Source organism: Phyllostomus discolor, chromosome 1 (genome assembly GCF_004126475.2).
Source record: "Phyllostomus discolor isolate MPI-MPIP mPhyDis1 chromosome 1, mPhyDis1.pri.v3, whole genome shotgun sequence".
In the NCBI taxonomy this organism is placed as follows: domain Eukaryota; kingdom Metazoa; phylum Chordata; class Mammalia; order Chiroptera; family Phyllostomidae; genus Phyllostomus; species Phyllostomus discolor.
Genome location: NC_040903.2, coordinates 68,721,040 through 68,847,957, shown reverse-complemented (window position 1 = coordinate 68,847,957; position 126,918 = coordinate 68,721,040). Strand labels below are relative to the sequence as shown.

Genomic DNA, 126,918 nt, shown 5'->3' with positions numbered 1-126,918 from the left:
GGAACTGCATCCCTAGATAACTTCAGGATGGGGGTGGTGGCCAGAAAGACCAAGCATGATTAAAGGGTTAGAACTTTCAGCCCCATGAGGAGGGCAGAGGGACTGGAGATAGCCAATGATTTATCGATCGTGCCTATGTAATGAAGCCCCTGAATGACAGAGTGTGGAAAGCACCCAGGTGGTGCTTTCAGAGAGGGTATGGAAGCCCTGTGCACCTCTACCCTCTTATCTTGCCCTATGTACTTCTTCCATTTGGCTATTTCTGAGTTGTATCCTCTATAATAAACTGATCATTGCAAGCAAAGCCCTTTTCTAAGTTGTTTGAAACCTTTTTCTAGCAAATTACTGAACCTGAAAGGGAGGGAATTGTGAGAACACCTGATTTTGTAGCCATGGTACATGAAAGAGTGGGTACTCTGGGCACCTAGTACTGGCAACTGGCACCTGAAGTGGGGGGCAACCTTTTGAGACTGAGCCCTTGACCTGTAGGATCCGAGGTTAACTCTGTTAGTGTCAGTATTGAGTTGAATTGTTGGAACACCCAAGTTGTGTCAGAGAGCTAGAGAACTAACTGGTTGTTGGAGTGGAAAAACCCCACACATTTAGTATTAGAAGTCTTGTAAGAAAAAATATTTCAGACTCATGTAGCCTGACTGCTCCATTTTGAGTCTAATCCTGGGTAGGGAAAGGAACAAGGGACTCATAACGGTGGTGATTCCATTCCATGTTTAGTGAGAAACCTTTCAGATTGTTACTGTTTAATAACCTGGGGAACATCTGTTCTCTCACCGCCAATCAAATTAGCTGACAAGGACTGATGTCAGTGTTTAATACCTCCAAGTATTTCTGCTTGCCCCTTGCAGAAGGAGGGAATAGTTGCAGGAAGCTCAAACGAGAGACATGAGAGTGGCAGGGAGGATTGGATTCGCTGAAGTGGCAGCCAGTACCTATTGGGGGAAGGGGCTGGAGTGGTGGGACATGGCCCCCTGGTTTCTGACATGGAAAGAAAATATGAAGCAATTTTAAATTGAGAATATACTCCCAGGCTCTGTCAACAGTACAGTATGCCATAGAACCAAGTAATTTCATCATTATTCACCAAACTTTCAATTGTGTCAGCTAACATTTGTGTTCTCACTCTAATGAACTTTTTTAAACTTTAAAATGATCTTTTTATTTTATTTTTTAATTGAATTTATTGGGGTGACAATGGTTCACAAAACCATACAGGTTTTAAGTGTGCAACCCAACAAAACATCATCTGCACACCACATCATGTGCCCATCACCCCAAGCAAAGTCTCTCCGTCCCCATTTCACCCCCTTTGCCCACCTCCACCTTCCCCCACTCCCTTTCCCTCTGGCTATCACTGTTGTCTGTGTCTATATGGTTTATATATATGTATATATTTTGCTTATATATATTTAAATATGTATATTATATATTTTTTTGCTTAATCCCTTTACCTTTTCATCCAGCCCCCAACCCCCCTTCCCTCTAACAGCTGTCAGTCTATTCCATGTATCCATGCCTCTGTTTCTGTTTTCTCCTTCAGTTTATCTTGTTCATCTAATGGACTATTGACTTAACATGCCTCCTGTCCTAAGGAGCTCTTAGCACATCAAAGGGTTGTTTTTTAAATCTAGCCTAATTACCAGAATTGCGTTGGGGGCTGCCTACCCAGGCCAAAGCCTTCCTCCCACTGTCTCTGTCATCATTTTAGAACGGTCACCATCCATGGCATAATCTGGTCATCTGAGGTCCTGAGAATGGAGGTGTTTGAACTTGTGGGCAGGAGAGCAAGCTGGAAGGCTGGTTAAACAGATGGCTGGGCCTCAGCCCCATTTTTCTGATTCAGTGAGTCAGGCATAGGGCCCAAGAATTTGCATTTCTCGCAAGGATGTTGCTAGTTCTCTTAGTTCCAGAGTGCACTTTGAGAACCAACAAGAAAAGGGGAACTCAGCTGTGAGGTGAGGGCAATGGAGGAACTAGATCAGAATCTGGAGCTCCTTTGATCCAGGGCAGGAGCCACCCTTCCTGTCTGTCGCTGGTACCTGGCTGAGCGCCTACCCACCCTGGATCTCAGGCAGGAAGTGCCCAGGGCCACAGCCTCTGGTTTTCTTACTGCAAGAAGAAAAGGGCCTTCTTCCCAGGCTTCTTTTCAAGTTCATAAGCAGAAGGCTCTCGTGCTCCCTCCGAAGGAAATGTAACACTCAAGTAGGAAGATATCTGATGCCCTTTACCCTCAGAAACTGGTCCTTAGCACAGCCTTTCCTTAGCCAGATATTTGGTATTTTTTGTATTTTCCAGCCTTCCCAAAGAAAGGGGCTGAGAATATTTTGCTGGGAGTCAGGGAACAGATGTAGGAAAGAGTGTGCGTGAAGAAGGAAGGAAGAGGGTTCCCTGGGGGCAGGGCCCATTAGGGCACATCAAGCACTTGACATGTTCAACCCCTACCTCTGCTAGACTCCTTCAGGTGGAGAGTCCAGGAGTTGTCTCCACTGCACTGGCCCCCACTGCCTCCCTACTCTATGCCCCTCAGCATGGCATGGTCTACTCGTCTAAAGGTCCTGCTGCCTTAAGCTGCTCAGCTCCTCAGGGTTTGCCCAAAGGCAGACCCACAGCCAGCCTTAGGGGAGGGTGCATACAAAGAGCAGGGGAGGGCAGAACTGGATGAGAATCCCTGCCTTGTCATTACTGTGCTGTGTGACATGCCCTCTGGAGCCTCAATATTTTGTCTATAAAACGGGGATAATGCCTTCTTCCTGGATTGATACAAGGATCTGATGAAATCATGTTTACCTGGAGCATAGGTGCTCAGTAAAACATGGCTACCATTGTTAGTAATATTAGTATTATTAGAGCAGGGGGCAGGGAGAGGCTACCCTTCAGGGACCCCAGGTAATGAACAGGAAGGGTCCCGGGAGAGGAGAGAAGTGATGGGAGTGCCTGGGAGGGTGCTGGGTGGGATCGTGTGGGTGGCACCAAGTGAACGCTGGGGCTAAGGTTAAGTGGGGTCAGGTGAAGAAAGAGAGATCCAGCTCCTTGACTCTGTCTTTTACCAAAATGTGAGTCCGTGTGTGTGCACACTCAGCGTGTGACTAAAGGATTAATGGTCCACAGTGACTGAAGGAAAAAAAACAACTACAAACATTTAGAGTAGTTATATGGACACAGTAACTCATAGATCTTTCTAAATATCTAAATATTTCAATATCTAACATCAGTCTAACTATCATTCTTTGGTTAGAGGACATAGGAGACCTTGCAGGCTTGGAGATGACCCCAGAACATCCTGTGGTGCCAGAAAATAGTCATTTTGCTGAGGTGCCAACAAATGAAGGGAGCATGTCCAAAAGACACGAGCCAAACGGAGAGGGCTCCCCTGGGGCCATCACGAAAGTGATGGTTGTGACCCACAGAGTAAAGTAGAACTCATGAGCCCACACTGACATCGATACGTAAATGAACAATTACTGAAGGAAGGACAGCTCTTCTTCACAAATTCTGGAATTTACAGAATTATTACAATTCTAGCAAAGAAATATAGAAGAAAAGTCCCCCTTTGGCAAATGCCACAGTAATAATTGTTTTACAGGAGGATCATCAGTGTATGCTAAAATTAGTAAGTAAAATATGATAAGAAACAGGATATTGACAGCTTCAAAGTATCTCCCATAAGGTAATGATTAATTACAAAGGGGAAGTGGTAACTTTACAGTGAAGAATCCTGGCAGCCACCTTAACCAAGTGATCAGTTAATGTCACCAGTAACATTAGCTGGACCAAGTCAGCATCATGTGCCTCTTGATATAAAACACTGAGACGGACACGTCATATCTGTACTATTCTTGTCAAAAAAACGCACAATCTGAATTTAGTCCTGTGAAAACATGAGACACCTAAAATAAGGGACACTCTACAGAATAACCTAGCCAGTACTTCTTCAAAAATGTCAAAAACATGAAAGACGAAGATGGAGATAGTGTTCCATGTTAAAGGAGACTAAAGAGACATAATGCCGAATGGAGCCTGTAATTCTGGGTTGCATCCTGAACCACCAAAGGGAGGTTAGCAGGACAGCTGGTGGAGAATAGTATTGTACCATATTAATTTTCAAATGTTTACCATTGTGCTGTGATTATGTAACCTGGCTCAACTAAGGGAAGATTCTTAGAGAGGGCCTCCTTTCCCTCCAACGGCCCTCCTGTTTAATTCTATGCTCAGCCTTGACTGTATTGGAAGGTAATTATCCTCTTTCTTCCTTCCTGTGGAAGTTTCAGAAATCAGGATTTTACCGTATTTTGTCATGTATAATGCGCACTCTTTTGCCCAATTTTTTTAGGAAAAAATAAGCATGGGCAATACTAAAATGTGGGCATGCATTATATGGTAGTATCTAGGAGACAATTCTTCTTCTTCCTTTTTTAAGATTTTATCTGTTTAGTCCTGGCTGGTGTAGCTCAGTGGATTGAATGCCGACCTGTGAACCAAAGGGTCGCCGGTTTGATTCCCAGTCAGGGCACATGCCTGGGTTGTGGGCCAGGCGCCCAGTAGGGGGCACTCTAGAGGCAACCACACATGGATGTTTCTTTCCTTCTCTTTCTCCCTTCCTTCAGACACTGTTTTTAAAAATATTTAAAATATTTTAAAAAAGGATTGCACTTATTTAGTTTTAGAGAGAGGGGAGGGAGGGAGAGAAACATCTATAGGTTGCCTCTCCCACACCCTAAACCGGAGACCTGGCCTACAACTCAAGTATGTGCCCTGACTTGGAATTGAACCAGCAACCTTTCAGTTTGCAGGTGCTCTATCCACTGAGCCATACCAGCCAGGGCTCTAGGTGACAATTCTTTTCAAGTCCTTGATTAATGTTTTTGATGGAAGGCAAGTACCATGTTCAACTGTCCTCACAACTTTTGCATGCACCAAGCAACTAGAGCCGGGGCACTTGGGACTGTGTGCCCTGAGCCAGCCCAGCTCCCTGCCAGTTGGTGACAGCTATTCCTTTCTTCAGGAGGAAAGAGGAGCTGAAGTGAGGTTACAAAGTCAGCAGTAGGACTTTGCAAGCTGTTCACAGGGTCTATGAAGCTCCCGGAGCCCAAGGATGGAGCTGGATTGTGGACAGAGCCATTGGAAACTTTAGAGCCTTAAATGACTCCAAATGTAAACAGCCTACTCTTAATGAGACCCATTCCCATCAATATATAACCAGGCCATTTTTTTAAAATCCTCACCCAAGGACATTTTTTCATTGCGTTTAGACAGACAGGGTAAGAGAAAAATATTATGTGAGAAAGGAGCATCGATTGGTTGTCTCTCCTACTCATCCGAATAAGGGATCATATGCATCTGGACCAGCAATCAAACCTACAACTATGTGCCCCGACCGGAAATCAAACTTAAAACCTTTCAGTTATGGGACAACACTCCAACCAACTGAGCCACTTTGGCCAGGTCCTGACCATTTTAAAAAATGTTACAAAGACTTTTCATATTTTTTTTCATAGCACCCTAACCAATTTTTTTATGCCAGCAGAGGCGAGCATTCACCCCACTTCACTGATGACAAAGCTAGCCTCAGCTAGGGGAAGTGGTTTGCCCTGGTGGCTCCGCCAGACAAAGGCAGAGCAGAGACCTAAATCCAGGCCTCTTGACCAATGTCATTGTTCTCACTGTGCAGCACTGCCCTTCTCCAGGGAGCTGTGTTCTCTCCTCCTGTCATTGTCCTGTGGGCAGACGTCACAGTCCTCAGAAGGTTAGCTCATCTGGGACTGAGGGCCATTCAATCCCAGTGCATGTAGTCTTACTGACCTACTTATGGCTAAGGAACCAGGCAGCCTCTTTCCCAGAAATCAGACTCAACTTCTCAGGCCAAGTGGTAGATTTCCACCCCCATTATGGTCCTAGAATTGATGCTGAAGAGGAAAACAAAGAGTCATAGAAATTTAAAATTAGTCGTAGAATCACTTCTGGAGATAAAGGATATTCTTCATGGCGTGGTTTCACTCCTCCTGTAGGAGGGGCACTTTAGAGACCAGTGAAACAGTAGACAAGCCAGGCCGGCAGGGGTGAAGTGGGGACATGTGACCAAGTCCAGCGCTGGCTCTTGTTCTGCATGCTGGTGCTTCCACTCTGGCCACTGATTCCTTCCTTTGCCTCTGTTTTCCCATCTGTAAAATGCAAAGCATATTAGTTGGCAGAATTAAGGAGCAAATGACTGTTTAAAATAAGGAAATATTGAGTTTCTAACATTAGACTTATATAAGGGGGAACCCCCCAAAACCGGACTTATCTTCTGGAGAGCGAGTCTTTTGTAGGACAGGCTTCCCCTACTAGATGAGTGTTCTAGGAACCCATCTGTATCACTGTACCAGCTGGCATTGTTGTGAGAGGCTGTGTTAGGCTTCAGTAAAATTTTTTTTTTAAGACTCTTTCAATTCATTTGCCTGTTTCATGATGGATGATTTATAGGCACACCTGCCCACACTGTGCTGAGTGTTCAGCAGCTTTTGACCAAAAAACGTCATGACCCCCATGCCCCACCCTGCCTATTTTTCCTATCTCACTCCAAGCAACTTTGTTTTGTTTTCCCTGATGAAAAAAAGTCCTTAAAAGTAAACATTTTGTTGATGTGGAAGAAGTGAAACAAAAAAAACCAGCAGAAACTCTAAAAGGCATCAAAATCAACGAGTTCAAAACCTGTTTTGAGCAGTGGAAAAACATCTCAACAGGTATATTGCATCAAATGGAGAGTACTTTGAAGGTGACTAAAGTTTGAACATGTGAGAATAATACACAATTTTTGATAAATAAAGTCCACATTCATTTTTGGTTTTGCCCCAGCTTGTATTTTTACTGTAATTGAGAGTGGCTTTTATATGTACAAAATACTTCTTGGAATCATTCTTATTTTCAGTTAATATTCACTTTATTCAAATTCAAAACTTTAGGTTTTCAAAATTTTAGCTTTTAGATTTAACTTAAAACTGCTTTAGTCTACTTATAACTTTATTTTATAAAAATAGTAAAATCAAACAGTGTTAAGGGAAACTGGTCCCATTCAGAAATTTAGTTACTTATACTGTCTTAGCAATTTTAAAACACATTTATGAAGTTAATACTTTGTTTTAGAATACTTCAGTTTGCTCACAAGCCTTCCCACATTCTTAACCAACTACATAGGGTGAATCTTAAGTGTCTCTGTACTGCTTACAATCTTAATAGAATTGTGTTGCACCTTTCAGCTTAAATCACAAGTCTACACCAATTACATTTTTTAAAACTGGAATTGCAAGGTCAATCCATTGGATACTCAAATTTGTCACATTCTCTTAAAGTTGCAAGTTCTTAAAATACCAAATAGATATATAGGTTACCTAAAGTTAACCTCAAAATACCAAAAGTCTGAGTTGAATTTGCTTCACATTCTTCAGTTTATATAAACTTTTCCAGGCTTAAAAATTTTCATAAAGAAACAATTATATCGTTACCACAAGCTTGGAGTCCTGTCCCATGGCACTGAGGTTACTTACAGGCCTGAAAGACCCAGATTTGGGTGGAAAAAACACACACAACATAATAATGGTTTCCAGGCCTCCTAAACTGTAGGTTATATTATTTTTGCAATAAAATGCTTAAAATCAAAATGAAAGCTAAAATATAGATCTACCAATGGGGAGTTTCAAGATGGGATTTGATACAAGCTTTTAAGGTATCACAAAGCCTGTGTTGCTTATTTAGAGTCGGCTTCAAGAATCAGGCAGGGAATTAATTTGTAAGTGGCGTCGTGTTTTGGAGGCATCAGTGTTCATGTCCAGGGCTTTGACCCGGCCACTGTGCCGTTTCCTCAGGCCCAGGGCTGCACAAATGGAGGGACAGCTAATGACTGGAGAGAGGGACAGGCCTGTGGGCAATTAAAAAGCAAGAGTCAAAATCAGTCCCACGGAGTAAGGGTGCTTCACTAGCGCCTCAGAGGTAATCAGAACTCTGGGTTCTCAAGGGCAGATATCAAGCTGAAAAGAACTTAGGCTAAAGGGCGATTTTCTGGAAGAAGACTGAGATTATGCAGGATAAAAGACAGAACAGCCAAACGACAGAATAAGACAACAGTCTGCTGTAGGAACAACGGGCACCACCGTCTGGGAGGTCCTAAGGAACAAGGCAGCTCCCTCCAGAACGGTGATTTCCGAGCTGGGGGAGAGTGGTTCCCAAAAGAAGGGGGATGGGCTGGACACATGGGTCAAACTTGGTTCAGAAGGGCAGCTTGTTCCCTGGGCTTCATTAAGGCAGAACTAGTGCATTTCACCAGAAGCAGCAAGAATCCGGAGACCTCCATCTCGTGCTGACTCCTATCACCAACAAACTTGCTGGCCTTGGGCAAGCAAGACCCTTCCCTTCTCTGGGCCTCAGTAACCTCCAAAGTGACTGAGGGTCCTTGAGGCGGATGCCCCAGTCTGACACTGCAGTTCTCTGAATAAAAGACAGAAAGGCAGATTGGGAAGCAAAGGAGAGGGAATAAGGTTAATGGGCAGACTGACAAGAGGCATTTCTTACATAGCAAACACCCTAAAGAAAATAGAGCTTTCAACAGAAAAACACTGCCTCCAGGGAAATTGCTTAGCCAGACAGGAAATAAGGAAGAGGGAGAGAGGCTGGTAGCCCGGGTTGCACTGAAGTGTCCAGGCACCCCACGTCACAGGGACAGAGCCAGGCCATTCTTGCAGGCAGACCCATTGAAGTGCCTCAGCCAGGCCCCCCGCCCCTTATTTTATTTCTCCCTGAATCCAACCTCAGGCACCTTGATAGTGCCCAAAAGCAGAGTGACTATACATTATCCTGTTTATGGATGTTTCCTCTCAAGACATGAGCTCTGAACCTGTCTGTTCATAGCAGGTCAATGAACATTTGTTGGGTGGATGAAGGATAGATGTTTGGAAGATTGTGCTCCTCAGAGCTTAGAGCTGTGACATTCATGTCTGTATCTTCAGCTCCAAGAGCCTGGCTCACTGTAGATGCCTAATACTTATTAAATGAATGAGTCAGTCAATCACAAAACTACCTTTGCTGAGTATGGATTAATCTGTGTGGCGTGGACTCCAAATACGTTTGGCCCCTCTTTGTGCTACTGATTTTGCCAATGCACAGAAAATATTCAGTAAACATTTGTTAAATTGCAATGAAATAAACAATACCTCCTAAGAGCTGCATTAAATTTAAAAATTGATCCTGGGAGCCACTGCTTTTCAGTTACCAAATCCTGTGTCAGTCAGGGACCCAAATCTACTTAAACAAGAAAGGGCTTCTTTCTGGAGTGAGAGGTCCAGAGGTAAGCCGTGCAGGCCTGGTGCAATGAATCTGTAGCGCTCTGTTCCACTGACTGCAGGGAGTGGCCTTCTTGCCCACAGTCTGACCACTGCTGCCTCTCCAGGCCTCCTGTCCACATCATTCAAGGTTGAACTGGGACAGAGGAGTAACACTAGGTCATCTTTCCCTCTTACCAGGAAAGTAAACTTTTTCTCTGAAAGACCTCAGATATTTCTACTTCCATCTCATGAGACAGAATTGTAACTTTGGTGCTAGGAAACAAAAAAAAAATGCATTTCCCAGAATAGGACCAGGTGGGAAAAGAAGGGGTAAGCTGAGTCATGTGCCCCACTGCTCCTGTACAAACAGGAGGAGGTTTAAAGATCTTTCAGTCCTATTATTTCTGGTACATTTAAGGTTCTTCATATTCCAGTCCTTAAAAGTAAATGTTTTAGACAAGCACCAGTTTTGGAATAAGGATTTTAAAACATTTTACTAAAATGAACTGTTTCAGATTCCCAAGGTGAATTTGAAGTTCACAATTGACATGCTGTCTTGTATGTAAGTCTGATGTCATGGCTTTGCTATCTGACTGAGGATGCTTAGTGGTCCATCTCTGGCTGGCTGGACTGAGAACTGAAAACTGATGAGGGCTTAGAGCCAAAAGTTTGGTCCATCTCTGGCTGGATAGGATGAGTCTACTTGCCTTTCAAGGAGAACTGTGTGAGCTGGTCAAACACTTGAAGTTTTGGTATGGATGAGAGTGGCTTCAGCTACAGGTTCACACTTTGGAATTTTTTGTTTTAATATGTATCTAAGAGCCAGAATAGGGGAAAAAGGAAACTTTTCTCTAAGCTCTGAATATGTTTATCAGGCCAATTGTACCTTTCACTGTTTACTAGCATTCCCATTTTAGATGTTTTAGAACCATATCTGGGCCCATGTTTTCAACATGATATATATTTTTACTCAATCATAATGCCTAGCAGAATGGTAAGCATTTAACAAATAATTCTTTAGTGGCTAAGTGGTATAAAGATATATATATATATATATATATATATATATATATATATATATATATATATATAATGTCCCTGACTCATTTTAAGCCTGACTCAGTCAACAAATTACATGATTTGGCTTAAATTATTACTCTGTAGATAATCAGAGAGATTGTATCTTTTAACATTGGACAAAGCAACTTATATGACTATTTCCTCATCCCAATATTTCCAAATTGCCTTGTTTGAAAAAGTTTAACATCCTAATCCCTGGAAAGATGAAATATGTCAACACAAGTAAGTTCACTAAGGGCCATCAAATAGCACAATGGATCTGATGGCACCACCAAGTTGGAAATGTTATTTCAGTCTTTCTTTTTTGCATGGGTTCAATTTATTTACTTTTAAATTATATTTTATTAATTATGCTATTACAGTTGTCCTGATTTTTCCCCCTTTATCCCCTCTACCCAGCAACCCCCTCTCCCTCAGGCAATCCCCCCACCACTGTTCATGTCCATCGGTCATACATGTAAGTTCTTTGGCTACTCCATTTCCTACACTGTACTTTACATCCCCACAGCTATTCGGTAACCACCTCTTTGTGCTTCTTAATCCCCTCACCTCTTCACCCATTTCCCCACCCTTTCCCATATGGCAACCATCAAAACACTCTCCAGGCCCTAGCTGGTGTAGCTCAGTGGATAGAGTGTGGGCTGCAAACCAAAGGGTTGCCAGTTTGATTCCCAGTCAGGGCACATGCCTGGGTTGTGGGCCAGGTCCCCAGTGCAGGCCACATGAGAGGCAACCACACACTGATGTTTCTCTCCCTCTGTTTCTCCCTCCCTTCCCCTCTCTCTAAATAAATAAATAAATAAAATCTAAACAACAACAACACCCTCCGTATCCATGATTGTCTCTGTTCTTCCTGTTTGCTTTGTCTTTTACATTCAGTTGTTGATAGATTTGCATTTTTTTGCCATTTTAATGTTCATACTTTTTATCTTCTTTTTTTAAAATAAGTCCCTTTAATATTTCATGTTATAATGGTTTGGTGATGATGAACTCCTTTAGTTGTTTCCCATCTGGGAAGCTCTTTATGTGCCCTTTGATTTTAAATGATATCTTTGCTGAGTAGAACAATCTTGGCTGCAGGTCCCACTTTTCATGACTTTGAATATTTCTTCCCAATCCTTTCTGCCTGCAAAGTTTCTTTTGAGACATCAGCTGACAAGTTTTATGGGAACTCCACTATATGTAACTAATTTCTTTTCTCTTGCTGCTTTTAAGATTCTCTCTTTATCTTTAGGCTTTGACATTTTAATTATGATGTGTCTTGGAAGGGACACATCATGTGCCTTTGCATCTGTCTTGTTTGGGACTCTGTGCTTCCTGCACCTGCATGTCTATTTCCTTCACCAAATTAGGCAAATTTTCTGCCATTATTTTTTCAAACAGATTTCCAATTTCTTGCTCTTTCTCTTCTCCTTCTGGTCCCCTGTGAGGTGAATGTTGGACCTCTCAAAGTTGTCCCTGAGGCTGTTTATGCTATCATTTTTCTGAATTTTGTTTTTCTTCTTGTTGTTCTGCATGATTGTTTTTTTGCTTCCTTATGTACCAAATCATTTATTTGGTTCCTGGCATCATCCATTCTACTATTGTTTCCCTGTAAATTGTTCTTTATTTCCATTAGTGTATCCTTTGTTTCTGACAGGACCTTTTTTATGCTTTTGAGGTCCTCACTAAGTTCCTTGAACATCATTATCAAGTGTTTTGAATTTTGCCTGTGATAGATTGCTTATCTCCATTTCATTTAGCTCCACGTCATGTAGCTTCAAGGGGGTGAGTCCATATGTGGGTTCTTTAAGAGAAACTGCTTAGGGCTCCAGCAGTTTCTTCCACCGACCCAGTCCCTGCTGGATTTTGCAGTCAGTTGTGGGGACTTATCTTCCTAGCACTGGAACCCTGGGGTAGGGGGCCTGATGTGGGATTGGGAATCCTCATTCCCAAGATATCCCTGCTGAATTTTTATCCACTACACGTGGGTGAAGGACCAGCCAGCCTGTTCTGCATCTGTGCCCCTCCAACCAGTCTGGATAGATGTGGTTTCTTTAATTCTATAGTTGTCAGACTTCCATTCAGCTCGATTTCTGATGGTTCTGAGTGATGGTTGTTCTATCACTCAGTTTTGAGTGTTCTATCACTTAGTTTTGACTTTGATGTGGTTGTACAAAGGCAAGCCATGTCTGCCCATGCCACCATCTTGACTGGAGGTCTTATTTCTTTTTCTTTTTTTTTTTTTTTTTAAGATTTTATTTATTTTATTTTTAGGGAGGGAACGGAGGGGGAGAGAGAGAGAGAGAGAGACATCAATGTGCGGTTGCTGGGGGTTATGGCCTGCAACCCAGGCATGTACCCTGGCTGGGAATCAAACCTGGGACACTTTGGTTCCCAGCCCGCGCTCAATCCACTGAGCAACGCCAGCCAGGGCTTGGAGGTCTTATTTCAATCTTTTGAAACAACTTCTAGGTCTGCTTGAAAGTTTTGTCCTTAGTTGGAGGGCCTAGCTGTTCAGAATGAGGGAATGTGTGGGTGATCAGTGGAAAACCTTAAATGACATGTGAGGAGGAACATTTGCTTTTGTCAGAAAATATGCTTGTCTAATCGCCTGAAGGAAAAAGTGTTGCCATTTTCTTGCATAGTCATTGTTATAAAAATAATATAAGTGGTGAGATGTAGCAAAATGTGGAAATTTAAACCATCTTTATTGCTGAGGTGAATGCATTCATGAATTTTATAAGCAACTGTCCATTACGAATTGTCTAGAGAATCTAAGTCTTTATTAAAGTGGGAATTATTCATTTTTATTTCCTCAAGGAAAAGGATGAACTGTTTGTTTAGAAGCTCTGAAGCAATAGCCTCTCTATACCATGTCCTGCTGTTCAGAGTGTATTATAAGACAAGGAATATATAAGAAGACAGAGAGAGATACAAGGAGAAATTCAGGTGAAAGAGCATAATAATCACAGGTAACCTATGTGCCTCAGGCCCTTTCCATTTCCTTGTCCCAAGTCCAATCCCTCCAATACTCACCTCCCCAGTTCTGAACTTGACCTGAGAAATGACTAAGATATTCCTATGGGGAAGTCTCCTTGAGAAGGCACCTGAAATATGTTAATTTGTGGGGCAATGATAGCTGTTCGTACTACTAAGGCTACAGAGAAGACAGAAATATGAAGAACCTGAGAGAAAAACCTATTTGCAGGTAGAAAGCTCATCTCAGCAAGAACATTAATAGGTGCACAGCCCTAAAAAAGAAAGAAACCTTATGTTGTGCAACAGCATGGATGGACCTGGAGAGCATTATGCTAAGTGAAATAAGCCAGTCAGAGAAAGACAAATATTATATGATTTCACTTATATGTGGAATTTGATAAAATAAAATAACAAACCAAATACAACAGTATGGCGATTACCAAAGGGAAGAGTGTTGAGGGGGGGATAGAAGAGAGTAAAGGGGGGATAGATGATGATGGAAGGAGACTTGACTTGGAGTGGTGGGCACAAAATACGATATACAGATGATGTATTATAGAATTGTACACCTGAAACCTATTTAATTTTATTACCAATGTTACCCCAATAAATTCAATAAGTAAAAATTTTTTAATTAAAAAAAAGAACATGTGGACAGAGAAATAAGCACAGTAAGTCAGAGACCATGAGTAAATGGGAAGATGATGACTCACTGGACCAAAGGCAATATGAGGTGACTGGGAAGTGAGAAAAATTCTCCTCCTCCTTCCCAGTCTCCTTAAGACTTCCTACAGTGCTCAAGGTTTGACTTTCAGTAAATATGTCTTCACCAATACAGATCTTCCCTTTTGTTTACTCTGATAACAACCAGACTTATTAGATTCTTGCAGAAACCTAACTCTTTTCAAACTTTTGGGTGCTTCATAAACATCTCCTTGGGAGGGGCATGAGGAAATGCAGTTGGAAGAATAGCACAGAGAGGACTGGACACCTGGATGCACTGATTCCTATGCACTCAGGGAGTCAGACGGCAGGATTTGGGAGGCTGGAGCTTAGATGTATAGTGATGCTAGCAAAACAGTAGACATTAAGCACCATAGCTTCCCTTGAGATTCTAAAGTCATGCAGGAGCTCTGAATTTCAATTAAAAAAAAAAGTCAGTTCAGGGGATCTTCAGCCATCTCTCTTTTAAAAAAAATTAGGAATTATACTTTTTATTTAATAGATTATTTTTAGAGCAGTTTTAGGTTTACAGAAATGTTAACCAGAATGTAGAGTTCCCATATACTTTCTCCTCCTCTTGCATATTTCCCTACTATTTTTTTAAAATTTTAATCCTTACCCAAAGATATGTTGTATTGGTTTTAGAGAGGGATAAAGAGAGAGAGAGAGGAACAATGTGTGTGAGAGAAACTTCTATCAGTTGCCTCTTATATGTGCCCTGACCAGGTATTAAATCTGCAACCTTTTGGTGTAGAGGAAAATGCTTCAACCAACTGAGCCACCTGGCCAGGGCATATATTTCCCTATCATTAACATCTTGCATTGGTGTGGCACATTTATTACATAAATGGACCACAAGGATGTATATTACTAACTGAAGTCCATAGTTTACATTAGAGCTCACTCTTTGTGTTTTACATCCTAGGGTTTGAACAAATATATGGCATATATCCATTAGTACAATGAAATACAGTGTATTTTCACTTCTCTAAAAATCCCCAATGTTCCACCTACTTATCCTTCTCTTCCTCCTCTCCCCAAGCCACTTTTTTAAAGTATATTTTATTGATTATGCTATTACAGTTGTCCCATTTTTGTCTCTCCTTTATCCCCCTCCACCCTATGCACCCCTCCTACCAGCATTCCCCGCACCCTCCCCTTAGTTCATGTCCATGGGTTGTACATTTAAGTTCTTTCGCTTCTCCATTTTTCATACTATTCTTAACCTCCCCCTGTCTATTTTGTACCTACCATTTATGCTTCTTATTCCCTGTACATTCTCCCCACTTTTTCCCTGATCCATGTGATCTTCATTTCTGGGATTCTGTTCCTGTTCTCATTGTTTAGTTTAGTTTGTTTTTGTTTTTTTAGGTTCAGTTGTTGATAGTTATGAGTTTGTTGTCATTTTACTGTTCATGGATTTGATCTTCTTCTTTTTGTCAGCCAAAGCTCCTTTAACATTTCATATAATAAGGGCTTGGGAATGATGAACTCCTTTAACTTGACCTTATCTGGGAAGCATTTTATCTGCCCTTCTATTCTAAATGATAGCTTTGTTGGATAGAGTAATATTTGATGTAGGTCCTTGCCTTTCATGACTTTGAATACCTCTTTCCAGTCCCTTCTTGCCTGAAAGTTTTCTTTTGAGGAATCAGCTGATAGTCTTACGAGAACTCCTTTTTTAGGTAACTCTCTCCCTTTTTCTTGTTACTTTTAAGATTGTCTCCTTATCTTTAACCTTAGGTAATGTAATTAGAATGTGCCTTGGTGTGTTCCTCCTTGGGTCCACTTTCTTTGGGACTTTGAGCTTCCAGGAAATCCATTTCCTTCACCAGATTGGGGATATTTTCTTTATTTGTTCAAATAAGTTTTCAATTTCTTGCTCCTCCTCTTTTCCTTCTGGCACCCCTATGATTTGGATGTCAAAACATTTAAAGTTGTCCCTGAGGTTCCTACGTCTCTCCTCATGTTTTTGAATTCTTGTTTCTTCATTCTGTTCTGGGTGAATGTTTATTTCCTCCTTTTGTTCCAAATTTTTTTATTTGAGTCCTGGTTTCCTTCCTTTCATTGTTGGTTCCCTGTATATTTTTCTTTATTACACTTTGCATAGCCTTCACTTCCTCCTCTATTTTGCGACCATACTCAACCATTTCTGTGAGCATCCAGTTTTTGAACTCTGTATCTTCTAGGTTGGCTATCTCCTTGTTACTTACTTCTTCTTCTGGAGTTTTGATATATTCTTTCATTTGGACCATATTTCTTTTTTTCTGGCACAGCTGTTACCTTGTAAGGGGCAGAGCCTTAGGTATTCACCAGAGCGGAGCAACCCACACCACTGTGTTGTGGCGCTGTCTGTGGGGGAGGGGTCTGAGAGGGAATAATGACAATTGCTCGACTCTCCTCTAGCTATCTCTAATTCCTATAAACATAGATCACTTTTTAAGAGAAAATATTATCAAGACATTAGAAAATCACTTAACAAGCTTGGCAACTTTTGGAAACTTATTTAAGAAACTACTTTCATTATATGTTGTGTGGAAAAATAAGACAAGCCACCCTAACTCTGGAACATTTCTGGTTGCCTACCTAAAATCCATTCACTCTTTTTCGCAGGAAAATAAATTCCAAGTTTTAGCAAGACACAAAACTATCTGAAAAAAGGCTACAAACCCAGCTAACTGCGCATTTGACAAAGTTCTATACAATGCAATATAAGTAGAAATACTATATTGCAGAATTAAATAATAGCTGAAATATGCCTCATTAACACTTCTTCCACCCTTCTTTCTCCTTCTTGTAGGTGGAAGGCAGGTGGTAGATATGACAGATGGAAATTAAGCAGCCTTCGCAGACCATAAAGTGGAAGCTTCTGCTAAGGATGGCCGAGCAATTGGACAGCATCAGTGTTCCCGGTATCTTCCCCTGCCACCTCTGGACTGCTTATCTTGGAACCTTTATGTGAGAGACAAAAATGCTCTCTTATTTAAGCTACTATGTGAGGTTGAATATTGTTACCCCCCCCCCCCCCCATTTTTTTACCTTTCTGGAACCTCAGAATGTGATCTTATTGGGAAATAGTGTCTTTGCAGATGTAATTAGTCAGGGTGAGGTCACACTGGGTTTAGTGTAGGCCCTAATCCAATATCACTCATTAAAAAAAAAAAATGGAAGGGGGGAGAGAGAGAGGACACTGAGACAGAACACCAAGTGACAACTGGAGTGATATACCTATAAGCCAGATAATACCAATGATGGCCAGCAACCACCAGAAACTTAGGAAGAGGCAAGAAAGCATCATCTCCTAGATTGAGCCTTCAGAGAGCATGGCCCTGCCAACACCTTGATTTCAGACTTGTAGTTTCCAGAACTGTGAGAGAATTCACTTTTTTGTTTTAAGCCTCCTGATTTGTGGTAATTTGCCATGGCAACCCCGGGAAACAGTTACTGCTACTGTTATGTTTCCTTGTCTTTGCTGTAAGAGGCCTAACCTAACCCTTATATATTAACTGTGCAGAATGCACGGTTTTTCCCACTTGACTCTAATGTCATTGCTCACCCAGGAACTGGAAATTTTGCTGGCAAATGGCTTATTTCTTCCACTGATTTATAGGAGATAATGAGTTTCATTACCAGTTCTACTCTAACTCTTCCCAGAACCTTCCTCTCTTCACCTGCCATTGAGAATCAGTAGTGTTCTCTGTGACCACTTTTCTTCACAACTTGATAAAAATGCAATGCAAGGTAAGGAGGGCAGAGCAGGAAAACTGATTAATGATTACTCAGAGCTTACTTTCTAATATATAGGTTCCCTTTCATTCTTGTTCTGTCTTCCCTCACCACTCTCCTCCCCTAACTATCCCCCAACCCATCCATTCCTAGCAAGGAACCTTTGGGCCATCCCAGAAACAAATCTCTTAAGTACTAACTGGGGAGTATATTTTAGACCTCGATAAAGCAGCTATGGTAACAAGGCTTACACTAAAACAATTACAACCAGTTTTAGTTGGGTAATTGCCATATCAAGTTAACTAGGTAAGAGGTGCTTTCAACACAACTAACAAGACCCTTGTCCTTTACTTCTCCTCATGATGGGAAGGCCAAGTGCCAACCTGAAGAGCAAGCACAAGCTTTGCCGACAGCCTGATCCATCAATGTCTCTTGGATGTAGCAATGAACTGATGAGAATGTGTGGTTAAGTTTCTCCTTTTCCAACGCTGAGTATGACTCCACTCATCTCTCAATTTTCATTTACATGAATGCCTCAGATTCAAATGTCCTCTCAGGTACAGAAATCCTTTTTTAGCAATGGCAGAGGTTGTAAGAGAGGCTGCAAAAATGTTTAAAAATAAAACCAAAAGTTTCCTTTGAGTTCACCAATACATATTATTAATTCTCTTAAAACATCACAAGCCTTGTCCTGGCTGTTGTGGCTTGAGTGCCGGCCTGCAAACAAAAAGGTTGCTGGTTTGATTCCCAGTCAGGGCACATGCCTGGGTTGCAGGCCAGGTTCCCCAGTTGGGGGTGTGTTGCACATAGATGTTTCTTTCCCTCTTTCTCCCTCCCTTCCCCTCTCTAAAAAAAAATTTAAAAAGAAATCTCTTTCAAAAGTTTTTTTTTAAAAGTCACAAGTCTTACTGGTTTAAAAAAGTTCAAGAATGGAGTGGTGTTGGGGTGAAGGTATTGAGCAAAACAAGAAGGACTCAGGGACACAGACAACAGTGTGGTAGCTGTGGTAGGGGATAGGAGGTCCAGGTGGAAGAGAGTATAAGGAGGGTAAATCATAATGGAAAAAATACAATTTAAAAAGGTCAAAAGTAATTATTTGTCCAAAAGCCGCACCAAAAGTGTTCAGAGCTCACAGAAGTTGTCATTCATTCATTTAACAGATATTTGAAAACCTACTGTGTGCCAGCTGGTACTGGGCATATTGGTAGCATAAACTTTCTGCACCTGCAAATGTTATGGTCTAGCGGGATACAGACTTGCAACCACACAATTTCCACAGGGTGGCAAGTGCTATGATGTAGGCTGACAAAGGGTGTGATGGGAACAGAGCCCATGCCTAGAGTGGAGTATACTTACATGTATATGTGTATATATATGTTGGTATATATGCAGGCAGACAGACACAGGTGTTAGTAGGCGTTAATAACCTAAGCACTAAAAACCTGAAGAATAAGCAGAAGTTACCTACCGTGAGGTGGAACAAGTGCCTTGAAGCCACATGAGGAAGAACTACAAGAAGTTCTGCATGACTGCCCTGCAACAGGCATGGGGGCTAATGGTGAGAGGTGAGAGTGGAAAAGTACCCAGGGCATGAGATCAGGGGCTTTGTAGGACAGATGAAGGAAAATCAGGGCAGCTCTGAGTTTGAGGACACCTTCTCACCTAAGGGGTAAAGTCTAGGCCTCAGTCTGAAATCAGGGAGTTAAAAAAGTTTGCTGAATTAAATTGGTGGAGGAACCCAAGTTCACGTCCCAAACACCAGCTGAGGAATGTAGCCTTTCTTTGGACAGCTTGTGTCCAGCTAAAACCTGTGGGTCTCCTTCCAAGGAAAGAGGCTATGAGTGGATATCAGGGTAATCAACCAGCAATCTTCCATAGTCAGTGTGGTTTCTCTTATTATTTTGTTGTTTATTTTGGCCACATACAGTCACACCTCAGTACTCATCAGCTTCAGAACTTGTCAAACCCTATAATCATCATGTTTTTAAAATTTTTAAAGATTTTATTTTATTTTTAGAGAGGGGAAGGGAGGGAGGAGGAGAGAAACATCAATGTGTGGTTGCCTCTCTCGCCCCCTACTGGGGACCATGCATGTGCCCTGACTGGCAATCGAACCAGAAACCCTTTTGTTCACAGGCCAGCACTCAATCCACTGAGCCACACCAGCCAGGGCTGTAATCATCGCATTTCAACAAGAAAAAAATGTTTCATCCTTGCTCAGTACCTGTCAGTTTCAGCACTCCTCACAGCTTGTGGAATGCATTAACGATGAGTACCAATGTACCACTGTATACATTTCAAGTGCTTAGACAACTGCTTGTACATAGTAGCTACTTGATAAATATTTGTTGAAATAACTAAAAAAAAACCTCATTAATATCCTCAAAGAAATAAGTATAGGAACAAAAAGACCAGGATGCCATGTTAAAAAAAGATTGGAAGGAAGAAAAGAAGGAGGGAGAGAGGGAGAGAGGGAGGAAGAAAGGAAGGGAGGGAGGGAGGGGACCTTTCAGTAAGAGTTTAACATACAATATCTGGTTAACTGGAGTTTCAGAAAAAGAAAACAAAAAAAACTAAATGATGAAACAATAATAATACTCAATAAAACATAATACAAGATTAATTTCCCAGATTTTAAAGACGCAAGTCTCTAGATGGAAAGGGCCAACTGTATCAAGACATTTTTGAACATTGGGAATAAAGAAATGATCCTAAATGTTTCCAGAGAAAAAAGAACTAAACTAAAATGGAGCTAATAGCTCAGAAGTCTGATGAAACACAGTTTAAAACCCAGACTCATATATAGAAATCAAAGATGAGGATAGAATAAAAACATTTTCAGACATACAAAAAATAACCCAATTCTCATGAAGTTCCTAGGGGGATGGATGTATTTTTTTAATGCAAGAACATAGAAGATAGGAGACTCTAAAATAATGGACCCAACACTGAAACACAGTTCAAAAAAGTCTCAGGTTGGCAATGTGCAGCAGACCTAAAAAGTGACCAGTGTGGACTAGGACAGAAGGCCAGAGCACCCTGAGAGGGAGGTGTGCAGGGGAATGCAAAGCTGGTAAACTATTGATATACCTGACCTGGGGAATGAAAGGTACACACAGTGGGAGAATGAGGAAAAAACTTAAAACTTTAAGTACATACTGTAAACATTTTTTTTTAAACTGGGCAATTATTAACTCTAGGAAGACCCAAAAGTTATATAATTATAATGTATTACCTGGATCATAAGAGAATCATATTTATGTACTACTAAGTTAGCAGTAACTATTGCTCTACCAAAAAAATTTTGACATAAACATTACTAAAACTGAGGAGGAATGGGACATGAACAATTGGGTTTAGAGAGTTGAAAAAATCCTCCTCTGTCCTGTAACAGAAAACCATTCGAAAAATGTTTTGACGTAATAAATCAAGAAACAGAATTAGGAGCAATGGAGTAGAAATGGGGTGATAAATGCCATACAAAGACTGTTACAAGAGTTCAGTGTGTTTTCCTTTGTGAAACAGGATTGGTGAGGTGGAAGGGTGTTATAATTTGCTGAGTCTCTGAGCACTTAGTTGACTTTATAACTATGTGCATATATTACTTTGACAAAAATTAAAACCTGAAAACAGGAATTATAGCCTTAAAGTTACTTTTCACCACAAATTTTGTTAGCGATTATGTAAAAACCATTTTAGAAGGACTCCACAGAGCAGGCCCCTCATAAAATACCTACACCCACACTCATCTAGGACGGCTCGTGGCTTGCCGCCAGTTTATTTCCAAAGAGACGGAGCATCGGAGCATCGGTATGGTTGTGTTTTCTCCTTCTCACCCATGACCCTATAAACAGTATTGCAAACAGCAGCAAAGTGTCCTCGCTAGCTGAAGATTTTTTTTGCCAGATTATCAGACTTTGATTCTATTTGTTCCTTCTGTTTTTCCAAGATAAATCAGTATAAAATTCCCTTACCAACTCCATTATTTTGGACCCATTTCCTCCCCCCGTGGTAAGTTCTGGAGTCAAAAGGCACACACTTGCCCCACATGCTCTGTTACAAACCCTTCCATGGCGGGCAGTGCTTTAGCTTATCAGAAACTGAAAATTTCAGGTTCTCACTGCTTAGTCAGGACACCTAAGCGATGGGGGACAAGTACAGTAGGCAGAGGGTATTGGTAAGGAGGAAGAGGTGTTTTTAATATCATGTAAGAGTGCAGAGGAGGGGAAAAGGTGGTTGCTAAAGAAAAAAACCCAGTTGTTACCAAATCCGGAAGTAGCTAGTATCCTGAAACATATTTAAAAATATCTGCAGGCCATATAACTTTTAAAGGGACAATAATGTAACACCACTGTTTTTCTTTGTAATCATACTTTTATAAACCCAAGGCATTCTACATGTAAAATATTTCCCTAACCTTTCCCTTTTTCACACTTAAAAAAAGTTTAAGGTTACTTTTAAAACAGTAAATCTATTTTGTGACTGTCTAGCTGATAACAGAAACAAAGGAAACTTACTAAATAACATTTCACAGAAAGAGATACAGTGAAGGGAAGATATTATGAAAGGAAATTATCAGAGATATTATGAAAAATTTCTGGGATATGAATTCAAAGAACATGAATTTCCAAATTGAAAAAGCCCGTCCCCAGTGCCCAGCATCATAAATGAACAATGTTCACCAAGACACAGAATCATGAAACTTGAGAACAGATCATACGGCATTTATCACCCCATTTCTACTTCCCCATTTTAGAGAACGGTGGCTCTAAAACCTCGCAGAAAGAAGAGAAACAGCTCATAAAGGAGGGTATTGACTTTCTAAACAGCAATATTATAGGAAGAGGAAAATGTAGCAATACCTTCAAAATTCTGAGGGAAAACAGGTTTTGACCAAAAATTCCATATTTAGTCCAATTATCAATTAATTGTGATGACAGAATTAAGATACTTTCACATGCACGGTTAAAAAAAAAGGTATCTCTCATGTATCTTTTTTCAGGAAACTACCAGAGGATAAGCTTCACCAAAAATAGAGAAGAAATTTTAAAAAATGAAGACATAGGATGCAGTGCACAGGATCCAACACAGGAGAATTTTAATAATCCACAGACTTCTGTAAAACGGGAAGTTTAGCCTTTGAACACCCCTTCCTACCCCTCTCTATTCATTCTCTCAAGTTAGTCAGAAATCAACATTAGAAAACAAATTAGTATTTATATTATTATATTTTGTATATTACTCTCAGCCAAACTAGCTGTATATCATTGTTTTCATTATACAACTTTTCTTGGAATTAAGTTTAAAAAAAAAAAGTCCTCACCCAAGGATATGTTTATTGATTTGAGAGGAAGGGAAAGGAGGGAGGGAGGGACAGAGACACCCATCAGTTATCCCCTGTACACTCCCTGACGGAGGATCAAACCCATGACATGTTGGTGTATGGAATGATGCCCCAACCAAATGAACCATTCAGGAGCTAGGGCTCCTGAAATTAAGTCAAGGTTTCACTGGAATTGAGTCGAAGTATGTAATAAATCCTTTCCCCCTGTGGAGACATCCTTCTGAGGGCCCTCATCTTCCTGCTCCCATATGGACTGAGTTCTCTAGGCCTTTTGCACAGCTACTGGACCATAACTTCTTTTCACCACCTATCTTGGGAGTTACTGTTCCCTCATTCCTGAATTGGGTGCTCTATTTGCGCCGGTTGATGTCATCTTTTACTGGATTTACTCTTCGAGTTGTAGTGGTTGAAGCATGAACACTACTTGGACACCTGTTTAGGAAGGATGACTGGGGGCAGTGGAGGGAGGGGAAAGTAGCCTTAGAAAGACACGTGTAGAACACCATGGACTTAGAGACCATTGGCAATCCAGCTAAAACAGTTAAAGAGAAGTGAGAGCAGTGTGCGAGAAGTAGAGCAGAGGACTGTTGTTTTCCACTACAAGGCTTGTGATGCCAATGAGCCTTGCATGAGTAGCAGTCCACTAGGTGCAACATAACTCTTGGAAGAATAGGGGGAAAGAACTAATGCTCCAGGCACAGGGCAGAACACAAGAAAAAAAGAATCACCTGCCAATGTTTCTATCTGCTGGAACATAGGGTGAAGGTGTAGTGGGATAAGAGTAAGCACGGGGAAGGCAACAACTCCCCAGCCTATTAGCTCACGAAGTCTGGACCTGGCTACGGAGATCGACTGAATGATTCTTTTTGATGGGAGTAATGAACAGCTGAGGAATTCCAGTGGCAGATTAGAGGAGTGCTAGGTTAGAGGAGGAGACTAGTTGGAGACCAGTCTATTCTAGGCAAGAGATGATGAGGGTCAGAGATCAAGGAACTTTTGGTTAATATGAAAGATTAAAAAAAAAAACAAGAATCAACAGGTCTTAATTCAGATTGGGTTGGGTTATAAGGGAGAGGAACCAACGATGATTCCTAGGTTTCTGACTTAGGTGATTGTTTCTAATTAGAGAATTTAGCAGGAGGTTTGAGAGAGGAAGAACAAGTGCAGTTTGGGATGTTTGAGGTAGGAGGGGAGTACGTAATAGGCTTTTGCATACAGACATGAAGCTTTTTAATGAGGCTGCAATAAAGATATGTGTTAGTCACAGCAGAAACTAAAGGCCAAGGGAGTAGGTCACTCACCTAGGAAGGAGGCGATAGGTGAGACAAAGGGAAACACCGACAGGAAGAGTGGTCACAGGCCTTGGGAAAGGAGTGGTTACCAATGTCGAATGCCATAAAAAGTGAAGAGAACTGAATAGATTCTGTTAGATGTGGGTCATGATGATCTTCAACAACTGAGGCCTGGTGAGAGCAGAGGTCTAACTTGTAGTCCATGACAGTCCCCACTTCCTCAGTGTGGGATGCATCTGAAGGGGTGATCAAAAGTGAGGAGGTGGTAGTGCTACAGGTGATTCTTTGAGAAGCCTGGAGGTGAAAAGATAGAGCAGGGGCACTGGGGAGTAGGAGATGGAGCTAAAAATCCAAGGGTTTGACTTTTCTCCCCTAAAGAAGGAAAAAGTTTGAGAGTGTTTAGATGCTTCTGGAAAGTGGCAGTACAGGGAGAGTTTGAAAATATGGGAGAGGTAAAACTGAAGTTTTACCATACAACCCAGCAATCATACTTCTAGATATTTACCCAACTAATATACAAATTGATGTCCACAAAAAACCTACACACACACATTTACAGCAGCTTTGTTCATAATTGCCCCAAACTGGAAGTGACCAAGATGTTTTTCAGTAGAGAAATGAATAAATAAACTGTGGTACATCCAGAAAACCGAATCTTAGTCATCAATAAAAACAAGCTAGCAAGCCACAAAAAGATATGGGTGACTCTAAAAAGCACAAGGATAAGTGAAGGAAGCCAGTTTGAAAAGGGTGCATACTGCATGATACCAATTATATGACATTCTGGAAAAGGCAAAACTGTAGAGACAGTGAACAGAGAAGTAGTTGTCAGGCATGAGGAGGGGGAAGTTTGGATACAGCACAGGGGATGTTTTTTAGGACAGTGAAACCATTCTGTATGATACAGTAATGGTGAATACAAGACATTAAAGCATTAGTCAAATCCCATAAAACTTTACAGCTAAGAGTAAACCTTAATGTATACACAATTTAAAAAACTCATTTAGGAAGTTGGGGGATCTCAAGTGGAAATGCAGAATGTGACAAATAATTCTAAGTGGTACAAACACATAACCTTACTGAAGTCTGAGAAGGGGGGATAAAGAGTTGACTAAGGAGCTCTGGAAACGAGTGAAGTCTGGTAGCCTGTACCGGCATGATCAACTGTACATAAGCACTGTACTCGGGTTGTTTCCTACAAGGATATGGATCGACTCTGAAAGTGCTATGTAAGTATGTGCATGCATATGTATCGGAATTGAACAATAAAGGTGGGAGATGGGTTTCTCTGTTGGGGTGGGAGGTTACACATGAGTGAGGGGGAGGGAGCAAGATCATGCATGTAGTAAGGGATCAAAGTTGGAAACATCTGTTATGAACTCATGTTTACCTTACTATAGATACAGATGGTTACACATACATGGGTTATTCTACTCATATGTATTTCTTTGCTGTATTAGCTGAGTCTAGAAGCAACAATACCCCAATAGCAATGGGCACACCTAACCCCAGATCTTGGTTCCTAATATCATTCTTCAGCCTCGAAGGAAGTCTCATTCTAGAACTGGGGCAGGAAATAGACAAGATGAACCTGGGGCATCTCATAGTGCAAGATAGTAAGGAAGAGCTAAGAGCAAACAAACAAACCACCACAAAACACCACACAGCAAGGGAGAATGTTAAAAGCCAAAGGGATCCAGGTGCCTACTGAAAAGGCTTCCAGTAGCCAGGCTGGAACAATTATTTTAAGTATACTTTATTGATTATGCTATTAAAAGTTGGAAAAAAAAGCCCCAAATTTTCTTCCCTTGATTCCCCCTCCACCCTGCACCTCCCACACTATGGTATCCTTCCCACCCTAGTTCAGGTCCATGAGTTTTGTTCTTTGGCTTCTCTATTTCCTATACTATTCTTAACCTCCCCATCTATTTTATGCCTACCAATTATGCTACTTATTCCCTGTACCTTTCTCCCCCATTTCTTCCCCTCCCCCCAATAATCCTCCATGTGATTTCCATTTCTGTGATTCTGTTTCTGTTCTTGTTGTTTCCTTAGTTTTTGTTTTTTAGGTTCAGTTGTTGATAGTTATGAGTTTTTTGTCATTATACTGTTCATAGTTTTTTATCTTCTTCTATTTCTTAGATAAGTTCCTCTGGTGCATTGTCTGTGGGGGAGGGGTCAGTGAGGGAACCATGTGGCTTGTTGGTTCCATTCTAGTGCCACTTTTCAAGGAACTCTCCCACGAGACTGGGAGTTTCTCCTGCCTTTGCACTCCCACATTTTACAGCTAGAGTTTTGAGTCTTTAGTTTCCTGGTCAGCTGGCCCCACGTGGCCTGCATGGCCCTGCCACCTTGCAGTGGGTCCTCTCCGCCCAGCTGCCCATCTCTGGCACTCCTACCAGTCTGGATGAATGTTTCTTTAACTCTTTGGTTGTTGGGGTTCCATGCAGTTTGAATTTCTGGCAGTTCTGGTTTATTATTTTTAAATTGGTTGTTATCCTTCTTTTGGTTGTGCAAAGAGGTGATACATTCCTACCTATGCCTCCCGTCTTGGCTGAAACTCCAAAGCTGGAACAACTTGAGCCACAAAATAAAATAATATTGGATTATAACCTGGAGTATAAGAAAAATACCCATAAATTCACACTGACAGAAATAAACGGTTGAGTTAAAAAAAACAAATGGGAGAAAAATAGACAAATCTTCCATGCAGAGTTCCATATGATTTATGTAGCTACTCCAACTTAAGGAGGTGCAACATACCACCCATTCTTTAAGTGTGAGTTGTACATAGTAACATTCTTCCAAAGAGTAGAGAATGTAAAGAAAAAGAGTAACCTCACAGTAGAGAAACTTGACAAATACTGCTTCAAGCAGCTGACCAGTGTCAACATCCATAGTGGTAAGTCATGTTTATAGTGTGTACCCTTGATATTATATGAGGAGAACAGCATTTCTCCTCTGTGGTCTCCTCTCAAAACAAACAAATGAGTAACACCCCAAAATCATCCTGGTCTAACCATGAGAAAAACATCTGACAGACGAACCCCAGTTGAGGGGCATTTTATTTGCTCAGTTATCAAAAACAAAGGAAGTATAAGAAACCATCATAGCCAAGAGGAGCCTAAGGACATAAGACTAAATGGAATGTAGCATCCTGAATAGGATCCTAAACCAGAAAAAGAACTCGAGGTAAGAATTAAGATATGTAATATATATATTCTATATGAATATGTAATATATATATTTTATATGAATGCATAATATACCAATATTGGTTCATTAATTGTGTCAGATGTAGCATACTAATGTAAGACATTAGTAATAGGGGAAATTTGATATAAGGGAACTGTACTATTGTCACAACAATTCTTTATAGCTAAAATCGTTTATTTAAAGGAATATGGTAGAAGACTGATAGAGCTGGGACCAAACCAAAACTAGCCCAATGTTCAAAGGCCACAAGGCAGCCATCAATCCTTTGTCCTTCCCTTGCACTTCTGCCTGAAAAGCCCTTCTCTTGCCTGTCTAGCTGGCAATCCCCTTCTTTCTTCAAGACCTAACACAGTCCTGGTTGGTGTGGCTCAGTGGGCTGAGTGCCAGCCGTGGAACCAAAGGGTTGCTGGTTCGATTCCCAGTCAGAGCACACGCCTGGGGTGCAGGCCAGGTCCCCAGTAGGGGGCTCGGGAGAGTCAAGCACACATTGTTTCTCTCCCTTTCTCCCTCCCTTCCCCTCTCTAAAAATAGATAAATACAATCTTAAAAAAAACAAAACTAAAGAATACCTGGCACAAATCACCTCTTCTTTATTGTCATCTCAGACTTTACCAGTCATAACAAATCTGCTGAGTTATATGTGAGCTCTCAGTACTTTACACATAATCATCAAATTTACTGCCAATTCTGTGTGTATGCTGGGTCCCCTCAGATGCTGGGACCAGAGACAAAGACTATGTCATTAACCCCAAAGAGCCCAGTCATGCACCTTGTCTTGTTTTAGCAGGATTTACCTTGCACTGTTTTGTTTTTGTGTGTTTCTGAAATGAACTACAAATTCCGAAACCAAGGACAATGACCTTATTCATTTTTCATTCCCAGTACTAAAATAATACCTATACATAACACACGACAAAAAATGCTTGTTGAATCCACTGAAAAACTGAATTCTCTTTCAGTCTATGTAGGGACTACTTATAGGAAAAGCAAACTATGAGAAAATAGTCTGCAAGGTTTTATACTAATAGGTGATTTTTAATTATATGTGAAAAAACCCTGCTCCCCGCCCCCAGCTTCTGAATATATTATACACGTTTTGGAAGTAGGCCAACTGTACCAGCAAGAGGTGAATTTGCCTTCAAGCCAAAGAAACCACCAGACACTGGTAGTTTCTCCCAGAGGAGTCATGCCTTGGGCATGGCAGCACAATCACCTGAAGTTCACTAAAGGGCTGCCACGGCTTGGCTGGGCAAGTAAAAAGCATCTGTAAAACTACGTAAATGTAAACTACATTGTCACTTATATCTTATTGACCAGAAATGACACATGGCTACCCCAATCTTCACATTAAGAACTTTCCAGCCTTTAAAACAAGAGGCATATGATAGAAAGGAGTTTGGGAATAGGTGGTGGAATATGTGGTATCTGCCACACAATCAACCTCTCTGGCTGTCCCCAAAGTAGTCATTGTTCTTCCCATACATACACTTGAAGAGCACTGACCCCCAACCTAAGGATGATGACTTTTCGAGTCTCTTCCAGTTATTGATCCCAGTCCAAAATCTCTGGGTGAAATGCAGTTTTCTTTGAGGTCCACATGTGGCCCTACATGGTGCATACCTATAGCTAAGAAGCCAAGTTGTCTGCCTTTAATGTGCGAGGGCAGAAAACAATCAGGATGCTGCACGCTTCACGCTCAAGTCAACACAAACATCTCAATAACGTGGTCTTTGAGCCAAGCATTTTGTCTTGAAGCAGCTGGTCTCTGGGGCTGTCTCCAGTCCCTTCTCCCTACCATACCAGCGGCTGTTGTCTAAAGGCAATCCAAAACCATCATATGAAGTGAGAAAGCAACATCTTTAATTCCATTTTTACAAGATTATGATCTCTAATCTCAACTCCTGCTGAGGCTGCTGGTGAGCCCCTAGGTCGAGTTTCAGTGAAGGTAGGTTTTCCCAAATAAACAGGACTAAGCCTTGCAACTTTCCACCCACTCAGACTACAGGTTGCATGCAGAGAAAGCTTCTCTTAACAAGGCTATTTTCTTCCCTCTGCTTTCAAATCACATTCCTTTAGTCTGACTTAATTGCTTTTGCAGAACTTGGTAGCTTGCATTTTTTTCAATACTTCTGTGATACCGCTTTCCATGTATGAGTTGTTTAATCCTCCTAATATTCCTAAAAAGTAGGTATGATTAGCATTTCTATTTTTAACTGAGGCACCCGGCCACACAGCATGCAAGTAGAAAGAGGGTTTAAACCCATGCAGCCTGACACCAACACATCTGAGAAGTAACCAAACCCATGCTATCACCCTGCAGTTCCCCGATCATTTATTTCCCTTAACACCAGTCTGACTTGTACCCTGAAATCCAGTAACAATTCTGCAAAAATGTTTTGCTAACTAGCTAGCTTCACCAACTAACCTAGGTAGCGGGTTCTCTTGTTCTACCTCTCCATCTTCTAGGATTTGTCATTTGCAATTCCAGTATCAACTTGTTTATCAGTCCGTTGTTTTTAGTTGCAAATGAGAGAACTCAGAACTCACTCTAGCATATTTAAACTAAAAAGGAATTTACCACACCCCCACCCAAAACGAACAAACTAGTCAACAGAATCTCCAGACAGGCCCCAGCCATAATTGGAGGTTTTATATAAAGCAAGAAAACTCCCAAGTCACACCCAGAAACTGCTCCTAAGACTGCTCTGCCACACAAGTGGCCCCACCACAACATTATGGAATGACAAGGTCTCTGCTACCACCTCCCAAAGGCTAGACAACACTGCACCTGAACTGGCCAGTGAGAGCACGGATCCTGTATGAGCTCTGCTCTAAGCTAAAGCCTTGGGGTGGCACATCTTATATAAAGACCCCAGGCTGGGATGCCCACCTTAGCTGCATGACAGACTGGGAAACAAGTTTCTAATCTCTGCTTTTAGGGGGGGGAGTGAATGCAGGAAACTCCCCAAACGCAGGAAGGGCTTTCAGAAGATCGCAGATAGGCCAGGAAGACCAAATGTCTACTGAACCTTTAATTTTTCATTTATATTGGAATTTTTACATTGAAGTTAAATTTGAATTTTAGTTAATATTAAAAATTAATTTTAAATTTCTCAAGCACTATCTTACAGGAGATTAAAAAGTAATAAGTAAAGACTGGGGAGAAAGCTATTCACCAAGTTGTGTCCGTGCTACTAAAAGTTAAAGTAGTTTAAGTAACTTGCATTTGTCTGGTTGTTGTTCATGAGAATGTAGGGAAAAGCCACCTAACTGCAAATAAGTGATGTTATTATGCTGCAAAATAATAATAAGGCAGACATCACAGGCTGCTTGGAACTTATAGTTTAAGAATATTAGAGGTTATAATACAAATTAAACTAAGCCAGCATAATACCCAGCATAAGCACATTTAGTCGGTAGCTAAGTCCACAGGTAGACCTTTGCAAGTTTCAGGGCTGCAGATGACTTTTAGTTCTGCAAAATGTTCAATTATGTAATTCTTTTACATTAAAATCTTTAACCCAAACTGACTTTAAAAAATAATCTTGAACCTAAACTTATTTTACAAAATCCGTGTACTTTAATCACAAAAACCAAGTCTCAATTAAATTTTACTCAGTAAAGTAATACCACAAAAGAGAAAATGTATTCTTTTATTTGTCAAATGAAAACATGAGAAAACCCTTTTTTAAAGAGAGCCAGAATATTCCCTGGGGCCCCAAACCAAGTCCATGGGTGTGAAGAAATGTGGGGTGCTTTCCTTTCCTGAGGGGTCACAATACACTTTCCTGTCACAACCACCTAAAGGGACAACATAGTTCCATGTCCTTCAGTTGCCACCTCAGGAAAATCAAATGCCATATTCCCACAAGCAAGGAACAGAACACAGACACAGGTATATTCTGGAAACACTTCCTGCTCTGGCAATGAACCCCAGTACCAAATATGTTTACATTTTCTTTTTTGTGGCTCTGCTAAATTTTTAAGCCACAGATACCACTGTGCTTCAATGGTACAATTTTTCATAATTCTGGAAATTTATTAGTTGACAGTACAGTTTAAGTAACTAATGCAGCTGAATTTTATACATTTTAGAATTACATATAAGAACTAACATTCTTGCCCTGGCTGCTATGGGTCAGTGGATGGAGCACTGGCCTGAGACCTGAAAAGTCACAGGTTCAATTCCCAGTCAGGGTATATGCCTGAGTTGTGGGCTAGGTCCCCAGTTGGCACCATGCTAGAGGCAACTGATAGCTGTTTCTTTTCCTTTCTTTCTCCCTCCCTTCCCCTCTAAATAAAAAATTTTTTAAACAGTTAAAAAGAAAGAACTAACATTTTTGTAAATTTTGCCAATAGAAATGTGACCCCAAGGAACCAACATTCCCAAAACATTATGGGTATGCACTTACAATGTACCTGAGAGATTCTGAATTAACTTGTCATTTCTGATCTATGCCAAAGACTATGCTTGAATATCTAAAAACAAATGATAGATTCATGACTTCTATACCCTAAATCCACCACAAACCCTAGAGTCTGACTTAGCTTAATTGAAATGATTCATCCAAACAGGTCGTGGTAAGTTCACAATTCTTCACCATTGCTCAGATTGTAAAGATTTTTTTCTATGACTAACGTCAACAGGAAGAATTTCTCTGTTAGAGAAAGCAGACATTTTCACCCCTGGCAGACTGCCAAGATGATACTTTATTATAGAATTAATGAAGCTACAGTAACTTGCAGGTTTTATTAAAATGACAAAGAAAAGGAAAAGAAAAGAAAAAGACAACTTAATACAATCCCTTATCCCAAAACTTTCCAGATTTTTTTTTTTAGTGCAAGAAATACTGTATCTCTGAAGACTCGAGAGTTTTCATGAAATCCTAGGAAAATAAAGTTAATTACCTCAGAAGTGGTAATAAAAAAGAGAAACAGCCCTGGCTGGTGTGGCTTTGTGGACTGGGTGCCAGCCTGCAAACCAAAAGGTTGCCGGTTCCATTCCCAGTCAGGGCATGCGCCTGGGTTCTGGGCCAGGTCCCCAGTTAGGGGCATGTGAGAGGCAACCAAATCAATCACACATCAGTGTTTTCCTCCCTCTCTCTGTCCCTCCCTTCCCCTCTCTCTAATGACAAATAAATAAAAATCTTAAAAAAAAAAAAGGAGAAACAACCAGAGAGGCACACAGATTTGTTTTTTAAAAGGATTTTTATACTATATTAAAAAACCACAAAATAAAAAAAGGGATTAATCAACATATATCTTAGCAGTCCTTCCAAGAATCTCTGCACCCAACAGCCATTGCAAGCTGCCTGTCGCCTTTTTCTTGTCTGCTCAGCGTGCAGCTTGTGCTCTGGTTCTTAAAATCAAACTTGTTCTGCCAAATCCAAGACCCTGAATTTATCCAAATTGTAGAAACAAGCTTTTACCACCCGTCCACCAAAATACCTCCCATTCAGATCAACGACAGCTAAAAGGCAAACAAAAAGACAGTCAGTCAATACAGGTTCCTGTAAAACATTACAAGAATGTTTTAATTATAACAAGATAACAAATTCAACTTAATTTTTTATATTTAGTTGTACAACTCACCTTTAATTGCTGATTCAACCCGCTCAAATTCCAAAAATATTCGTACTGCTTCATCATCAGGGGCACCAGGAATCTGGAGAGGAAAAAAGTATAATAGGTAAAGTTATCATTTGAGATGTCAGTTAAGCGATTTCTTTAAGAGTAAGTGTTCCAATTATCATCATATACAAAAAAGTAGTAATCAAATGCCAAGGAAATTATCATCAAGCATTTGCTAAACAGCTATTTGCAACAGGCACGGTGTTAGGTGTTGGGAATGCACAGCTAGGCAAAGCATGTAGGGAACCACTTCACAAGGAGTGGAAATGTAGCTCAGCACCCATGTGGAAAACCAGTGGGGAGACAGTTGGCACACAGGACCACACCCATGGATTGGTTCTCCCATGGGAAATCAGGCCTGCATTATAACTAGGTTGCTTTGTGACTTGATCTTGCTAAAACTCCCTCATCCTGAGTTCAGTCAGCAAATGCTTACTGCATATCTTTAAAGTAACTTCCTGAAGTCTGTGCTAATTCTCCCAAGGACTGAAGTGTAACCAGAACTGTTATTCTTATTGTTCCCTTACACTTGCAACATTTTTTCCTTGTTAATCTGTAAGAAGTTATCAGTAATATCCTTCCAGTTGCTATCTGTAAAAAGTAATTACCTAACGCAAACCTAAGCATAATGAATGAAAACCTTCTTTGATGTATGCTATTAGAAAGCCAATAAAAGCCTGTTAAGGCAAGGGTTGGCACACTCTCCTCTTGAGAGTGACTGTGCTGTCCCTTTTCCTCCACAGGACTCGGTAGTCCAAGTGAATTTGTCTCGTCTCATCCATAACATCATGGACACTGTGGGCCGGTGTCCGTGTCAAAGCAGTCTGACCTTGTGGAGGTCCTGACAGCCGACACATAAATAATTATGCGGTCAATAAACAGCAACATGATACAGAAGAGAAGCACAAGTGAGAGCAGAAATTATGCGGTCAATAAACAGCAACATGATACAGAAGAGAAGCACAAGTGAGAGCAGAAATTTAAGATAAAAAGTGTTGCCTTCTTTTTGTCTCTCATAATAGGTGAATTCCTTTGTTGTGCTTTCTATGCCCTGAATAATATGGCCCCATTCCATCTACATAAGCATGTCTCCGGTTAATCTCAAACATGCCCAACCATCCCATTTTGTACCCTTTGTTAGTCTTCCAGAAGCTGCAACCCTAATCTGGGTATTTTTCCCTCCTATCCAGATGCTACCCAGTCATTTCAAAGCTTAGCTCCATCTGATAGTCACCAAGCTGTCTCTTTTTTTGTTGACCTAACACTTCCTCAACTCCAGTGCTTAGAGTCAATATTACTGAGTCTAGCAACAAAGCAGTCTCTGTTTTTACATGTATTTGTTTTGTCATGTCAACTGAATATATCACTGAGAACACAGAACATCCCAAATGCTCTCAACACACTACTGGATATGCAGAAGGCACTAAATATATACATGCTAAATGAGTGAAACCAAAGGCATGTCCAAGTAATGAAATTATTGAGCATATTATTTATTATCAAAGTCTTTAATCACCAAATTAAACCTTACCCATAAATTTTTATTTCTCTCCAAATAAAGTTTGAAGTCTTTCTTGTCTTTATGTTGAAAATTGTTATAACCAAGTAAGAAAACTATACCTAACACCTGCCACCTCCTATAGTGAGACACTGTTATTTCAGCACAGCATACCTGTCTCTTTTTGTAGAAAATGTTTTATAAACTGTCAATCACAACACGTTATAAATATCAAAAGAAAACCCTCTTACTTCAAATATCACACATTTTCCAACTTTGCCATATTTTTCACATTCTTCCTTGGTTTCAACTTCCAAGTCTTCATCTACCTCTCCTGCACCAACCATGTTCTATAAACAAAAATAAATTCAAGTATCAAGTATAATTTATAAATACATAGATAAGATGTATAAATAACTTTATGATAGCAAATGTTCTCCATCCCAAATAAAATGTTTATCCTTGTAGTCCCCCCAATGCTATTTCTTAAAAAGAAAATAAATAAAATAAAAATACACACTAAACTTCATAGTTACAAGACCAGTTATGCAAGCACCAAAGTGCATAAACTGAACTAAGTGTCTAACAATTTCAAATATTTTAAAGTAATTGCTGTAACTAAACATTAGTAAAAATATCAGTCTTATATGGAGTCTATCCAAAAGTACTGTTTGCAAAAGTATTATTTTCCGTTTTCTTTACCCATTATGGTCTCAGTGGTGCTGAATACATGCAGGGATAGGTTAGGGTGCAGTGACACATAAATCAAGGTGGGCAAACAGATTTCTTCCTTCTGCTTCTTACCCTTAGTAGGACCACTTTAGTAGGACACTTAAGTATTTCGGTTAATGGATTTGAGTCTGACTTCTTGGCTGCATCTGTCAGCAAGCAAATCATCAGATGTAGACACGTTAGAGCACTGAGTCCAAGTTACAATGAATAATTTAATTTCAGAAGCAACCCCCTGATGTCCTAGAGTTATCTACAAGCACCTACGGCTGAGCAAAAATGTAGCCTTATCTGTAATGAAAGCATTCCCTTTGCTTTGGCACACCCTATTTTTCGGACTATGAGATGCACTAACTCCCAAATTTGGGGGGGAAACGGGGGTGTGTCTTATAGTCCGAATGTAGCTTACCAGGCTAGTAAATGTAGTTTACATTTATATTGGTGAAATATTATGCTATTTATGTTATTAAATATTTTATATTTTTTGCTTCAAAATTTGTTTTCCTATTTTCCTCCTCTAAAACCTAGGTGCATCTTATGGTCCGGTGTGCCTCATAGTCCTAAAATATGGTAGGTTTTTACTATAATTTCTGGAAGTTTTTAGCTTCCCAGTTACCTACAATTTTCACTTAGTGCACTTCCTAAAGGGCTCACAGAGCACATCCATCCCATTAGCCAGCTACTGGCTGACTGAGTGCAGATACTCCCACAAATCAGGGCGATCTAGGTTGACTGGCTGCTTTCTAAAGCTATGTATTGACAGAACAAAAATAAAACACTAACGAGCCATCTTCTACCAATAAGAACCCTTATAGGATGGAAACATAGCAGATGTTATCACTGATAAACTGTATGTGGTTCTTTCATGCTATAAAAACATAACTGATCTTATCAATGTAATAAGATTCTTTGCCTAGTAGAATTAAGCATGAGTGAACTTATTTTCTTAAGCACTGTTTATTTTCTGGGAAAGTCACTGTCTTTTTCTCCTGTGGGCCTTCCTATCTCTATATCTGTTCTGAATAAAAATGAGGCACAGCACGGAACTGAAATGTATCCAATGAAGAATTCTCTTATTCTATTCAAGACTTCTTTTCCTCTGGACTGCATTTTTCTGCTTCTGGGGAAGACCCACCTTTCTCTGTGGCTTCACCCACGATGATCTTGCCTCCTCGCTTGCTCGTCTTCTCCACTGATAGTGCCGTGCTCAGCCCTTGCTCATGCTTCCCGAGACCCTGGCCTTCCCGGAAGCCGTACTTCTGCATGATTTTATGTGCTACTGTGCCACTGGCAGGAAGAAAAAGAGGGAGTCCTTTACACTTGAAGTCATCAGCTAAAGCATAAATTGGATTTTATATCATAACATTCTCCTTTTGGGAGAAGAGAAATTCTGTAAGAGCTTCAGTGAGATCACATATAATTAACAATGAGCCATTAGATGGAAGTTATGGGGATGTTCAGGATGAAAGAAATATAAAAAACTAATGCTGAAACCCTGGACATCTTGAGATTATCTCTTAGGCAAGGAAAACATTAAGTTTCCCTAACAAAATTTCCCTAGTACCCCGTTAGAAAACAGTAGAGCTTTTCTAACAGTAGACCAGTGTGTTCTAGTATCTGAATTTCAATACATCTTTTTTTCAATTACAATTTACTTTAATATTATTTCATATTAGTTTCAGGTGTACGGTACAGTGGTTAGACAATCATGTACTTTACTAAGTGTCTCCCTGGAAATTTCCAGGACCCACCTGGCAATACATACAGTTATTACAATATTATCGACTACACTTCCTGTGCTATACTTTACATCTCCATGGCTGTTTCATAACTATCAATCCATATTTCTCAATCCCTTTACCTTTTTCACCTGGTCCCCCTAGACCCTCTCCCCTCTGGCAACCATCAATCTGTTCCCTGTATCTATGAGTCTGTTTGGTTTGTTTCTTCGTTTATATGGTTCTTTAGATTCCATGCATTGGTATACCTTACAACCACTGTTTGTTTTAGAATGTGCCTGTCAAGGAAGTGCAGAGTCCTACACAAGTATAACCCAAAGAGGCCCACACCAAGACACATCATCGTTAAAACATCAAAGGTTAAAGACAAAGAATCTCAAAAGTAGCAAGAGAAAGCAGTTATGTATAAGGGAGCTTCCATAAGACTGTCAACTGATTTTTCAACAGAAACTACACAGGCCAGAAGGGACTGGCAAGAAATACTCAAAGTGATAAAAAATGACCCACGATCAAGACTGCTCTACCCAACAAACCTATCATTTAGAACCAAAGGACAAATAAAAGGCTTCCCAGACAAGAAAAAGCTAAGGGAGTTCATCACCACCAAACCAGTATTACAAGAAATGTTAAAGGGCCTTCTTTAAGAAGAAAAATAAAAAGCATTAATAATAAAATGGCAATAAATACATATCCATCAACAATTACTTTAAGTGATGAAATCTTGCTTTTGTAACAATGTAGATCGATTTATGGGGAATTGTGCTGAGTGAAATAAGTGAGAGAGAGGAAGACAAATGTGGTATAATTTCACTTGGATGTAGAATAAAAAATAAACAAATAAATACACAAATAAATAAACAAGCAGAACAGAAACAGACTCATAGATAAAGAGAACATTTTGATGGTGGCCAGATGGCAGGAGGACTGGGGAGACAGGTAAAAAAGTGAAGGGATAAAAAAATACAAATTGGTAGTTACAGAACAGTCATGGGGATGTAAAGCACAGCACAGGGAATACAGTCAACAATAGTGTAATAATTCTGTATGGTGCCAGATGGGTATCAGATTTATCAGGGTGATCACTTAGTAAGTTATATAATGTCTAATCATGGGGGTGTGCATCTGAAACTAATGTAATATTATAGGTCAACTGTAATGGGAAAATAAAAATTTAATAAAGATTGTCTTTTCCTAAATGGTACAGTAGTTTCCAATGATAGCCTTTATAAATAAAGAACTCCTAGAGATCATCATTTAACTGATGAGAAAATAAAGAAACTGAAGCCCAGATTAGCTAAGTTAAAGCTAATTAGAAACAAAAACAAACACAACAATTAGAAACTATTTCTATAGGTGTTAATATCAGAATCAAAACTGGAACCCACAACTCTTAATTCTTAGTCCACTGCTTTCTCTAATACCATAACTTTCCTCTTTTAAAAAATTATTTTTATTTATTGATTTTTAGAGGAAGAGAGACATCATTTTGTTGTTCCACTTATTCATGCATTCATTGGTTGCTTCTTGTGTGTGCCCTGACCAGGAACTGAACCCACAACCACAGTTCATGGGGACAATGCTCTAACCAGCTGAGCTACCCAGCCAGGCCTGGGAGGTGCCTCACAGGTCTCAAGGGTGATCCCTAGCAACCGCTGCTACCTAAGGCTTAAGCCACAAAATCCTGCTTCAACTAGAACTGTACCCACTTTACTTCATGTTTTGAGATTTCCTTAAAAATTTCATTTGAAGCTGTTCTAGGGCTAAAAGGCTGAAAACTGCTGAAAGGCACCACACTGCATCTTCCTTAAGCATAAGTTAAAACTGAATTCCTGTTCAAAAGGGGATTCAGCAAAAAAGTCAATTTTTAGCATGTGCAAGAAAAAAACAACCACCCAGTTTCATGCCTGTTCACCCTCCAGCATATACTATAGGTGGTCCAATAAACCTTTCTGCAATGACAGGGGTGCTCTCTCTCTCTACTGCCCAGTACCATAGCTGTTGGCCCTGTGTGGTTATCGAGTACTTGAGATGAGACTAGTATAATTGAGGAGCTACATTTTAAACTATATTCATTTTAAATTAACAGCTACCAGTGGCTAGTAGCTACAATAGAGAACAATACAGGTCTAGGGGATGGGTACCAAGGTCAGAAACTCAAAATCCTCTCACAGTGCAGGAGCCCCAGCCACCTACTCCAACTCTTGACGAGTCACTTCTTGAGGGCTCTAAGAATCAAAGCATATAAACACAGGCGAGGGCAGATTGGTGTGATTACTACAGACACAGCATTTCTGTCATAGGCAGTGTCCTTTTAAAGGACACAGAACAAAGGCCTCACTACAATGCTTCATTTGATAGTCCCTCACTGCATGAAAGAAACATAGAAACAACATAAAACATTCTTTTAGCCAAAATGCATGATGAATCCAATGGTGTTTAAAAAGAAATTCCACCAGCTCTACCTAAAAGTCAATGTTAAAAAAGACTTTACATGTAGGTAAATAAATACTCTAATTTAGTTTGAATAACTGTTACTAAACTAAAGATGTATAACCATGACCTTAAAGCAAATGACTCATTTTATCAGGAAATAAAGAAGTCATTCACCATTTGGACATAGTATATAAGTCAGCTGTAATGCACATGAGCTATTTTATTTGCAAATGTCATGAAAATAAATGTAAATAATTATCAGAAATGGTTCCTACCTAGGGAATATAATGTTCAACAATGAAATCATCTAAAACTTACATTAGAAGGCTTTGTTTTGTACAAAATACAACAGCACTGTGCTGCAATATCCTCCACATGACTCAAGCATGGATTCTCAAGAATGATGTATGTGACCGGACACACCAAGCACCTCCGTACAAACCAGAGAATGTCCTCACTCCCAAACAAGCTGCATCTACTGAGAGCACTGCCTACACTTCACACTGAGTCTCACCCTTCTCACACCTGCTGAGATAATATCACTTGGAACCATTACCCCATGTTGGCGAGGAAGGAGTTGCCGGGGCCCGGTGGAGATCTGGGTCTGTCCTGTTCCTCATACATGGGGGGAGGGATGGCAGCTTTGGAAGACTGTGAGCGAGGTCTTGAGTCCTCTTCATAAGGAAATTCTCGGGGTACTGTTGGATAAAAATAAAATGGGTTTACTAAAATACTATTAAAAAGTTCCACATTGCGCTGCATAAAATCTGTTCTTTTAATTAATTTAATTAACATTTTTAGTTTATTATATGAAGAAAAAAACAAAATCCATTTCATAGCCTCTACATGACTTTTTAAAATCATAGAGGTATGACATGATTTTTAAAATTTTAGCTTTGTTACAGCTGTTTATTATCTCCTCAAATGTCCCTTTGTATCTTAATGAAATGTTATCCTTTAAAAGGGCTCTTAAATGACAATTTTTGTCTGAATCCTTAAGATTTCTGTATGTTCCAGATAGAGCCAATCAAACTCTCTTTTGATTTTCATAGCCTCTTGTATACCTGTTCTAGAACTCTAAGTTTACTACTTCATTAGCCTAGCACAGAATAAAGGTCTTTGAGGTTATGGACCATATACCAGAGCAGTGATTTTCAGCCCTAGCTACATAGTAGAATCAATAAGAACGCTTAAAAAAAAAATCCAGGTGCCCTAGCCAGGTAGCTCAGTTGGTTAGAGTGTCTTCCTGATACACCAAGGTTGCTGGTTCAATCTCCAGTCAGGGCACATACAAGAATCAACCAATGGATGCATAAATAAGTGGAACAGCAGTAGCAGCAAAAAAAAAAAAAGTGGATGTTTCTCTCTCTACAAAAAAAAATTATATATTAATTTAAAAATCTAGATGCTTGGGCCCTACTCCTAGAAATTGGTTTCAATTGGGTTTATGGTTTGTCAGTGTTTTCACACAAAGTGTACTTAACAATACTTTCTGAATTATCTTTTTTAAAAAAGATACAATAAATAATGCAACAGCTATTCAAAAGCACCAGGGATGACTATATTTTCTTGGGATAGTTTAGGTATGGTCCCAACCCACAAGACAGGAAAATGACCTAGAATGATACATCAAAGCTCAATTCCAACCTCCAAATCATAGAATAGATTGCTGGGAGGAGAAACAGTGGGTGGGTGTGTTCTAGCAATGAAAGTGAAGGCACACAATCTGTGCACTGAAATCAAAACAAATGGCACAAAAATCTAATCAAGGAGGCACTGCCACCTTGTGGAAGGTCATGAATTTTACAGTCTCTAAATTACCGAGTACACAAATTGAAAATTGAGGAGCTACTGTTTGTTTTAACCTAACTCCAAATATGAAATGTTGGAGAACACAAAATAAATTTTAAAATTTTATAAAAGAATCTCACTGTATAAAAATCCAAGTCTCAGAGACTGGCATTAAAACTTCTAAAGTATAAGGGGTGGAAGGGAGCAGTAGCCTCAAGGACAAGCCGGGCCTCAGGGTTAGGGCCAGAGGACAGCTTTGCTCATGCAGGTAACGTGGCCAATGGAAGCTAAGACTGTCCACGGCAAGACTTTTACCAACATAAAAGAGGGGAAGTACCAGATACATACACTCTTTGTCTTTCTCTACAAGAGAAGTGGGTGGTGCGATGGCAGCTCCGCCCATACCTGCAAAAATATAAATTCCATGTTAAAGGAACACTGTAGCTGCCAGACTCTCCAGGATTGTGACACAACCCCCTCTCAAGAAAAAACGAAAAGAAAGAAAGAAAAGGAAAAAAGGAAGGAAGGAAGGAAGGAAGGAAGGAAGGCAGGCTGCTACTTCATCCTTCCAGGTAACATTTAAAGAATTTAGTATCTGAATCTAAGATTAAAAATATAGAAAACTGGAAAAGCCAGACAAACATAATTATGTGTTTCACAGCAGGCATTCAAGATCTTCAGAATGTAGTAAATAAATGAATTTTCAGATGAAATAACTTAAGCCAGAGAATTAGCAGTTACTTAAAAAACAGTAACGTAATTGTTTACTAAGAGCACGTTAACCATTGGGTTGTTTCATAACATCTCACTTAGTCTTAATGAACCTTTGAAGTAGATATTTCTGTGTCCATTTCTCAGAGAGTTAGTGAACAGACAGAATAAAACGCAGCGCCCAGTGATGCCGAGCTTTACCCCACAATAATCAACACTCCTTTCCAGGATGCAAACCGCTGGGACTAAACACCTATTTGAAAATGTGGGCACTTCTAGTTTCTATGCCGCCTGTTTTGTGTTGTCACTGTTCTTGCTCGTGTTTCCTGGACAGAGAATGGCAAGCACAAACAAACAAAGTGATTCCATTCGCTATCTGATACAGATGGAGAACATGGGTGGAAAATATAGAGAATTTTTCATTAGGTATAACTTAATCACCCACAAAATAGTCCAAAAAATAAAATGTAAAGAACAGCAAAACACTGACTACAAAGCCAGTGCTGTACCAGCATGAAATGTTTCACAAAAGAAATTCCTCCAAAGCCGGCGCCCACACATCATGATTAACAGGTCTGGAACAGACAATTACTTAAGGAGAAATAGGAATAAAGTTTTCTTATATTTCTTTTGAAACACCTATTGTCATTTTTCAATATTATCACTAAGACCTAAGTGATTACTGACTGATTCTGAGATTAGCTCTAATGAGTTCAATATAAAAAATTTAGGGTGGGCCCTGGCTGGTGTGGCTCAGTGCATTGAGGACCAGCATGTGAACCAAAGGGTCACAGGTTCGATTCCCAGTCAGGGCACATGCCTGGGTTGAGGGCCAGGTCCCTAGTAGGGGGTGCACAAGAGGCAGCCACACACTGCTGTTTCTCTTCCTCTCTTCCTTCCTCTCGCTCTAAAAATAAATAAATAAAATATTTAAAAAATTCAGGGCGATTACTTAAAATTTGCTACTGATCAGGTTCAGATATAAGTACCATCTGTTATCAGCAGTATACATAATGGGCATAATGCCATTACTTCCCTAATATTCAATGTACAGTTCCTGTTAATGTTCAAGAAAATAAATGGCCTTCATAGAGAAGGCATACCTTCTTACAAAAATGGCACCCATTTGTAAGCTGAAAAAATGAGACCAATAATTATTCAACCTATATACTGGACTCCAAAAAGTTAACAAAAACCAAACATTTGTTGATTAATGAGATAATGGATATAAAAGGTTTAACATTAGTACCTCACTCATTGAGCACACTCTAATGTAACTTTTCTTCCACGGGAAAAACAATGTAGTGCACGACAATATTAAGCATGTACCAAGTACTCTTTTGTTGTTGCTGAGGTGTAACTGACATCTGATACCAGTTTCAGGTGTACAAGGTAATAATGACTCAATACTTGTATATAATGCAGAATGATTATCACTCAGTCCAGTTAACATTCGTCACCATACTTAATTATAATTTTTTTTCTTGTGAGGAGAACTTCTAGAATTTACTCTCAGAAACTTTCAAATATGAAATACAGTACTATCAACTATAGGCACCATGCTGACATTACATTCTCATGACTTACTTGTAACTGGAAGCTTGCACCTTTTGACCCCCTTCACCTTTTTCTCCCACTCCCCACCCTGGCACGCAACAACCTGTTCTCTGTATACAGGGGCTTGATTTTCTTTGTTGTTGTTGAATACTAAGTATTCTACAAATACATTTAATTCACACCTTCACTGAAAGATAAAGAATTCTAAATTATTAAAGACTCAGTCTTTTTCAACTCAATTAGTATTTTAAAATTTAAATTAAACCCGAAGACAGTCCTGGCTATATATAAAATAGGGTTCATAGATACGGAAATATATTCCAGCTTCATGATAATACTATTCTCAGGTTGTATGTTAAAGATGACTACATTACAATGAGGATTTCAGGTAGATGAAGGTCCTGGATAAGATGAACAGGATACCTGTATCTCATGAAGTGCTTCTTCCCTCTGTGCCTCAGATTTCCCATCATTACAATGGGCATAACTACAGAGCCCACTCTGCGTTGTCGTGTGGTGTAAAGGACATAATTTACAAAAGTGCTTAGAACAGAGCCTGGTACAAGCAAACAAGTAGAAGACTTAAATTTCTCATTTAAATCTCAATCTGTCAGCCAAATTCGTCAATAAATCAAGGCAATCCCAGCAATCAAAACATGATGAAGCTAAAATAAGAAGCACTCAACAAACACTGCTTAACTGTCTAATGATCGTTAAGGATTTAGCTCTTACACAATTACAACTCTGCTTGTAAAATTTTAGAGTTAAAAGGAGCCTTATGAACTAGTTCAAATTCTTGTCTTCCTGCTCTCCAGATGACACTGAGAGAAACCAATGTCCAGGGAAGCTAAGTGATGCCCTCAATTTTATGCATGTCCGTGGCAAATGTTCTGGAAACAAGTGCCCTGACTCTCCACTCAGTGTTTAACAGAAACGAAGCTGGACAGAGAATCGGTCACTGTGACTGTGCTGCAAGTAAAAAAAGTGTGCATATGTATTTTGAGATATGCTCGAAGTGTCCACTTAATAAATGTTGGAAAGTGGGTGGGAAGCTCGAAGAAGAATATATGTGAAAACTCAAAATAAATTAAGGACGTATGCAAATGTGGATTGCTGGGATTCCTAAAAAAGAATACCTAAATCAATGTTAACTGAACTAATTTATCGTATTGCGTATGAAAAGCAAATAGTGGAATTACACCACATTGGAAATATAATATTTATGTTCATGCCTTACTTCTTTTTCTCCTCTCTCGCTCATAATCTTCATCTTCATCAGAATCTGGATCTGGTCGTCTTGAAAATCCGCTAGCTTCATGTCGGTCCTTACGCCTCCTGTGATAATAAAAGAACCCGTGTTCATCACAGATGAACCAATTCAGAGATATAAAATCAAAAGACATTATCTTGACTGGCTCATGGGTAGAAAATACCCAGATCCTCCCCTTCACACTAAACGATTAATGCAAGGAGGGGTGTGTAGTACAATCAACTGGTTGATGTCTAAAGTAGCAAAAGTATGAGAAGTGAGAAAAATTCAGAAGATAAAGTGAACACATTTAATAGGTATACAAGTGTTAAGTAGCAAGAAAAACTCTTCCTTGACATCTACCAATTTCAATTTTAAAGCATGTCAACATAGGTAATAGTTTAACAATTTCAATTCCCTAGAACAGTGGTTTTCAACCGGAGTCCCCAAAGAGGCACCCTGTTGTGCTGTAAGAATGTTTAAAACATGCAATACCTGATTAGTCAGGGGCACTGACCTCTTTTCCCTTAGATTGTAAAAAAACACCAACCCCCGCCCCCCCCAAAAAAACCCACACACAAAAAAATAAGACCACAACCAACACAACAATAGCCATCTGGTGTGAATGAATCAAAATTATACCTTTTTTTTGTTGCACCAGCAAAAAATATATTTTTGGTGTGCTGCAGAATTTCAGTAATTAGTTTATGCATACCATGACATAAAAAAGTCTGGAAATCACTGCTCTAGAATATGCCTTCACTTCATGTAAAATAAATAATGAGAAATACTGTAATAATATTTTCTAAAAAATTCAATATTCAATATTTGTATTTGATTTTTTAAAAAGATTTTAATTATTTATTTTTAGAGAAAGGGAGGGAGAAAGAGAGAAACAGAAACATCAATGTGCAGTTGCCTCTCATGTGCCCCGACCTGGGGACCTGTTTCAAAACCCAGGTATGTGGCCTGACTGGGAATCAAATTAGTGACCCTTTGGTTCACAGGCTGGTGCTCAATGCACTGAGTCACACCACCCAGGGCTGATTTTTTTTTTTTTTTTCTAAGAGAGAGAGGGCAAGGGAGAGGAAGAGTAAGAGAGGGACAGAGACATCTACCCACTATTCCACTCATCCATGCATTTACCAGTTGATTCCTGACCAGGGATCAAACCCATAATCTTGAAGCATCAGGACAATGTTCCAACCAAGCTACCCAGCCAGGGCAATATTCAATATTTAAAAAAAATACGAACAAATCCTTGTTACCCATATTTTTAAAAAACAAATAAAAGATGCATATGTTTTTAAAAATTCCATCTTGCTCTAAAATAGTTAAAGAATAACAAATTAAGTATTTTGAATAGTTATGATTATAGAAGAGTCATAGCATAGGAAAGAAGCTACTGTTCAACACTAGGATTCTAAGGTACTTTTCTAACAACTCACCCAAAATATGTACCTTAAATTTTCTGTACCTATACAGGAAATTTGCTCAAGAGTTTGTTTTCATGCTGGGATGTAACAACTAAAGGCTTTTAAAAACAGTTTGATTCTTTCTGATGAGTGCTCAGATCGACCATGAAAACTAACTTCAGCCTTATGGACAGCACTGAAGTTCATTGATTAACATTCTCATAAATACGGGTCTGGCACAAATGACGCCCATTTTTTATTACAAAATCATAAGCATCTAACTCTGTAACATAACAGTATCTCACTTAAGCATACCATATGACATTTTGGGTGGAATGTTCAAATTAAGACTATAAATTATTACACTCATATTATTACCTACCAACCACACTCAAGCAGGCCTTACTTTTGTCAGACCTGTATTTCAAATATAAAATATCCCCAAATCCACATGAAGCCTTACTTTTCTCTCTCTTCTATTTCTTTTTGTCGTTCCAGCTCCCGCTGTCTCTGTCGTTCCTCTCTTTGGCGCTTTACCACTTTCTCATAATCATTCGGAAACATAGGGTCATATTCATCAGCTAAGGGAATCAAAACTTCTCCTGCAGAAAATCCACTGGGTACAGGATCCTGAGGAAGATAAAAATGCCACGGTACCATCCTCATGTCTTAACATTTTATTCACAGAATTAAGGGAAAAGAATATGAGGGCTGGAGTGAGTGTGATGGCCATTTTTTGCCTCCTCTGTTTTACAGACAAGGGAACAAATGTCTAAGCAGGTTTAGTGACATGACATTGTCACACACCTCACTAGGTAGCAGCAAACCCATGACACTAGTTCAGTGTTAATTTCATAAATACCCTACGGCATTTTCTTGAAATTCCTAAACAAACTGCCACCACCAGAAATTCTAAGCAATAAATTTGATTATTTATATAGTAAACAACAAATACCTTGGTTTCTTACAGCTCCATGAAAACCAAGCCACCCACAGAGAACACAATCATCCCAAGCCACCCACAGAGAACACAATCATGGTCCTTGTGACCATGTAATAGAGTAACTTTAAATTTTGATTACATGGACAGATATGATATATTAAAACTTAAAAAAGTAAAAAGCATCCCTTGGGCTTTTTGAAATCCTCTGGAATGCATCCCTTCCCAGGTCAGCTGCCCTTCACGTGCTGAGTCTGGCACAGCATGGATGTAATTTCCTTCACACTGTCATTCATTTTTTTAAGGTCCACTAAGATCAAGTTCAGATGATAACATTTTGCATTTCACTTCTAAACATTTAGAGACTGGGGCTGCTTATTCTTTGAGAGAAAAGAGGTAGGTTTAACAAAGAAATGAGAAAAACAAAAGGCAGGCAGAGCACAGCCAACTAGAAAATACATGATTAGAAATGGGGCTTTACCCTAGGCTGGTGGTCTTGATTTCTACATGGCTTAGGGAGGCCCCAGTATAATGCATGGTCTGAGTTTCCTAAAACTCCATACTTTCTTCCTCCATGTTTTCTTAGCATTTAACTCTTCCTTATTATCTGCAAAAATAAGAGGCCTTAACTGGTCTCCAAGGACATCTTAAAACAAGCATAACTTAGGACTAGTCACCTCTTTCAAGAGGTATACTGCCCAATACTATCGAATGCAGAAAGGCTGTAGAATATATTTTGTTTTGAACAGAAAATTGACATGATATGAGCTTATGTTCAATATCAATTAATTTAAATCCAACAATTCTTGTTAAGTTTGACATTTTATAATATTAGATTGTTTCATCTGACATTATGCATTATAAAACAAATATTTTCTCTTTTCCTTACAACTAAAAATCAGGAAATACTATAATTCAAATGAATAAAAGAAGTCAGAAGAATAACTGTAGTCACTTCCCAAGTCCTATCACTGGAAAATTTACACAAATCTATTAAAACATAGGGATCCTGAAGGGCAGGTAAAATGAATTTGCATTAATATTAAAGGAATTTAAAAAATGCAAAGGCACATAAACAAGATTTCCTTTCAGTTATTATTAAGATAGGAGAGAAACCAGTAATCAGTCTTTCAATTTATGTAGTACCATAATCACAAAGATTCTACCGAAAGAACAGTCAATATGAAATTTAAAATCAAATTATTTTTAATGTATAAAGCCGACTAAGTTTAACAATGAGCCATTCTTCTCTAAATGTCACAAATAAAGCAATCTGTTAATTTTAAAAAATTAAAATGCTAATACTCCAATGATGGGGAAGGTGGGTAAAACTAAAATGCTCATATATTGTAGGTGACTTTGTATACTAACACAACTTGGCTGAAAACAAGCCAGCACTAAAACAAACTGGTAATAAAAATGACTGATCTCTTAATGCCACCTCAGGAAATCTATCCTAAGAAAATAATTTTACATGCATAGAGCACTCTCCGTGGAGATGTTCATTAGAGTGTTATTTATGATGGCAACATAAAAGCAGATCTAGATGGTTCTACACTTAGGAAACTCTTGTATAAATTACAACACACTAACTTGATAGGAATACTTCACACGTAAAAATTGATTATGAGGGACTTCTGGCCATGATGCAGGCGTAGGTAGACACACTTTGTCTCCTCGCACAACCATAAGAAGGATAACAACCAACCTAAAAACAAAAAAACAAGAACTACCAGACAACTGAACTGTATGGAAGTCTGACGAGCAAGGATTTTAAGAAGAATCATTCACCCACATGGGTAGGAGGGGAAGAGACTGGGAAGCAGGGTGGAGAGAACACAGTGTGGCACACCGAGGCAGTGGAAGCTGGCAGAATGGGTGGTCCCACATTCACAAGCAACTGAAAAAAACTGGGAGGGACAACCGGGAAACAAGCAACACTAGCCCCAGCCCAGACCTCACAGCCCATGGTTCCTGCACTGGGAAATAAAGCTTCACAACCTCTGGCTGTAAAAACCAGTGGGGGTTGCAGCACTGTAAGAAACTGCTGATCTCACAGGATACTCCATTTGAGGGGCCTACATGGTCTTAGAACATACACAAGCCTACCCACTGGGGGAATTAGCACCAGCGCAGCAGCTAGAAGGGTGCTTGCTACTCACTTAAGGGAAGTAGGGGAAGTGACTGGAAACAGGGAGAGAGCCAGGAAGTGGAATTGTTCTCTCTGACCCCTCCCTCACACAAAGGGTCACAAGAGGCGAAGCTGGTTGCCCAACCCTAGCAAATACCTAAGGCTCTGCCCCTTATAACAGGTATACCAACATGGGGAGTAAACACAGCTTACTTAATAAACAGAAACATAGTGAGGCTGCCAAACTGAGGAGACAAAGAAATATGGCCCAAGTGAAAGAACAGATCAAAATTCCAGAAAAAGAACTAGCTGACATGGAGAGAGTCAACCTATCAGATGCAGAGTTCAAAACACTGGTGATCAGGATGCTCACAGAAATCATTGAATATGCCTGCAAAATAAAGAAAGAAGTGAAGGTAATACAAAGTGAAATAAAAATACACAGGGAACCAACAGTGATGGGAAGAAAACCAGGACTCAGATCAACAATTTGAATAAAAGGAAGAAATAAACAATCACTGGAACAGAAAGAAGAAACAAGAAATCAAAAAACTGAGGAGAGGCTTAGGAACCTCTAGAACAACTTTAAACTTACCAACATCCAAATCATATGGGTGCCAGAAGGAGAAGAGGAAGAGCAAGAAATTGACAATGTATTTGAAAAATTAATGAAAGAAAACTTCCCCAATTTGGTGAAGGAAAGAGACATTATAGGACCAGAGATCTCAGAGTCCCAAAAAAATAGGACTCAAAGAGGCCACACCAAGACATATCATAACGAAAATGCCAAAGGTGAAAGATAATCTTAAAAGCAGCAAGAGAAAAGAAGAGAGTTACCTAAAGAGGAGTTCCCATAAGAGTATCAGCTGATTCCTAAACTTCACAGGCAAGAAGGGGCTGGAAAGAAGTATTCAAAGTCATGAATCTACATGGACCTACATCCAAGATTATCCAGCGAAGCTATTGTTTAGAATGGGAAGGCAGATAAGTGCTTCCCAGACAAAGTAAAGCTAAAGGAGTTCATCATCACCAAGCCCTTATTATATGAAATGTTAAAGGGACTTAGCTGAGAAAAAGACGATGATCAGTAAAATGAACGGTAAAATGACAATAAACTCACAACTATCAACAAATGAATAAAAAACAAAAATAAAATAAAATAAGCAAACAAATAGAACATGAACAGAATCACAGAAATGGGGATCACATGGAGGCTTATCAGTGGGGAGGGGGAAGAGGGAGAATGGGGGAAAAGGTACAGGGAAGAAGCAGCATAATTAGTAGGCACAATATAGACAGAGGGATGTTAAGAATAATATAGAAATGGAGAAGCCAAAGAACTTACATGCATGACCCATGGACATGAGCTAAGGGGGGTATTGCTGGGGGAAATGGGGGTACAGGGTGGAAGGGGGCAAAATGGGAAAAATGTGACAACTATAATAGCATAATCAATAAAATACACTTAATAAAAAATTTGATTATGAAACTTGTAACAAGAAAAAATGCTTGATTAAATTTTGGGGCAGGTAACACTATAGGTTCTAGAATCAATACACAATAACAGAAAATGATGAATCAGCTTTTCGGTAGATGTAGTGAGAAAAAGTTATATGGTGAGTATGTGGTAAAAAAGTTAAATGACTAAGAATCCCCCTAAAACACTTCCACTGTGGGGTGCTCTTTCCTCTAAACAGACTATTAGCCTGCAGTAGTGCCAGGTCTTCCAGCCAAGAAAAAGCAAAGTCGAGGAGCAAGTGGATTCTAAACCAGGACTGGTCAAAACTGTGAGGATGAGAAACAAAATAAAGAAGGGAGAGGGTATGCAGCTGAAACTGTGCCTCAGCTTGACTGGGGTCCTTTCTAATAGTTGGTGGTCAGGGGTGCGGCTAGGAAGAGTACCTTGCTAAGAAACAGTCAGCAATAATAGCATATCCTATCTTTAACCTGTGGGTCATTTCTCATCAAGCAACTCGTGTGCCTATATAGTTCTGTTTAAATTACCTCTGTGGTATTATCTGAATGACATCTATGGAGAATAAACATATACCTAAAATGGGTGTAATTTTAAACATAAAACTTGTTTAAGTTCATTTGCCCCTCATTAACTATGATTTGCAATTATCCCTTTCCAGATTTTCCTCATCCTCACTAACTCATTTACAGAGTTGTCTATATCTATTTCTTAGTTTTTAAGCTTAGGTAGAATCACTGGGTTGATAAAGGGTAGGTGGTAGACTTGTCTTTATTTTTAACACTTTTCTTTATTTTAACCCATGACAAAACAATGAATACTATTATTTTTTACTTTAAATAACCTATATATCCAGCACTAAGCAAATTAAGTAAACTACAGTACACCCACATGAGGGAATACAGTGAAGCCATTAAAATACTTTTTGACACAGACCGACAATCAATATGTTATCAGGCAAGACGGGCAGGTTAGAGAACAGTGGGTAGAGGAGGCACAGAATGGGAAGCTATTCTAAAATATAAAGTTTTTAACTTCTGGGTAGAATTGCAGTCAATTAGTGTCTTTTTGTGTATCTCTGATTTCTGATTTTTCTATAATGAGCTATTTTATTTTAAATAGCTAAATGATTTAAACTTCATAAACAAAAGTAAAAATTAAGTTGAAAATGATACTGACTAGACTGCAAAGGCCTACTGAGGAGACTGTGTTCAGAGACACATGCACAAAATGAGACACGCAGTAAGCAGGAAAACCATCAGGGTCAGAGGTGGGCTTACCTTTAAGCCGGCTGCTACATGAGGTGGGGTGTCCACAATCTGCCGGTCGTCTGATGAGCCGCCACGCTTTAGGTCGATTACTGGGGCAAGGACTGTACTTTGTTTTGTTCTCTGGCTCTAAAATCATTAAAGAACAAGAAGAGTATACTGAGCCTTCAAATTAAAATCCATACTATTTATAACAAAGTTTTTTTTTTTGGGGGGGGGGGGGTCCTCTATAATGGACCTTTCAGATTCTGCAACAAGAAAACCATAATCTTAAAATAGACTTTTACAAGAGGGGACCCCAACCCCCCCCCAGAATTATCTTCTAGAGGGCAGGCCACCTAGTGGGGGACAGGCTTCCCCCACTAGGTGAACCCATCCGTACCAGTGTACCAACTGGCTTTGTTGTGAGAGGCTGTGTTCTGCTTCAGTGAAATTTTTTTGGAGATTCTCAATGTGTTTGACCATTTCATGATGGGGCATATACAAGTGCACCTGCCCACACCAATCTGAGTGTTCAGCAGTTTTGACCAAAAACAGCATGACCCCTGTGCCCCACCCTTCCTATTCACCCCATTTCATCCTGAGGAATTTTTTTGTTTCCTCAGATGAGAAAAGTTCTCAAAGGGAAACATGTTGCCCATGTGGAACAGATGAAACAAAAAACAGCAGAAGTACTAAAAGACATCAAAATTGACAAACTCAAAAACCGTTCTGAGCAGTGGGAAGAACATTTCCATAGGTGTACTACATCAAAGGGAGAGTGCTTTGAAGGTGACTTAAGTTTAAACATGTAAGCATAAATACAACACATCTTTTATAAATAAATGTTGGTTCTGGGGGATCCCCCTCATAATCCAATTATTAGTATAAGCACATACTAGTTTCATTAGCCCATTTTCTTTTTCAACACAAATTTCCTCCATTGTAAAAGATTTATAGTAAACTTGGTCAGTTTAATTTAACTTTGCATGCAGTATCAGCTCTACAGTGGGTTTTCCTTTGACCAAGAGGGCAAATCTGGAATAGCACATTACACTTTTTGACTAGCATGGATCTTTCCTGTAAAGTGGGTATTTTTTTAAATACTGAGCAAAAGTTACTTGTAGATTAGTGTTTTTCCTCCCAGAGAATATAAAATCCTCTCACCTCTTCTATTGTGAACCTACAGAAAAATATTTTTTAAGATAACATGATCATTCAGATACCTTCAGCCATGGTTATTCAGATACCTTCAGCCATGGTTAACATCTTACCATATCTGTTTTACCCTATACCTGTATTTATGCTAAACCATTTCAAAGACATTTGAAAACACTAGGATACTTTACACTTAATCTCCTAAAATTATGGACATTCTCTTACATAACCATGACACTATTACCACACCTAATAAAATCAATTGTAATTCCTTGTGTCATTTCCTATCCAGTTCATACTCAGATTTTCCAAGCTGTCCTCAAAATGTCTTCTAAATACTAGATTTTATTTTGAACCAAGGATCCTACCAAAATTCTGCAATGCATTTGGTTTTTAAGACTCTTTAAAATATCTTATTATGCTATTAGTTGTCCCATTACTCCCCCTTCATTCCCCTCCACCCTGCACACCCTCTCCCACCCACATTCCCCCCCTTTAGTTCATGTCCATGTGTCGTAAGTTCTTTAGCTTCTACATTTCCTATACTATTCTTGCCCTCCCCCTGTCTATTTTCTACCTACTATCTATGCTACTTATTCTCTGTACCTTTCCCCCCCTCTCTCCTCTTCTTACTCCTTTGTTGCTAACCCTCCACGTGATCTCCATTTCTGTGGGTCTGTTCCTGTTCTAGTTGTTTGCTTAGTTTCTTTTTGTTTTTGTTTTAGGTGTGGTTGTTAATAATTGTGAGTTTGCTGTCATTTTACTATATATGATTTTTATCTTCTTTTTCTTAGATAAGTCCCTTTAACATTTCATAAAATAAGGGCTTAGTGATGATCAACTCCTTTACCTTGACCTTATCTGAGAAGCACTTTATCTGCCCTTCCATTCTAAATGAAAGCTTTGCTGGATAGAGCAATGTTGGATGTAGGTCCTTGCCTCTCATGACCTGGAATACTTCTTTCTAGCCCCTTCTTGCCTGTAAGATCTCTTTTGGGAAATCAGCTGACATTCTGATGGGAACTCCTTTGTAGGTAACTGCCTCCTTATCTCTTGCTGATTCTAGGATTCTCTCCTTCATTTTTACCTTGGCTAATGTAATTATGATGTGCCTTGGTGTGTTCCTTCTTGGATCCAACTTCTTTGGGACTTTCTGAGGTTCCTGGACTTCCTGGAAATCTATTTCCTTTGCCAGAATGGGGAAGTTCTCCTTTATTATTTGTTCAAATAAGTTTTCCACTTGTTGCTCTTCCTCTTCTCTTTCTGGTACCCCTATAATTTGTATGTTGGAACATTTAAAGATGTCCTGGAGGTTCCTAAGCTTCTCCTCATTTTTTAAAATTCTTATTTCTCCATTCTTTTCTCTTTGGTTGTTTCTTTCTTCCTTCTGATCCACTCTATTGTTTTGAGTACCAGTTTCCTTCCCATCACTATTGGTTCCTTGTACATTTTCCTTCATTTCTCTTATCGTAGCGGGCATTTGTTCATCTAATTTGTGACCAAAATCAATCAATTCTGTGAGCATCTTGATCACCAGTGCTTTAAACTGTGCATCCAACAGGTTGGCTATCTCTTGGTCACTTAAAAGTACTGATTGTGGGGTTTGAAAGCCCCTGTTTGAGCCATCTTTCCCCCCCTTTGGTCTTGTCACACCTGTTACATATGAGGGGTGGAGCCTTAGGTGTTCACCAGAATCGGGCACCCAAGTCACCAGCTAGTGACTTTGTATGTGGGGGCAGGGTCCAAGAGGGAACAATGGCGCTTGCTCCGCTTTCCCTCGGACCTCAGTCCCTTCAGGGGCTTCCCCCGAGCAAACTGAGCCCCTTTGGTGCCGATTCCTGTGTGGGTGGGCTTGTGCACCCCATTGGACTTTCCAAGGACCTCTCCTGTGAGGCTGGGAGTCTCTCCCTGTGCCTCAACCCCCACAGGTGTTTTCAATCAATGTCCCAAGGCTCTATTTTCCAGCGCTGGGATCCTGGGTTGCTCAGTGCCTTGCTTCACAATCGTAGCCTCACTGGGTCTGCCATTTGCCACCCCTTGGCTGGGGTCTGCCAGCTGCCGCTTGCGGGCTCAGGATTCACCTGCTGCAGTCTTGCATCCCCCAGATGCCTTACATACCTGGTCCCAACTCTCTCTACTCTCCATGCTGCAACCTGAGCCTGGCTGCCCGGCTCCACCCCTCCTACCAGTCTGGATGAACGGGTCTATTTCAACTTCTTGGTTGTCCGACTTTCATACAGTTCAATTTTCTGTCAGTTCTGGTTGTTATTCTGTTTCTAAATTGTTGTTGTCCCTATCTTGGTTGTGTGAGGAGGCACAGTGTGTCTACCTATGTCTCCATCTTGGCCGGAAGTCCGGTTTTTAAGACTCTTGATTTAGGAAAACCCTCCCTCTTTGTCGTCGTCGTTGTCATCATCATCACCATCATCACCATTTTTCCCTCCACTATTTTCCTTTGACACTGTCTTGTAAAATGTACATTCTACATCTGTCTGATAAATTCTTGGTGGTCTAGTTTCACTTACTCCTCTATGCCATACAATTCCTGAAAACTGAGGTAAATCTTAATTAGGTTAGAGTAGCACTTTTTGGCAAGAAGACACCATAGGTGAGGTGGTGTGCTTCACTTTGCATCACCCCAGCAGGCAGACAAGGTGGGCTGTCTGTTAGTAATGCTAAGTGTGAGCAGATAGGTATAGTGGTAACCACTTGATCTCTCAGTTATCGAGGTTTAATTCCCCCCTCCCTTTGCAATTTAAAGTGTTATACATTTGCATTATTATCACTACAAAAGGGTCAAAATAAGCCACTATCACCCTTGAATTTAACATCACTTAAATTTTAAGCAAATTTAATCCAATCATTAAATACACAATTCACCAAGTGAATACCAAAGTTGAAAGGACAACGGAGGGGGCATTATCAGAGTCATACAATTTTATATTTGATATTATATTTTACAGTAGAGATACAGATGAAACCATAACTCCATCTTTCAGTTTGTAGGCAACATTTTCTCAACCAAATACCTTTACAAATCTGGTTAGGCCAAATTTTTGCTGAGTAATTAAGTAGTAAATTAAATAGCCTAAAAGAACCAATGAAATATATCTTCACTCCCTTCAAGAAAAACACAACATTAACTTCACATGGCAATCTCAAAAAATGTTAGAAAGTTATCAGCAATGACTTCATAAGCAACTTTTTATTTTGACCAAATACAAAAACATAATTTGAAATCTCAATAGATCTCCTGAAAGTAATGTATTTGGACAAGTGAAAAGCTGGTAAGCATAAATACGACAGACTGAAGCAGGTAATAGAGAGGATGTCTATGAGTCTAGATTTCATATAAAAATATAATTCCTTGCTTCTCAGCATCCAACTCTTTACTTTTCATGTGAGTAAAATAATGGCACAGAAAAATTAGTATGCAATCTGTAGATTTTATTTGACTTTTTAATATTTATTTTTTAAAAGAATCTATTTTATCAATTGTATTTAATACAAGCTGCCTTTTAACCTATAGTTTATAATTATGCACTAGCTGGATAGAGAAAGTGATCCTGAAGTATTTGGCAGGAAGAAACAAATTATCTAGGATTTTAAAAGATTGGCTGCAAGTAATACACAAAACTGACTATTTTTAAACTGGCAATAAAAATCATCCCAAGTAGCTTTGTTTTTTTTTTTAACGATTTTATTTATTTATTTATTTATTTATTTATTTATTTATTTATTTATTTTAGAGACAAGGAGGGAGAGAGGGAGAGAAACATCAATGTGTGCTTGCCTCTCCCGCACCCCCTACTGGGGTCCTGGGCTGCAACCCAGGCATGTGCCCTGACTAGGAATTGAACAAGCAACCCTTTGGTTTGCAGCCTGGCACTCAATCCACTGAGCCACACCAGCCAGGGCCCAAGTAGTTCTTAATTTGTATATCTCTAGAATATTTTTGTTACAGGGTGCAGCCAAGAGGGGGGACCCCAAATGGGCATTTAAAATGGGGTCCAGAACTCAAGGTATCTAGGAGATTTTAGGATGTCTTCACTTCCACCCCCCACAAGGGTGTGGGTTGGGGGAAGGGACAAATGGAGCAGGGCCATTGAGAGCTGTTTAGCATAGCAACAGCCTTGCAGCTAAGCTCTGGTGTGGTCGTTTGGCATATCTATAACCTTTGACTGGTTGCATAGATATGTTAAGTAGCTGTGATCAGCTCTAAGCCAGGGGAAAGGAAGTAACTTCCCCACCCAGATGTAACTGGGGGGGCGGGTCCCCTGCATTACGGTGCCTGCGTGGGAGCTCAGAGAGGACTGGCTCCAGGACATGGGGCCACACCTGCCCAGACTCATGATGGCAGCCCAGTAAAGCTGGAAGGATACGAGTTCTGGCATGTGAAGCCGAGTGTGGGAGGAGTCGGAAATGGGGCCGCAGAGGAAGATTGGCTGCAGGGATTTAAAACCCAGGCTTGGCGGCCATTGAGAGGAGGAGGAGGAGAACCACGCGGCAGCCCTGAGAATGTGAGCCATGTGCAGCCCTGAGGACAGAACCACGCGGCCTGGCAGAGTGGGGAGCCCCACAGCTTTAGAAGGGGAAACCACCACCTAGTTTTAGCAGAGATCCCAGCAACTCAGCCGAGGGTGCCAGGAATCCAGGGAGGTCTCCCAGTCGAGAGGGATTACTAACTGAGAAGAACTAGAGGACTGCCTGAGCCATGGACTTCTATTTCCTTTCCTGAGATACGGTACTCTGCACTGGGCAAAGGGGGAAGGAAGGAAGGACTGTGTCTGTTTGTGGGTGTTTTAAGGGACTTTGGGATTTCGGTAAAGACAATAGGTCACTACTTTAAGTTAGTATAGCATTAAATAAACATTTCCTTTCCTTTTCACGAATCTCTGGCATTGAGAGACGTCTTTCCTCTGGAGGCGGACATAGCGGACCCAGGGCCTTCTTTCAATAATAGTATCTTGTCCCAGGCCCCCCTTCTCTGTTCTGTAACATTTTGACTACTGCTTTTCTATTTTGTTTTGTTATCTTCCATTGAACTATAATATTGCCCACACATCTGAGTTTATGTTACTAAGATGAGACTTGCTCCTTGAAGCCATTTTACAAAAGAGATTAGGCCTTCAAGAATAAAAGACATGAAACATAAAACCTTATTTATACACCTAATGTACACATCAAAAGTTACATGAAACTGCCCTGGCTGGTGTGGCTCAATGGACTGAGTGCCAGACTGCAAACCAAAGAGTCTGTGGTTCAATTTCTGGTCAGGGCACATGCCTAGGTTGTGAGCCAGGTCCCCAGTCAGGAGCACAGGAAAGGCAACTGCAGATTGGTGTTACTCCCCCTCTCTTTTATCCTCCCTCTCTCTAAAACCGAAAAAAAAAATTTAAGAAAAGAGAAAAAGAAAATACCTTCTAATTGATATCCTCAAATGATAATATAAAATATAGTATCCATAAAACAAGTACAAGATAATAAGAAATGAATAAGTCAGGGAAAAGAAGAAAAAGTTACATGAAACTTAAAAACATTTAAAATTTAAATCAATTTTAAAATTAAAAGGAAGATCAAGCTTTGTCAATAATCCTCCTTTCACGGAGGATAAAAGCTTGTTTTGAAAAGACAAAATTCCATCTCTTTAAAAAGAAATACAGCACAAAAAAAATTTAAACCTTATAATGATGAATGTGAAGACGACAAAACTAATCAACTGACAAAAACAAAATTAAATTTTAAGACAGTGTTGCTTTACCTGTGAATATCCTAATTCTAAAAACCTTTTATAATATGTAGCAATCAGATGTTAGAACTTCAATAAAAGTGTCTATTAATATAGTGAAGGAAAAGAAAAACAATTCCAACTTTAAATAACTATTTCTTATGGAAAATTTCAAACATAAAATTAAAGAGAATATTCAAGAATTCTTAAGTCTCTAACGCCCAGCTTAAACAACTATGAACTCATGGCCGATTTTGTTTCATGTATATCCTTATCTCCCCTGCTCCAGACTGGATTATCTTGACATAGGTAAAGCTCAGAAACTACATCATTTTATCAGTAAATATTCCAACATATATCTCTAAGCATTTTTAAACATTTTTCATTGTAGCCTCCCCCTCAAGGAAACTCAATAATTTTGCCCTACCCATAACATTTTAATACCACAATATTGTGTATCTGTTTAGAGATACACAGTATATTATGTATATCTGAGCTTTATACATAAAAAGAGCAAGCTCATTTTCACCCCCTTCGGATCAGTATTTGCCCCACTTGGGAGCATATGGTCTGCACTGGGGGATGCATGCTCTGAAACATAAGGGCCCTTAGAACAGTAAGTAATCCATAATACCATTCTCATTCCTAAAAGTATTTGACAGTAATATTTTAATATCAAATACCCAGTGGGCAACTATGCTTTTCATAATTTACATGTAAAGTAAATTCAAGGATTTTGCCAATGCCCACGTATACAAAAGGAGCAGAAACAATGACATCCAGGCTACATTCACAACTGATTTGAGCGCTCAATAGCACATACACCTTATTATAGCTTCGTAATTACTACCGAGCTTCCTTTCTCAAAGTGCTGATTCCAAACTACCTACAACTAACGGCAGGAATGCTACCAAAAATACAGACACCTGAGGCCCCAACCCAGAACGAGAATTTACCAGACTATCAGGCACATGGCTACTAGAGCAATATTTTAACCAAATTCTCAGTAATTGTAGATGTACTGAAGCTTGAAAACCTGTATCATTGCTGGAAATCATGAGAGTACTGTCTTTCTCCATAGGAATCCCTACAACAGTTCTTCTATTCCTATAAGCAGGGAGAAGCAAAATGACCTTAAACTCCTTAATCCTCTCTACAAAGAGCCTCTCTGGCCGCAGCAAGTTAAAACCATTATTATTCTCAATCTAAGGAGGAACCTGCTCTGTAGACTTCTGCTTTCACACTTTGAGCTCATCTTACCTTTGCTTGAGTGAGAGCTGCCTTCTTCACCTGAAGCTGAGACTGCAGAAGCTTGAAGTTTTTGGACCAGCCCTCCGTTTTGGAGTCACTGGTCTCCACTCCCAGGTCATCATACAGGGACATCTTTTCAGTTTAATGCTGAAAGACAAGGTTGGGGAGGCATGAGATTTTAAAAATGCAATATACAGTACAGATTTAAAATCTTTTTGAGTTAAAAATAACTCACTTTTAAGGAATTTTAAAGGTAAAATATATTTAAAGTGACTCTCCTAGTCCAGGAACCTTCACTGACAGAAGCCAAAACACCTGGTATCCGCAGTCAGTGCCCTTTCTAATACTCATGTACTATTTTGCAAATACACTTCTAGAATAAGATCATGTGGTCAGGAATTCATGAGTGAAATTGGTCTGTTCTACAGCATATAATGAGCTAAAGATGGAAGCTCTAGACTCAGGACATTGTTATTTACATACACCCAATTTAAAAAATTCCACTTGGTCTCAACAGCAAGAGTTGAAGCCTTACAAAAACACCAGACTCATCCAAGCACAATTAGCTACCCTTTTGTAGAGAAAAAATTTAAACATAAGCCTAGAAATTTTTAAAAACCAGAAATGATCTCACAGAAATAGGTTAACCAAATGCTTCTTGAGGGGAGAGAGTTCAGGGTTAGATCTTAAATATTCTGACTTCCTCAGGACACTGGTACAAAGAGATAACCATTCTACAGTGAATGATCAACATACAATATCCCTGCAGAACAGAGCAAGATGAGATAACAACAAAAACAAAGTCAACAATAGTTAACATTTACTAAAACTTACCTGGCCAGGGTGGAGGTAAATGCAGCATCTGCTGTAGGAGCCTAGCGCTAGGTTGCAGATGGGGATCTGGGTGGGACTTGAGGAGATAAACCTGCCCTAGGTCTCTGTGGGAAGACCAACCTCAAACCCAGTCAGGTAAACTCCACAGCCCTTGCTCCTAATCCCTCCTGCTACCTTTTAAAAACCTCAACATTCTGAAACTCACAACATGACCCACTTCTCAAAATTAAAAAAAAAAAAAAAAATCAATCTTTCTCACAGATGGGGGGAAAAACTGTTTTTTGATTGAAATCTCTAAACTGCAAATAAATGCTTAGCACAGGTAGATTCCCATTTATGGATGTATTCCAAAAGTTTGTCAGTTTCCAGGCCCAGACAGCATTTTCCCATAGAAACCATGTTATACAAAACCTGTCCCACCTTTGTCCATGTCTCAGGAATAGGTGATAGAGGCAAGAAGGAAAATATTTAATTTCCCCCCAAGGTTACAAATGACTGAGGGCAAAAGTTATTCTGTGGTACATGCTTACTTCTCCACCCTTCTCTGGCTGGTATTCTAAGACCCTGCTGCCCCAGCACCTTGGCTGACTTTGGTTCCACTTCGCGTAGGGTTGGGGTGGCAGGGGTGGATATCATCTTTGCTCCCTCCAAATAGCTGTTCTGGTTTTGAGCAGTGTACCTCTCTCTGGCTGGAAGTCAGTGCCCCACTAAGCTGTGGCTCCTTCTTAACATTTGAACCCTCAGATTACCTAAAACTTTGTTTTGATTTCTTAATGAAAGGCCCCCAAGGTAGCACAGAAGCAGGGTTGAATAAAAGCAGAGTCCAGGGTCCTGGTGGCTGATTGCTCCAATGAATCACCTAAAAATCCAGGGATGCCTAAATGTTCTCCTCCTCATTAAGGCTTCTGGGACAACTCACCAGCTCAGACCATTTCCTAGACAGCATATCCAATAGGAAATGCCCACTGCCCTCAGTGCAAGACAAAGTGAACATTTTACTCAGGAACTTGGCAAGGCCTTGTCACATTAAGCTTGAGTCACTGAAGCTAAATGAAGAAAGAGTAATGAACTCCACTTCTTAATAAAATATGGCTGAAATACAACCCTGTCTTCAGAGCTATAGCGGGAATCCCCCTGGAGTCTACTCCCTCCTAGTCTGGCATTCAAAACTAATAATTTTTAATTTAAGATTTTGTTTTTTTACTTATTTTTAGAGAGGGGATAGGAGCGAGGAAGTGAGAGACAAAAACATCAATGTGTGGTTGCCTCTTGTGCACCCCCCACTGAGGACCTGGCCTGCAACCCAGGCATGTGCCCTGACTGGGAATCAAACCAACGACTCTTTGGTTCACAGGCCAGCGCTCAATCCACTGCACCACACCAGCCAAGGCCAAAATTAACCATTCTGATCTAAATCAAAATTTAGACAGGAGAACCCAACAACAACAACAATAATAATAATAGCCATGAACTTCCGGTAACATGGCCTGATAAATAATAGTAAGCCCGGCCAAGATGGCGGTGTAGGCAGATATGGTTCGCCTCTGTGCAAAACCACACCAAAATTGCAACTACAGTGTAGAATAACCAAGAACAACCATCACTCAGAACCATTAGAAATTGAGTTAATGGAAGTCTGACAACTACGGAAATGAAGAAACCACACCATCCCGGCTGGTTGGAGGGGCGCAGACGTGGAACGGGCTGGTCCCATATCCACATGCGGTGAATAAAAATTCGGAAGGCATATATCAGGAGCAAGGAGTCCCAGCCCCACACCAGGCCCCCCAGCCCAGGGTTCCAGTGCCAGGGAGCCAAGTCCCCACAACTCTGGCTTCAAAAATCAGCAGGGATTAAGTTGGTGGAAGAAACTTCTGGAGCCCTGAGCAGTTTCTCTTAGAGAACCCACACATGGACTCACCTACTCAGACTCGCTCCCTCTGAGCTCCAACCCTGGGGTAACAGCTTGAAAGGCACCAGTGACATACTGGGAGAAACTGAAGTGACTGGCATCAAAGAGCCCAGAGGCCATTGACCTCTTTCTCAACCCTCCCCCCACAGAGCCACAAAGCCCTGAGTTGGTATTAGATCTGAGAATCCATCAACCTGGCTAATACTGTCTGGAGCCCTGAGCAGTTTCTCTTAGAGAACCCATACATGGACTCACCTACTCAGACTCGCTCCCTCTGAGCTCCAACCCTGGGGTAACAGCTTGAAAGGCACCAGTGACATACTGGGAGAAACTGAAGTGACTGGCATCAAAGAGCCCAGAGGCCATTGACCTCTTTCTCAACCCTCCCCCCACAGAGCCACAAAGCCCTGAGTTGGTATTAGATCTGAGAATCCATCAACCTGGCTAATACTGTTTGACCAGAAAAACAGAGATGAGGGCTGACCTTGGCTGCACCACCTGGGAAAACAAAGGGGCAGCTACTGACCACATTGGAGCACCATCACCTTGACCCTGCACTGCTGATCCTCCAAAGACAGTAGAGGTTGGCGGTCAGTGGTCACAGCAAATCTTGCAGCTGAATGGCCTGGGTAAATTCCTCCCATTGATCTGCCAACAACAACCAAGGATCAACTATAGGAGGAAGGTGTACTCAGTCTACATAGGAGCATACCTCAAGTACCCAACTTGGGTGATAGGGGAGGCTGTGCCACTGAACCCTACAGGACACCTACTACAGTAGGATACACTAACAGGACATGGAGTCAACACAGCTCTACCTAATAAACAGAAAGGGAGGCTGCCAAAATGAGGAGAAAGCAACATGGCCCAAATGAAGAACAGATCAAAACTCCAGAAGAAGAGCTAAACGAAATGGAGATAAGCAATCTAGCAGATGCAGAATTAAAAACATTGGTTATAAGGATGCCCAAAGAATTTAGTGAGGACATCAACAGCATAAAAAAGATCCAGTCAGAAATGAAGGATACACTAATGGAAATAATGCACTATTTACAGGGAAACAACAGTCGAGTGGATGAACCTGAGAATCAAATTCATGGTTTGGAACGTAAGGAAGAAACAAAACAATCAATCAGAACAAGAAAAAACACAGAATCTAAAAAAAATTGGAATAGTATAAACAGCCTCTGGGACAACTTTTGCACCATGGGGGACTACGGGGAGAAGAGAAAGAGCAAAAAATTGGAAATCTATTTGAAAAAAGAATGAAAGAAAACTTCCCTAATTTGGTGAAGGAAATAGACATGCAAATCCAGGAAGCACAGAGTCCAAAACAAGATAGATGCAAAGAGGCCTACTCTAAGACACATCATAATTAAAATTACAAAGCTTACAGATAAAGAGAGAATCTTAAAAGCAGCAAAAGAAAAGAAGTTAGTTACCTACAGTGGAGTTCCCACAAGACTGTCAGCTGATTTCTCAAATGAAACCTTGCAGGCTAGAAGGGATTCACAAGAAATATTCAAAGTCATGAAAAGCAGGGACCTCGAGATTGCTCTACCCAGCAAAGCTATCATTCAGTTTGAAGGGCAAATAAAGAGCTTCCCAGACAAGGAAAAACTAAAGGAGTTCATCATCACCAAACCGTTATTATATGAAATATAAGGGACTAATTTAAGAAAAAGAATATTAAAACTATGAACAGTAAAATGGCAAAGTATACAAATCTATCAACAATTGAATCTAAAAAACAAACTAAGCAAACAAGAACAGAGACAGAATGATGGACAGAGAGTGTTTTGGTGGTTGCCAGAGGGGAATGGGGTATAGGGAAATGAGTGAAGAGGTGAGAGGATTAAGAAGTACAAGTAGGTAGTTACAGAATAGCCATGGGGATATAAAGCACAACACAGGATATGGAGTAGCAAAAGAACTTATATGCATGACTCATGGTCATGAACAATGGAGGGGGGATTGCCTGAGGGAGTGAGGGGTGCTAGGTAGAAGGGGGCAAAGGGGATAAAATCAGGATAACTATATTAACATAATTAATAAAATATAATTAAAAAATATAATTTAGGTAAGATAGCCTTAAACTTTAATCTGAGAAACTCAAACAGAGCAACAGCAAGAAAAACAATTCTGAATGTCCAGCTTAGTCTTGTGGTTCTCAAAAAAAGTACTTCAGAAATAATCATGCATCTTTCATCTACCCTAGTTTAATTTTTTGAGCCCTCTTCATCCAGTTAGTCACCAAATCAAAACCTAGTAAAAATTATGGATTCATTTGTTCTGTCTTTCTTTATTCTTAGAAAGGCAATCAAAGACTAGCACATACTGGGAAACAAATATAAATGAAGCTTTCTGGGAAATTACAAACATAAAGATAAATGATCAAAATGTGATTGCAACCCAAACTCCACTTTATTTCTTCCAATATCTCTTCATAAAAAACTTGAGAAATTCATCAAAAAAGGTATTTAGAAATGTTAGTACCAATGGAAACAGGTTAACCAAATGCCCACTAAATTACGAAGGGAAAAGATTAGTGTATTCATTTTTGCACCTCCAATTTCTGGTGCAGAGTAGGTATTTAATAAACATATATTGAAATATTAATAGTCAAATAAAGTCTATTTAGCCACATGAATTAGTAGTGAAACTTCACAATGCCCACAGCTTCCCGTAGAAAAAATAGGCAAAAACTTCTGGAGATAGGTGGTGGTAATGGTTGCACAATGTGAATGGATTTAATACCACGGTACTATGCACTTAAACACGGTGAAAATGGCGAGCTTCATGTTATGTGTATTTTACTACAATTAAAAAAAGAACAATGGACATCGACAACAGTGTGGTGATTGCAGGTTGGGGGGAGATGGGTGGGGAGAGGTGGAGGGGGGTGATAAATGGTAGTGAAAAGATACAATGAAAAAATGTTAAAAAAAAAAAAAAGAACAGGTAAAACGGAGGGAAGACGTGAGAGAGGGGGTGTGAGGTAACAGGGTGCTGTTTAATTAACTCTCATATATTTCCTGATCTGTAAGGCTCACATCTCATAGAAATATTTCCCAAATTTGGAGGTTAAAAAAAATCAAGCAGTATAGAGGATCTCTGCCTCCAACAGAGTTCTTTCATCTAAGAATCCAATATTTAACAAAGACTTCAGAGTTGAATTAATGAGGTTTCATGAGACCATTCTTCCTCCAATTCCATTTCTAAACTGAAGATGGTTTGTGGACAACCCCATCCGAAAAGATGGTTTGATTTGACTTGCCTGCAAGCTTCAGAAATCATTATACCACAAAATCTTATGTTAAAGTCCATTCTATTTTCAAAACCTTCAAATACACTTTAAATACTAGAAACTGATGTCATCTTAGCATCATCTGCTAGTTTCTGCAACAAAGTGCTTCTAAATCAGATCTCTGCGTCACAGTAAATGCAAAAGAGCTTTTTCGTTTTTACTGAACTTCAAACCCACAGGACTTCATTAGTTACAGCAACAGCATATTCATCATCCATCCTCATATGTATGGCCTGCTTTTAATTAATTACTACAGTGCTACTAGCATCAGTGACTTCACCCAAAACAAGAGTCAGGATTCAGACAAGAACCTACATGCAACCTATCTGAACTGTCCCCTCCTCCCCACCCTCATCCCATTCAAGTGATTTCCCCTGGCCCGGGTGAGCAGCAACCTGAAACCCATTCACATGAATTTCTTACTCTCTTCCTTTTGTATAATTTTCTTTACATAGGTTTACTGCATCTATTCCTTAAAAGGTGTATATACTTTTAATTTTAGTTGTTTAAAGCACTTATAAAAATACCATAGTTGATTCATTCATTCTCCCCACAACTACCACTAAATGTAACAAATGCATTGACAGCCAGGACTTGAACTTCATTCATGCTGAGATGTTAGTTAGATGATATAACACATTTTTATCATGAAGCCTTGTGCCAGGTAATAAAAAGTAGCACTTTCTAACATTTGGATATACCTCGAGAAGCCAGGATCAAATGCAAATACAAACAGCGGACTTTTATAACTTAAAATACCTGCTATTTACTTCTTTTTTATTGTAACACCACCTTTTGATCAACATATCTTTCATATATGCTCCATTTAAGAAGAAACACAGCAAACATGGTTAGCTAGAAGAACGATGATTTTTCAAGATTCTATCTAAGCTGGCAAAGTATGTTTTTTAAACACGCCCACTGGCAGAAAAAAAAATGTGGAAGCAGTCGTCTCAGATGTGTCCCAACCGCTCATCTTTCAAGTGCATCTCTGAAGCCTTTGGTGACTACTACTCACACATAAAACTATCGCCAATTTGTTTCCCTGCAACACAGTGGGACCAGGGCAACTTTTACTTGTTATGCCTCTTACAGGTTGTTGACACATGATTCTCTTACTATACCATAAGCTCCCTAAATGTACGGGCTGCTTCTGCCTTCATCCTTGTATCTCTTGCTTAGCACCATGCTTCAAACATTGTAAGTGCTTTATAAATATTTTCTAAATATATCAGTGAATGGATAGAAAATTAACACACTCCTATTTAAATCACATTATTATAAATCAGTAAGATCTGTAGATCTGCCTTTTAAAGATATCAACTTATGGTAACTGGGATTTGATACAACTATGGTAGATTTTAAATAGCATACTATAATTAAAGGAACAAAAAGTACTGCAACCATATGATTAATGTCAATGTCTGAGATCTGAGCACCTCAAGAAACAAGCTTGGTAGGAGGCTCTCATATTACTAAATAGGTCTTCATGTGCCATGAGGTGAAAATGAAGCCTAAAGAATATGGGAAGTATGTACTGATGGAAAGGAACAGGTGAAAGGAACAAGACAGATACTACGAGGGGCAGTGCACATTGACGTCCACAGAAACATATAGGTAACACAAGGCATGCTGCATGGATAAGACTTACAATGACTTTTTTAAAAAGATATTTTTAAATTTCCCTATACCTTGACTCTGACACACTTGTCCTAGTTTAGTATTTTCCTCAATTCTCACAGACTTGATTATTATCAAGATACCACAGGCTGGAGTGTATTCCTAACAAAGCCCATGTAATTTACATGGACTTACAGAGTCCCCTGTAATTTAGATGCATTAACAGAAAGTCCTTCACAATTTACTACTACAAAGACTTGAGGGATTACTAGCCCTTGATCTGTTTCATGAAGACAATTTAAAACAAAACAGGTAAAAAGAAATCCACTTTATAAAGTTATATTTGGGAACTCACAACAATTCTCCCCCAATTTTTATTTTCCATAAAGGCTAGCCTTAGTCATTCCAGAACTCCACAATCAGAAGAGCTCTTCACCATTAACACTTCTATTTACACCAGGTTATATTTTTGTCTGTCTGACTACCTATCCCAAACAGTACAGCACGCGGCACATTTCTTAATAAAACTCTCAAAATAAAACACCCTCGGTTTAAGTTCCTCATTTTTTACTCTATATTGCTGGATATTCTTATTAGAGTCAAAATGTCTGCAGCCTTTATCCTATAAAAATATGAAAACTGAGTTTCATTCTATAAAAACGCCACCTGCTGCTGGGAGACAAAGTCTTCATCTAATTCTTATCCAGAATATATTTTCCAACCATACACCTGCTTCTAACAATGAATCTCCTCAACGGCTGTCCTTTACTGTCTGTTCAAAGAACCTTTGGATCTGACCCACCTCCCCTCAAACCTCTCTCTCTCTGCCTTACCTGCATTTTCCAGAATGCACTACGGTGCTCCTGGTGGCCGAGGCTACCTTTACACTTCTTTCCCCTTCGGGGAACCTTTTCCCACCGTCTCGCACATCTAACAGAACACCTCTAAAACTCGTTGCAAGCGCCACCCCCTCTTGGAAGCCTTCCCAGACCCCACCTTAGTCCTTGGATCAACCCGGGCACAGGTTTTTAAGATTATTCCCCAGAGACCAAACTCCGAAAGAAGGGGTAGAATCTTACTCATCTCGCATCTGCTGTTCATTACATATGGTCTAGGCCACAGGTGACCGTCAAAAAATGCTCGAAGACTGAACACCAGAGCTAAAGCACCACTTGAAAAGGACAAGGAGCAAGCTAATATTGCAGTCAAGATTTCCTTCACCCGCCCCTCATCTTTGAGAAACGACCACTTCTGGTATTCTGTGGCCACGAAGTAACTAGCTTCTCTCCTCTCCACTCCCTGGGGTCTTGCAGGAGTGCAAGTGTGCCGGGCCACAGGTGACAGGGGCCTGCCTACCGGGGTCCAGGGACTGAGCAACTTTTCAAAACAAGTCTAATTAAGGAGGGGAAAGAAAAACGTCCTCGGGTCCAAAAGAGACGGTAAGAGACAAACGGGAAAAGGAAGAACGAAGAGTGGAAGAGTTCGAGGCTCTGGTGACCCGAGGCAAATAAAGGAAAGCGACGGCGGGGCGCAAAGGGAAACACGGAGGGTCGCCGGGGCCGGACCCGAGGCCCGCCTGTTGCCCGAGGACGCCGGCGGCTCGAGGGACCGGCCCGGGATCTCCCGCTCCACTGCGGTGCGGCCTAAAGCCACGGCCTTGCATCCAAAGCACCCCCCCCCCCACCCGCGGGACCCGCTCCCGCCCGGGACGCCACTTACCCGAGCCGCCGGGCCGACTGTACCCATGGGCCACGCCACGGCGGCGCACCAAGGACAAGACGCCGCGGGAGGGAAGACCGGGTCCACTTAGTGTAAGCCTGTGACCTCGCAGCCCACTACCGGTTCCAACCACTACGCTGAGGCCGCAGGGTCCGAGCCGCCGCGGACTAAGAGAAAGCGTACGGCTGAGAGAGAGAGGCTCACCTGTGCCGCAGTCGCCTGCCCGCGACGCCCCTTGCTGGAGGGAGGACCTCACTGCACCGTGCCCCCCCCCCACCCCCCCCCCCCCGCGCTTCCTCCAGCATGCTTCTCTAAAGCCAAGAGGTGTCAACAGTGGCACAAATTTGTGAAATTTGATACTGAGGAAAGTGCCCAGTGACCACAGATGGTGAGAAGGACAAATGGTCCAAAGCTGCAAAGATGGTCTTTGGCAGCCAACTGTGTACTGTCAAGTGCCTACTAATAGGAGAGAAGGGGAGAATCCCTCTGAGCCCTTCGCTGTCATCCATTCAAAACCATTCTTGTACATACGCAACGCTGAACATTAATCACCATAGGTGAGATGAGTGCAAAAATACTGCAAAAGAAATGGCAACAAGCACAAAAGTAAAGGTACGACTAAGGAAACAATACATATGGAATTAAGGTTACATACATGTTATAAAGCCTCACAATTTAAAAACAACATAACAAAAATTGGGAGGAAAAGAGAAAATGGGATTCTGTGTAAATATGATTTTCATATATATAATTTGAGGTAAAATATTTCAAACTGGTAAATCAAATGGACATTTAAGTAAGTATATATCTCAGGACAAAGGAACATAGAAAGAATATAACCAAGTAAAATCTGGTAATTACAGATTACCAGAAAGGAGTAAAAAGAGAAAAGAAAGAAATACAGTAAGGAGTCAATGGAGAATCTGAAATAATAGATGATTAAGCAGATCTCATATGTTGGAGATCTCCAGGTTGCAGGCTATTTCCTACCACTGCCCTCCTTCTGGCTGGAGTGTTGTGCATTCCCGAATCATTAAGCCACACATTGACAGACAAATTTTTTATTCACAGGCCACAGATACAGTCACCTGCATTGTTTGGGGTTTTGTAGTTTCTCAGGAAGAAATTATGTTTCCTGCTCGTTTCTGAGTACATTAGAAACATCATTCTTACTTCCACTTCCTGTCCAAAGTAACTAATACTACTTTTATTTTAGCAACTGAGAATCTGACGCTTAATGAGATGGGGGACTTTAACCCAGGCCATGCAGTTAGAAGGAAGGATGAACAAATTGTGGAGATTCAGAAGAGGGACAAGACACAAGGCACAGTGGATGAGTCCAGGTTGGAGAAAAAACATATCTAGTGATGCCCAGCAATACAAGATATATGGCACTCCTCCAGCAGTGCTCAGCAGCTGGGAGGAAGGTGGGCAGAAATAGATGGTAGCATTAGTCAAAAACTAGAAATTAGCATGGCAGATGCTCTGGGAGGAAAGGAGATGAGGGAGGGGCTTAGGCTGGCAGGAAGTGGCTGGAATGAAACTTCATAGCACGCAAGACAAACACTGCCAGAGGACCGGGAGGAGCGAAATTAAACAAATGTGTGGGTGCACTAGAAGGAAAGCCTGTAAGAGCAAAAATTCACCAGCAGACTAAATAGTCAATAATGACAGTGAAATTCAATTATTTTGGGGGACAATTTATATGGAAGAATCTATTTTTGTTTCCAAAATATGTAACCATATGCAGAGAAAGCATCTAAGGAATATTTGCCAGTATGATTTTTCTCTGGGTAGGTGGGACTATAGCAGCTCTGCATTTATATTTTTGCTTATTTGTACTGTATTTTTCCCCAGTAATTTTTTAAAATATTTTTTTATTTTTTTATTTATTTTTAGAGAGGGAAGGGAGGGAGATAGAAAGAGAGAGAGAGAGAGAAACATCAATGTGCGGTTGCTGGGGGTTATGGCCTGCAACCCAGGAATGTACCCTGGCTGGGAATAGAACCTGGGACACTTTGGTTCCCAGCCCGCGCTCAATCCACTGAGCTACACCAGCCCGGAGTATTTTTCCCCGGTAATTTTTAATTATATGTAGAATTTTCTGAAATTGTTCAGAAATTTTAATTCACTTTCTATCCATTGATGTCTGTTTTCCTTGATTGATGAGATTTTCCATAAATTTTGAATTGTTTTGATTGTTTGAAAACTAATATTTCAATTAAAAATTACATTTTTTAAAAGTAATTTTTATGCATTTTTACTTTAATGGGGATATGGTTTAGATGCCAAGTTTTCATATGCACACACCTAAAATGGTCAATAAACTTATACAATGTTTTCCTCACTTTCCAGTGCCATTCCCGTTTTTCCAGCAGGGAGACTCAGACCTTGATCTGAGAGGTGACCTCGTGGGGTCTGTCGTCTTTTCCATCATGTAGTTTGGTGCCATCCCCATAGCGTGTGGGCAGAAGCAAGTTTTATTTCAGGACTTTGATGGTGAGTACAGCTTTGAGTGACAACCTTAATGTGGTCCTCAAAGTGTGCTCAGGTCATTAAAGCCAAATCAGTGGTTTACATGGCAGCATTGGGAAATGACTTTACCTGTGATCAGTGGGATTTAAAAACGAAGGATTAGTAACCCTTTCAACTTACACTCTTCCTCTGTGGAGCAAAAGCATTGCAGAGAGTAGTGGTGACAGTTGAGCACAGAGGTCGAACTTTCATAGAACAGCAGAGGAGAACTAGTGCTGACCCAGTGCTGGGGATTTTAACACACATCATCCCGCTGATCCCTGAGTACCCAACAAGACAGGTGCTACTGTGAACACGAAAGTGACACTCAGACAATTAGCACTAAAAACACTGCGTAATGATAGACTGCATAACATGCCTTTTATTAAACCACTGATACTGTGTTTGCCATGCTAACATTTGACTCAGTGTATACTTTGGAAATCATTTCACAGTTTCACAGCTATTAATAGCTCTAGAGGCTGTATTCAAGTGTTTAAAAATGTCAGTTTGGAAGAAATGTGGTTTTCTTCTGATCCTAAAACCAACACATACGCTCGTGGAAAAATATTAGAGTATACAACTAAGCGCAACAGATTAAACAGAAAGAATCTACAACAACTCCTTCTGAGAATTAAGTCCTATTAAAGCCCCGGCGCCCATTCTTCCAGGTCCGTTGCTGTGCGTGTACACGGGAGGGTGGCCAGCCGTCCCGATTTGCCAGCAGAGCAGTTTCCTGGGATGCTGGGAAAACTGGGAGAGTTGGTTCGTGCAGATGCACTCGTGCTTGTGCACACACACAGTAGTGAATAAAAACACTTTTACTGGAAACTTCAAGTGCAGAACCACATTGAGCTCCTTGCATGCACTTTCCTTATTCTCACTTTCCAGAAAGTAAACTCCGGCATAGAGAGCTGTTCCTGTTACAGTCTAAGTCTGTTGTCTAGTTTCCCACTGAGGCAGGGTAGTGGTACAAACTCTTAGTCAGCCCCATGGGGTCACGTGCTCCACACAACATTCCAGTCAAGATGGACCGACTACATGACCTCGGTGGTCCCATAAGGTTATAATGAGGCTGAAAAGTCCTGTTGTCTAGTGACATCGTGACCTCCCTTACACGGGAGCCCAGTGCACTACTCAGGTGTGTGTGGTGCTGCCGTTGTAAGCAAATCTACTGCACTGCTGGCTGTATAAAATAACAGCCAATAATATTTTATAGTTTAATTACTACATATGGTGCCAGATGGTACTTGAATTATTTGGGGATCACTTTGTAGTTTACATAATTATCTCAATACTAAGTGGTACACCTGAAACTAATACAAAATAATATTGAATGTCAACTATAATTGAAAACATTAAACAATTAATAAAAATATAGCACATACTATTTATTACCTAATCCTATAGTACATAATATCAATACTTGATTGGAAAATAAATGACTATATTACTGGTTTACATATTTACTCTACTGTACTTTTTATTAGTTTACAGTGTGCTCTTTGTCCTTATAAGAAAATTTGCTGTAAAGCACCAACCTCATGCATCTCGCATTTACCATATCTCTTGATTGCTTGATTTTTTAGTTGTGTCTGATTGAATCTCATTTTCTTTTTCTTCTTTTTTTATTTAGTGTATTTTATTAATTACGCTTACAGTTGTCCCATCTGTTCCTCTTTGCTGATTTCCACCTGATACCCCAGTTGCCTCCAACAATCCAACCCCCTTAGTTCATGTCCATGGGTCCTACATCTATGTTCACTGGCTTCTCCATTTCCTATCCTATTCTTAACCTTCCTCTGTCTTTTTTGTATCTACTATTTATGCTCCTTTTTCCCTGTGCCTTCTCCCGTATTCTCCCTCCAACCCCTCCTCACTGATAACCCTCCATGTGATATCCATTTCTGTGATTCTGTTCCTGTTCTAGTTCTTTCCTTAGGTTTGTTTGTTGTTGTTGTTTTTTAGGTTTGGTAGTTGATAGTTGTGAGTTTGTTGTTATTTTACTGTTCATAGTTTCTTATCTTATTCTTTTCCTTAGATAAGTCCCTTTAACACTTCATATAATAAGGGCTTGGTGATGTCATGAACTCCTTTAACTTCACCTTATCTGGAAAGCATTCTGCCCTTCCATTCTAAATGATAGAATATCATTCTCCTTGTCTTTCTCCTTGTCTTTCATCCTGAGTAGTGTAATTATGATGTGCCTTGGTGTGTGCTTCCTTGGGTCCAACTTCTTTTGGACTCCCTGAGCTTCTTTGACTTCTTGGAAGTCTATTTCCTTTGCCAGATTGGGGAAGTTCTCCTTCATTATTTTTTCAAATAAGTTTTCAATTTCTTGCTCTTCCTATTCTCCTTCTGATACTCCTATGATTCAGATGTTGGAATGTTCAAAGTTACCCCAGAGGTTCCTAATGCCATTATAGTTCCTCTGTTTATAGAGGTTCCTATTGTTTCCCAACTTTATGTGATGCTTAGAAAGTCTTTTTCCATCCTAAGACCATAAAAGTCACTTAGAACTTTTACTATTACAATGTAAAATTCTTCCCAGTTTTATTGATATAATCAACATATAACACTGTATTAGTCTAAAGTGTACAACATAATGACTTGATAAATGTATGTACTGTGAAGTAATTACCATAATTCAGTTAACATCCATTATGCCACAGAGTTACAGTACTTTTTTTGTAATGAGAACTTTTAGCAATTTTCTTTCTTGTTTTTTTTTTTTAGCTATTTTCACATAAAGAAAGTCCTTACTTACCATTGATCAGCTCTGCAACTTTAAGCAAAGTGACATATAATGAAACCAATTTTACCATAGGCTAACTAACATAAATAAGAGTGAAGTTCCTAGGGCAACTCATCGACATTGTAATAAAATGGTGAATAAAATGGCATTATGTGAGGACCTGCTATATGCTGTACAGTAGTGTTAACTACAGTTGCCACGCTGTACATTACATCCTCAGGACTTGCTTATCTTTTTCTTTTATTTAAGATTTTATTTATTTATTTTTAGATAGAGGGGAGGAGGGAGAGAGAGGGAGAAACATCAGTGTGTGGTAGGACTTGCTTATCTTCTAGCTGGAAGTCTGTACCTCTTGATCACCTTCTCCCTCACACCCCCCTGTCTGGCACCACTGATCTGTTCTCTGTATCTATGAGTTCAGTTTGTTTTTTCAGATCCCACATATAAGTGAGATAATGCAGTATTTGTCCTTCTCTGTCTGACCTGCCTCACTTAGCAAAATGCCCTCAAGATCCATCCATGTTGTCACAAAACACAGAATTTCCTTCTTTTTATGGCTTAATGATATTCCACATATTATATGTGTGTGTGTGTGTGTGTGTGTATATATGCCATGTTATTTATGAATTTATTCATCAATGACCACAATTCATTTCCCATGTCTTGGCTCTTGAAAATAAAGCACTAAAGTCAAAAAAGGTCAAGTTGTTATAAGTCATAACAGATTTCACTGAAATAATTCCAAATGAGAGGAGCATAACAATGTGTTCTGTAGTACAAATACTTTAGATTTTGGAACAATTCACTTGTTAGTAGGAATACACTGACATTTGCACAAATATCCAAATTAAATATAAATTTATAGTACTTGTTTACCTGATGTCATATTTTTAAAAAATTCCTACTATAACCATACCTTGGCAAAAAATACAGTAAGGTGAGTTTCAATGCCAATAACCCAAAGAAGGAATTTTGGAGATTTCAAGTGTTATTTATAATAGCTAAAGGGTGAAAACACCTATTAACTGGTACATATATGAATTCTACTGGATTAATATTTACTCAAAAGTTACTTTGAGATAGTAACTTTTATGGTTACTAGTTCCACATCCACTTTCTAAAAGGGCAGAGTCAGAAGCACTGAGCCACCTTCTTTGTTCATGTGCTTTGCACGTATATACACGGTGGGGGAAAGGAGAAAGAGAGAAATATCATTTCATTTGAGTTAATTAACACATATGGTCAAAATAATAGGAAAATGTAAATTTCATTTCTAAAGGGTAGTTTGCTAAACTACCAAATAGGGAATGCTTAGATCCACAAAACTAATGCAAACACAAGTATTTTCATAATGCCATTTCTCTATAAACATCTGGTACAAAGTAAATGTATATGGGTTTTGATACTGATACCTACAGTATATACACATGAAGAGCACAGTAAAATAAAGTTTTTCTTTTAAATGCTGCTGAGACTCAGTTTTGAGGCCCTGGCTACAGGCCAGCCAGTTCCCTTAAAAAAGACTGCTGAGGAAGTCTGCACCCTGGCCCCTTTCCTTAGAGGTCTTTCCCACTCCAGGCCACTAGGCACTGCCCTCATGGCCCTGGAGCTGGTACCACATGACTAGGGACAATTCCTAGGCCCCCAGCTCAAGGAAATATTTTCAAATTAGCCCCACCTGCCCAGACATGTGTGGGTCAGTTGGTTGAGCGTCACCCCACAAAGGATCCCTGGTTTGGTTCACAGTCAGGCACACACCTGAGTTGCGGTCCATCCCCAGTTAGGGCATGTATGAGAGGCAAATGATTGATGCTTTTCTCTCTCTCTTCCTCCCTCCCTCTTATCTCTAAAAACTAATAAATAAAATCTTTAAAAAATTTAAATTTGCCAGACTATACTGAGCTCATGAAACTTAGCTCCCCATTCTCATACGTAAGATCCCCCCTAGGGTTGCAGCTTGGTGGTGGCCTGGTCCCAGGTGTAACCCTGGGTGGCCCTGCCTGAAGGCCCTCTCTGGTTGGGAGCCATCCATAACTAGCTGTTCTGCCTTGCTTTAGCCAAGTGTCAGTGTGTTGTGTCTGCTACTAAAGGAATCCTCCAAGCTTATTGAACTACACAGCTGCTGCTAGAATCTAGAGCAACATGTTAGCAGAGGAACACACAGCAGCTGTGACTTTCTACTAAGCTCCTGGGGGAAACAGACACTCCTCTGTTGTACCTCACAGTTAGAGAAAAGCAAAAGCACACATTCAGAAAAGCTTACGATTATGGTGAAATTTCCCGCTCATTCATGCAACAAATATTTATTGAGCACCTGCAGTGTACCCAGAAACAGTGTACCTGCTTGCCTTCCAAGAGTCTATATTCCATTAGGGATGATGATAGAAAAATTCAAGATTATAAAAATAAAGTAAGTAGACAAAAGAGATAACTACAGAGTGGTTATTGCTATCAAACAAGGTTGAAAACAGTCACTGAGGGCACAGTCAGGGAAAGGGTCTTTGACGCACCATTTGAAGGAGGACCTGAAGGGGAGAGTGGACTATTCCAGGCAGAAACGACAGCAAGTAGGAAGGCCTATCAGGCAGGAAAGGGCGTGGCGTGTTTAAGAAGTGACAGGAGACCAGCCTGGCTGGAGTGCAGCAATGGAGAGAGCAGTGCTGTTCTGGAAGGACAGCAGGTTCCAGATCACTGGTGCCCTACAGGCCACGTGGTGAAAATGTCATAGTAAACTTGGCCTTACCCTCACCTCCTGCAACATACACACTTGTTTTTAAAAAAAGCTTTATTAAACTTTACTGACATAAAACATTGCATATACTTAAGGTACAGAACTTAGCATTTTGATATACGTATACACTGTGTCAGATCATTATAATCAACCTAATTAACATGTGTCACCTCTGTAGAGTTACCATCGTTACCACCTTTGCTGTGTGTGTGCACACACACTTTTAGGATTTGTAAGTGTCAGTGTGTATGTTAGAAGAAATGATTGCAGCTCAATTCCTTGAGTGCCAGGCTGACTCAGAATAGTTTTAGGTATAATTCAAGTCACTAAAAGGAGGAGTTGCTACTGTTTAACATTACAATCACTACCAATGAATAAGGGCAGGATGAAACCTGTTTGATTTTCCTACCATATCACTCCTGTCCAAGTGTTGTCATGAAAGAGGAATGCTGTTTAAAAAAGGAAAGGAAGGAAGGAAGGAAGGAAAAAAGGAAAGAAGGAAAGAAGGAAGGTAGACACTGTTATTGTTACTAAAACTAATCACAACCACCAGAACCACTGTCATGGAAGAACCATTCTGTTGATAAAACAGAAAAGAAAATGGAAGGTCTTTCTTCCTCCAAAATGAGGACATCTTAAAGTGCAAATCATCCATAACTTACAACCCCATTTAAAACTAATTAGAAACTATTTTGAATATCCATTAGTTATTACAGATTATCTAGGAAAGCAATGAAATATATACCAATAAATGAGTTTCATGGCAGTTCCTAAAGTTAGCAACTGCATGAAAGAGTTTAATGCTGTTGAATGCTTTGAATTCCTCTCTTCTAGCATTAAACTATTTTTCAGATTCTAATATGTCATTATATTTTAGGATTTCCTGTTTAACTTTTTCTTAGCCTGGCATTTAAGATTGATCATTATTGGCCCCTATCAACACTTATTTACTTCAGTCAGTGAGACTGTATATATATGCAGAATTTTATAGTCCTGAGTTTGGGTTTTTATAGTCTTCTCCTCCATTCTCAACTATCACTTCTCACTGCCATAAGGTGTCTACAGAAGTTCCTCTAGGGCCTTTCAAATTTCATGTGTTAATTTAACAAACACACCCTGAATGGCAAGTAGTGAAAAGAACAATGCTAAGTGTAGTCTAGGAATATTGAGCAGTGATTTTCAACTGGTGCATCACAACACACTGGTGTGCCACAAAAATTTTAAAAACATGTAGTACCTGACTACTCAGTCAGGCCACTGACCTCTTTTATCTTCGACTGTCAAATAAAAAAAATCCTACTAGAGCCAAGACAACAATAACATTTGGTGTGAATGAATCAAAATTATACTTATTTTTTGTCAGATGGGCAGAATTTTAGTAGTTTATGTGTGCCATGAGATCAAAAAGGTTGAAAATCGCAGACATGTAGACAAGGAGACAAGGGCAGTGGGCAAAAGCAGAGTTGGGAGGAAGGACCCAGTTCAGGGTCTGGTGGAGAGCTCCTGAGAGGCTGGACTTGGAACTAGGGAAAGATTTGGATATTCAGGGGGCAGTTGGAGGAGACTGCAGGTGGGAGGGGTGGTGAGAGCCACAGAAGCAGATAAGAGGGTCATTAAAATCAGTCTTTACTTAAGGGCTGCACCTTGTAGTTCAGAAGAAACTTTCAGATCTGACATCTCAAGATTTTTACAGTGTTCCTGTGAGGTATTTAAGGATGGGAATGCTATATTTACTTCCAAAAAAACCTTAAATGGATGTAGTTGCTTAACTTTACAGGGAATTTAATAGGCTAGCAATGAACACTACCATTTTTTCTTTATATTAATGAGCTGGTAGTATTGTTCATGTCTCTCATTCTATCTAGTACTTTATTTTGGCAAGCAGATAACTTCAGAAAGTCTGATATGAACTTCTGGTATAAAAAGTAGGGATGTGGCACTTTTAAAAATAATTGAGGTGTTCTGCGAGGGAGTTTTTGGACCTGAACTAGTAGTTACAAGCAGGTACAAAACATCGTTAAAAATGAAGCATGTCGACCTGCACACCATTCAGAAAACTGGCCTTTCAGTCTACTTGCAGTAGTGGGAGGCACTGGCGCACTGCTGGAGGGCGCCACCAGGGGCCGCTAATCCACAGCGCCTTTGTCCAAACAGGTACACTCGGCGTTCTGTTTCTCCTGCCGCTCACCTCAGCTTCCGCCGGAAGCGCCACTGTCATTGTGGTCCGCCAGCATTTGCGCTGGCAGCGTAGGTGGTTCAGCTGCGCCCGCTGGGTGAGGGTTCGTCGGAGGAGCCGGAGGGGGAAGCTAGCTTAAAGCCGGGAGACATGGACGTCCTGAAGTCGGAGATCCTCCGGAAGCGGCAGCTGGTGGAGGACCGGAACCTCTTGGTGGTGAGGAGTCTCTGGTCGTGGGCGCGGGGTAGTGTAGTGGTCGGCGAGAGGGGAGGCTGGGAGCGAGGGGCCTGGTACTGACCGGACTCCGGCAGGGGTGGGGCTTAACGAGAGGGGCCCCCGACTACCCTGGAGCGGCCCCTCCCGGTCCACCAATGATCCTTTTTACTCCAGAGCTTTAGGAAGCGGGTAGGGGAGCTCCAGAAAAAGCCAAGGTTTTGGCAAAATTTCGCTTAGCTGCCCTTTAAATTCTCTCGCAGTTTCAGTAACTGCCCCTTATACTCATCCTCATTTGTCGGTAGTCGTCGGAATTCTGCCCCAATTCTTGTGGTCGTTACATCTGTGGTTTTACTAAGGGTTTGTACCCAGCTGAAGCATAGAGGAAGGGCCGATTCAGAATTAGTTTCTAATTTTGATTTCTTCCTACTGGTTAAATTTTTTTTTAAAATTATTATTCCTTCTCTTCTCAACATGCATAGAAGAGTCTGTTGGCCAGCTCTTCACTGTTGGAAGAACGGAGAAAAGGAGAAATAATTGTGTGCTTTAGGAACGTCCCAAAGTTGATCTCCATTACTTTATTGCATAACAATAACTTAGACGACCGATTCTCAAAGCTTTTGCTGTGAGGACCCCACTAACGCTTCCAAGATCCTGAGGATCCCAAAGGGGTTTGTTTATGTGTTTATCGATATTTACTGTGTTAGAAGTTAGAGCTGAGAATCTTTTAAAATATTTATATATTGTATTAATTCACTGATTACAGTAACGGCTCACTGAATTATGCCCATCTTCCAAACGTGGATATATTTCAGTCCACCATGTTTTAAAAATTTCATTTAATGTCACGAGTGACTTTATGGGAAGTATCTTTAAGTATCAAGAAACTATCAGGCTCGTGGGGACAGATCTAAGATCGCCACACTTTCATTTTCACTGGAAAGCTGACATTTTATCATAGGCAGCAAGTGCTACCAGTTGTTTCCTGGAAGTGACAAGTTCACCTTGTTCATTTTTGGGAAGTCTAAGCCTTAATAACTATAGTGTGTAGGCATTCTTTGACGTAAAAATAATATTCCATGAGAAAAAGCAGCCAGTTTAGCTTGTAACTTAATCGCACAAGTGCTTTCCTTCCAATCATCATATTTCCGTATAAATGAGAAGTGCTGTGTGTATACTCACCAAGGTTCAGGAGACTTACCCTTGCTTTTCACCCTTAGTACGAAAGTCCAGCAGCGTACAGGCAAATAGTACCTCAGTGCTGAAAAAATGTTGGATCTTACAGACCCTTGCAAAGTATCTGAAGGACCCCAGGTGTCTTGGGACCACACTTGGAGAACATTTGCTCAGGTCTTTGGATATAATGTAAGATTAATGTCTATGACGTAGTAGTGTGAGTTGGGATTATTTGGTGAATGGTTGATTTCATAATCAACGAAACTAAAAATAATTAGCAAATTAGAGCTCATTACATAGAATATTATTTAGCAGATAAAAGGGGAAAGAGTGTCTATATCTGTAGCTTAATTTTTATCTCTGCTTTAGGGACCCTTTTTCTTCAGATGAGTGATTTGAGAGTATTTGGAAAGGTAATGTAGATATTGGAATGCATAGTTGATGTTAGGAGGGCCAGGATGTAGAAATCTAAAGCTGAGGGAAAATTGAATCACAGAAAGCTGAGCTCTCTCTCTATGTCCATAATGTGTGACTTTGCATAATCATGTAGGGAGTCCTCTTGAATAATAGAGGCATACCTCATTTTAATGTGCTTCGCTTTATCGCGCTTCACAGATACCACGTTTTTTACAAATTTAAGGCAAGACCCTCCACCAGCAAAAAAGTTATAGCTTGCTTTATTTTGACACTCACTTTTTTGTGATGGTCTGGAGCAAACAGGCAATATTTCCGAGGTGTGTCTGTATAGGAGGAGAGTATGAGTCACTGGACATCTTTTGTTTTTGTATGCGTGGGGGTGCTGTGTTTTGATTTACAGCGGTATAAGAGCAGTTGCTTTATAGACTTTCTTTCTGTATCATAGTGTCAGTAACTCAATAACTTTCATACTTTTTCACTGCTGTAGCCACAGGAAGAAATTAATATTTTGTCTTGACATTTGTATGAAATAGTTTCATGAAATAATTCTTCTTTCCTACATGCTATTCTACCATTTATTTTATTATTTTAATCAATTTTATTGAAATGCTGGTTGCAGATCCCTGAATTGTCTTCATTGCTGTATCTTTAGCTAGGAACCTCCCATCTCTGTTGTATATTGTTCAGAAGAGCCTCCTCATCTTGGCAGTTCCAAGCAGTTTCCCAGCTTTTAATTGTTAGCCTGATAGTTGAAATAGTAAAAACCTTGTGAGTGCCCCTTTGTGAACCTGGAGAAGCTGCTCAAAGAAGCCTCCTAACACCTGTACTGAAATGTTCTGCCTGGTGTAACTATGGGGTACTGAAATGCCACTGCAAATGTTGCCGCAAATGGTGATATTTCATTTCTTTTTATGGCTAAGGAGTATTCCATTGTATATATGTCCCACATCTTTATCAAGTCAGCTAGTGAAGGACACTAGTTGTTTCCATGTCTTGGCCACTGAATAATTGTTGCACTGAACATAGGGGTGCATATGTTTTTGTGAATAACTGATTTCAAAATTTTCAGGTAGATACCCAGAAGAGGGGCTGCTGAATCATATGGTAACTCTATTCTTAATTTTTTGAGGCACCTCTGTACTGTTTGCCCTAGTGGCTGTACCAGTTTACATTCCCACCAGCGGTGAATGAGGGTTCCTTTTTCTCCACACCCTCTCCAATACTTGTTATTGCTTGTCTTGTTAGTACTAGCCATTCTAACAGGTATAGGGGGAACCTCATTGTAGTTTTGAGTTGCACTTCCCTAACAGCCAGTGAAGGTGAGCATCTTGTCATATATCTGTTGATCATTTGTTATGTCTTCTTGGGAGAAGTGTCTGTTCATGCCCTCTGACCATTTTTTAAATGGGTAGTTTGGTGTTTAGCTGTATGAATTCTTTATATATTTTAGATATTAACCCCCGTCAGAGCTGTTGTCTGTAAATGTCTTCTCCCATTCAGTGGTTCCCTTTTTGTTTTGTTGGCAGTTTCTTTTGCTGTGCAGCTTTTTAGTGTGAAATAGTCCCATCATTTATTTTTGACTTTATTTCCCTTGCTTTTGGAGTCAAAGTCATAAGATCTTCTTTTCTATCTAATTTATTATTTCTGGTTTTATAGATAGGTCTTTGGCCCAGGTCATAGTCTCTTTTAGAAGCTTCTCCACTTTGCCAAGAGGTGTTCACAAGCTAAACAGTTACTGTTTCAGGTATCACAGGTAAAACCTGAGACACCACTTAAAAGGACCAAAGATGTAGCAGCTTTTCTGGAACAGCAAGCTCTAAGGCACAAGTGTTTTACAGCTGCAGCTAGGATAATGAAAACAATTTACTTACCTTTTTGCATTTCAAATTATGTCACAGGTGTTGGTACACTTTATCTGTAAACAATTGGCATGCATATCATTAACGAGTGTTTAGTGTTTACACTTTTTTGTGTGTATGCGAAAAATTTACAATGAAGAAATACAGAAATCATAAGTGTGCCATTAATTAATTTTGACAGATGCAACTGTCTCTGCAAACTCAGTCTGCATCAAGTACATTGCAGCTTTGATCAGTCCTTGCCCCTGCTACCCTCAGAAGCAACCATTGTTCTGAGTTCTTTCTACTGCATTTAGTTTTGTCTGCTGTAGAACCTCATATAAATGGGACCATATGGTGTACTTTTATGTCCCACTTTGTTTAATGAGAATAATGTTTTGAGTTTTCTTCATGTGTATGCATCAGTTTTTTATTCTTCTTATTGCTGAGGAGTATCTGTTGTGTTTATCCAATTCGTTAATCCATTCTACTGATCTGATGGGCTATTAGGATCAAACCTGCTGTGAGCCTTTTTGTACAAGTCTTAGATTTTTCACCTCTCTTGGGAGTGTAATTGAGAGGTCATAGAATACCTCTCTGTTCAGTTTTACAAAAAGCAAGGGGATCCTTTCCCAAACTGGTTGGACTATGTTACATATTCACCAGTAAAGCAAGAGAGTTCAGAGGCCTTAAATTCTTTTAAAGATTTGTCTGTCTTTTTAATTCCAGCCATGCTGGTAGATGTGTTGTGATACCTCTTTGTGGGCTCCCATGTAAGGGAGGTCACAATGTCACTAGACAACAGGACTTTTTCAGCCTCATTATAACCTTACAGGACCACCGAGGTCATGTAGTCGGTCCATCTTGACTGGAATGTTGTGTGGAGCACGTGACCCCATGGGGCTGACTAAGAGTTTGTACCACTACCCTGCCTCAGTGGGAAACTAGACAACAGACTTAGACTGTAACAGGAACAGCTCTCTATGCCGGAGTTTACTTTCTGGAAAGTGAGAATAAGGAAAGTGCATGCAAGGAGCTCAATGTGGTTCTGCACTTGAAGTTTCCAGTAAAAGTGTTTTTATTCACTACTGTTTGTGTGCACAAGCACGAGTGCATTTGCACAAACCAACTCTCCCAGTTTTCCCAGCATCCCAGGAAACTGCTCTGCTGGCAAATCAGGACAGCTGGCCACCCTCCCATGTACTCGCTCAGCAACGGACTTGGAAGAATGGGCGCCCGGGCTTTAACAGGACTTAATTCTCAGAAGGAGTTGTTGTAGATTCTTTCTATTTAATCTGTTGTGCTTAGTTGTATACTCTAATATTTTTCCACGAGCGTATGTGTTGGTTTTAGGATCAGAAGAAAACCACATTTCTTCCAAACTGACATTTTTAAACACTTGAATACAGCCTCTAGAGCTGTTAATAGCTGTGAAACTGTGAAATGATTTCCAAAGTATACACTGAGTCAAATGTTAGCATGGCAAACACAGTATCAGTGGTTTAATAAAAGGCATGTTATACAGTCTATCAGTATGCAGTGTTTTTAGTGCTAATTGTCTGAGTGTCACTTTCGTGTTCACAGTAGCACCTGTCTTGTTGGGTACTCAGGGATCAGCGGGATGATTTGTGTTAAAATCCCCAGCACTGGGTCAGCACTAGTTCTCCTCTGCTGTTCTATGAAAGTTCGACCTCTGTGCTCAACTGTCACCACTACTCTCTGCAATGCTTTTGCTCCACAGAGGAAGAGTGTAAGTTACTAATCCCTCAAAACCCATTGATCATAGGTAAAGTCATTTCCCAATGCTGCCATGTAAACCACTGATTTGGCTTTAATGACCTGAGCACACTTTGAGGACCACATTAAGGTTGTCACTCAAAGCTGTACTCCCCATCAAAGTCCTGAAGTAAATCTTGCTTTGCCCATCCAAGCTGCTTTTCCTTATTCAATGGCTGGTCTTGGCTTATGATTCATAGCTTCCTAAATCTTGTCGAACAAGCAGCAGTGGCCTTAGGGAGCCCCAGGCCCAGAACTAGCAGCAGCCAGCTTAGATTCACAGCTTGGCTCTGGCTAGGAAACAGGTAGCAGCCACCTCAGATTGCTTTATACCTCAGGCAAGGTGGCCCCAGGCCAAATATGTAGGGGCTGACCTTGGCCTGCACAACCCTGGAAACCCCAGGGCCAGCACATCCATGGACAGATATAGACCATATCTGAGTACCAGCACCCCGCTCCTGCACAGCTGATCCTCCACTGGGGGGCGGAGTTGGTGGTAAGTGGTCACAACCAATCCTTGCAGCTGACTACCCTAGGTAATTGCCTCCCATTCATCTGGAAACAGCAACCAAGGCTCAACTACAAGAGGAGGGTATACTCAGCCCACAGAAAGGGCACGTCTCCAGTACTGGCACACATTCTGGAACACATTCCAGCTTGGGTGATAGTGGAGGCTGTGCCACTGGGACCTACAGGACACCTCCTACATTAGGCCATATTACCAATACACAGAGTCAAAGCAGCTCTACCTAATACATAGAAACACACACAGGGAGGCTGCTGTAGTGAGGAGACACAGAAACATAGCCCACATAAAGAACAAATAAACTCTCCAGAAAAAAAGCTAAACAAAATGGAGATAAGCAATCTATCAGATACAGAGTTCAAAACACTGGTTATAAGGATGCTCAGGGATCTTAGTGAAGACATCAACAGTGTAAAAAAGATCAAGTTCACAGTGCTAGATACATGTTTCCTACCATTCTAATCTTCATTTGCAAGATGGAATTTTATCGTAGGTGATAAATACTGTCATTGTTTTCCTTGAAGTGACAGACTTGTTTTGTTCAGTTTCGAGAGACTGTCCAATGTGCAAGCCCGAGGAATCAATTATACAAGTGCTTTTTCTTGAGACAGAGACCCCACTTCATTATGTGGTAGAAGTGCTTTGTATGTTTTTTTATTTTGTCATACCAAATATTTAAAGACTCTGTACTCAGGGGTGGAGATTTGGTAAAATTGTACTCTGTCAAGACAAGAAAAACTGGCCTGTGTATTTTCCTGCAAGTGCATGGTGCTGAGGAGCACAGTGACCACTGCCACACAGATAATGTACCGAGCCTTCATTCACGCTCAGATTCCAGTGGTTTTCCTCACCATTGCTTTAGTGCTGTTAGTGCAAGTGTGTGCCAGTTGAAAAGAAGCACATAACATGTTATTAGTGTTACTATGGAAATGAAATTTGACCTTGGCAGAATCCCTGAAAAGGTCTAAGAACCCTCAGAAGTCCATGAACTTCATTTTGAGAATTGTTATTCCAGGTTTAAGATTTTGTCAGGTGTGTTGAATGAAACAGACATGAAAGTAAAAGATATCATAGTCATAGATCACACCATGGACTGTGGCCTGGACAGTCCTTTTACTTTCTATCTGCTCTTTCTGAGAGGACACCGTATGTGTTTTTCAACTTATTGAGACATGACAACTATCTGCTACATACACAAAAGGAGCAATTTATGATGTTGAAATAACATTTTGGGAGTGGAGAACTGTGGCTTGGAATGCTGGACAGTACAAAGGATTTAAAGGACCAGAGTTCTAGTCCTGCCTCTGTTACACATGAGGTTTACTAAGTTCTGGGCATGCCACCTGACCTTTCTAATCCTCAGGCTTCTCACCTCTATGATGGGGTGAATATTATGTGCTCCCACCTTTCTCAGGGTAGTTTTGATATTCAGGTGATACTAACAGCTTCTTCATCTTGACATCTCCTAGTGTGCTTGGTGTGTGGTGGATGTTTATCAAGTTAGTTAATTAACTTAAAAAAATTTAATTAATGAAAATTTTAAACATACACACAAACCTGAATTGTATAAGGAGCCCCTGTCTACCCCTAATACATTTGTAAGTCTAGAAAATCAGAATGTTCTCATATAAACAAAATGATACCCAACAAAATTAAACTTAGGTTCTTAATGTCATGATACAGTCCTTTCACATTCGGTTATGTCCAATTTAATTGAAATACAGACATATGTAATGTGTTTACAGTTTCTTTGCTCAAATCAGATCCATAAAAAGTTCAGTCATTGCATTTGCTTATTGTGACTCTAGGTTACTTTTGATTGAGAACATTTTTATTCCCCCAGCTTCACCCCTTGCCTTGCCTTTGCAAGGGGATGCCATTGCCTTGTTGGAGAAACTGGGGCTAGTTTTGTAAAATTTTCCAGTGTTTGTTTCTCTGTGGCGTTATTTAGCTTATTCCTCTATTTCCTGTGCTTCTGGTAAACTGGAAGTTAGACCTAAGTGTTTGCTTTGATTCATAGTTACCTTTTGGTAAGCATGCTGTATCGACAGTGCTGTGTACTTCCTACATGTCTCATAGGAGGTACATGATGTTTTCTTGGTGCCTGGCTTGATCATTGGGTTCAAGTACGGGCAGCGTGGTCTTCCCATTGCTCGCCATGAACCTCTCCAGTAATGGTCCTAGCATCCATTGGCGGTCATTGCCCGAGTGAACGAACTTCGGACCCTGAGGTACTAAATACCTGAGTAGGGGTGCTATTGATGTACTATTGTAATTATTAGTAATAAGGTAGGGCACTATCTTTGAGCAAAGTCATCAGTGAAATAAGAGCTGTATGTAGTAACAAGCCTCCAAATTAGGGACTATAGATTTAACAGCCAGGAGAATTTTATTTATGGTATAGAAAGAACTTTTTCACCCCATCACAGTAGACTTAGAGCTTGTCTCTTAACATCAAGTCATATTAAAACAAATGCCTTTAAACTGTCTTTAGTTTGTTTTGTTTATCTTCACCTGAAGACATATTTTCATTGCTTTTGAGAGAGAAAGGAAGGGAGAGAGGGTTTAGAGAGAGAGGAAGGGAGGCAGAAAGAGAGGGAGAGGAACATTGATGTGAGAGAGAAACATCGATTGGTTGCCTCTTGTACAACTCAAACAGGAATCAAACCCATGGCCTTTTGGTTTTGGGAAGTACACCCAACCAACTGAGCCACACCTCTTTTTAATGAAAAGACTCTCGGGAACCTTCTATGTCTAGATTACTTTGAGACTTGATTGGTACAATTTTCAGAATTAATAAAATGCAGTTAACTGATACAGTAAGATTCCAGATGATGGACAGAACGAGGCACACTCTTGGAACTCTGTTGATAGTGAGATTTAAGATGTTAGCTGTAGATACCGTAATTTTTGTATCATCACTTCTGTTAGAAATAAATAAATAAAGCATTCTGTTTTATGTGGTTCATAATAAATCCATTTTTACAGATTATCATTGAACTCAAATGTCGGGAAATTAAATCAAAACAGTGTGCGCATTTGGAAAATATCATTGGTTACTTTTATTTGCTGTTGGATTTGCCTGTTAAAATGATACTGCAAGAAGATGTACAATACTTCAAATTTAGACTAGGAATCAAGGACAGGTGGTATGCTCAGGAAATCAATATACTCTATAAGGAACCAAAAATACTTTGCCAATTTCTTGAAAAAATGAAGGATTGTTTTCAGGTTCTTGACTAAGGGACATGAAATTTTATTCAAGGATATATTATTAACGTCTTTCATTCTTCAATAGGAAAATAAAAAATATTTCAAGCGTAGTGAACTTGCAAAAAAAGAAGAGGAAGCGTATTTTGAAAGATGTGGCTATAAGGTATGAATTCCTGCTTTTATGTTAAATTGTCTATTTCTGAGTTTAAATTTGTACACCTGTTGTTAAAGTGACAAAATTATTGATCTCTGTTCAATTTATCAATGTTATACATTAGCCTATAAGTGAGAAGCCATCTGGAGAGGTATGAGTTCTGGTTTTCATTTTTTTTTCTTTTTTAACTTGAATTCAGGAAAATGCATGCATGACTTTTGGCTTGGAATGGTTTGGCCTTCTGTGGACAGCATGAATTGGCTTGAGATCAAAGCTTGATTTTTTTTTTAATTAAATATTAGATCTGATGCTCCCTCATTTTCATTTCCCCACTGCGCCTCTCCTCACCTCTCCCAATAAAAGTCTATTTTTAAAGGGCTAAAACATTTTATTCCTTCAACAACAATGGTATTAGCAGTGGTATTTTCCCTGATTCCTTTTGAATGTGTAAGTCAACGCTTTTCTGTTTCCATTGTCAACAGTCCCTTTTGGCTCTAAGTACCCCTGCCTGAATGAAGTATAGCACCATATAACATTTATATGCTTTTTTGTAATAAGAAACCACATTTCAAATATTGCCCAGTCTCTTGGATAGAAAATGTAATATTGAAATATTTGTTAGAAACCAATGAGTTGTCTGGAAGACTGTGTATTTTAGAAGCGTGACTCAAAGTATCTTGGAGATTACCTGGTTGAATAACGTACTGGGTTTTTTATTGGGAGGGGTTAATGGTTATGAGGTGAAGTTATAGTTAAATTATTTTAAAAAGACTATCTATTTTAGTAATTTCCTTAATCAAATTTCAGAGACTTTCTGAAATACCTCTGCCAAATCATAAATGTGAAGTCAACTTTTTGCTTGTGAAACACCAATTTAAAACAATCCCCTTGTGCATGTCATGTTGAAAGTTGTGGCAATAAATTACCTGGCATAGCATTTCTAGAGGGAAGCATGTGTGATGCAAATGGTTTGTGTATGCATTTGGCTTTATTTTGTAGTGTTGGGCAAGGACAGGTTTGAAAAATTTCACTATATTTCTGATAGGTTTCTAAAATATGAAAGTTTATGTTGGTATTTTGATATTTTCCATGAATATATTGATTTCATTTACTTCTAATATAGGAGATTAGAATATGTTTTGTGTAAGTAACCATCGAGTAGATATTCGGAAAGAAGAATTCTCATGTTTTGCTTGCCCAATATTGTCTAACTTCCAACTTGATTTGGAGTAAGAATTACCCTGGGTTTAGTCTGCTGACTTGTTGCTTTCCCAAATCTTTAAATTTGAGCCTTTCAACTTTTTCATAAGGTAGGAAAACACTTTTTTAAAATGGTGGCATTTTTGCTTTGCGTAGGTTGCTTCAGTGATGTGGCAGCACTTTCTTGCTTATATATTAGAAAGTCCTGGAACAAAACAATTACCGTAAAGGTATTGCTTGTCATGTTGAATCCAGCTGCCAGTCAGTAACTAAGAGAACTTTTCATCCTAAGATTTTTGGAGAAATAACCTGTTTTTATGCTTAAAAAGAAAGCACAGTTTACTCTTTCTAAAACATTTTTAATAGTTCCTTCTTGGTAGTAATGGAAATACAGCCTGTATTGCTTTTTATTTCTTTCTGGAAACAAGTTCCCATTTCTAAGGCTTGATGCTGATTTTGTTTGTAAAAATAGGAAAGATAGTATTTTTTAATCTCAGTTTTCTTTACACTATTAATACTGATAACACTATTAAAATATAGAGCCCTAAGTTATGTAATTTTAAGCCTTTCTTAGTTGAATGTGAGTTTTTCTTTAAGGTTGATCTTTTATATTTTTTTGATCTTCTTTTGGCATTTTAGATTTGTCTTTTGGTCACTTGGGAAACCATGCTTCAATATCGTTTTACAGAGCACACAGTGGGGCTTATAAATTGCTGAACTCGATTTTCCCAAACTGTGACTTGGATGGCAGAGTCAAGGAAATATGTTAAGAGATATTTTTCTCTGCTGGTTCATAACAACAAGTATGTCCACACTTTTCTTTGTGTGGTGGTAGTAGAGAGGCACTGTTTTTCATTATTTTCTCCCAAGGATCGTAGCTCCATTTGTTGGCAAGGGCCACATAACATTGGAAATTCTTCTACATGTCCAACAGTGATTTCTGTGCACTTGGAGTGTACCTTTCAAAAATGAGGGGAGGAAAAGCTGGATCTTGAGGCTTCACTGGTTTCTGTTGGAAAGCAGTTCTTTGACCTTCACTTTGAACCCAGAGCAAGGAGCAGACAACCCTGTAAGGTGTTTTTCTGAAATAGGAGAAGCAGGTTGATTGTTTTTCGAGAAGAGAATAAAATTCCTTAGAGTTGAGGGAGAAAGAGAGTCTAAATTTCAGTTCTTGTAAGGTTCTGATTTTGGAGACTATTATACTTATGTCACTCTTCTGTAGCAAGAATGCTGTCTCCAATGTGCATGCTTTCTATTTATGCTGAATTGAATCGGACAAGTTTGATAAGCTCTTAAAAGCTGCTCATTTATTATGAGCTCTTTCCTTGAAGGAACGTTTAGAAGACCTTGAATATTTAAAACATATTTAACTTTTGTGAACAGCTAAGCTAAGAGAATGATAAATATTAACTATGTTTTAAAAGCTGAATTTCATTTCTTTTTTTGCCATTATAGATACAGCCAAAAGAGGAGGACCAGAAACCATCAACTTCATCGAATCCAGTATTAGAACTTGAACTGGCAGAGGAAAAGTTACCCATGACTCTTTCTAGGCAAGAGGTAAGCTTATGTAGAGTGTTCTGTGAAAAAAAGAAAACTCTACACAGCCTTTGCATTTATCTCTAGTTCTAGCCAGTAGTTTTGTGTGATTATGTCCCATAGAAGGTGACTTACGGAACTCAGTTATTGTGCAGCTAGCCAGCTTTCTTCATGAAGTTCTAAATTATCTCTGCTTTTCTTGATACAGTTATATTAAACTTTTAAAAGTATCTATCATTCTAAACTTTAACAACTAAGGAGATTGATTTAAATGTATATATTCTAAATTATATTTGTCTGAGTTATTTTAAATAATGTACTAGTTTGTAACTTATTTTCTCTTAATGTATCTTTCTAAGGCAAAATGCAGAGCATTTTAAAAACCAATTCTTTATTGATGGTCATTCAGATTGCTTCAGTCTTTCCTTACTATAAATCATTCTAAGAGGAGTAACCTATAGACATGATTCATGCATAATAATGTTAATGTATGATTATTTCCATTGGAATTTTTCTACAAGTATGATTTCTGGAGGGTATGCATGAAAAATTTAAGTCTATACATTTCTAAGACTTTTTATATATACATACTAGAGGGCTGTATATCAGTTATACTGGTTTATATTCCCATCTATTATATGTTCGCCCATGTTCTGGTCATTATCAGCTATTATTTTCTTTCTTTTTTTTATAATTTTATTTATTTATTTTTAGAGAGAGAGAGAGGAAGGGAAGGAGAAAGAGAGGGAAAGAAACATCAATGTGTAGTTGCCTCTTGCTCACTCCCCACTGGGGACCTGGTCTGCAACCCAGGCATGTGTCCTGACTTGCAGGAATCATACCTATGACTCTTTGGTTCACAGGCCTGCACTCAATCCACTGAGCTACACCAGCTAGGGCAGCTATTATTTTCTTAAAATTTTTTTAATAAGATATTTATATGAGCCCTGGCTGGGAGACTCAGTTCGCTGGAATATCATCCTGTACACCAGAAAGGTTTGATTCCCAGTCAGGGTTAGATCCCTGCTTGGGGTGTGTGTGGGAGGCAACCGATTGATGTCTGTCTGTCTCTCTGTCTCTGTCTTTCTCTGTCTCTCAAATCAATAAAAACCAATCAATTAGTATCAAAGAAAATCAATCAACATATCCTTGGATGAGGATACTTATGTGATACAAAGGATTCAAACTATTCAGAAGTTACAAAACAAAAATGAGCTTTGGACAAAAGGAAACTCTCAGAGGAAAGGATGGAGGACTCTGGAAGCTGTCTTGTGAAATTAGAGGAAGATATTTTGAATACTGAGCCTGAAGAGAGGAATATTAGAGACTTTTAAAGCATCCATTGACAGCTCTACTTTTAACAGAATTTTTTTTAAAGATGTTATTTATTTATTTTTAGAGAGGGAAGGGAGGGAGAAAGAGAGAGAGAAACATCAATGTGTGGTTGCTGGGGGTCATGGCCTGCAACCCAGGCGTGTACCCTGACTGGGAATCAAACCTGCAACACTTTGGTTTACAGCCTGCACTCAATAAAAGAATTTTTAAAATATATTTTATTGATTATGCTATTACAGCTGTCATATTTTTCCCTCCCCTTTATTACTTTCCACTCTGTACCCCCACTCTTACCAGCATTCACTCCCCTATCTTATTTTTTTTTATAGACATAGTATTGCTACCTTTTTCTTTTTTTCTTTTTTTCTTTTTTTTTTTTTATAAATTTTATTCATCCATTTTTAGGGAGGGAAGGGGAGGGGGGAGAGAGAGAGAGAAAGAGAGAGAGAGAAAGAAAGAAACATCAATGTGCGGTTGCTGGGGGTTATGGCCTGCAACCCAGGCATGTACCCTGGCTGGGAATCGAACCTGGGACACTTTAGTTCCCAGCCCGCGCTCAATCCACTGAGCTATGCCAGCCAGGCCTCCCCTATCTTATTTTATGTCCATGGTGTGCGCACACACACACATACACACATACATACACATATATGTATATATTCCCAGTCAGGGTTAGATCCCTGGTTGGGGTGTATGTGGGAGGCAACAGGAACTTTGACCTGTTCTTTCACTTGGGCCATATTTGTCTTGGTGCACCTGTTACGTTGTAAGGGGCACAACCTTAGGTATTCCTCAGAGCAGGGCAACCCACATTGCTGCATTGTGGTGCTGTCTGTGGGGGAGAGGTCTGAGAGGGAACAATGCCACTTGCTCAACTCTCGGCCCACTTTCAGTCACTTCATTTGCTACCCACAAGCAAATTGGGCCCTTTTGGTGTTGATTCCCAGGTGGGTGGCTTTATGTACATTCTGGGACCCTGTGGGTTTCTCCAGCAATTTCTCCTGTGAAGCTGGGAGTTATCCTGCCACCTCAACCCCCACAGGTTTTTACAGCCAGAGCTTTTGTGGCTTTATTTCCCTGTGCTGGGACCCTGGTTTGTGAGGTCTGTCTCGCTCCCCAGTTGTTCCTCCCAGCTTATCTGCAAATTTGAGATTGCGTGGGTTCACCATCCACCAACTTGCCTGCCCCAGTTGGGCAGCCATTGCCTCCTGCATCTGGTACTCCAGCCACCACCTTGCTGTGAGTCCTCTCCACCCCAGCTGCTCGCCTCTACCTCTCCTGCCAGTCTGGATGAGTGTTTCTTCGTTAGTTCCTTGGTTGTCAGACTTCCATACAGTTGGGTTTTCTGGCAGTTCTGGTTATTTTTTGTTTTTAAATTTGTTGTTTTCCTTCTTTTGATTGTGCAAGGAGGCATAGTGTATTCTACTATGCTTTTAAATTTGTTATTGTCCTTTTTTTGGTTATACAAGGAAGGGAAGTGTATCTACCTATGCCTCCATCGTGGCCATAAGTCTTTCAGCTCTAGTTTTGAAAAGAAATTGAGTATTATCTATACTTTCATAAAGTAGAGCTAAGATAATGGGGTAGAAATTTAAGAGAGGAAGATTTTAATTTATTTTGAGAAGTAAAACATATCCAAAAATCGGGTATGCTGTTTTATGAAGAAATGTGTAATTCCTGTCACTTGTCAGACAGGGACCTGACAGAGGTGTTTTTGAGGTCATTTCTGCATTGATTAGAGAAAGCAATAGACCCCTTAAGTTTCTTTTTAATACAAGTTTCAGTTAATCCATTGTGAGCCCTACTTATAGTTTCTTAATGTGTTCCCAGCTTGGTACCTAGAAAAAAAAATTGGATCTACTTTTAATTAAAATTTTTGTATCTCCTTTTCATGAAATGTAGTGTGTACATGGTATATAAAACACATATGTTCAATATAATGGATAATTTTAAAACAAACACTCAAAAACCATCACCCAAGTCAAGAAATTGAGTATCGTCAGCACCTCAAAAGCCTTGCACATGCCGCATCTTGATTGTACTCACTTTCTCTTCTGAGGGACAAGTATTTGGTTTGAATGTAGTATTGCAGCTGACCTTGGCTATGGCCATCAGCTGGCTCCAAACTGGATTTTCCTTCTCTATATAAATATCATCACTGACTCTCATCTTAGTATTTTTCTGATGTATTCTACTATATAGATTGGTACCTTTCTGAAACATCCAAAGGGCCTAAAACCGTTAGGACCATTGAAGGTGTGACAATGAGTTAGTATGTTTGTTGATGGAAAATTAAAGGAAAAACAAACAGAACTTTTTCTTGACAATTTCAAAATAAGTGTTTGGTCACCTAAAATAGGAATTACTATTACTGATAACATAAGGAATTACTACTGTGTGTGTGTGTTTATTTTAAATAGGTTATCAGAAGGCTGAGAGAAAGAGGAGAACCAATCAGACTGTTTGGAGAAACTGATTATGATGCTTTTCAACGTTTAAGAAAAATAGAGATCCTCACACCAGAAGTTAACAAGGTAAGAGGACAGAACAAAGCTAGAATATCACTGTGGCACATAAACTAGAACAGTATGAAGTCCGATGGAGTTTGACCAATTGTATCATTGTAAGGAAAAATGGAAAAAGTTCCCAGATTACTTACTGCTGGTGATGTAATTTTTTTCCCCAATTTTTAAAAAATTTAATTAAAAAAAATTTTAAAAGCCCATATCTTAAGCATATGGTTCTGTGCATTTTGACAACTATGTGTAAGTTTCTAATTACTACCTTTGTGAAGGTACAGAGCATTTTCATCATCTAAGAAAGTTCCTTAGTGCCCCTTCTTGTCCCACCTGTATTCTTCCTTTTCCTCTTCTGAGCAACCACCTTTTTAAATTCTGTTGCCATAGATTAATTTTACTAGTTCTCCTTTTTCTTAAAGATGAAGTCATAGTGTCTGGCTTGTTTTAAATAGCTGTTTTTTAGATTCACCCATGGTATTGCAGGTGTCAGTAGCTGATGGTATTCAGTCACCTGAATATACCACCATATGTTTTCAACTTTCTGCCATTGTGAACAAAACTGCCGTGGACATTCTTACATAAAATGTTGTTTGAACTTACGTTATTTCTCTCGGGTAAATACCTGAGAGTGGACTTGCTGAATAGTAACAGTGAATGTATGCTTAACTTTTTAAGAAATGCCAAATATTTCCAGATGGCATCAGCATTTGTTATTGTTAGTCATTTAAGTTTTAACCATTTTCTTGTATGTGTAATAGTGTGTCATTGTGCTTCTGTTCGCATTTTCCAGATAACAAAAGACCGTAAACATTTTTATTGTGGACTTATTGGCTATATTTTTCTCTGTGTAGCGTGTGTTTAAGTCTTCATGTTTTAATTGGGTTGTTTGTCTTTTTATTTTTGAATTGCAGGAGTCCATATATTCTAAATATAAGTCCTTTGTAAGATACACACAAATATACTTTGTGACTATTTTCTCCTGGTCTGTGCCTTACTGATTTCTCTCATTGGTGTCTTTTGTGCTGGGGGGCGGGGTGGTGAATTTTAAATTTTGATGAAGTCTACTTTATCAGGATTTGGTTTTATTCTCGCTTTCAGTGTTTTGCCCAAGAAATCTTTTCAGATCCTAACTAAGGTCTTGAAGAGATATTCTTGTGTATTTTCTTCTGAAAGCTAGTAAGTTTTAGCTTTTACATTTAGGGCTCTGGTATTGTTCTGTGGTTCAGCTTATGGTTTGTTTTGGCAACTATTCGTCAGGCTCTTGAAAAGAGTATGTTTTATGCTTTGGACAAATGTCATTTACAATAGTGTTGTTCGGATATCCTGTGGCCTTATTTACTTAGCCACTTGTTCTAGCATTTACTTGGACACAGGTGTGGGTATCTATGGCTATGTAACAAACCACCCAAAACTTAGTAGCCTAAAACAATTTATTATTTTAAACTCTTTTCAGTCATCCATGACTGTAACAGATCATTCTGAAACCTAGTAAGATAATTTATTGTTACCTCTCACAGTTCTGTGGTTTGACTGAGCTAAGCTGGGCAGTGTTTGGCTTGGGATCTTGCAGTCAAGTGAATGGCTAAGGTCATCTGAAAGCTTCACTGGACCAGTCTTCGAGTTTAGTGTAATAATACCTTGAAGGTTCATCACGTTGTAGCATGTGTCAGATTTTCCCCTTTTTTTTTTTTTTAAGGCTGAATGTATTCCATTGTTTGTACAAACTGCAATTCCTTCACCCTAGATGGACATTTGGGTTGTTCCTACCCTTTGTCTACTGTGAATAAAGTTGATGAACATGGGTGTACAAATACCTGTGTTAGCCCCTCTCACTTCTTTTGCATGTATATCCAGAAGTGAAATTGCTGAATCATTTGTTTATTCTATGTTTAACTTCTTCCCCCAAAGCAGAAATGAATTTAAAAAATTTTTCTTTGTTTATATAATGAATATAACATACTAATATGTTATATATTATAATGTAGTTAATATAAGCAACAGTTTGTTTTTCTTTATTTTTAGTCCTTTGAAACTCTTTCTTAACCTGAATTCTTGGGAAGAGCTAGAGGTTTTTACAGCTTCATTTTACCAACATTTATTTCTCTTCTATATCCTAAGTCACTTTCTTTATTAAAAGATAAAGTAAAATGCTGTTAACTGATAAGTTTTTATCTTATTTAATTTTTTATTACTCATGCTTTATTACATTAAAAATCTTCTATCTTCTAATATTAACTGACTCCACCTTGCTGTATTCTAATCTTGTACAAGCCTGTGTCAGATAATACATGCTTATTTGTACGTTTTTAAAAACTTAGGTATAATTGACACGTAACATTATATTAGTTTCAGTCGTACATCATCATTTATTATTTGTATATATTGCAAAATGATCACTGAAAATACAGTTAACACCCCTTACCATATATAGTTATGAAGTGTTTTTCTTGTGATGAGAACTTTCAAGTGTTGCTCTCTTAGCACCTTTTGAATATGCAATGCAAAAGTGTAGTCACCATGAGGAGCATCACATCCTCATGTGTTACTTTTTATAACTGGGACAGTCTGTTTTAAGTTGATAGTAACTTAAGTCTGAACACATTCTTTTTTTTTTTTTAATATATTTTATTGATTATGCTATTACAGTTATCCCATTTCCCCCCTTCTCTCCCCTCCCCCCTGTACCCCCCTCCCACCCACATTTCCCCCTTTAGTTCATGTCCATGTGTCATACTTATGAGTTCTTTAGTTTCTACATTTCCCGTACTATTCTTTCCCTCCCCCTATCTATTTTCAACCTACATTCTATGCTACTTATTCTCTGTACCTTTTCCCCCTCTCTCCTCCTCCCACCCCCCTGCTGCTAACCTTCCATGTGCCCTCCATTTCTGTGGTTCTGTTCCTGTTCTAATTGTTTACTTAGTTTCTTTTGGTTTTGCTTTAGGTGTGGTTGTTAATATTTGTGAGTTTGCTGTCCTTTTACTATACATGTCTTTTCTTTATCTTCTTTTCTTAGATAAGTCCCTTTAGCATTTCATAAAATAAGGGCTTGGTGATGATGAACGCCTTTAACTTGACCTTATCTGAGAAGCACTTTATCTGCCCTTCCATTCTAAATGAGAGCTTTGCTGGATAGAGCAATCTGGGATGTAGGTCCTTGTCTTTCATGACTTGGAATATTTCTTTCCAGCCCCTTCTTGCCTGTAAGGTCTCTTTGGAGAAATCAGCTGACATTCTGATGGGAACTCCTTTGTAGGTTACTGTCCCCTTATCTCTTGCTGCTTCTAGGATTCTGTCTTTCGTTTTTACCTTGGCTAATGTAATTATGATGTGCCTTGGTGTGTTTCTTCTTGGGTCCAACTTCTTTGGGGCTCTCTGAGCTTCTTGGATTTCTTGGAAGACTGTTCCCTTTGCCAGATTGGGGAAGTTCTCCTTTATTTTTTGGTCAAATACGTGCTCAATCTGTTGCTTTTCCCCTTCCGATTCTGGTACCCCTATAATTCGGATATTGGAACGTTTAAAGGTGTCTTGGATGTTCTTAAGGTTTTCCTCGATTTTTTGAATTCTTATTTCATCATGCTTTCCTGCTTGATTGATTCTATCTTCCTTCTGGTCCACTGTATTGTTTTGAGACTCATATTCCTTCCTTTCACTATTGGCTCTCCTCCGCCTATCTTCCTGCATCTCTTTTATGGTAATCTGCATCCTTTCATCTAAATTGCATGCAAAATCAACCAGTTCCGTGAGCTTTCTGATCACCAGTGTTTTGAACTGCGCATCTGATAGATTGGCTAATTCTTGGTCGCTCAAAAGGATGAGTCCTGGGGGACTGATCTGCTCTGTTGAAAACATATTTTTTTTCCCCTGTCTCTCCTCCCCCCCGCCCCCGTCTGGTTGCTCTTGTTACGGTGGGGGGCGGAGCCTTAGGTGCTCACCGGGGCTGGGCACCCCAGTCGCTAGATTGTGGCGTTATATGTGGGGGTGGGGCGGGAACGGGAGTGGGACAGGAGAAAACAATGGTGATAATTCCGTTCTCCTGGACTCAGACCCTTGTCTGGGCTTCTGGGCCGCGAGCTCTGCCCTGGTCCACAATCACCGTCCCTCTGGGTCCGCCAGCTGCAGCTTGCGTACTCAGGGATCACTGCTGCGTTCTTGCGCCCCCGGATGGCTGTTGTGCAGATTTTGCGCCAAGCTTTCCCCGACCTCCGTGCGCCACCGACCTGTGCCAGCCCCATGACCGCCGGGCTCGTCTTCTCCTACCAGTCCGGATGAACGCATCTACTTCAACTTCTTGGCTGCCCGACTTCCATTCAGATAAATCCTCTGCTGGATCTGGGTGTTATTCTGATAGTAAATTATTATTGTAAATTATTGGTTTTCTAATCTTGGTTGTACGAGGAGGTACAGTGCGTCTACCTATTCCTCCATCTTGCCAGAAGTCCTGAACACATTCTAAAGTTCTACATTTTTACTTTACCTGTCCAGGTTTTATGTTTTTTTTTTTAAATATTTCCTTGATTATGCTATTACAGTTATCTGAATTTTTCCCCTTTATCCCCTTCTTCCCAGTACCCCCCATTCCTTCGGGCAATCTCCCCACTAAGTACATGTCCATGGGTCATGCACATATGTTCTTTAGCTTCTCCATTTCCTAAACTGTACTTTACATCCCCATGGCTATTCTGTAGCTACCAATTTGTACTTCCTAATCCCTGCACCTTTCCCCCCATTGTCCTTCTTCCCCCTCTCAAATGATAATACTCCAAATGTTCTCCATATCTGTGATCTGTTTTTTTTCTGCTTGTTTGCTTTGTTGTTTTTTAGATTCAGTTATTGATAGTTGTGAATTTATTGCCATTTTAATGTTCATAGTTTTGATCTTCTTTTTGTTCGATAAGTGCCTTTATTGTTTGCAGGCTGGCACTGAGTCCACTGAGTCACACCAGCCAGGGCTAGATAAGTCCTTTTAACATTTCATATAATAATGACTTGGTGATGATGAACTCCTTTAGCTTCACCTTGTATGGGAAGCAGTTTATCTGCCCTTCCATTCTAAATGATAGCTTTGCTGGATAGGGTAATCTTGGATGTAGGTCCTTGATATTCATCAGTGTGAATACTTCTTGCAGTTCTTTCTAGCCTGCAAAGTTTCTTTTGAGAAATCAGATGCCGGTTATGGGAACTGCTTTATAGGTAACTCTCTGCTTTCTCTTGCTGCTTTGAAGATTCTCTCGTTATCTTTAACCTTTGGCATTTTCATTATGATGTGTCTTGGTGTGGTCCTCTCTGGGTCCAACTTCTTTGGGACTCTCTCTGCTTCCTAGACTTGTATGTCTATTTCCTTCACCAAATCAGGGAAGTTTTCTTTCATTATTTTTCCAAATAAGTTTTCAGGTTCTTGCTCTTTCTTATCTCCTTTCGGCACCCCTACAATTTGAATGTTGGTGCATTTGAAGTTGTGCAAGAGGCTCCTCAGCCTATCTTCGTTTTTTAGATTCTTTTTTCTTCCTGCTGTTCTGATTGTGTGTTTTTTTCTTATGTTCCAAGTCATTGATTTTTTTGTTGAATTCATCCCCTCCACTGTTAGTTCCCTGTCAGTTTTTCTTTATTTCACTTAGTGTAACCTTCATTTCTGCCTGGGTCTTTTTTATACTGTTAAAGTACCCAGTGAGTTCCTTCAGCATCCTAATAACCATTGTTTTGAACTCTGCACTTGATAGATTGTTTATCTCCATTTTGTTTAGTTCTTTTTCTGCAGTTTTGTTCCATTTTTTTTAATTGGACCATATTTCTTTGTCTCCTCATTTTGGCAGCCTCCCTGTTTTTGTTGCTATGTATTAGATAGAACTGCTTTGACTTCCTGTCTTAATAGCATGGACTATTGTAGAAAAGCACACCAGTAAGGTGGGTGAGGTGGAGCCCTAGGTAATCACCAGGGGGGGACACTCCATGTGGACCAGGTTGATGGAGTCTCACCGTGTTGTGCTCTTGGCTTTGTGTGGGGGAGGGCTCAGAGTGGTGACAGTGCTGCTCCCTGGCCTCTGGTGGTTTGTCTGGGAGGATGGTGTCTCCCGGCACTCGTCCTGATGCCAGACACTTCACTTTCTCCCTGTATGCCACTGGTGCCCTTGCAGCTATTGACCTGGTACTGAAGGCCAGGGGGAGTAAGTCTGCATAAGTTTTAAGTACTTTGTGGGTCTTTTAAAAAGAGACTCCTGCCCTGGCTGGTGTGGCTCACTGGATTGAGTGCTGGACAGTGGACAGTGGATTCCTAGTCAGAACACATGCCTGGGTTGAAGAACAGGTCCCCAGTAGGGGGCACTCAAGAGGCAACCACACATTGAAAAACACATTGATGTTTTTCTCCCTCTGTTTCTCACTCCCTTCTCTTTAAAAACAAATAAATACAATCTTTTTTAAAAAGGGACTCCTGAGAATCCCACAGTTTCTTCTGCTGCCCCAGCTGTCACTGCTTTTTTTTATAGCCAGAAGTTACGGGGGCATATCTTCCTGTCCCTGGAACCCTGGGCTGGGTGGTCTGGTGTTGAGCTGCTATCCTCTTGATTTTTTTCCACCACATGTGGGTGTGGGACTACCCGTTCCATGTCTGTTAATCCTCTCCACACATCTGTGCAACTCCACCCCTCCTATCTGTCTGGATGAATGGGGTTTCTTGGTTGTCTGACTTCCATACAGATTGATTTTCTGACAATTTTGGGTGATACTTGTTTTGTAATTTAGTTGTAATTATTGCTGTGGTTGTGTGAGGAGGTGATCCATGTGCGCCTATGCCTCTGTCTTGACCAGAAGTCATATGTTTTTAATGTCACATTTTACATCTTTTTCTCTTCTGTATCCCTTAACTAATTATTGTAGTTATAATTGTTTTTACTACTTTTGTCTTAACCTCTATACTAGCTCTATGCATGATTAATTCACTACCTTTACTCTATATGTACCTTTAAAAGCGAGATTTCTAGTTTTTATAGTTTTCTTCCTTTAACATTTCTTTAGTGGTGGTGAACTCCTTTAGCTTTTGCTTGTCTGGAAAACTCAATTCTGAATGATAACATTGCCAGGTAGAGTATTGCTGGTTGGAAGCTTTTTTCTTTTAGTACTTTGAATACATTGTGCGACTCCCTTCTGGCCTGCAACATTCCTACATGTGGTTTCATTGTACAATATGTAACAAGTTGTTTTTTTCCTGCTTCTTTAAAGAATTTCTCCTTGTCTTTTACTTTGCATATTTTAATTATAATGTGTCTCGGTATGGTACATTTAACTTACTGAGGTATTGCCGACAGTTTTCCAATGCAGCTCCACCATTTTACATTCCCAGCAATGCACAAGGGTTCCATTTCTTCATATCCTATCCACCAGTTGTTATTTTCTGGGTTTTTGTTTTGTTTTGTTTTGTTTTGCAAATAGCCATCCTTGTGTGTGAACTGATATTTCATTGTGGATTGGATTTGTTGTGTATATTTACTCTTGATGTTGAGCATCTTTTCATTTGCTTATTGGCCATTTGCATGTCCCATTCTGTTGGAGTCCTTTGCCCATTTGGAATCATGTGGGTGGATTTTTATGTATTCTGGATATCAGCCTTTATCAGATACGTGATTCACAAGCATTTTCTCCCTTTCCATGGGTTATCTTTTCACTCTGTTGATAGTGTCTTTGATGCATAAAAGTTTTTCATTTTGATGAAGTTCAGCTTACCCATTTTTTCTTGTTGTTGCCTGTGCTTGTGGTGGTCTATGCAAGAAATCATTCCCAAATCCAATGTCATGAAGCTTTTCCGCTGTGCTTTCTTCTAAGAGTTTTATCATTTTAGTCTTATGTTTAGGCCTTTGATCCCTATGGAGTTAATTTTTGTATATGGTGTAAGGTAAGGATCCAGCTTAAGGCTTCCATTTTTATTGTCACAAACTGGATGTGAATGCAGTGTGGAATTTGCTGGTGTTAAAAACATATCGATAGCCTGGGATATAGAGAGACACTGATTTTATACAATGGACATTGCTGAATGTTTGGGAATTCAGAATAGTCTTCAGGTGGTTCTCCATGGCAAGTACAGCTGGGAGATGGCAAGTGCAGTGTTTACCTACTCCACCATCTTGACTGGTTGTTTGAGATGAATGATACATATGATTTGTGAAAAATCAAGTGTAATATGTGTGACATTTTATACTAGGTGTAACTTTTCACCTTTCTCAGGGATTGAGAAATGATCTGAAAGCAGCGTTGGATAAGATTGATCAGCAATACCTCAATGAACTTGTGGGTGGTCAGGAACCTGGAGAGGAGGACACACAGAATGATTTGAAAGTTCATGAAGAAAACACCACAATAGAAGAGTTAGAGGTAATCGCTACACCCACCTTACCTCATTCCCCATCACACTTCTCATTCCCTGCAGCAAATGGTTGAGTTCATGCGATAGCTCAGTGCAGAGCACACTGCTCTTTGATCATTACTAAGGCCCTTCTATCATTTCATGCTTTTGTTTATTAACTCCCTTCTTTCTCATTGTCCACTCACATTCATTCCCCTACTTCCTGCCTTCAAAAGTAGTCATTCCAATATATTTGATATGCATTGTTTTGTTTGTTGGTGGACTTCTAAAACTAATAGTGTTTTGGGAGTCTGAGTTTTGATTTCCATAAATGGTGTTCTGTGAAATTCTTTCTGCTTTTGACTTCTCCTTTTTATACTTTGAACTGTGTGTTTAATATCCATCCTTGATGCCTGTGTACATCTAAACCTTTGCTTTTAACTGCTAAGTAATACTTCATACCCTGTGGTATTCACTGCTGTTTACTTTTGTTCTCCCGTAATGATGGGCAACTAGGTGGCTCCCAGCCCCCTATCACCACAAACAGCTCTGTGGACTCAGAAGTGGGATTGCTCGGTTTACATATATTTAACTTAGACATCGAAGTACAGTCAAACCTCAGTTCTCGAACATGTTGGTTCTTGAAAATTTTGGTTCTTGAACAAGTTGTTCACAAAATAAATGTCTCGACTGTCTAACAAAACTTCGGGTCTCAGTTCTCTACCTGATGACCCTTTCATGCTGATACCTGTATGATTGATCAGTCATGCTTCTCTCAGGCGACAGAAAAAGGAGATTTGCTTGTCAGGCGGATCACTTCTCAAACAGTTTTATGGAGGGAATTAAGTTCAAGAACCAGGTTCAGCTGTACCACTAAGCTGCTCTCCAGATGGCTGTTCCAGTCTGCACCCCACCAGCAGGGTGTGTCTCCCAGCCCTACTCTCTGTCAGCACTGGGCACTCCTGTGCTTTCTAATTTGTTGTCAGTGTGTTGAATGTGAAGTGATACATGTAATCTCAGTTAAAGAACAATGCTGTATTATCTAAATGTCTAGCTCAAGCAAATGATATTGCTTAGTTTAAAGCTCTTAATATTAATACAATGTAAAGTGTTAGTTTTTCTTTTTCTTTCAATCCTTGCTCTTGCACATGTTGATATCATCATCAAGGAGGATGTCCTGTTAATTGTACCCCCTACCCCAACACCTGTCTATGGGCTGTACATTATATTAGAATAATTGGTGTGTGCAACCATCTCTAGGTTTTCTTTTTTCCTCTAACAGCTTTATTGAGAAATCCACCTATCCTATAATTTACCAATTTAAAGTGTACAATCCAGTGGTCTTTTTATAATCATGGGGTGGTACAATTATCATCTCACTCCAATTTTAGAACAACTGTTCCCCTGAGACAAAATCTCCTGTGCATTAACAGTCACTCCCCTTACCCTCTCTTCTGTTTTGATTCATAAAATATAACATGCTTTCACAGTTTAAATGGCAAGTCAATGTTTTTTAAAAAAAGTTGTCTAGAGATTCAATCAGGTTTTTAAATAACAGTTGGACAGTCTATGTAATAAAGAGCCACGTTTAGACTGGTGTTGATAACGTATCTATTCAGTTGTTGCTCTTCACTCATGAGCAGGAGCATTATTTTTCCTCAGGCTTTGGGAGAATCTTTAGGAAAAGGTGATGATCACAAAGACATGGACATCATTACCAAATTCCTTAAGGTATGTGCTTTTAAGTTTAAAAAGGACATTTTTATGGTTAATAATTGTTTTTATAGTTTTGCATTGTCAAGAGTTAAAGACTGGGAAGGGAAAGGTCAATAAACATTTCTGATGTGCACTGTTCATGAATTTGCTATGCATTTGGATATAGAGGTTAATCAAAGACAGCATATTTAAGTTTCTCTGGCACTTTTTAAAAAGCTGGCTTATTAACGTAAATACAAAGAATAGAATTACAGCAGTGGATAGAACATGAATTATGGGGAGCTCTACATTTTTTTGAAGCACTCGAAGGACTACAATGAGGGAAGAGTTCTAGAAGCTTTTGTGGGAGGTGATGACAGTAAAGAGAAAGGAAGGAGGGAAGAAGACATTGGCAGTGAAAAGAGCAAACACATGAGTAACCTTTCAGAGACTTTTCATTTTCTGTTACTCACACAGCTCTTTATTCTTGCTGTGATATGCTCATTCTATCTTCCTTCTCAGCATACTGTCTTTAGTAGTTTAGCATTTATTAAAAAATATTTCGTGTTCAGTCCTGCGAAGTGAAAGGTCGCCGGTTTGATTCCCAGTCAGGGCACACGTTGTCTCTTACAGGCAAGTGATTGAAGTTCCCTTCTTACATCAGTGTTTCTCTGCTCCTCTTTCTGCCTTCTTTCCCTCTCCCTAAAGTAAATAAGAACTTTTTTTTTTTAAAGATTCTGAATCTATTGAGGAAGTGATATGGAACTAGATAGGGCATGAAACTATTTATTATGAACTGGGATTTTAGAGTGACAGCGCCTCCTTATATAGGATTGCACAGGAAGGCCAGTAGTTGGGTGTGTTCTCCGCAGCCCGTGCTGTCACCTGCCTCTGGAAGGGTGCTCATCGCACAGGTCAACCCAGTGGGTACTGCAGTCATTTTCCGGGGTTGGTTGGGGGGAGAGTATGGGTCATAGGTTCTTTTTTTTTCTATTCTGTTCTCTTTTATGGGAATTTTTAGTTAAATTATTGTCTCTATTGCAAAAGTAGAAAGTCCACATAGTACGACATCGAACTTGGGGGATTTATTAACTATCACAGGCAAATGGTGCTATGGCTGATAATCTAGGTGGGGCAAATTTGGTGTGATAGAAATATAAGTAAAAGTTTATTTCTGTCAAATACTTATTCATGTATTTGGGTAATTCTTTTGGGGGGAAACAGATTATCTTTGAACTAGGAATATATATATAGAACAGGGAGGTTTATGAATTCCCAAAGGTGCTACTTTAAAACATATGTGACAGAATCAGCAGATACAGTTCGTTAATTATTAGTGGATGATAATGTAATCCGTCAAGAAATTTTCTGTAAGGATGGTACTACACTGCTTTGTGCATTAGCGAACTTTTAAACCTGTTCAGCCACTGGGTGGCGCTGCAGTCTAAATTTACCCATTCTTTCCACAGTTCCTTCTTGGTGTTTGGGCTAAAGAACTGAATGCCAGAGAAGACTACGTGAAGCGCAGTGTGCAGGGTAAACTGAACAGTGCTACACAGAAACAGACCGAGTCTTATCTCAGACCCCTTTTCAGAAAGCTACGGAAAAGGGTAAGGAATCTCAAAAAATGATATCCTTAATTGATTTTTTAAAAATAGCATACAGCCCCAACTGGTGTGGCTCAGCTGTTTGGGCATCATCCTGCAAAATGAAGTTCAGTTCGATTCCAGGTCAGGGCATGTGCCTGGTTTGCAGGTTCAGTCCCTGGTCGGGGTGTGTGTGAGAGGCAACCAGTCAATATTCTTGTCCCTCCCTTTTTCCTTCCCTTTCCCTTCTCTAAGAAGAAATGAAGCCTTTAAAAAAAAAATCTTCATTGTATTTATTTACATTACATTTTAGTCCCCATATACACCCCTTCCCCCAGCAATCACCGCACTGTTGACCATGTCCATGAGTCCTTTTTCTTTTGTTGTTCAATTTCTCCACCCTCTAAAATCTTCCTCAAATAGCTGTCATCTTGCCCTCCATCTATGAGTCTGTCTGCATTTTCCTTGTTAGTTCAGTTTGTTGACTAGATTCCTCATATGAGTGAAATCATATGGCATTTGTCTTTCTCAGACTGGCTCATTTCACTTAGCACAATGTTCTCCAGGTCCATCCATATTGTTGCAAAGAAAACATTTTCTTTTTTACACCCGAATAGTATTTCATTGTGTAAATACCCCATAGTTGTTTTATCATCTGTTAATGGACACTTTATGACCATCAGTGGACTGCTTCCATATCTTGGTGATTATAAATAATGCTGCAGTGAACATGGGTGATTATGTTCTTTTGAATTAGTGTTTTGGGTTCCTTTGGATATATTCCCAGAGGTGGGATTGCTGGGTCAAAAGGCAGATCCGTTTTTAATTTTTGAGGTATCTCCATACTACTTTCTACCGTGGCTGAACCAGTCTGCATTCCTAGCAACAGTGCAAAAGTATTCCTCTTTCTCCACATCCTTACCCGCACTGGTTGATTTATTGATGATAGCCATTCTGACAGGTGTGAGGTGCTATCTCATTGTGGTTTTAATTTGCATTTCTCTCATGAGTGACATTGAACATCTTTACATATGTCTGTTGGCCATCCATATGTCCTTGTCAGAGAAGTGTCTATTCAGGTCCTTTGCCTGTTTTTTAACTGGGTTGTTAAACTGAACAGATACATAGAGAAAAATAAGACTAGACCACCTTCTTAAACTACACACAAGAATAAATTCAAAATGGATCAAAGATTTAAATGTTAGACCTGAAACCATAGAAATCCTGGACGAAAACATAAGCAACCAAATCTCAGACATTGCTCACAGCAATTTTTTATTGGATATGTCTTCCCAGGCAAGGGAAACAAAAGAAAAAATAAATGAGTCTACATCAAACTAACTAAAAAGTTTTTTCACAGCAACAGAATAAAAAGATAACTCACAGAATGGGAGAACATATTTGTTGAGACATCTGATAAGGAGTTAATATTCAAAATTTACAAAGTACTTAAATTCAACACCAAAAAAACCCAATTAAGAAATAAAATAAAAAAATAGACATATGAAATTAGAATAAATTCACTCTGAAATGACACACAGTAGCTTCCAAAATTAATTTTGCTCTTTTTTCTTTTCCAGAATCTTCCTGCTGATATTAAAGAATCCATAACAGATATTATTAAATTCATGTTGCAGAGAGAATATGTGAAGGTACATCGCCATGCTGTGCGTTGGAATTGTGGTTCTGAGCATGCCTATCTAGGTTGTGCACATACTATGTTCATTTCGTGAGGGAATGTTTATGACATAGGAGATTTAAAAATAAATGTAAAATTAATTATTTTTTTAAAAAAACACCTTTTATTTTCCTAATGTATTGCCACCTTAATTTTGGGCATTTTATATTAAATTTTCAGACCACACTGTATTTTTTAGTCCTTTTTAAGGCAGATATAAAGATTCTTCAGATCACGTACTAGATATGGGCAAGGTGCATTTCGTGCCTGGGAATGAGTTTCAAAATTTGCAGATTGTTGGTTATAGCTCAGGACAAATTTTTCCACAGAAACAACGTTGTATAGATACAAATACGTACTACTCCTAGCTAAAGGGTTGTACTAATGACAGAGTGGAATCTGACCACCCTTTATAGTTGTTTCTATGAGAATGTGTTCCATGCCAGCCCGCCAGCGCTCATCTCTCCCATTTCAGGACTGCAGCAGCAGCAGGCCCCTTGTTGGGGAAGACTTGCGCTTGCTCCCTCCTGAATGGGCCCTGGGAGGCGGTGGCGTGGGGGAAGGGCTCTGGTGCCCAAGCACAGCTTGGGTTTAGAAAGGGGAGCATGGAGGGCTGTTGGTTGGTGGAGCGGTAGAAGAGAAGGGCCTGGTGCACCAGTGGTGGAGATGGGAAATGGGATGTAGCTTGGTGGGATGTAGTTTGGTGGGCCGTAAGCCGAGGGTGAGGAGCGGGGCTTCTGCTGGCTGTGCCTCCCGGGAGAGTGGCAGTGGAGAGCCTCAGTGCGGCAGTTCCCGTGCGGCAGTTCCCGGTCAGTGGACAGGGCTCCGACAGCGCTGCAGGAACGCCATTGCTTCTTCCTGGGCTCTGCGTGTCTGTGCTCAGAAGGGGCTGCTGGCCTTCCTGGGTGACTGGGTGGTCTCCTTGATCAGAGCCTCAGGCAGATGAGGCTAAAGTATTGTTTTTACTCCCTCTGTATGGGAGCCAGTTAGTTTTATCAAAGAAAGTGCTTCTGTTTTATGGCTATTAATTGTATTCTTGGACAGTTTCTGTTAGTTGCATGCTGCTTACCAAGGATAGCATTGGAATGGATGGGTAAGGGCACCATCACTACAAAAGAACTCAGGTCACCTGCCTTTCCTCTTGTTACATTTCTCATTCTCATATATGAGAATCAGGTGAAAGTTTATGACATATAAACTGCACAAAGAACCAAGAAACTTTAATAACCTGTTTGGACAGTTTTCTTTGGACATTTAGGAATCTAAATATTGGAAACTTGATCAGTTAATATCTAGTGTTCAAGTTACACATGTGGGGATCAGTGATAAAAATATGTATATAGCCCAAGTGGATTGAGTGCCGGCTGGCAAACCAAAGTGTTACCAGTTTGATTCCCAGTCAGGGCACGTGCCTGGGTTTCAGGCCAGGTCCCCAATAGGGGGTGCTTGAGAGGTAACCACACATTGATGTTTCTCTCTCTTTCTCCTTCCCTTCCCCTTTTTAAAAGTAAAATAAATATTTTTTTTTAAAAAAAGGTGTATAAGCCCTTTAAAAATTAAGCTTAAAAAAATTCGGTACAGCAAATTCAAATTTATCTTTAGGGATGAAATGATTTTTCAGTTAACCAATTTTTAATACCCGATATTTTTAAAATTTATTCTGCATATCAAACACATTGGTGTTTGATATATTTTTATTTTTAAAGCTTGTTTAAAAAGATTGATTTATTTCTAGAGAGAGGGGAAGGGAGGGAAAAAGAAAAGGAGAGAAACATCAATGTGTGATTGCCTCTTCCCTGCCGCTAACTGGGGTCTTGGCCACAACCCAGGTATATGCCCTCATTGGGAATCAAACCAGCAACCCTTTTGTTTGCAGGCCTGTGCGCAATGTACTGAGCCACACCAGCCACGGCAGGAGTTTGACTTTTTAAACAAAAATCTATTTGAGGCTTGGGTATATAGGCTTCTCTGAAATGCTCAAGGTCTTTTAGAATTTCCTTGCTATTCTGTTTTCCTTGCAAGTTACCAGGCTTATTTTAGAAAAAGAGCCATTCTTCTTCATTGGTTTCTGTCTTTATTTTTATAGCTCTTACAATAATTTAGGGTTCTAAGCAGGTGGGAGGTTTGTGGGACAGGGTGAAGTGATCCCATGCTTTAGCCGATTCAAGAGCCAGTATTTATTCTCTGTTTACACCCCTGCTGTGGGCCCTATGTGACAGCCCCAGCGTGCAGAGCCCCCGCTGCTGTCAGAGGTCTGACTGCTGTGCAGGGAGTGGGCACCGGTCAGGTTGGATTGTGAGGAACTAGTCAGCCTCTGTGTTCTGTGTGACCACCGGTCGGGAAGACTAGGTAGGAAGGGGATCTAAACGAGAGTTTCTGGCAGTACATCTAATCACCTGCCTGGTAATTCCAGATTAAAATGCAGTAATATTCAGTGCACAAAGGCTGTTGAGGAATGTTTGTCTTTTCACTCACAAGATTAGCTTTGGTTTCTGTTTTTCCATGGACATTTGTGGTCTGGGCAGGACAGTCAGTCATCCCATATTTTAACTCCTTTTGTTTGAATAAGGGGAATGGTAATATTTTCAGCATGCTTAAGAGATGGCTGAAAAGTCATAAAAAGCTGTGAAATATTTGAAATAAAAATTTGGACCAACACAATATTTTCTGCTCTTCTGATCTCTTCTTAATCTTTCTTTTTAGGCTAATGATGCTTATCTTCAGATGGCCATTGGAAATGCCCCTTGGCCCATTGGTGTCACTATGGTTGGTATTCATGCCAGAACTGGTAGGGAAAAGATTTTCTCCAAGCATGTTGCACATGTTTTAAATGATGAAACACAGAGGAAATATATTCAGGTAAGCAGTTTGGAGGGAAAGGCATTTCTCTGGAGTTTAACGTTCTCTAATTCCAAAACTATATATTTTGAGAGCAAAAGAACTATAGCAAAAAGGACATGTCATGATAGAATATAAGCACAGTTCTTTTTTTTTTTTTTAGCATAGTTCTTTAAGACATCTTCACCGAACAAAACAAAAACTTTTTAAGTTTCACATATCAGTGATCCCCAGCATCTTTGGCACCAGGGCCAGTTTGATGGAAGACAGGTTTTCTACGGGGCAGGGTGGGACGGGGCAAGGAGGTAGGGTAGGAGGAAACAAGAGGTGGAGCTCAGGTTGCAATGCAGTGGAAGCTTAGCTCTCCGGCCTGCTGCTTATCTTCTGCTGTGTGGCCAGTTCCTGACAGGCCATGGATCATTACTAGCCTTGGGGGCTGGGGACCAATTCCAGATGCAAAGCCAGGTTGAAGGGTGTACCTTAGCATTAAAATAAGACTATTACAGTTTGTTTTGGGTGTTTACAGAAGAGCAGCAAATTCAGAATTTTTGCAGTAAATCTTGTTTTGTTGCTTTTAAGGTAGATTTAACATGTACTAGGATAAAACATATGAATAGTAAACATTTGGCTTTAATGAAGATAATTTTTTTAATTTAATTTAAAAATTTTAAAAAACATTTTTTTCATTACCATTTATCTCCCACACTCTGTGGCCATCATCACACTGTTGTCCTTGTCCATGAGTTTTTTCCTTTTCACTCAACCCCTTCACCCGCCACCCCCGCCAGCATCACCTCAAAGCTGTCGAGTTGCTCTGAGTCTTTCTCTGTTTGGCTTCTTAGTTCACTTTGAACATAATTTTTAAGTAACTTGTAATAAGACTTCTCTACATGATAGCTCAAAAGTGTTTATAGTTTTGTTTTGTTTTTTTAGTTGTATACACATCACATGAAATCGTGTACAGTATTTGGTTAAATTTTTATCCTTAGTGGGAAAAATCAACTCTCTTCTTAGCTTTTTGTCAAGAATTTCAGGTTGTATCTGTATAACAGCTTTTGCTGGATGTTAATTCTAAAGGTAGAAGATGACATCCTGAAAGTTTACTTAAAATTTAAAATTTGTTTAAAATGTATGAAGTGCCTACAGGTTTTCTGAAAGAGAGCAACCATTACCATAATCATGAATTACCTTTTGGTTTGTATTTCAGTGCCAAGCGATAAATACTTATTTGTGTTATGCTTTATTCACATATATTGGCATTTTTAAAAATCATTTCATCCAGATTCCCTGATATAAACTGTATAATTTATAGAGTTCAGATATACTTATGGAAATTTAAAGACATTCCCATTTTTTTAAATAACCACTAGCGACTATGAAAGGCCAAAAGCTTTTAGTTGAGGGGGGGGGGGTGGGTGGGAGATGTTTGGCTTTAACAATAGGAAACAATTTCCAGTGATTAAATTTGCTTAGTGTGTTTGGCTAAGCCTTAGTCAAAGATGTAGTGTGTATAGGAGTCCTGTAATTAGATAAAATGTCTTAGTTAAAGAACATTTCTTTTTTAAATAATGATAGCTCCCCATTAAATGGTTTTTAAAAAGGTATGCCAGTGCTTATTTTTAAAGCTTTCTGGTTTATATTGGAAGCTACAATCACCTATCTCTCTTCAGTAGTTCATCCCTTTTAAGTGTTACTCTCATTAAAAAAAAATTCTTTTTTATTCCACTGAGATGATGAGGCATAATTGGTGACCATACTGTGTCTGAGGTTTGGGAATGGGTCTGACCCAAATCCAGTCACAGTTCTGTGGATGGATGTGGGCATGACAGCACGATTGGGTGACTCCCAGCTTGCGAGTGAGGGAAGCCATGGATCGCTGAGCAGGAGTCCACACTTGCTCTGGTGCACGCTGGTGACATACGCTTTAGGTTCTTAGAGCCCACAGTGCTGTCCTAGTGACCGAGTCTGATGGCCACACAGAGAGGTGCGGTGATCAGACTTAGGCAACAAGAAACCATAAGGGGGACAGAGTGTGAGTTAAGGTAGAAAAGAGACTGGCATTGTGGAAGTACTTGGCAGACTGTAGAAAGGACAGATGCTTTTTTTTTTTTTAAGGTTTCATTTATTTATTTTTAGACAGAAAGGGAGGGAGAGAAACATCACTTGGTAGCCTCTCGCACACACCCATGCCAGGTATAAAACAAAACCTACAACTGAGGCACGTTCCCCGACTGGGAATCAAACCTGCAACCTGGCTTTGCTGGATGACGCCCAACCAACTGAGCCTGACTGGTCAGGGGAAGGAAGGACAGATTCTTCAAATAGAACATTTAGCTAGGATGACCATAAAGGAATTTGGATCCAGCAACCTAGTTGCTTTAGCATACCTCTGAGCAATGTATAGGAGAACAAAATGAGGGAATACAGTGGACCATGAGGGTAATAAAATTACAGTGACATGATACGGTCACTGGAAAGTCACATGATAGCTTATACTATATTATAAGACATGGTAATTTTGTGTTGGTTGCACAAAGCAAGTTCAGTTAGACACCTAGTGACCACTTAATGATGGGTGCCCAGTGAATATTTGCTGATCAAATCGAATGAATACTCCATAGGACAAGAGAGTCCTTGAGAAAGGAAACTCTTTGTGGAGATGTGGGCAAAAGAGGTATAGATAATGGAAGAGCTTTTTGGTGGAGGAGGGAGTAAACTTGTCCTATATGGTGGTGGGCTGATTCACGTACAAGACAGACTTCTAATCAGTGTCAGGAGATACTTTTTGTAAAACATTTAATTTTGAAATAAATATAGGCTCACAGAGGTTGCAAAGATAGTACAAAGAAGCTTTTGGCCAGGCAGAATTACCCGAGGTAGGAATAGGGCCACTCTGGAAGAGATGGGGGAGGTCCCTACAACGTGATGTCAGCAAGCTTCGAGTTACCCATGCCCTTCCTGGTCCTTCTGGCCCTTAGATGCTCTGGTTCTTTTCTGCCATTGTCCTAGAGGCCACTGCTTACACCTGAGGTTGTGGACTAGCATGCCCTGGACAGCCAGGTAACAAATGAACTGCACATCGAGGAACACCTGTGTTTTGTGTCCCCACTTTTCCCGCAGGCACTCCCAGCAGCAGTATTCATTTCTGCTCAGCACCCCTGGTGAGAAAAGCGGGCGGTGCCGGCACAGAGTGACGTGTCAGCCCGTGCCGAGGCTGGTGGTGTTGGTGTCACTGCAGCTCATTGTTTCCTTGTAGGAGTGTGCTTCCAGCGTTGCTCCATCTCTACTTATTTATTTATTATTTTGGTATGAGCAGCCAAAATTGTTATTTCTTTTAAATGTAGACACTCCTGTTTTAAAAATATCAGCACCAAATATTAAAAAATTAACATTGTTTAAGGCCAGATCAATTTGTGATCTATGTCATTAAAACTCAAGGCAAAACAATGCTGCCACCACCCCCAAGTTAGAGTTATATCAAATTCTTAGTTACTTTAACTGAGTAATTTCCTAAGCTGTCTTATGAATCTCCTTCTTAGTTTGGTATTAGATGAGGTCGATTTGAATTACCTGAAAAAGAGAGACAGTTTAAAGATGTCACTTGAAGTTTAAGTCTGGTGTTGGCAAACCTTTTGTTAAAGATCATAGGCCTCTGTCACAAGTACTCACCGCTGCAGCTGCAGTGCGGTCACTGCCTGTGGCTGTGTTCCCCTAACACCTCCTTTATAACAGAGGCCGGTGGCTTGTGGCCATAGTTTGGTGACCCCTGGTAAGTGCATAAACCTGAATCTTTTCTACACTAAGATGTTTGCTGTGGAGGTAATTGCAAGTCATTTAATGGGGTAATTGATTCTTTTAAAATTAACATAGAACATACCAGCAAACAGTGTAGTGTGTGAAGTGTGCTGATCTTAATTGTAGAGCTCAGTGGTAGAGCCGGGGGAGAAACATCCGTGTGAGAGAGAACCGCGATCGGTTGCCTCTTGTGCACTCCCTGTCTGGAGCAGAACCTGCAATCTAGGTACTCGCCCAGACTGGGAATCAAACCTGTGACCTTTTGGTTTACGGGACAACACTCCAACCAACTGAGCCATGCTGGGCAGGGCATAATGATTCCTGGTATTTGTAATATGTATCAAGATGTAAAACAAGATTTAGACATAGAATATTTCTAGCAGCACTCCAGAAGTTTCCTGGATGCTGTTTCCCAGTGTGAATCCTCCCTGTTAGCAGAGGTAACCACTGTTCTGATTTGTGTCATTTTTAGTTAATTTTATTTGTTCTTGGCCATCATTTCAATGGAATCTTAAAACATGTGGAGTAATTATTTGTTTTATTTAGAAATACTGGTGAGAAATATCTGTTTTATGAAGTATGGTAGAAGACAGTTCAAGGGGTTCACTCTAATATGATTTCATCCTTTGGTTTTATGCAAACCTCTGTAGAATTTAAACTGTGGAAAGTTGTTTGATGTGTTTCCTTTCTTCCAAAAATGAAACACATCTCATGGAGGATTTCCACACTGTGTGGATCAAAGAAAAGTTGTGTAGTCTGTTAGGTGGCCTCCGATCTAAGGGTGAGCCTTAGATTTGGCTTGTTTAGCTCAGTGGTTTGAGCACCGGCCTGTGAACCAAAATGTTGCCGGTTCGATTCTTGGTTGGGCACATGCCTGGGTTGCAGGCCAGTTCCCTGGTAGGGCGTGTGTGAGGGGCATCCTAACGATGTGTCTCTCACACATCTATGTTTCTCTCCCTCTCTTCCTCCCCTCCCCCCTCTCTAAGAAATAAAAACAAAAATAAAATAAAAAAATCTAAGGGTGAGATTTAAATTGATGGTACTAAGTTCAAGGACTTTTTTCTGCGAAATACAGATGTAGCTTTTGGCCCAGATTTGGGCATAAAGCTTCTTTTATACAGGTTATAGGAAGTTCGTGATTATTTATAGACTTTATAATTCTTGGAAAGGTTCACATCTCAGGTGTCTTTGTCTATTGGTAAAGAAGAAAAGGATGAAATGGTGAAATTGACATCAAATGGTTGTTACCTTCTCTAGACATTCCTCTCCGCCCTTGCTTCCTTTGTCCTGTGTCCCAGAAACCCGGCTTTATGAACAGCATGGACAGGCTCCCTTGCCCTCTGGCTTCTGACTGGGGCAGGCAGTGGGTAGGGCTGGGAGGCATTTTGTAGGAGGAAGAAGAATGAGTTTGGGGTATCCATTTCCTTGGGTTCCTGCCTGTGGAGTCATCATGCCTGCACCCTCTGCCCAAGGCCATATCTTCTCTCAGTGCCAGTCTCCATGCAGTCACCCTGCGAGGGCTTTAGTAAGAACTCTCCTCCTATGCCACTTCAGGACTCAGGCTGGCCACAACCTCCCAGTATTGTCAGCTCTGGGCTGCTGTACTCTCTCAGTGTCTGAAGTCCTGTCCACTCCTTTGTCAAGTCCTTGGAACTGCCACTGTCACCTTAAGCAGTTTGAGTGTGGCCTCTGTTTCTTGGTGATACCCTCCCTGATCTGTGTAGGCTAACTGATCTGTGTGCTGTATTTCCACACAGGTTTCTTTGGGGACTAGAAGATTAAGAGTAATTTTCATTCCCAGTAACCTTGCTTCAACTTTCACTATTACAGCAGGCAGAATGCCCTGTGTTGTTTTTCTGTGGCACATTGTTTATAAATTCCCTAGTAAAGACATCACTCCAGCATTTTATACCAGATATCTCAATCCGTATTTCAGGTTTTGGCATATTTCACGTATACTAGCATTTGCCAGATTTGTTCATGGAACATTTACAAATCTATAATGTATTCACATATTGCCAAATGGTATAACAGAAAGACTCACTGCTGTGATGAGTGGTCACAGCTTGGCCCACATGTTGAATACACGATGTCACGGTTGGTTGGTTGGTAAGCACTCCCGTGCATCACATCATATGTTGTCCATTGTGGGTCACGCAGGTTCCTGCTACTTCCTGGCGTGCTTGGCTCTGTTAAACCATTTCTTAAAGGCAAGTTATTGCAGTTTAATAGAACTTTGGCGGCTCACTGACAGCACTTTTTAAACAGCCAGATGGCACATGTCACTCAGCTTCTCTCTTATTCTTCAGCTTCTCAGGCTGTACTGCTAAATGGGCCTGTGCTTTCATCTTCAGGCCTTAGTTCTTACAATGTAGACTTGTAACAGGTACAGAAATAATGGCTCTAAGAAAGTATCTTTTATACTTCAATAAAAGATTTCTTAAAAAGAAAAAGAATCTTTTTCAAGTCCTATTAGCTAATGATAGTTTAGGAAAGAAAAGGGAGAGCACATGTCCGTGCTGTTCCAGCCTGTTGTGCCGGTGGGACATACCTCCCACCTGTGGCTGCCTTTAAGAGAAAAACGTTCCTGAAAGAAAAGATTCCATATGGAGCTGTTGTCCACGAGCACGAAAAAGGATGGGTGAAGGAAGATGGCATGAAAATCTGGTTTAACCAAGTCTGGCCACGAAGACCTGGAGGATTACTTAAAAAAACAGCTTTGCTCATTTTTGATGACTTCAAAGCCCACGTTACACAAGTGCAAAAGCAATCGCAGCGGACTTGAAACCCAACTTGCTGTGATACCTGGTGGGCTAACCAGCCACCTGCAACCTCTTGGTGTGTCAGTAAACAAGTCCTTTAAGGTCCTAATAAAGAAGGAATGGATGTCATGGATGCAGTCAGCTGAAAATGATTTAACACCTACAGGCAGGATCAAGAAAGCATCCATCATCCAGGTCCATGACTGGATCCTAAGATCATGGGATGGTCACAAGAAGAAAGTGGTTGTGAAATCATTTAAAAAATGGAGCATCAGTGATGCTGTGGATGGAACTGAAGACAATGATGAAATTTAATGGGATAAGGAAAGTCACTCTTTAGAAGACACCAGTAATGTAGAAATTGAAGAAGATGATACCTCTGAACTCACAATTGAGATGGCCACTGTCTGGCAGTGACCGTGAATGCTGCAGATGTTCATCAAAACACCAGAAAACATACACATGGACAACCGAGTCCTGTGGAGAAATAGGGATGAAACGGCCACTCTCTCTAGTGGGGAGTGCCCCGTTCTCTCGCCTGAGCAGGCTTTTATTAAGAATGCAGATACAGTTTGTGGATTATAGTCTGGCAGGGAAGATAAAACAAGTAGGTAGTTTTCAAAGGGGCTGGCAGATCTCCCGCTGGTATTCTGGGGTTTTATCATTTAAGAAGACTACAGGACCTAAAAGGCTAGTTTTGTTTTCTGCCTCTGCCTTCATATTCTAATTCAAGAGCATCCTCCAGCAAGCAGATTTCACAGGATCTTGCATATTCTATGTCCCAGGCCTGATTACCCCGGGGGTCTGCTGACTCTGGTCTAGACTGCACCACCCCTGTTATTTCTGTAGGCCTGAGTTGGGCAGAGAAGACAAAGGTAGCCGGGAGACTTGGATTTCTCAAAGACTCAGGCTTTGACAAAGCCGAGGGAGGAAGGGGTCAGTGTCGATCACCCCTTCATTTCCACAGCCCCCTGAGTCTCTTCCCTGAGGGCATTCCCATGTGACCTCGTCTGTCTTAGGTTCATCCTCTTTCTTAGAGAATTGTTACCCATCATTGACTGCCGATCATGCAGAGGGAGCCAGGCACTAGAACAGGCAGTGTTCATGCCAGGGAAATAAGTTTTGTCTCCTTAGTGTCTCCTGGTTCAGAGGCCTCTTACTCAGCCTTAGCCATGGGGGGTTACGGTTTCCTGAGACCAGGCAGGGCGGACCTCAATGGATAGTGACTAAGAGTTCTTGGCCTTCTGTGATCCACAAATACTGTAAATTTGTCACCAGTACATAAAATTTCTTATACCTGGTATCCTTTGTTGTGTTTTGTAGTTATTTGTCATTAAATTTCTTGTGCCACAATATGCTCAAAAATAAAGACTGAAATTCCTGTATAATACAAAAAAACAAGTATCTAAATATAAATAAATAAATAGTTGAATTACAAAATTAAAATGAAAGGTGAATTTCCTGAAAATTTGGCCAGAAACATGGGCACATATTATACATGGGAGTGGCTTACCTTATACACGGCAAAATATGGTAGTTTCTGAGGGATTCACATCACTCAGGAAGGGGTGATGTCATAGCAGAGCAGGAGACTTCAGGGCAAGTCTATATGCTGATCCATGAGGCTTCCAGTTTTTGTTCTCCACGGGCTGCTCTGATGCTGGCAGCCAGGCTTTTACCCCTAGTCAGGACATTGGAGCTTGGTCTCCGTGAGCTGATCCAGGAGAAAAGACCTACAATCACTAATACTTAGTATTACTCCAGTGACAAAACTGGCTTGCCCCTAGTGTCCGAAGATGAAGTTCCACTGATGAAGCCTCCTCATTCAGGGGGTTTCCTTTAGCTGTTTAGTGTCCTACTCAGTAACAAAACTGTTCACCTAGGACCCTCAGAAAGTTAGAGGAAGTTTCCAACATAAAGGACAGAAGCCAAAACAAACTCGAGGAAAAGAAGGAACTCAGGGAGAAAGTTATCGAATAGGGAAGAGAAAACAAAACCCCTCAGTTAAAAACTGAACAGCCTTAGATGAAGTCATAGCCATGAAATAAGAACAATCCACTATGAAGAGAAAGGGCAGAGAGTGAAAATGAGCTCTTGGAACTTAAACATTATGGCAGAAATGTAAAGATGAAATAAAACAAGATAGAGTTGAGGCAGTCTTGGCTGTGTGAAAGATAAAAGGATGAGGGAGTCAACCTGTAAGGTCTGCAACTGTTCAAACTTTGGGAAAAGGAGAACAGAAAAATTAATTGGAGGGTGAGGACATAAACAATGAATGCAGGAAAACTTCCCAGAGCTGAAGGACAGGAGATTCCAATGAAATGAAAACGAGAGCTCACTGAGTACACAGGCGAATGAACAGGAAAGGACTCACATCAAGGCAAAACATAATGAAGTATTGGAGGGTAAGGATAAGGAGAAGATTTTAAATGCTTCTGGGGGAAAGAAACAGGTCACTTACAAAGGCTCAGGGATTGAAATGCCATCACACTTCTCATTAAGAGTACTGGAAGCCAGAAGACGTTGGAGCAATGCCTCTGTAATAGTAAGGGAGAGAATTTTCAACTGATTCCTTTTCCATCTGAACTAACAGTCAAGCGTGAATATACACTCAAGGAATCTCCAGACAGTGAAGCCTCAAAATGTGCCCTCTCACGTACCCATCCCGGGAATCACCACAGTGACAGCTCGCACTTCCATGATGCCGTATGTGTGCTTCACTTCACCAGTGTAGAGCAACAGTGTGAGGATATTATGATATCTCTGTTTGACAAGTGGGGGAACTGAGGCACCGAGAATTAAGTTCCCAAGACCACATACACAGCTAGGAAGTGGTGAGGTTGGGATTTGAACTTAGCCCGTCTTAACTCCACTATGTGATATTGCCTCTACTTCAGGATGTGTTCCCCCAAGTGAGGGAAACAAACAAAAAAGCTGCGGGAAGTGAGATCCAGCCCTGGAGCAGGGAAAAGGAGCTCCCAGGCTGGAGGAGAAGGGATGCTCTCAGATGGCAGCAGTATACAACAGGGTCCGGAATCCAGCTGGCCTGGATCGGCACAGACAGGCAGAGGGCTCCAGGAAGAAAAAAGGGGGAAACAGACCCAGTACCGATGTGTTTGGTCACACTGAGAGTTGTCTCACTGTTGGAGAGTGAACGGTGACATCTGCATGGAAGAGCAAAAAGATGGGGAAGCACACCTGTGCAAAGAGGTCGGCGTCATACCCTGTGTGGTTCTGTTTGAAGAGTTTCTGTGTGGACATCATAAGGTACATCCTGAATACGGCGTTCCCTACGCATTGTGACTGTGGAGGGTGGGGAAAGTGTGTGCGGGTGCCTGCGTGCGTGCTTATGTGCGGCCAGTGGGTGTGATGTAGAGAATTACATCCTCAGCTTTCATGGTAGGAAGTCAGTAGGTTAAAAAATCAATCAATCAATCAATCAATCACAATAAAACACAGTATCAGCATAGTATTTGGAAATAGGGCAGTGAATACCAGAAAGAACACTTAAGAAATTTGAAAGGTTGCCTCTGGGGCACTGAAATGAGGGATTGGAAAGGGTGGGGAGGGGACTGCTCTTGTTTGATGTAAGAGCTGTGTGCCTTCTTTTTCCATGATAACACACAACACATGGGATTGTTCTTGACTGTTTTCTTTATAGTTCAGCCTCTGTCCTATCTGTTCGAGAATCTTGCTGGTTCTCTATTCAAAGTAGATCTGAAGTCTGATCCTTCTCACCACAGCCACTGGTGTCACCTGGGTCCAGCCACACCCTCTGTCATCTGCAGTGTTGCAGAGTCTCCACTGTGGCCCCTGAGCTTCTCTCCCTGTGCTTTCAGTTGGGTGTCTGTGCAGCACCCAGAGTGATCCAGTGAAGTCACACACCAGATTCTGCCGCTCTCTTGCCCAGCGCCCCACAGTGGTTCCCTAGTTCCCCTGGAGCAAGCCGAAGGCCTTTCAGTCATGCCCCCACATCCACCCCACCCCTTCCCTGCTTTACACTTGTCCATAGTGCTTATCATGATTTAACGTGTTAGGTATGTTACATATTTATTTTGTTTATTGTCTGTCTTCCCTTATTAGAACCTAACCTTACTGCGGGTGGGGAGGTTTTGTTTTGTTCCTGGCTGTATTCCTAGAGCATGGGAGAGTGCTTGGCACATAGTAGGCCCTGCGTAAAGATTCAATAAATAAATATCTTGCTATTATAAAAATAAAAATTGTATGCAAAAATACCACCAGTTTTTTTTGCATTGAGTTAACAGCTCCCTGCTTTACTAGTCTAAGCATCACAAGCAATTTGAAAGTGAAATCCTGAGGGATCCAGTTGAAAAGGTTTGTTTCAATTTGGAAAATAACCAGATGCTGTCGTGAAACTACGCCCCTTTAACTTTAAAATCTGTGCTGTGTACTATCAGTCCTCACTGCAAACTTTATCATACTGTAAACTGCTTATGACCCGGACTACTGATTGCCAGACTTTTTGGCAGTTAACATTTAGACAAGATACTAGCATTGATTTTTAAATCAGATTCTCCTTGGTGAGGGTACACAAACCTCACAGATTCTTTCTTTAAGAGGCAAGTTCCTAAGATTCCAGTTCTTGTCAGGAAAGTCACCCCCATCAGTCTTAACCCCCATTTGTCTTTTATTTGCTCATCCTGATTCGTGCCATGTTCTGCTGCTGCTAACACTGTTTGTGTTTCATCAGGGTGTTCTTTCTCCTGTTCACCCCTCTTCTCACCTGTTTCTTATGAGGTGTTTTGTTTTCAATTTGGGCTTCACTGTTGTTTGAATACGTAGGTAATTACAGAGTATTGAAGAGTTCTACATGCTTGGTGATGGTTCAGGAGGTACCTGTTATATCCGCCAACATTTCAAGGCAGTTCTTCACCTCTCCTCCTCAGGCTTCCAGACATGCTCTTCTATTGTTGTGTAGTGCAGTTGGAGCCGCATACTCCGCTTTCCCACTAAGTCATGAAGCTCTTTCTTTTAAGAGATGATATTTCATGGTATCATTTTGAGGAAATAAAACAAATTTGGGGAAATATTAGCTAAGAACCAGGCAGGGTGCTGTATGCACAATTTCATATTCAGTGTCCAGTATGGGCCTGCACTTGGTCAACCACTCACTGTCCTCTGGTAGGGTTCCATTCTTGTCAATGTGATGGGAATTGGGCGATTGTCATTTTTGTGAACTGAAGCTGAGAAACCTTAAAATAATTTTTGTCACAAATGACATTGGAGGTGATTAAAATTAAGCACTGCTGTTCTTGGTGGATGTTATGTTTAATGACTACTCCACATAGCTGTAGATATGTAGATTTTGTTAAGACTTTTGACAGCCTATCCTTGTAAATAAGGACACCCATAGGCTGGTAGATAAAACAGTTAGCAGGACTTATTGCTGGTTACAGAACTCTTCCCGGCACTGTTCCAGGGAGACCTAGAGCAGCCTGACCAGTTTCTGCCCTGGTCTCTGGCCTGTTTGTGAATTTGGATGATGACTTAGAGGTATCTTTGCTCACCGGTAGATGAGGAAGCTAAGAGGAATACCTGAAAACGAAATGCCAGCTAAGGGTGTTAAAAGATCACAGACGTAAGGATGAGTTGCAAGAGACTGGAAGAATTTTAAGAGTGATAGTTCTTGTCATCAGGTAAAATTATCACTATCAAGTTAAAGACTGGATAAGAACTGGCCTTAGCTGCAGGGGATAGAGAGCCCTTGATACTTGTGAGGCGGTGGGAATTTGTGGTGTGCTCTGTAGTTGTCTAAAAAGAACTGAAGGCCTCGGTTACACGGGTGGCAAAGGTCCGGAACAAAGGCAGTGCAGCCACAACACACTGAGTTCGGCAGGACTGGTCAGGTCACGTTTGCAGTGTAGCAGTCAGTGTCAGGATGTTCAAATGCTTTCATTATGTAGCATTTTGTGCATCCAAAGACACATGCTAGTTATGAAGTAAACAAAACAGGTATCTAAAGGCCTTAATTGCAGCTTAAGAACTAGAGCATTTTGAAAAGCGTGCATCTGTATTTTCCTTCTCTACCCCAGAAATAACCATCATCTTGAATCTGCCACTTCCTTGCTTTTTCAAAAATAATTCTGCCATGTTATATGTGTGTTTCTGAGCGATATATTATTTTTGAACTTGTTTTTGAGTTTTATTAAAATGCCTTATATTGTTGTGCAACCTTTGCCACTTGCTGTTTACACTCAGCATTGTTTCTAAGATTCAGGTACATCACTTGTTCTCAACCAGAGTCCCCACCTGGGCCATAGAACACACAAAGTGGTCCGAGTGCCTATTCTGACACGTTTCCCTAGGACGTACACAGGAGAGGAGCTGTCTCATTAGGTATAGTGGATGTTCGAGACTAGGCAGTGGGCCTTAACTGTCTGTTGGACCCAGAGTTGTTAGACGTTCTGCCTTGTTAATCATTGTGACCGCTGTGAAGTGCTCCATCTGTGAGCGTAGGGATGCTCGTTCACAGCCCTCCTGTGATGAACATTTGGGTGGTTTCCCATTCTGCTGCTGCTGCTATTGTTACTGTGACCGGTTGTGCTGTGACCACTGTGTCATGTCTCTGGGTGCACACAAAGAAACGTTTTGCTAGGTGTGCATCTGAGTGGTATTGCTGGGGACTGCCACATTTTAGTGGGGACATTGGTAAACTGCAGTGAATACAGAGGAGGACAAGTAAGGAAAGTCCCGAGGTATTGTAACAAACCTTTATTTTCCTTATTTTCTTAGGGATTGAAGAGGTTAATGACCATTTGCCAGAAGCACTTTCCTACAGATCCCTCAAAATGCGTGGAGTACAATGCACTCTGAGACCTGTGCATGGTATGTGGATACAGTGAGAAACTCCAGGGAGCACGGTGCAGACTTCTGGAACTTCTAGCAGGAACCAGGGAAGAAGACAAATGGATTTTCTAGACCCTGGCTTCTACCCAGTGCAGCTCTTGGTTTTAGGAAGTGTCTTGGCGCTCATGTCACATCTGACTGCAGACTGACTTCTGTGTGGCTGATGTATTAAATAGTTGAAAAACTAAGTTCAGAAAGACTCTCCCTAGTTTAAATGTGCAGACAGCAGTCACAGAAGGGGTTTAAAATGACTCTTTCCCTCAAGACCTGGGAGTTGCAGTTTGATGAGAAAGGTCATTTGAGGGTGGACTTGGTTGTTTCTGTAAAATATGGTGCTTTTCCTACTGTCCTATATGTCATATTTTCAGAAAGTATTTTTATATGTCTGCACAGAAATATGGAACCATTTAGTAAAACTTTATAGTCCTTAAATGTTGCTGAACATTTGCCATCCTGATAGAGAATTCAAATGTAAATGGTACAGTTGACTCAAATGTTATTTTTCTTGCATTACAAAACTTGCTTTTATTGTCTAAGGAGTAGAAAGTTTTGTCTTTGTTATCTCTTGGAACAGAGGACTGACAGGAAATACGAGTCTGAGAAACAAAGATGGTATGTTATAGCAACAGAAGTTCAAATTCAGTGGTCTCAGTACATGCAGGTCCAAGGGGGGAAGTGGGGTGTCAAGCCAGCCAAGAATGGGGGCATTATGATGCTGCTGGTCCTTCCTGCACTGGGACTGCCTGCAAGTTCCGTCCTCGTCAGACCTGTGGGGGACCGCTGTTCCCAGCTCCCTCCCTCCAGGCAGAAGAGAGGTGCCTCACTCTCGTCACTGCCCAACACAGTAGGCCCTGGGTCTGATTTCCACAAAGCAGGACTTCTGTGTCTTGTGTGTCACACCTGGGGAATTGTGATCGATCACTGTGCTTTCGGAGCTGAGAGGACTCGGTTGGTAGAGGGAAGTGGGTAGACAGAGTGTTTGTCACCTGTCCACGTACCAGGGGTGGCACTGGATGGTGGTGAGAGCGGGACTCTGTCTGAAGTCAGGACCTCCAGCCTCAAACGGTAGCTCTCCACCTCCTGACCATATGACCATGGCTAACTTAATCTTTCTGAGCCTCAGTTTCTTTGTCTGCAAATAGTAGCAATCACATGCTGCAAGAATTTTTAAAACGTGTATACCTGAGTATTTAGGCAGGGGTCATGACCTCGTTTCCTTTAGGTTGTCATATTTAAAAATGACAACAGCCAACAAAGTAGCCATCTGGTGCAAAGGAATCAAAATAATGAATGAAGCCAAATTGGCTTTTTGGTTTTTATTAGATTAGCAAAAGACACATTTTATGGTGTGCTGCAGAATTTTAGTAATTTATATGTGCCATGAGATGAAAAAGGTTGAACATTACTGATCTGGACCTTTTGCTATGTAGTCTTATTGCACAGGACTCGTTTATACGTCCTGCTGACTGACGGCTGCCCACGTGATTTCTGTGTACTCACCAGGTCACAGCATGGCAGTCGGTCATTTTCACACTGCCTCCCTCCTGTTTGCCGTTAGT

General features: G+C 40.2%; 2 protein-coding genes and 1 long non-coding RNA gene across 7 annotated transcripts; 2 read left to right on the top strand and 1 right to left on the bottom strand.

Moving 5' to 3' along the window:
- Window positions 1-5,943: 5,943 nt before the first annotated feature.
- RBM17 (RNA binding motif protein 17) lies at window positions 5,944-69,901 on the bottom strand. Of its 2 annotated transcripts, none has more exons than XM_036024362.1 (12): window positions 69,722-69,901; window positions 60,339-60,476; window positions 52,226-52,342; window positions 46,864-47,030; window positions 44,974-45,071; window positions 41,817-41,873; window positions 40,234-40,375; window positions 36,641-36,792; window positions 35,581-35,654; window positions 35,028-35,126; window positions 33,240-33,312; window positions 5,944-6,173 (listed from the first exon to the last, which is right to left on the bottom strand). In XM_036024362.1, exons 2-12 carry the CDS (start codon window positions 60,459-60,461, stop codon window positions 6,031-6,033), a joined length of 1,245 nt encoding a protein of 414 aa, XP_035880255.1. In that variant the 5' UTR covers window positions 60,462-60,476; window positions 69,722-69,901; the 3' UTR covers window positions 5,944-6,030. The 2 variants fall into 2 exon arrangements, with proteins under 2 accessions (XP_035880255.1, XP_028362934.1); XM_028507133.2 differs by lacking the exon at window positions 5,944-6,173 and adding an exon at window positions 32,837-33,117 and having other exon boundaries at window positions 69,722-69,899.
- LOC118500257 lies at window positions 65,148-67,883 on the top strand. The gene is made up of 2 exons (XR_004902811.1): window positions 65,148-65,793; window positions 66,441-67,883. It is a non-coding gene; the product is annotated as an uncharacterized LOC118500257 (long non-coding RNA).
- Window positions 69,902-79,928: 10,027 nt separating the features above from the next.
- On the top strand, window positions 79,929-126,626 carry PRPF18 (pre-mRNA processing factor 18). Of its 4 annotated transcripts, XM_028506097.2 has the most exons (11): window positions 79,931-80,113; window positions 89,142-89,219; window positions 89,335-89,361; window positions 91,866-91,970; window positions 95,705-95,818; window positions 104,021-104,167; window positions 105,801-105,869; window positions 107,303-107,443; window positions 109,000-109,071; window positions 111,801-111,956; window positions 125,246-126,626. In XM_028506097.2, the coding sequence occupies exons 1-11, from the start codon at window positions 80,048-80,050 to the stop codon at window positions 125,324-125,326; spliced, it is 1,056 nt and encodes a 351-aa protein (XP_028361898.1). In that variant the 5' UTR covers window positions 79,931-80,047; the 3' UTR covers window positions 125,327-126,626. The 4 variants fall into 4 exon arrangements, with proteins under 4 accessions (XP_035880275.1, XP_035880280.1, XP_028361898.1 ...); XM_036024382.1 differs by lacking the exon at window positions 105,801-105,869 and having other exon boundaries at window positions 79,929-80,113; window positions 125,246-126,310; XM_036024387.1 differs by lacking the exon at window positions 109,000-109,071 and having other exon boundaries at window positions 79,930-80,113; window positions 125,246-126,310.
- The last annotated feature ends 292 nt before the right edge of the window (window positions 126,627-126,918 follow it).

What these genes read in the sequence shown, in the direction of transcription:
- RBM17 (XM_036024362.1), bottom strand. Translation starts at nt 60,461, where the DNA reads ATGTCCCTGTATGATGACCTGGGAGTGGAGACCAGTGACTCCAAAACG. An exon ending in GCGAGAGAGGAGAAAAAGAA is followed by an intron (nt 41,874 to 44,973) that starts GTAAGGCATGAA and finishes ATATTTTTGCAG; the next exon opens with GTATGGGCGGAGCTGCCATC. An exon ending in TGTAGAGAAAGACAAAGAGT is followed by an intron (nt 40,376 to 41,816) that starts GTATGTATCTGG and finishes TTTATCCAACAG; the next exon opens with TACCCCGAGAATTTCCTTAT.
- PRPF18 (XM_028506097.2), top strand. Translation starts at nt 80,048, where the DNA reads ATGGACGTCCTGAAGTCGGAGATCCTCCGGAAGCGGCAGCTGGTGGAG. An exon ending in TCATTACCAAATTCCTTAAG is followed by an intron (nt 105,870 to 107,302) that starts GTATGTGCTTTT and finishes TTCTTTCCACAG; the next exon opens with TTCCTTCTTGGTGTTTGGGC. An exon ending in TGCAGAGAGAATATGTGAAG is followed by an intron (nt 109,072 to 111,800) that starts GTACATCGCCAT and finishes CTTTCTTTTTAG; the next exon opens with GCTAATGATGCTTATCTTCA.